Consider the following 144,179-nt stretch of genomic DNA (forward strand, 5'->3'; position numbering starts at 1 on the left):
ACAACATGCCCGGCAGTTGGTAAAACTCTGATGGAAGAAAGCAAGGGCGAGTTGACACAATGGACAGAACTGAGAGATATTTAATTAAAAGTGGAAGAGGAATTAGGCTCAGGTCCTCTAAAGCGTGATTGAATATTTATAGACTTGGGCTGTAGCCAAAGACCTTTGCTCTATGGTCAGGCAAATGGACTCTAGACGACTGAACAATTAAAAAAGCACTGCACAGGGAGCATTCAGTTATAAAACTCTCTGTGGGAATTTAGAGAAAGAATTAAATTGGGGCATGTAGATACCCACCAATAAATACTGTTGCCAGCTAAGAAGGAGATTGGAAAATTAGAGTAAAAGCCTACCAAGCTCATGACTTCATGAATAAGTGGGCATGTGGGTATTCAGGTCATATACTCATGGATGGAGGGATGTCATGTCCTCTGGCACCTGATAAAATGGCTAATGTAATAAGAAACTGGCTAATGTCAATTGGAAAAGAATCAATACTTGTAAATCTGATTACACTGGCCTTCAACCAGTAGCCCCAGGAGTCTACAAACGGATTTTACCTGGGATTGACACAGATTCTACTCTAGGCTTTCTTTTCTTTTGAGCAAATATCTTTCTTTTTTCCAACTTTCTTTAATTGTGGTAAAATACACACAACACAAAATTTACCATCTTAATCATTTTAAGTGTTCAATTTGGTAGTATTAAATATATTCATAATGTTATACAACCGTCACTACCATATATCTCCACTCTTCATCTTGTAAAACTGAAACTATATCCATTGAATAATAACTCCACATTCACCTTTTCCCCCCAGCCTGGCAACCACCATTCTACTTTCTGTCTTCATGATTTTGACTACCCTAAGTAACTCATGTAAGTGGAATCATAAAGTATTTGTCTTTTAGTGACTGGCTTATTTCATTTAGCGTAATGTTTTCACGATCCATCCATGTTGTAGCAAACATCAGAATTTCCTTCCTTTTTAAGGCTGAATAAAATTCTATGGTATGAATATAATACATTTCTCTTATCCGTTTATGTATCAATGGACACTTGGGTTGTTTCTACATTGTAGCTATTGAGAATAATGCTGCTATAAACATGAGATTACGCACATATCTTTGAGACTCTGCTTTCAGTTCTTTTGAGTATATACCCAGAAGTAGAATTACTGGATCTATGTTAATTCTATTTTTAATTTTGGGGACAACCATCATTCTGTTTTCCACAGTAGCTATGCCATTTTACATTGCCACCAATAGTGCACAAGGGTTCCAATTTCTCCACATCCTAGCTGGCACTTGTCATTTTCTGTTTGTTCTTGTTTTTTATATATAGCAGCCATACTAGTTGCTGTGAGGTGATATCTCATAGTGGGTTTCAATTTACATTTCCCTAAAAATTAGTGATGTTGAACATTTTTTTATGTGCTTATTGCCCTTTGTATATCTTTTATAGAGAAAAGTCTCTTCAAGTCTTTTGCCCATTTTGAAAGAGTCATTTGGGTTTTTTTGTTGTTGAGTTTTAGGAGTTCTTTATATATTCTGGATATTAGTCCTTTATCAAATATATGATTTGCAAATCTCTTCTCCTATCCTGTGAATTGTCTATCCTAGATTTTTCTTTTCCTGTATCAGAAATAACCTTGGAGAAAATAATTAAAAGTTTGGAACAACAGATTTTCTACCATTTTGGCCCACCTGGGTATATTTCTTCTGGAAAAAGGAAGCACTTGACTACTACCAATGAGTGAAAATGGAAAAGGAAAAATAATAGTATATGGACTTACCGCGTTTTAAATTTCTAGTTGGAATACTTATTATTCCACACAGGTAATGGGAACACTTTGAAAGATTAGCTTATATTTTAAATGACTTGATCCTCAGCCCTGTTGGTGAATAGGGCATTTGAGCTAAAAAAGGCTGATCATGAGAGGTAATAAATGGAAACAAGGGAAATAGTAACAAATGGAACAAGAATTTATAAGCTATTCACAATCCCAGGAAGGAATGCACTCAGGATGTTTCCACAAGAGTGTCTATTTTACCAAATGCTTTCATGTCTAGCACTGAATAGTGGCTGATGTTGGAAAAAAATCCTGAACTTTTTTTCTCTGGAAATACCTGTGGATGCAAGAGCTCTACCAATGAACTCCATGTGGAAAATTTGGGGAAAAGAATTCACGTGGAACACACCAGTAACTCAAATTACATGTAGTTAACTCCAGCTATCATTCAGTTTATTGTTTTTAGACTATAAGAACATGAGTAATTGATTAAAAACTCTAATGGAATTCCATACCTGTCACAAATGATGTCAGAGGGCTGGCATCTCACCCAGGAAGGACTTTTGGATATTCTAATCACTATGGCACCGGATGTACTTAAAGTCTAGTTCCAGGAGTGCCAGAAGGCTGGGGAAGTGGCGTACATTTATGGGAACACTGTGGTAAGCCCAGGTTATGGTCAGATGTTACAGGACCCATGGCCCTTATTGTTGTTCTCTGACAGCGCAGCACCATGGGTAAAAAAGGATATTGTGATTGCTGTGATGCAACTAATTAGAATTGAAAAGATAAAGGAGCAACATAATACTATCTATGGGGGGAAGGATGGCAGTGTTACACTATGACCCCTTGATGTCAGGCTCTGTGAAAACCTGTCCCATAAATATGACATAGTCATGCCCAGAGACCAATAGAATCTATACTTTATTGAACAAAGATCTCCAGTTACCACCCTAGTTTCTGGGACTGTGTGCACATTATAAAACATGGTTTCTGTTAGGAAGGAATGGGAATGGTATTGTAATTTTACTGATGTAAATACATCAAATATCTGCAAATGGTGTGTCAAATATTCCTTTTCTTTATCTGCCACAGTTTTATAGGTAATAAAAATTTTGTAGGTTAATAGGTAGAATTAAATGAAAACCAAACTTGTAGATGATCACCTCCAGAATGAGAAAATATTTTGAGAAGCAGATTTGAAAACCAAGTGACTATAATTACCTTCATAAAAGATTTCTAGAAAAAATAAATTCATTTTTCCTTAAAAATTAAAAATATCTTCATCAATAAATTTTTTAAAATCTAAAATAACTACAGATGCTGGAGTTAAAATTGGTGGTAAAAAATAAATCAAGGAACTATGAAATGATATAGTCACAGTGAAAATGCTTTATAGAGAGAATTCCTTCTACACACTAAATGGTTCAAACCTGGTGGCCAAGGGAGCTTAGGAGTATTATTATTAAATATAAAATAGTCCATAAAACAAACTAGAAAAGCTCCTGAGAAGTATGTATCAAGGAGATCTTGACCAATGACAGAAGGTAGACCAAGAAGGAAAAGGTGGGCAGCAACAGAACTTCTCCCTTTGTGGTGAACGTCCAGGAGAGAAAGAAGGCTGATCAAATGTTCTTGTAAACATGGTAGTGGCAAACCACCTGGCAGACACATTTGCAGCAAGAGTCCTTAGCTTTGGAATGTTTTTAGGAGGATGGACCTGGTTTATCTGGGATTGATCTTGGTTAAAAAACCTGAAATATATGGACTCCATTGCTCCCTGGAAAATGTAATATGAGCAATGCAACTATTATAAAAGGGAAATGTTTCATGACTGAGTAAGCTTTCTTCTGTGTATGTTGTGGGATGACGTACTTCACTTAGAGACCTCATATGTAAAAGCTGGTCCACCACACATCCTAATGCATTAAGAAAGGAATACTTGGGGCCGTCCCGGTTGCATAGCGGTTAAGTTCACACGCTCCGCTTAGGCACCCTGGGGTCGCGGGTTCAGATCCCAGGCACAGACATACACAAAGAGAAAGAAAGGAATACTGTGGCAATCCTGAACCTCTGCTTCTCCATGTTGTGTGATTACTTGTATTATTGAAAATATTAGTAAGGATTGATGCTTGGTAATTTAAAAAGTGAAAAAATTAAGAGGATTTTAGGAATTTCAGAAAGAAAGAGTAAAGAAAACAATGGTGAAACTGTAAATCAAAAGACAGTAAAATTTTCCCCCAAACTACGACACAACATAAAAGACAAATCCCTCGATTTAGAAATTTACTAACTGTTGAGAAGGACTAACTAAGGGCAAAAAGCCAGCTAGTCAAAATTTAGATTATTAAGGGAAAACAATATCCTAAAATCTGCTAGTGAGAAAAGGCAGATTACCTACCAAAGCAAAAGCCAAGACCTAGACTGATATCAGACATTTCACCAGAAACGTTAGAGGAAAAATAACTTTAACCTTAAAATACTGTGCACAGCTAAATGGGCATTTAGGAATAAGAGAGCAATGTAGACATTTTCAGATGTACCTGAACTGATAAAGTTTACCACAATACATGGTAGTTTGCTGAAAAAAAATTTCTAAATAACATATGACAAATAAGAAGTTCAGAATTGGACACGAGGAAAGGATAAACAAGTAAGTCAGTAAAACACATTGACAAATCTTACTAAGTATTGAATTCAATAATAAATGTTTATGTTTTTAATACTATTCTAGAATTAAAATTTCAGGCAATTACAATATAGGAGTTGAAAGAGTAATGTCGAAAGAAATACTTAATATTCTTATCTAGTTCAGAGGATGAAAGGAGATTTTCAATTCATTCAGATGTAGCAGGAAAAAACTTAGATATGCATGTTAAAAATTTTATACCTAAAGAATATAATATATGTATATTCCTATTTGATAGAGGAAATATGGAATCAACAAAACCTGATCAAAGCAACAGAGTGCAACAGAGAGAGAAAGAACACACTATATGAAATGGCAGAAGTATGTCCACATATATCACTAAAAACAATAAGTATAAATGAGTTAAACAGCCCTACTAATAGAAACACTCAAGTTGTATTTGTAAACTTTTTATTTTGAAATAATTTTTTCATTTACAGAAGAGTTACAAAGAAAATACAGGGTTCTGTATGCACTTCACTCAGTTTTCTCTATTGTCAACATCTTATGTAACCATGGCAGATGTAACAAAACTGCAATATTAACATTAGTACAATGTTATTAACTGAATTACAGACTTCATTCTGTTCCTCCATTTTCATTATGTCCTTTTTCCAGGATCTCATCCAGGATACCACGTTGCATTTGGTTACCATGTCTTCCTAATTTCCTTCAAACAGTGAGTTTCCTTGTTTTTCATGACTTTGTCCCTTTTGAAGGTTACCGAGCAAGTCTTTCGTAGAATGTCCCTCTATTTGACTTTGTTTAATGTTTTATCATGATCAAGCCAGAGTTCAAGTTAGATTTTAAAATAGCCCACATAATATATGCAGTTCAAAAGGGACATGCCTAATGCAAAGCAAAACCAAGAAGATGAAAAGGTCGACAAAGCGAAAGTTATGTGACATGATTAATGTTAGGTAAAGTAAAACATAGAATTAAAGAAGAAAGGCATGAATGTGACTAAAGAGCAAAATTCATACAAAGAAATGCAATAATCCACCAGAAAACATGTTAGTCTTGAACTCATACACATGCAATTACACATATATAATATATATTTATATATTCATATATTTGAAAATATTCATAAATATTTATATACATGAAAATGTCAGTCTTGACTCATACACAAGCAATTACATATATATAGAGAGAGAGAGAGAGTAATACACACCAAACCTCAAAATATAGACAGCTAAATCTAATAGGATTATGGGGAGAAAATGACAATTTTTAAGAATTTTTTTCACAGATTATGTTCACCAATCACATATAATAAAATAAGAAATCAATAACAAAATGAAAGCCAAAATAATAGATATCCCTAACAAAATGATTGTCAAACATTTCATGAATTTGTTTACTAGAAGCCACAGTCCTAAATAATTTCAGGTTGCAGAGTATATAAGAAATAACCTTAACAGCATTTATAACTAAACTTCAACAAAAATACATATAAAAATTTGTGGCATGTAGCAATACTTAAAGGGAATTTATAACTAAATATATTTATTGAAAATAAGAATGGTTGGAAAAACGTGGACTAAGCACTGGAGTCAAGAAGCTTAAAAAAAAACAAAGTAAAACTAAGAAAATGGAAGAAAGAAAATACTAAAGATAAAAGTAGAAGATAATGAAGTAATACACACAACAAATCAGAGTTAATCAATTAAAAAATAAACTAATTCTTTAACTAGAGCAATAAGATTGAAAACATCTAAAAGTACAATTACAAAAAGAGAAAGCATGAGCAAATATCGAGATAAGAAGTGACACAGATTCTAATAGAGATTTTAGATGCCACAAGACATTGAATGAATAATGCTGTCAGAATCTTAAAAATCTAAATGCAATAGATAATTTCCTATAGAAAAATATACATTATTAAAATTCATCTAAGAAGGAGAAGCCTGAGTAGATCAATATTTTTTTTTAAATGAGCTCAGAATCATAAATGTCCCCCAATCGACTCTCAATAGCACAAGGCTGGACCTGTTTTATGGAAGTTCTAGAAAACTCACAGAACCATTAATTCTAGGCTTGTTTAATTTCTTCCAAAGTTTGGAAATAAATAGAAAGATACTCAAGTCATTTTATGGGGCTAGTGTATGTAACCTTGATGCATAAACAGTATATGGATGACAAAAGAAAATGATATTGGCCAATTTCATTTTTAAATAGCAATTTTACATAACTCTTAGAAGACTACATTAAACATAAAAGGAATATGTTAAAAATAATACATCACAGGGACCAGCCCTGTAGCTGAGTGGTTAAAGTTCTGTGCACTCTGCTCTGGCTGCCTGGGTTAGCAGGTTCAGACCATGGGGGCAGACCTGCTCCACTAGTCATCCATGCTGTGCGGGCATCTCACAAACAAAGTAGAGGAATATTGACACAGATGTTATATCAGGGCTAATCTTCCTCACCAAAAAGAAAAAATTAACAATAATAATAATACATCACAGACAAAAACAATTTATCCAAGGAATACAGGTGTTATATCAAGCTAGAAAATCTTTTAATACAGCAACTACATAATAATTTAGGACAAAAACAATATAATCGTTTCAATAGTTGAAAATTGAGAAAATGAATACATTCAACATTTTACCTTGGCAAAATTTCTGAATGTTGAATTCTGACTATATATATCATTTGTTGAATGAAGGATGAGAAATAAGTTTTCTCATACAATCTTGGGTAGGAATGTAAATTGACATAGTGACTCTATGGAAAAATTTTGTGTTATCGATTAATTTTTCTAATTGCAGAGGGCTTCTACTTGTAGTTATCTACACAGAATCCTTCCTCACATAAATACTAGGATATATACACAAAAACCTTTATTTCAGCATTGTCTGAAATAATGAAAACTTTGAAATAACAAATATTTTTAATTAATTAAGATGTGATACATGCATATGATGGAATAATCTGGATATCTGTGTGGATGGCTCTGAAAAAAGCTAATGTGAGTTATGCATATAGTTAGATATCATTTGTGCAAATTTAAAAACACTAATACTTGTCTATTTTCTCTTAAGAATACTGGAAAACTTTTTTGGAAAAATACAAACTGGTAATCGTGGTTGCCTCTAGGTATAACTGCAGAGGATAGAGATAAAGAATTGGAGATGATGGTTAAGTTTATCTTTAAGGTTCTAATTGAAAGAAAAAAGACAAAATATTCATATATTACTTATTGATTAAAAGAATAAAAACAAACAAAATTCAAGTCAGATATACCAGAAAGTTAAAGTGATTTAATTATCAGTGTCGGAATATAAGTGATTATTATATTTCCTTTACCATTTTTTTCCACTCCCACCCATCTCTCTCTTTCTCTCTCATAGATACACACACACACACACACACACACACACACACACACGTTTAAAAGCATAATATAAGAGGACAGTTCAAACTTCTAAAGAAGGAGGTTTTAGGGCTGGTCCTGTGGACTAGTGGTTGGGTTCAGTGTGTTGCACTTTGGTGGCCTGAGTTCGTGGGTTTGGATCCCGAGTGTGGACCTACAGCACTTGTCAGCCATGCAGTGGCAGCAATCCATGTATAAAATGGAGGAAGATTGGCACAGATGTTAGCTCAGGGCTAATCTTCCTCAGGAAAAAAAGAAAGAAAGAAAGAAAGAAAGAAAGAGGTTTTGCACAGTGCAATGGTGTGAGTTTGTGCCCCACAAAATTCATATGTTGAGACTCTAATGCCAATGTGATGGTACTTGAAGGTGAGACCTTTGGGAGATAATTAGGTCATGAGGGTGGAGCCCTGATGAATGGGATTAGTGCCTGAGAGCTAGCTAGCTCTTTCTCCGCCAAGTGAGGACACTGCAAGAAGCCAGCCCCCTGTAAACCAGGAAGAGGGCTCTCACCAAGAACCTGACACCCTGATCTCAGACTACCAACCTCCAGAACTGCGAGAAACAAATGTTTGTTGAAGTCACCTGGTCTATGGTTAACAGTAGCTCAAACTGACTAAGACATATAGGTGGAGAGATAATCTGAGAGCATTACTAGGAAGCAAGAAAATGCTAATTCAATTCCCATACCCAATACATGGTGGGGGAAAATAAACAGGGGCCACTTGAAAGAGATACAGTTTGATACCTATTTCACAGTTTGAGATCTATCTTAAACAGTTCTCTGGAGAGTTCTGATTAAGTACGGGCAAGGCAGGGAAAGAAATGGAATACGGAAAGCTTAATGAAGCAAAGGCTTCATTTATAATAGCATGGGCATTCCAGAAGTCATAGAGGAAACATGGAAAGGAGGGAACTTGTCGAGGGGGTGGTGCATCATGGGAGTGGAAGAAGGAAAAGACAGAAAGAGTTGGGATTTGGGCTGATGGCTCATGAGTAGATACCCAGGGAGGACCATAAGATGGGATATTCTAAATGTGCCAAAACCCCCCGGAGGACAGGAGTGATTTGGCCTCTGTGGAAGGAATTAGATTCAGCCTGAATTATGTATAAATCCTAAAGAACTACACTAAGTGAGTAGAGAGACAACTGAGTATGTTTCCTTCCAGAACAATTTGGCCTGCAGAAAACAGAAGTTCTTTCTGATGTATAAAATGATGAGGCGGTGGAGGCCGTGGTGCATTTTATGAGGTGGGGCAGAAGGAACCTGGGGTATATATAAGAATGAAAGTGTTTTTCAATGAATAAGCATACAAACAAATAAATGGAACAATCGTTGAGACTAAGTTTTTCTCTGTGGGCCATCTGGTTCATATTAATTAGCACACACTTATTTTATTTGATCCTTAAATGGGCATTCTCTCAAAGAGCTCCTAATGTAACCTTAATGTGAAATTGTTTCATAAAGACATAAAATAGGTACCTGCAGGACTTCCAAAAGTGCAAAAATATAGTATATCTTAGATGCAAATAGAACACCAATCAATGTTATTATACTACGTGTATATATATGCATATACATATAGAAATATATATATATTCACCTATACCTACTCAGACGCACACACATATATACTTTATTTACATATATATGGATACACTTACTTTAGTATCTTCCCAGCATTATACTTGTCATGCATGATGTTTAACAACTGTTTCTATGACACATGAATAAATATTACATCTATAATATAAAATATATTGCCTGAAGGAGAGTTAAATACGATTTTATTACTTAGAGGCTGGCCTCATACATTTTTAACATGAGTTTAGAATGTATCACATTATCGTTTATACAGAATTGGGTTAATTGGATAGTTTGATTAACTGAGAATAACCATTATGGTCCATCGTTGGATTACCAATCTTCAAAGAATTAGAATATAATAAAATATATTAACACAACAATTATATTGAACATAATTTAGTATTTCCTCTAGGTTTCATAGAAAACTTCAGAATCATGCAGTTTTCCAGGATAATCATTATGAGCGTTAAATATCTTTTATTAGTACCATGAATGCATGAGTTGTAAGAGATTGAGCTCAATTTGTACAGCATGTTTAACATATCTAGGAAATTATTCTTCTCCTTATTCTTTTTCAAAAAATTCTGAAATATTCTCAATTATTCATTTTTCTTTTTATAGGATAAATGTAAAATATGACCCTTAAATGTGTAAATTCTGAATTTTTGGCATTATTATATTGCATTACCCACAGTGTAATTTTTACATGATGGGCCTCTAAGTAAATATTCCAAAGACTCCTTTACTCACTTGAAGAATATTTCAATATGCAATTTATAGTTTCTGCTAATGCTCCTATCCTTAAATTATTTTGTATTCTAAATTGATCTCATTGATTATGGCTGCTAAGATACCTAAAGGGCAGAAGAAAATGCATCGGTTGTCAAAATGTCAGTGTATTTCTTAGCCAAACACCCATTACTTTAACAAAGAAATTTTAAAAAATGGAAATATCCTTATAAGTAGTTCTGGTGCTAGAAATATTGTAGTAATTGTAGCCGTAAGAAGTAAAATGAAATAATAATAAGCATAATTTATTGCACACTTACTATGTGCTAGGAACTCTGCTGAACATACAATATATTAAATCGTCACAATAATGTTATGAGGTTCTCATTATTACCCATGTTTTATAAATGGGAAAGTTGACCTTCACAGATGTTAAATTCTTTGCCAAGATTTACACTAGTAAGTGGGACGGGCGCTAGCCTGGACTATCTGATTCCAAGTCCTTGCCTGTAACCACCATAGAATCCAGACTTACGCATTGTGATTGGTAATTCTTATATTATTTGTATTCTCTCTTTAAAAATAGGGTAACTGAGAAAAAGATTCTTTGACAAAGTTTACAAGGTTGTAATGGCAAACCCAGGTTCTATTACTTCCAGTCCAAGGGTCTTTCTATTACCCTCTCCTGCATCCCTATATGTTTACATACAATACGGGCTTTTGGCTTAGGTGAGTCTCAGATTTTTTTGATATGATGCATGTCGCACATATATTCCTTAGGAAATTTCACATTTTTATTCGGACATCTAAATTAATTCATCCAGGAATTTGAAAGCTTCTAAGATGCCAGCTGACTGACTGGAAACTCTAGTGATTTTTGAATGAAAGGGCTTTTGAGAATACAAGTGAATGAACCAGAAAAGTGCAGCTGTGTTTAGAAAGAGGCTTTATAATAGTCCAAGGCAGAATTTATTGGGTATTCCCTCTTAATGAGTTCCATATAATATTCTCTCAGTTAATTAACGATCATCTTTGCAGCTGACAAGCCTGCAGATTCAGACTGAGATTTGCTTAAAAAATGCTTAAGTTTGTTAGTAAAGCAAGCAGATATGATGCTGCCATTGTGTGCCAAATTCGTGTCCTAAGGAGGAGATTCCTGAAAGCTATGTGGCGTGAGGTCATAGTCCTCAAAGAGAAGTGGACAGGGTGTTTACTATTGTTACATGCCATTTGCCTCCTGCTACATTTCCAACTCTAATAAACACTTAAAAGAACATCCCACGGGAACATACAATAAACTGAGCTGAGCTTTTCAAAAGCTAAAATCATTTGCCTCTTCATCCTGTTTACCATTTCACAAAATGGGGTTTCTGCTGTGTGTCGTCAATGGCATAGGGCAAGGCCATGCTAATTGACTAATAAATCCCTATTTGATGAGGTAATTGGGAAAAGACCTGTAGTTTGACTGCATTCTTGCTAGAACCATGGAGGGCTCTGCCTCCTTTTGGCTGCCTCACTGTGAATGACATTAATTGAACCGCAATTGCCTCAGGCTGCAAATTGGGATTTACTGAAAATTGTTTCAAGTTATAGGATTAAGATCAGATGCGAGTTTTAGTTAAGAAACAAACATTAGGTAAAGTGCCTTACATCATCAGCTAAGGGAAATTTAGTTTATTGCTCATTATTTCCTCAGCAATGTTAACTAGGAAATAAAATTCAAACAGCACTTTAACATTTTCATTGCAATGTTTCTGCACTTTACAATTCATAATTATCCTTTCAGTTAATGTCTAGCTTCAAAATTCTATGATCTATGTAAAATGGCCTTTATTTAGCTATATTAAAGTATTTATTATTTATTTTTCTTTGACAGCTTTTTCTCTTTTAGATAAATGATTGATTTTTCTGTTCTTATGCTTTTTTATAATACGCATTATATTCTGATTTGTGTTATAGTGATTTGTATATTTAGCAAATCTTTCTTTCTCACACTATTGACTATCATGTAAGAGTGGAACCCATGTTTTGTTAATCTTTACAGTTTTTGGCTAACACAAGACCTTTAATGTATTAAGCACCCAAGAAGCATTTACTGATTTCCAATTTTTTCATTAGTATTCTACTCTCAGAGGGTTTAGAAAGAACTGTTTTGGGTGTCATATGTGAGATCTGAGAAATTTAAAAGTACTTATGGGAGTGAAAATGCACTTATTGTTTGAAATAGAGAAATTCCAACTGGAACAGAATTCATTAATTTTCTCATTGTTCTTGCTGGTTAAAGACAAAATAATATATATGTGTGTATATATATATATGTAGAGAGAATGCAAAGTGTGTTAAAATATAAAATGTCAAATTTATGCATATATGTACTTACACACACCAAGAGTATAACCAACCTTAAATAAGACATCCTTATTATCCATGAATACTAACCACAAGAAAATTTATTAACCTGTAAAATATTTTTACTCCACTGATGTTGCTGAAGCTTTGAGAGAACTTGACCCTAACCTCTTAAAAGGTTAAGACTAACTTCATTAAAAAAAAAGGGGGCAGGGGGACTTAGTGAACGCTAAATTATTGATATATTGTGTAAACATATGCATTTAATTGGAAAATATAATTGGAATAAATCTGCTATTCTAAAGCAAGGTAATAATATTCTAACAAGAAACTCTGATTAAAGCTTCAAAAAAGATTTCAAGCTATTTTTCACCTTAGGCTCGGTACTTTAAATTTTTATATCCAGCTATTTATGTAAACTGAAATTTTCACTAATACAGATGATGTAATATTGTTTTTAGAGCAGCTTAATCGTAACACTGCATATGTAATGGGAAGCATTTTAACTTCATTATTCAGTAGAGATGAAACCATATGACTAAAAAAGTCTTCATGTTGAATAAAACACATTAGTTAAAATGAGTATTTGACATCCAAGACTGGCCCACTTAAAGAAACAGTGAAACGAATTAACCACTTACCGAAAATGAAAGGTACCTGGCTGAATACAATACCCCAATCACTGCTAAATATGATAGAGCAAGGGAAAAATCACTTTGGTCGGAGTTTAAGATGTCAGCAGAGGAGTAATGTGAGAAACGGTTAAACATTTAATAAGAATTTCATAGGTGAGAGAGAAGACTTTTTACGTAGTTCGTTGGGCAACACAAGGCACTAAAGATATTTGAGCAGAATGCCATGATCACAGCTTTATTTTAAAGAAATTAACATTGTGACAATTAAATGAAATATGTGATACTGGATTGGATCCTGAACATCAAAAAAAGAGAGACAATTGGCAAATTTGAATAAAGTCTCTAAATTACACTATTTTATCAATGTTAATTTCTTGATATGGACACCTAGCACTACTGTGGTTATGAAAGGATGTCTCTGTTTAGAAAACATAACTACAGTGTGTAGAGGTAAAGGGACATCAAATCTTCAACTCTATTTTAAAAATTTCATAAAAAATGTCTCATGTGCATGCATGCACGCACACACACACAAAGCAGGGGGAGAAAAATAAAGCAATGTGATAAAATATTAACATGTGGGGAATCTGATGAATGGTACACAGGAATTCTTTGTAATATTTTTGCAAGTTTTTAAAAGTCTGAAACAACGTCAAAAATGTTTTTAAGAAAGAAAAGTAATGTATCAATGACAAAATAAATTAAGAGTTGACTGGGCTGTGACAGCTTGGACACATCATGTTGAAAATCTACATTAGTAACTTTTTGGAGGGAAATTGAGGAGAACCTACCAGAATTTAAAATGTATACATCTTTGAACTCGCCAGCTCTTCTTCTGGCATCCACCTCATGGAAATAAGCACATATATGCACAAAGATATTTACTGCAGGACTATTTTGTACTAGAAAATAAAAAGAATCCAAATTTCTGCTTAAAAAGAAGCTAAATTCAGGCACATCCACGCTATAGGACAACAGGAGGCAGAAGATAGATTTATGAACTTCCACTATGTGCTCACATAGAAAGACCTCCAAGACATATTAAATGAAAAATAAAGAAATTGTAAAACTATACATACGGCAAAATTCCATTTGCATTAAATACCATTATGTTAAATTATCTTTTATACTTAAAAATTGGTTAGAGGTTGTAGATGCCTAGAGTAAGTTCTGGATGGGTATGAGACAGAGATGACTTCCGGGGAAAGAGAGAAGGGTGTGAAGAGAGCAGGCTATCACAGCAATGTTAAGTGCTTACTTTAAATACATTGGTTTGTCTTCTGCTACATCTAATACTTCTAATAATCTAATAGTTCTAGTACAATACAAGATAGTCATGTATTACTTGTGTCATTAAAAAATAAATATCACAAAGTTAGTTCAAAAATAAGCTGAATTACAGTGGACTGAGATTGTAGACTGCTGTAATAGTCTGCTTAAGAATGGGAAAGGGAAGTGGATTTAGGGTGGTGTCGAGAGAACTGGAGAGGAGGCAGTAGGCGGAACTGGAGAGGAGGCAGTAGGCGGAAGAGCGAGAGTCAATAGGACTCGGTACTGGAAAGGGGATGGAGTGTGAGAAAGGAAGGTTTCACTGGTGACTGGAATAGAGATGGCTTTAAGAGAAATAGAAAATAAGAGAACCTACTGATTGTGAGGAAAAGATAATTTTTATTTTGGAGTCACTGAATTTGAGATACTGATATCCAGGTAGATACACTGCAAGTCTCCTAGAAAGACATAATTTAAAGTACACAGATCAGAACTACTCTGGGGTTAAGTGACTAAATCCTTGAGATAACAATTATAAAGCAAGTGTTATGAACACTGATGGTATTTCTTTGTTACGATCACTGTCTAATGCTCCATTGGCAGTTATATATACACATTTAATCCTGGAATAGCTATTTATATATATTTAGGTATGAAAATTGATCATAAGAGGCTACAATATTGTATTACAGAAATAAATTTATTCACATTATTTTCAACAAATTCTTATATAGTGAGACCTGTCTTCCATTTGGTACATTTCCCACTTACAACTCTGTATCTAAATCAAACTCCCTAATATGAAAGAAATTTTCAAGAATAAAGGAAACAGATTATTGGCAAATGTAATTATTATAAATAAAAATTTTTAATGGTTTAAGTCCTATTCAGGACATCTTTTTCCCACCACATTTCCATTAAAATGTGATTGGCCTGGTCCTGGCAGGATATTGAAGTCCATCAATAGGGTTATTTGCGGCATTTAAACTATTCAGATGGCTAAGATTTTGCAACTAGAGGGTGCTGAAGGACTACAGAGGACTAGATTACAACTCATTTTTACAAAATTTGATAATCACTGAGAATCTTTCAAAATTAAAGTCTTCAATAAAATAGCATTGACTTACATATGGCAATTTGCATAAATATTTAAACATATTTTATTATTGTATTGACAATACAAACTCTTAGCTGCAACAAAACTCGCCAAATAATATAAATATACTTATTTGGTCTTATGTTCACGTTCCATTAATTACTGATAGTTCTCATTTCAGCTCTGGCAAAAATAAAAAGGTACATTGGCTGTGATATTGCTAGGTAATGAAAGCCTTATAGACCAGAAAGTGCATATTGTCAGGATGGAACAAGATCAAAGTAAGTAAATCTAAGTAGTCTAGACTTCTAGCAAGAAAGAAAACACAAGTAGAAGTGAGGCCTAGCATATACAAAGATATTTCCTTAGTCTTTAAATGTTCTTTAACAAATCCAAAAAATATTCAGATAAATAAGAAAAAAATAAATGAATTCTGAAAAACATTTTAATTTTACTTAAAAATATGTAAGCATTTTAATAAAGAAGTTAGAATCCTTTAATAATTACGATTTTTTTTTCCAACTCAAGTTACTTCTAGTGACAGGGTATTTTCCTCTTGGTTTCTTAAAAATGATGTGAAATCACATAACCATTACTATATTCCAATTTAAAATTTTTATGAGTCTTTTTAAGGCACAATGATTTTGTATACTCTTTATCAACAAAATGAAGTCCACGAAAATATATTTAAGTTTTAAGCTGGTTTAAGTAGAATTTCTTTTATCAGAAACATTTAATCAATGTATCTATCCTTTATTTTATCAGAAGCCAGAATTCAGTATGAATTTATGTAAATCCAGATTTCCCCATGTTTCACAAATGCTTACTGTGTTTAATCATCTGCCATTTTGACAACACAGGCACACTTTAAAATGAGCTGATTTTACAAATTAGTAATTTTTCAACTTTATTTCTCCACAGAGCCCACATAATTATAACTGATATATTTCTACTTACAAAGCTTAGACAATATGCAATATAATTTTGCTTAATCTGTGATATATCATCTAAAGTTATACAAGAATAAGATGGCTTTCTCTGAAAGTTACAATGAAGGACAATTCAAATACTACATCCATTAGAATGGTCATAACAGGATTCAGCGTGCACATCATTTTATTATCAGAATTATCTGAAGTATTTGTAATTTACACTAACTGAAGAGAATTGTTTGTATTTATATTTTGTAGTATGCTTATCCTTCATTTATTCCTAAAGCAATAAGTTCGCTATACATATATACATCATTATTAGAGCACAGACGTTACAGGATCATGCTGCCATTCAAAATTAAGGTGCCACATTTTTATTACAATCAAATGGCATCCAAATGCAGTATATTGCTAGGAAAATGCAAAGATTTTCACAGATTGGCATTTATGAATGACGTTGGTCATGATGAAATGGGGTTTTATTTCATACAACTGGAAAAGATGTATCATAAATATATAGACCAATATATAACGTTGAAGAACAAGAAGCAGAATGGAAACAAAGCTCTCGCATAAAGATCAATTCGTTTTGCTGCTGTTGGAATGACAGGTTTGGCGGGGGGTGGCTTCTTGTTGTTCTTTGCCTGAGATTTCCCAAGTCCATTGTTGACTTCAATAGGTTTTCCATAGCAGTCGTAATTGGATAATTCAAAATCTCTTGGTAAGCTTCCAACAATGCTGAAGTCATTAGATCTCAGATCAGACTTAGAAGTACAAACCTTTTTGCATCTGGTTTCTCCAACCTGAGAACAGAAATTAAAGACAGAATATCTTCAGAATTTTTCTACTCAGAAAACACATTTCTTCAGGGCTGGCCTGGTGGCGCAGCGGTTAAGTTTGCACATTCCGCTTCTTGGTGGCCCAGGGTTCACCAGTTCGGATTCTGGGTGCAGACATGGCACCGCTTGGCAAAAGCCATGCTGTGGTAGGCATCCCACATATAAAGTAGAGGAAGATGGGCACGGATGTTAGCTCAGGGCCAGTCTTCCTCAGCGAAAAGAGACGGATTGGCAGTAGTTAGCTCAGGGCTAATCTTCCTAAAAAAATACATTTCTTCAAAAGAAGATTTAAAAAATCTGATGGTTTGGGGCCAGCCCTGTGGCATAATGGTTAAGCCTGGCACACTCCACCTTGGCAGACTGGACTCATGCGTTCAGATCCCAGGCATGGATGTACACCACCCATGAAGCCATGCTGTGGCAGTGACCCACATACAAAATAGAGGATGACTGGTAGAGATGTTAGCTCAGGGCTAATACTCCTTGAGCAAAAAAAGATGAAGACTGGCAACAGCTGTTATGGTAGAGTGAACCCTCCTCACCAAAAAAAAAAAAAATCTGATTATTTAATCAGTAGACTATTATCTTTGAGAGTCAATTGATTAGACCATCAGATACTTGAACATTTAGGGCTCTAAAGTTTTGCCTATATAACAAGACTTATGCCGTGGGATAAACTTTTGATAGGTTATTTTATGTTAAGTGATCAAAGCACAAATCAACATTTATCTTAAGTGCTCCCAGGCTTGTGAGAGTTCTCAGTTGAAAGACCAAGAAATAAAAATCGAACATTTAATCATGACACAGACCATATTACTATATATATGGATTACAGAAATCTTCCAGTACTTCTAACTTTTGACCTCCCATAGATCCTATTTCCAAATAGGGTGTTTTATAAGTGGCTGAGACATTTATCACTCCAACAAGACTGACTGTGTCTCTAAACCACTCTCACAAATAAGAACTAAAAGATGGTCACAATTATCATGAACCAAAGAGTTACTAATGAAAGGCTTTGCTAGCTTGTTGGCTAAAGTTGAATTAGCCAACCACGCTCAGAGAATCCGAAGAACTTGTATGTATGTCAGCCAGATCATATACTATAGAGATTATTCAGAGTTGATAATCTCTGAATTATTAAATTAGAACCAATTATTAAATTAAGTTATTAAATTTGAATCAATTTCCAGTAATATACAAAATAATTATTTCACACTGAATTCTCTCTAGCACTCAGAAATGTTCTTAGAAAGAATATAGGCTAACCTCAGTGGCTCAAGATAGCGCTGATAATACAAAAGCCCACAGAACAGTGAACGTTTGATTATCCTGCTTAATCCTCCACTGTTCTTACGGCTGATTTCTGTGATTTACTTTTGAAATCTTCACTATTGCTATTTACCGTTTTTACTGAGAAATGAAACCATATCATTGTATACTGTTAGTATACTATAGTTAGTCTAGTTTTTGCCTTATTAGTGTAATACATGAGTAGTTATGTGGATCTATTATATTTACCAGATTATGGCTGGGTACACATTATGCATAATGTAAGAAGTAAAACAAATTATTCCCCAGCAGGACTTCAGGTACCAGGACACTATCCTTTATCTGAACAATCACTGACACATATTTTCTGGGCAAGAGCCAGATGGCAGTGTTCAGAGGTAGATAGCAAAGATAACCAAGATATGCAGAGTGAAAAAACAAGTTAAAATGTATCTATATATCCTCCTGTCATTACACATTTAGGTTATTTCCATTTTTTAAAAAATATAAACAAGTACTGGTAATGTTATTTTTTTTAAGCTGGTATACAAATGTTGGCTTTATCATTATATACTTTATAACCCAGAGATATTTGTACAATCCTATTGGGTAAGAACTTTTAAAAAGATGTTTATGTAAATATAATTGTACAAAAATACACGAGAAAATGCTGATAAGTAGGAATGCGGATTGAGGAGCTAGAAGTTGACTCTTCTGAATGTTTCATACTTAAAAAAAAAGATGTGACTCACCAATAGATTAACCTATTTAGAGAATGTTACAAAAGAGCCCAAATGGAAACGCAGTTCCACCCTGGTTTCATGGGACATTGTTTTAGCTTACAGAGGCCAACCTAAAGAAAGAAAAATCCCTCTCTCCGTTTTTTTAAATGCGCAGTTACAATTTACCAATTGTCAGAGCTTGACTGAGCTTAAAAGAGTAATTATGTCTTGATGAGGGAACTATTCTTGACGGAGTCACCATAGGTCCAGGGTTTAGTCCATATCAATTTATACACTGTGTCTAGGAAAATGTCTGGCAAAAAATGAGACTAATCAATGGAATGACAGAGAGAACAAAGGTAGCAACTAAAATCTAAATTATTTAAATGCAACTTTGGGAAATCATTCATACATACACATATATACGAATCATTCATGCATATATATATACACATTTATAATTTACTTCCAGACCTTCCATTTAAATTCTCCAAGTTGAAATTCTAAAAGGCTATTTGCAGCAAGCAGTCTGTCATCTAAGCTCCATTACCATGCACACACATGTGCACTCACACACTCTTCCTGTAAGTGTACCAGACAGAAAACCACATTTTAAAGCTCTAGTTTTGCAGTGTTGTTTAAGGAATATATAAGTCTCACTATGTATCAGTGAACTTTTGTAAAGAGTAAATCCCTACCTTGATCGGAACAGAAGTTGAGAACAGACTCTCCACATCAAGTCTTTCATTATCCTCAGACTCTCAGAGCAATCTTCAAGACCTGGGACTCTGGGAATCCCAGTCTCTCCCTCTCCCTTGAGAATTTTCTTCTCCAAAAGTTTTAGATGCACTAACTGGGTTTTAGGATCCACTTATCAAAACAAAGGAGTACTCTAGCTTCTGCCAATACACTTAGGAAGCATGATTCTTATCAGTTGTTTTTACTTTTTCACAAAGAAGGCCATATATATTTACTATAGAAATGCATTTACTATAAATCACATTTTATATCTGACTTTAGGTATGGCTTTAGTATGGCTTAGCCATACTAAGCCACATGTTTAGTACGGCTAACTAAACAAGTTGCCAAATTTATGTGATGTTATAACCTAAGCCACACACACATACTTCAAATGTTCTAATCTGTTTTATTTACCTAACATATTCTTAGATTCTTCCAGCTATTTTAATAATTTTAGAATTTTATCTCATAGTTTATTCAAAATGTAGACATAGAATGTTACATTTATTAAGAGACATTATTTAAATATAGTAACCATGACAGTAAGAGAAAAACAATTTCTTCACTGTTAAAGTAATAACATAGAAAAGCACTCCAAAAAGCTTCAATTTGGTCCTACTAAATTTTTAATCATTTAATTTATTAAAACCTTTCCAGGAACGTATTTGAAGATTCTGATATTTAAAATAAGTAGAGTTGGTTGCGTGTGTGTGTGTGTATGTGTGTGTGTTTATTGGTGAAAACCCCTACTACAGAAGTAATTTTCAATAATGTGACATGATTAAATAAGGAATAAGATTATGTTCCCTACTGAGAAGTCCTCAGGTTCCTTAAATAGCTCATGATTCATTACCTAGTTGCCTGGTCTCCTCTTCCCCCATTCATCAGAGATTTTACACAAACATAACTTTCTTTTTTAATTAATACTCTCCACACATAATTATCATATCAAGTATGTACATAAAAATACAAAATTATATTGTAAAATATAAACACTATCTTAAACAATGATAATATCACAGGAAGAAGGATTAAATAAACTGCTTATAAATAAAAGAGTAACCCTACTTAACACGTTCTTAAAAGTAATCTTGGTTATATTAATCTTCAATTTATAATTTCTCAATTTTTCCTCATATGAATATGTGTCTCATTTACTCTCATCATATAAACTTGCCACTTCTGAAAATTACTGGTAGCAAAAATGAGGTAGTATGATAATGAAACTGTCAAGAATAAAAAATGATGCAGGTAAAAACTTCTGACTGTTTCAAATTGTAGCCTCTAAGATTTTCTTTCTTGTTCAGTTTGAGTCTGTACACATTTAAAAGAAAATCACCTTATGCAATATTTCTTGACTAGAAGACTTAGGCATGATTTCACAGTGATAGCAGTATCTTCTATAGATGATAAACATCTGTTCAGAGAGGAATAATCTCTCTATATTTTACCAAATTTAAATCAATCCTTATTTTAACACATCATTACCATAAGAAACAACTCTCTCATTCAGGCATGAACAGCAGCTTTTATTTTGTAATTTATTCAAATCCGTAGGCATGGATACTATTTTGTCTTTTATTCACAACACCTTTGTTGTAAATAGCACACGGCACATACTAGGTGTTGGGAATAGGATGATATTAACAACAGTGGGCCTTCAACTGTTTCTATTGAATAAAAAAAAGAAATATATGAATAAACCATCAAATTAGTAACCAAGATATTAGAATGATTGAGGAAGTACCAAATTTAGGGGGAAAAAAACCATAGACAATTATATATGTATGATGCCAGATTTATGTATGCAGGCAAAATTATGAAAACCTCATACTAAAAGTTAGATTATATCATCATTGATCTTTCCTACACTTTTTAAAATCATCCCTTAGCAAGCACAATAATATTTTAAAAATCAGCATCAAAAACTTTCTACAATCCGAGTTTCATTGTGCTTCCATTAATTACTGTCGTTATTCTGTCTAAAAATAAATGACATATCATCTGATTGAAATTACTTGGCAAAAGTTTGTGTTTTATAAAGCAAAATACACTAAAACAAATGCACTTTGAAAGCAAACCTATAATTTTTTCACAGGAAAACTGCTAAATTAAAAAGGCAATAATTTAAAAATTTCCTTTATATCTTCTTTCATGTGTCAATGTGTAAGAATCTTATTAATGTATCAAGCTTACACATTTGCTGTAAGTTTGATGTGTAATTTAAGCTAAGTTATTTCTGGACTTATATTCTCATTTTTGAAGGCTATCTCAGAATATAAATATTACATAGGTACAATGTTTATTTTGGAAATTGCATTTTGGTCTATAACAAGAGTAATTTACATTTATATCTGGAGATTAAAGTTTCTGGTCAACTTTTAAACTCTCTGAGCATCAGTCTATGACCTTTGTAGCAAAATGTCACAGCAGTTTCAGAATCCAGACATGTGCTTCTATTAGCAACTAAAACACAGAGAATTAAAACACAGATGTTCTTAAATATGTTGAACTTTTATTCATAGAGTTATTATTTTAACAATTGAAAGCTAAATTTAAAATGACATAATTCAGTCTAATATTCTGGATCTTATTTATCCTTTATATCTATGTACATAAATAATCTTGATATGTTCTACAGCTCTCTGAAAATCTGGTTCTAATGAGTCTCCTTCCATTAATTCCCCACTTCAGGGATTGTATTAAGATTCCAAGATCATTTGCACATTGCTGTTCTCTATTACTAGAGAATTTCTGCAATTATCAATGCTCTATAACATACCAGAAAATGAAGCTGATTGTGGCACTATTGGAAATCAGGCATCTGTTCTATAGAATATCTTTGCTTTCTGTCTCCAGATGTCTCAACCAGAGTCCAAGTTAAAGGGTAGGGGGATTAGTGTCCTAGAAACAGGGGGAGGTGCTAAAAAATAGGGAGATGTAAATGGAGGGGTTGATAGCTAGAGCCAAAGATTCAAGGAGTGAACACTCCCACATAATACAAAGGTCTCAGGTATTCCTCCTTCCACTTCTGGCATGGAGAAATAAGTATAAGTTTCAGAAGGAAAACCAAAGTTTCTCACAAAGACCTAGCATGCTTCGAATACCAGTTCTTTGATGTGCTAAAGCATGCCCTTAAGCAGTCGCTAGCTCTTCTAGGTACTATTTGGCAGTTTTGATGGTAATAGAGAAGAAAGTAAGATACTAGGAAACAGAACCATAATTTCCATGAAAGGGTGTGTTCCTGGTGCAGGGAATGCAGTAAATCTGAAACAGCCCAGTAGGCAGAGTAGTTGCAACATTAATGGAAATCTTAAGAGTAGCTCATTGATCTGTCTATTTAATCACTAGGATGTGGTAGGCAGGGTACAGGTATAATGAGGATGCTGAGCAACTTGAAAAGAATAGAAGGGACTTCTGAATCCAGGAAAACAGAGTAGACATACTCTGGACATTATACAAAACAAACCTAAGAAGACTGAGAGGTGGAGAAAAGGAAGCAGATCAGCTGGGGATCTTTAGACCCAACAAGGAATGAGACATTGGTGAGTTCTTGCATTTCCTTTTTGCTTCATATATCCAAGATTTGGAGCTGAAGAAGCTGGAACTGAAAATGCCAATGGGTGCAGATAAAAACGGCCCCAACAAAGCCTGCTCTCTCCAGCCAAAGGACAAAGAAAGGGGCAACTTAGCAAGACAGAAAACTTTCAGGCAATAATCCATCTATTCCAGCCAAACACCACAGAAAAAATTGTGGCCCTATCCCCACCCATGGCAGCAAAGGCCGATCGGGGAGTGAGCATTCCGCCTTAAAGAGGCTGTAACGAGGTTCCTAACACTACCAGTGAAGTAGAATCAAAGAAGGCCAAGTAGGGAGGCCGGACTTCCATCTCCATAGACCAGTAACAAGGCTCCGTTCACCAACACTGTGTCAGTGGAGACTGTATAAACAGCATGGACTTCCACCCTGACCCAACAGCAACAAGCTGCTTCTCCTCTTCTACACTGGGGGTGATGTCATAGGAGGCCTAGTGGAGAGGCAGAGCTTTCACTATTGCCAGGCAGTAATGAAGGCACCCCATTGCAGTGTCAGTAGAGACCACATGGGAAACCCACAACTCCCAATTCCACCCAGCAGTAATGAGGAGCCCCCGACCTCACTGTGTGCGGAACCTAGACTTCTACTTCCACCTGGCAATAATGAGGCAGGATCCCTCCTTCTCCTGGCAGAACAGAGTCAGAGAAAGCCAGCTAAAACAGAAAGTTTAAACAAGATTTAGAGTCTCTTAACAGAAGATGAAAATATCCAGGTTTCAATAGAGAATCACTCATCACACAAAGAACTGGGGAACATCTCAAACTGAATTTTTCAAAAAATATAATTAATAGATATCAACACCCAGAGGAAAAATGTGTTAGAATTATTTGAGAAAGGTTTTAAAGCATGGATGATAAAAATGCTTCAATCAGCAATTATGAACATATTTGAAACAAATGAAAAATAGATAGCCTGAGCAAAAAAATACAAAATCTGAGTCAAAAAAAAGATAAAAAGAAAAAACAAATGGAAATTTTATAACTGAAAAATACATTAACCAAAATAGAAATTTTAGTGGATGAGCTCAACAGGAAAATAGAGGAGGCAGAGGAAAGAATCAGTGAACAAGAAGATATAACAGAAGAAATTAGTCAATCTGAACAACAGAGAGAAAATAGATAGGAAAAAATGGACAGAGCCTCAGGGATCTGTGGGACTATAACAAAGGATCTAACCTTTGTGCCATCAGAGTCCCAGAAAGTCAGGAGAAAGAAGTCAGGGCTAAAAAGGTACTCAAAGAAATAACAATTGAAAACTTTCTAAGTTTGGCAAGAAACATAAGCCTACATTTTTTTTTTTTTTTTTTTTTGGTGAGGAAGGTGGCCCTAAGCTAACATCTGTTGCCAATCTTCCTCTTTTTGCTTGAGGAAGACTGTCACTGAGCTAACATCTGTGCCAATCTTCCTCCAATTAGTATGTGGGACACCACCAAAGCATGGCTTGATGAGTGTTGCGTAGGTCCGTGCCCAGGATCTGAACCCGCAAACCCTGGGCCACTGAAGCAGAGTGCACAAACCTAACCACTACACCACCAGGTTGGCCCCTAAGCCCACGTTTTTTAACAAGCTAAACAAGTCTGAAACAGGATCAACCAAAGAAATTCACACCAAAAATAGCATAATTAAACTTCTAAACAGTGAAGACAAAATCAAAAAACCTTGAAAGCAACCAGATAAAAATGACACTTTACCTAAAGGGGAAAAGCAGTGCGAATGAAGTGGAGTTCTCATCAGAAGCCATGGAGGCCAGAAGGAAGTAGAACAATATTTTTTAGGTGCAGAAAGAAAAGAACTGTCAACCCAGAATCCTATACCCAGTGAAAATATTCTTCAGGGATGAAGGGAAAATCAAGACATTGTCAGATGAAGGAAAACTAGAAGAATTTGTCACCAGTAGAGCTACTCAAAATAATGGATAAAGGAAATTCTCTAAAAGGAAAGAAAACAATGAAAGACAGAACTTTGGAATACCAGAATAAAATAAAGACCATGGTAAGCAAAAATATGCATAAATACAATAAGCTTTCCTTCTGCCTTTGAGTTTTCAAAATTGTGTTTGATAGTGTAGCAAAAATTATGACACTGTCTAATTGGGTTCTAAGAAATATTTGCTACAATTTAAACAGAGGAAAGTAAAGGGATGGTAGGGAAGGTAATGCATCTACACATTACACTAACTGGTAATGAGACCAGTAGATTGTGCTAAATTACGTATGTATAATGTCATACCTAGAACAACCATTAAACAAGACATACAGAAAAATACACTTAAAAGCAATATAGAAAACTGAAAACATCATCTAGAAAATATCCAAGTAACCCACAGGAAAGCAAATAGATAAAAAAAACAGAACAAACAGAAAATAAAACATAAAATAATAGAGTGAAGCCCTAATATATCAATAATTACATTAAATTTAAATGATCTAAACATACCAATTAACACAGGAGAGTGAGAGAGCAGACTAAAAATCATAAACCAACTGCATGTTGTCTACAAGAAACTCACTTCAAATATAATGACATAGACATGTTGGATGGAAAAGGATGGAAAAAGATGTTGAAGACATGGCTTCTTTAAGGCCATGATAGTTCTGCATTAATCAAAATTTTATACTTATTCTTCATGAAGAGGATTAAGGATACAAAAGATTTATAAGGCCTGAAGAATCCTCCCACAAGGTAACAACTAAGAATTTGCAGAGAGGCTTAGAAAATGAGTTTAATAACTTAGAAGAAAGAAAAAGAAGGAGCTGCAGGCAGCACCACATATTGCTTTTGTATCTAAAAGTACACATGTGGCATACTTGTCTAACGTTCTAGGTAACGGCAGTGGTGATGGTCAACAAATTGATATTGTATGGGGCCAAATAAAGGCAGAACAGGCAAGATTTGTAAGGTTGTAGAATGGTATGGACCTTTTAGTCTCTTGTGGAGTTTACCAAGCAAGCTAAGCTCAATGAAAATGGTCTCCCAGCTTACTGGTCTTCCCAACCAGAGGGCATCAATCTGCGTAAGCGGACAGCTATCCTTAATCCATGAAGCAGCCTGTTGCTCCAGGATTTATCAGTACCTGAATCTAGAGGCATTGCCCACGGTTCTTAGATGCAAGATCAAGGGACAAGGCAAGGTAAAGGGGTTAATCCCTGCCCAATTCTTCTCCAGCTACTCACCGCTGGGCTGGATGGATCTCAAACTATGGATATAGTTTCCCTGTGGGCCAGGCATCCAATAAATAAGTAGCCTGCCTGACGTGTTCTACGTGAAGCTCTCAAACTTGACGGTGAACAGATAGGGGATTTAATCCAGAGCATGGCTCCCCTCAGCCTTCAGCATTGGCAGAAGGTCAACACTTCCCCCATAGTCCTTTGGCCTTTTGCTAAAGGTTATCCGATGAAAAACAGTACGGAGGTATACACTTTTGGCAAGATCTCCACATTGGATTGTGACAATCAAAGCAATCCTTAAACCCAAAATTCCTCTAAAATCCTTAAACATAAAAATTCCTCTAAAAATTTAATAAGGCGTTGATCTTTTTTCTTAATTAGTATTTGACCTTAGTGTTTCCTATTTCTTTTCCAAAAAGTATATTATGCTTCATTCCTTTTAATCTGTGAGAGAAAAATGGGTGAAAACCAGTTCTATCAAACCTTGACACCCACAGAAAAGGACCTCTTTCCTCCCGCAGCAGAGAGCATGGGGGAAATCATTTCACTGGATAATATCATTCTTACCTGCAAAGTGCTGATGTGAACAGGGGTTCCTGTACCATTCACAGTATTCTTTTTAGCCACATTTCCACCTTTCCCATCTGCTTGCTCAGCCTTAGCAATTCTGGCTTTTTCTGCTTCAACTCGTTTGGGGTTATTCAACATCACCTGGACGACAGCATACTCCACCAGGGAAGCGAACCCAAAGAGAAGACAAGCAATGAGCCATACGTCAAGAGCCTTCACGTACGACACTTTGGGAAGTTCAGCAGCAAGGGTTGTGCACTCAGAGGCCAAGCTGAGAACTGAGAAGATACCTACAGAAACAGAAATAGGCGTGAAAGTTGTTTTTTACAAAACCCTGTGAAATGTTCTGTAATCATTCCTCTTTGACTAAATCCATCTCCAGTAACTTCCAATGGGCCATGAACAATTCATCAGGTCCCTTTGAAGCTCAAAGAGTAGAGGAAATAATATGCATGTATTTAATGTAATGATTATCGAACGTGGTTTTGGATGTTTGTAAATACTCAGTATTAAAAAAAATGAATAGAAATTTAAACCAAAGTATGAAAACAAAATTTGCATCTGGTTTAGATATTAAAGATGTCTAAAACTATTCTGTAGTATCTCCGAGGAAGCCACAAAGTTCTCTGATTAGAGAGGGTTATTTCATTTTTCAGCTTTATTTTATACAGTTATAGAGCTGAACTTTACCCCATGAACAACTAAATCAGAACAAGAACAGAACACATAAAGCAATTTTCTGATAAGGTTCCCAATTTTAAAAAAATCTAATAGAAAAGACAACGTAGAGAACATTTCTGATTATTTCAGGGAAAACAAATGATTCCAGCTTTTCAAGGAAAGGCTAAAATTCTGCTATATGTAATATTAACCGTATATGGAAAGCTAACTAGAAATGTATCAGTTTAACTCAAACAATTGTAAAATCCCAAAAGACAACTGAAATAATTTATCTCCCTCTTTCTGTTCCCACTTGCCACACTCTCTTCCTCCATTTTTTTCAGAAGAGAGGATGAGGAAACATGACCCAGTGGCACAAACAACCAGTGATACACTGGGTCAGAAAGAATCTCACATGATGTCAAGAGAGCTTCATTTCAAGTAAAGCAGGAAAACAGGTTTGCCTTGGCTCTATGAGTCCACTTACGGGGCCAAGTGCACCTTATTCTTCTTAGATTTGATGACCTCTAAGAATAATGAATACATTACCCTAATAATTAAAGATGTACTTGGTGCTCTTTCCCCTTGCCCTGAAATGGTAAGCACCATATGAGTATTAATAATCACCTGAAAGATTGAAAAAATTTATTCCATCAATTGCACCATTTCAGAGGCTTCTGAAAGGTGTCAACCTCTTTTTTTTGTATTTTTTTAAGTATTCAAGAGCTAAAACATTCTACTAGAAAGGCTTTTAGCAAAATATAATGACTTCTGCAGATGAAAACAATATTACTTAGATATATAAAGACTTGATAGGCATCTAATTTGCTATCACAGTAATTATTCTCGGTCGTAAAGAAAATTAAGGACGAATTAATAGGACTATATTTTTAAAGTTAATATAGGTCTTCAGGCTTTCTAACTTGGAAGTGGGAAGTAACATAAAATCCAAGATCTTATCAATCATTGCCCTAAACTAGAATTAATTATACTTATGGGCATTAATTTGTCAAGCCATCTTTCCAAGTCAATTTTTCTATTCTTAATCAAATGTTATGTGTCAACCTATCAATCAAAAACGAGCCTTACTTAATTCTTTGAGATAGAATATATTGACACAACTGTGTTTTCATAGCATTTATGCTCATCAATAACATAGAATCCACCAAATTGTAGTAAACTTAGTATATACCTGAAAATTTATCCTGATATACTACAAACTTTATGACAAAATGGAGAACAGTGTCAGATTATAGAAAGCCTTGAAAGTCCTATAATGAATTCACCATATTTACTAGAGAATATTAAGAAACTATAAATTGGGGAGAAAAAAATGACATTATCAAAAGAATGTTTAAATAACATTGGTCTGGTAGCGATATACAAAATAGACTGAAAAGGAAAAACTGTAGTTGCAGAAACAAAGCATAAGGAATTGAAAAGGAGAGGATCAAAGCGGAAGGATTTTGGAGAAAACATTTTAAAAGACTTGGTTACTGACAAAAGGATGGAGGAAAAGATTGAGACAAAGTTCTGAATAGAATAACTGAAAAAATGGAAGGAGGAGACCATGGACAAGATGATGACTTGGGTATGAAAACACTGAGTCAGTTTAGATAAAGACCAAGAAACACACAACAGATGACCATGATACAGCACAGTGCACTTGAGAACTTTTTTAAAAAGAAGGATTAGTCAATAACATTCAGATGGAGGTCAAGTGGAAAAAGGAGACTTTGTGAGACAAAGATGCTCGAGTGTCAGAAAAAGGGGATTAAAGGAACAGAGACGGGATTGCCTTTTTAACAGAAGGATACAACATTAATGGATGTGGGGGGAAAGGAGAGGTATTTATAATTCCAGACATTAAGTTAAAAAAGCATGGTAGTCTATTCTATTAAGATTTTTATCATTTCAAAGATGTAAGAATAGAAATGGAGATAAGTTAAGGAAGAGGAGGCATGAACATCTTCTGGAAATCATGAGCCTAATCTTCAGGAAATCATGTTAAAACAGAAAACATCCATTTGTTTTGTTCATCCTAAAATAAGAAATCTGAGCAAATAACATTAAGTTTAGATTTCAAATCAGAGAAAATGTCTTAAAATTCATATATCTCTTAGAACTAGATGTGAGGTCTACATCTATTAAAAGGTAAAGCTAACAAATAATATAAATTAGAGTATTAATATGTAAAAAGGTTGAACTGAACAAAAACCTGTATAAACAATTCAGGGTGAAAGAAAAAGTTATTTAGCTAATCAAAATGAAGAATTTTATAGTGATAAAATCATCTCAATTATTCAAAAGACCACTCTTTATAGTGAACTCTGATTGACTATGAGATGTCTTGTTAACCAATCTCAGAGGAGAAATCTGCCAAACAATGCATAGCATATACACTAGCAATGTATTGATGACAAGAGGAAGACCAAAAACTAGAAAATAAAAACCAAAAGAAAGAAAAAGAGGGTGAAAAAAGGAAAAGAAATGGAAGGTAGAGATAGTATGGCATTTTCTGTTAACAAATGCCATGAACCCATAGAGAAGGTCAAGGAGTAATTGCAAGTGTGCACATACCAACTACCATCTAAACTCCAACTAATTCTTATCTCATACTGAGATAAACTATTCACCAAATTGTATATATGGAATCATGATGAATAAAATGAAAATTCATTTGGAAGTACCCCTAAGTTATATTAGCATATCATTTCATAATGCTTTAATCAAAGAATACTAAAAAGAAAACTATTGGGGCCCGTCTGGTGGCATTGTAGCTAAGTTCACACACTCCACTTGGCAGCCCAGAGTTTGCAGATTCGGATCCGACGCATGGACCTAGCACTGCTTGTCAAGCCATGTTGTGGCAGTATTCCACATAAAGTGGAGGAAAATTGGCACAGATGTTAGCTCGGTGACAATCTTCCTCAAGCAAAAAGAAGAGGATTCGCAACAGATGTTAGCTCAGGGCCAATATTCCTCGCAAGAAAAAAAAAAAAGAACGAACGAAAATAAAACTATTACTATCATATGGCAATCGAAAAATATCTATTGACATTTTGGGAAAAAATATTGACATTTTTGAAAGAGGTCTTTTTAATCCTTGAACGACTGCTTTAGATGATAAGAAAAGAGCACAATAAGAAAGAAAAGTATGTATATGTGGTCTACTAGCGGTCTGAATTGTGACCTGAGTTATGAATCTTTTTACATTTATGACTGAGAGTTACTTGTTAAAAAAAAATCCCTTTAGCAGAAACTCAAGTATTTTTTATGTACCAGGAAAAGGGAGTGTTATAGAATAATTTACATAGAGTATTACAGAAAGGTACTGCCATAGTTACTGGCATAGTTAATTTCCTACTCAAAGAAATAACTAAAGACAAAAAGTCTTTACCTAAATTTCATGGAGGAAGCTTTGGTGTTTGTTAATAATGGAAAAAGTAAATCAAAAAGAGACTGAGAGAAAAATAAAACTAGAATACACAACTGATTTTTTAAAAAGCCAAAAAGAGTCTAGGCAAATTAATTACTTTATGTTATATATTTTCCTCCTAACTTTTAGAAAATAAAAATTATGGGCCATAAAAAGAAGAGATTGGTAAACTGATTTTTTTGTAATCCTTTGGGAAAATGTTGGGGGGGGGGGAGTAGAAAAAAGAAAGATATGCTGAGTCAAATAGCTATATCAACTGAACATCCTGAAATTTAATCTAAGTCAGTAATATGATTTTTCTTTTTTGATAAAATTATAAATATGTATAAACCTAATAATAGAGTTTCAAAATACCTGGAGCATAATTCCATAAATATAGTTGGAGATTTTAACAACTCTCTCACCAACAGCTGTAATCACTAGACAAAAGACATAAAAGATTTCAACAGCACTATCAACCAATTTGACTCCACTAGTATTTACAAAACACTACTCTCAATAATGACAAATATACCTTGCAAGTGCACATGGTTTGGTTACTTGGAGGCACATGCTGGTCTAGGCCATTAAGAAAAGTCTCAACAAACAAAAGGACTGAAATCATACAGTTTATTCTCAGACAAAATTAGAAAGCAATCATATTCAGGTATTTATAAAATCCTAAGTATTTGGAAATCAAGCAAATCCATGGGCAAAAGAAGAAATTACAAGAGAAATTAGAAAATATTTTTAACTGAAAAAAGATGAAAATACAACATATCAAAATTTGTACATTATAGCTAACGTGGTATTTACAGGGAAATTTGTAACTTTAAATGCTCAGAAAAGAAGATCTAAAATCAATTATCCAAGTTCCCACTCTAAGCACCAAAAAGAGATCAAATTAAATTGAAAGTAAATAAAAAGGAAACAATAAAAAGCTAAAATCAATTAACAAAAAACAACTAGAAAAAAATAAATGAAATCAAAGCTGATATTTTGAAAAATCAAGAAAATTGATAAGCCTTTAGCTAGCATGATCAAGAAAAAGAGAATTTACAATTGAACAATATCAGGAATAAAAGCTGGGCTATCACTACAGCCAGACATTAAAAGGAAAAGTGAACATCATGAACATTTTTTGTGCTAATAATTTTTGCAACTCATATAACACTAGAAATCAATCAGCATAATTCACCAAAATAAAGAAGGGAATTCATTTAAATATTTAAATATATGGAGAAAAAGCATTTTGCAAATTAAATCAAATTTTGTCCTTCATGATAAAAAACTTGGGCCAACCAGAAAGAGAAAGGAACCTCTTCAACCTAAGATGGCTACAAAAAATCTACAGCTACTGTCACACTCAACAGTGAATGGTTCAATTATTTCTACCTAGAATCAGGAGTAAGGCAACTACCAAGAATTCTATTCAACATGGTATTAGAGGTGCTAGCCACTACAATAAGGCAAGAAAATTAAGTGTTGGGGAGTATGTGAAACAACTTGTAGGAATGCAAAATGATACCATCATTTTGATAAACACTATGGTAGTATTTTATAAAAGTAAAATATACTTTTACCTTAAAATCCAGAAATCTCATTCCTAGGTGTTTACTCAAGAGTATAGAAAACATATGTCCAACCAGAGACTTGTACACAATTGTTCATAGCAACATTCTTTATAATAAAACCAGGAAACAACCCTAATGTCCATCAATTGCTGAATGGAAAAAAAATCTGTGGCATATTCATACTATCAAACACTATTCAACAATAAAATAGAACAAAATATGAATACAAGTCACAATATAGATAAATCTCAAAAACAGAAATATGTCCCTATCCTCTAGATTTTGTTTAATTAGTGTGGCTAGAGATAAACATGCCAACATGCTGACTGATCTCACTTGAAATTTATAATCACTAAGCTCAAGAAGTCCATAATCCTACCATGTATAACGTGTTTCCCTTGTCTATTCACTGCTTTCTCTCTCTTCAAACCCACAATACTACTCTATCCCACTTGCAACTCATAATCTTGTGTCCTATTTCAATGAGAAAACAAAATCATTTGCAAGCCCTTACTACCATATCTACTCACCTATCTCTGTCTACACCCATACACTCTGCCTTCTCTCCTGATACTACAGACCAGGGGTCAGTAAACTGACACAGGGCAAATCTGGCCCACCACCTATTTTTATAAATAAAGTTTTATTGGAACACATCCACATTCATTCAGTTATGTATTGTCTAAGACTGCTTTAGCACTATAACAGCTGATTTAGGAGTTGCACCAGAAACCATACGGCCCACAAACCTGAAATTTTTACTATCTGGCCTTTTACAGAAGGAGTTTGCTGATCTTTGGGACAAATCCACTTTGTCCTAGCAAAGGCCAATCTCTCTATTTCTTAGATCTCATCCCTTCTCATGTCTCAAAGATGCTGCTCCTGCACTTCTTACATCTCTCAATTTTTCCATCACTATTGGTTGTTTTCTACCAAAAATAACATGGTATGATTTTTCCCACCTTACAAAACAGAAACAAGAAATGCTTTCAACTGCTGTTCTCAACCAGCTATTTCCCCATTCTCTTTTTCTTTTTACAGCTAACATAACAATCTCTAAGAGTTCTTTATACTGGATGTCTCTAGTTCCTCCCCTCCTGTTCTCTCTTGAAGTCACTTAAATCAGGCTTTCCGCCTCTCCTCACTCTATGGAAACTGTCCTTGTCATGGACACCAGTGATTCCTCAAGGCTGATAAATCCAATGGCAATCTTTAGCCCTAACCTTACTTGATTTGCAAGCAGTTTGGTTGATCACTCCCTTCACCTAGAAATACTTTCTCTACTTGGCTTCTAGGAAACCATATCATACTGGTTGCTCCTCATCTTCTCAGTCCCAAGTCTAACCCTTAGACTTCTCTACCTACACTCCAGTCTCATTGCTGCACAGATCAACTATATTATCACAAATCTTAAATTCTTACCTCCAGGCTTGATCTCTCCAAGAAACCCCAGACTTATATATCCCACTGCCTATCGGATATCTCTACCTATGAGACAGCTCAAACTTAACATGTCCAAAACCAAGCTCCTGGTTTGCTCACTTTCTCAAAGCTACTTTACAGGCAGTTTTTCCCATCTCAGTTAATGGAAATTTCATCTTTCTAGTTTCCCCACCAAAAAAAATTTGAAGTCAGCCTTGATTCTTTCTTAAATCCCATATACAACACAGCTACAGATCTCTTTATCTCTACCATATCCTTCATCTGCTTATGAGCACCTCTGCTACCACCCTCTGGCCCCACCCTGATTGTCTCACATGGATTATTAAAACAGCTCCCTAATTGCTCTCCTTGCTTCCATCCTTGCCCCCTTTCAGTCTGTTCTGAACAAAGTAGGCAAAGGGAACCTGTTAAAATTTAAATCAGATCATGCTTAAAAGCCCTCAGGGACTTCACATTTCACTCTGAATAAAAGCCAAAATAATCAGAACTCCTTAGGAGACCTTACATGGCCCACGCCTCACTATTGTTATCTTTCTGACCTCATCGATAATCTTCCTTTCACTCATTCTGCTCCAGTCACACTGGTCTTCTTTGTTCCCACAATACCCCAAGCATGCTCCTGCCTCAGGACTGCTGCCCTTGATGATCACTATCCCGGCCCACTCTTTCCTATACAACCACGATGATTCACTTTTTCACCCTATCCTGTCTTTATCCAATATCCCTTTCTCACTGAGGCAATTCCTGACAAGCAGGCCTGAATTCTTTATCCCTATACCATCATCTTATATATTATACAGTATACTTATTTGGTGTCTGTTTCTTCCCAGGAGAATATAAGCTTATTAAGGCTAAGAGTTTTTCTTTCTTTATTTATTTTATTAACTTTTACTAGCTATTTACTTTATTAACTATATCCCCAAATTCTTGACTATTACGTAGTACATAGTTGGCACACAATAAATATCTGTTGAATCAAAATGTGTAAAAGTACTTGGTAAAGTGTAAAAAAGCAACAAAAAAGTGAGGCATACAACTAACTCCCAAATGTGTAATATGGGCTTTACTCTCTTTTTTTCAATACTCCAAGTAACCCCTTGAATATCTTTTCATCCCTGTTGACATTTCAACAGAGTACACAGAATATGTTTCAAGAGGTTAGATCGGTTTGTTGTCCAAGTTGTCAACAGCTCGTAAGCACAGAGCTGGAATTCAAACCCAAGTTTGACTCTAGAGACTGACTTTCAACCATTAAACCTTTCTGCTCCATACAACAGGTCTGCCAGATGCTAAGTGACAGCTTAGGAACTTCATAGCAGAAGTCCCACAATGAATGAGGATTTATAGAGAAAAATCCTTTAAGGATATGTCAGGGATTGGGCTGTCTCTGAAGGACCCTTGGAAGCCTGCCATTTCAATTTATATCACTCCATGAGAGTAAGATATTTCTAACAAACAAAAAAATTGGCTATTTGCGGGAAGTATATAATATTTTTGACAAGTCTTAGAACTCAAGTGTATGTTTTCTGGGTGTTTTATTCCTAGTACAATACACCACATTGCTAATTCTCATCTCTTAAAGGAATTAATCTATAAGTTGTCATTGTCTTCATTACAGATACATAACCCTTAGGATGAAATTTCCCACATTTTTGGTTATTAAGATATAGATTTGGTCTTTGTAGTTTTTATTAGATGTAAACCACCAAATTTCTTATTCAGATAAAATTGTCATTTTTATTGCTTCTTTCCTGGTGTCCTACTCTTGAAAATCTGTATTTCATTTAACTTCTCCAATTAGTCAGGAGGGAGATTTGCACAAGGCCTTTGTGATGGAGTTAAAAATGAAATGCTGCAACCAATAGGTCACCAAGAGGTCAGACGTATCCCAGCCTTACCTACATAAGTTCCAGGTGAGATTCAGAAAACACACACACACGCACAAAGTAATGAAAAATATGAAAACCTGCCAAGCAAAACTTGTTGTTACAATGTCCTTATTTTGAAGTTTATTCACTTTACTCATAAGAAGTACTCTTGAATATTTCCCCAAGCAAATACTTTTTAACCCCTATGCAGACACAGCGTTCGAGTTTGGCTAATGATGTTTCTATGTCACATAGCATTAAAAATAACAAATTTTATTAAATGAATAACCAGCCCTTGCTCTCTCTAGCCACTCCTGATGATACAGCAGACAGTAATTGATGTTTAGGAAAATGATGTTGTCTTTTTTTTTTTTCCTGAGGAAGATTCACCCTGAGCTAACATCTGTGGCCATCTTCCTCCTTTTGCTTGAGGAAGATTTGGCCTAGCTAACATCTGTGCCAATCTTCCTCTATTTCATATGTGGGTTTCTGCCACAGCATGGCTGATGAGTGGGTAGGTCCGAGCCCAGGATCCAAATCTGTAAACTCGGGCAGCTGAAGTGGAATGCGTGAACTTAACCACCAGGCCATGGGGCCTAGCTAAGTCATTTTTAAGAAGATAAGTTATATTACATATTCCCTGGTTAAGAGTATGAGATAATATATAATACTATTTAGAAAGATTTCCATCAAAATAGTTATTTGTTTTTAAGTTTGCACTATTGGGGATTTTAGACTTTAGTTATCTGTGAAAATCACTTTAATAATTATTTCATGAGAGTCAAAGTAGGATAGGTTAACTTTAAAATATCCAGAGGACAGGAAAAAAGAAAAACCAGTTTAATTATAGAGTGCATAAACATTGAGAAAATCTAGTTCAAAGTCAAGTTTTGAAGAAAGTCTAAAAACAAACAAAAAAAGTTTGCCATCAATCCCAAAACTCATTGTTTCAAAGAGTTGATTATATTGTTAGTTATATAAAGACATAAGACATTCCTGACATGAGAGAGAAGCATGAAACACTTTACCCAGGGGCACTCTGGCAGCACTTGCGTCCGGGTTGATCCAGAAGGAAAGCCAGGAGAGAACCACAATCAGCAGGGTCGGGGCATAAACACCCATCATGTAAAACCCGACCTGTCTCCTTAGGGTGAAGATGACTTCCACACACGTGTAGTACCCTTTCAGAAACAAACATGAAAAGTCTGAGCTTCTCACCCACATACAACTGCAAAAAGCAATAAGCCACCTATAAATTATGTCACTTCTATTCAAGGCAATTTCACAAAGGAAACTCCATAAAAACAGTTTTCCTGTAAATATATATAATTTATATGATCTAAAAGGATGGCATTACGGGACCTGTTTCATTGACCTTTCACAGCTTCCTTATGACATTGAGAAATAGACACTACGTACTGCTCCACTATGTCAGTATCTTGGCTTTCCAGTCTATTTTTCAGAGAATTTGCAATGAACTTAAACTTTTCATTACCCAGGGGTACCCTAGAGCAAATGATCTAAAGGAGTCATATAGGGAGTAGTAAATCAAAGTAGAACAAGTCTAAAGAGAAACACTCCTGGACTTCACATCGTCAGTAAAATTTTTCAGCCATGTGTACCATTTATTATGTAGAATGGACGGCATTCTACAAAAACTCACATGCATATTTCAATCTTAAACAATTAAGAAACTATTGGAGGTAAACATTAGCAAGGATAAGAAATAAGTGTTTTCAATCTATATAGATAAAAGATTATAAAGTACAAACTTCTGACATTCTCTCAATCCTCTCCCCTCCTCCACTCCGGGCCCTCAAACATCCTCTCATTGAGAGAAAAGACTTCATTTTCACAAGCTGAGACAAAAGCAGAAATTGTTTCACAGCATAATTCTAGAGCTGCCATGACATCAGCTGGTTTCCCAAATTAATCACAAATTATGAGCAGCCTCATAATAGCCTTCGCTGACTTGAGAAAGAAGATAGGTGACACAAATATTCTTCTAGCACTGGAATAAAAGAGACATTTCCAGATGTTTGAGAATTTTTTTAAAACGTTTTGATCCTTTCAGTTAGCAAAGCAAATAAAATAATGCCTGAAGTGCTTAATTTAGATAAAAATGTCATTTACCATTCAGCAAAAGTAAGGTTATGCATACATACCAAAAAGTTAAAATATTTCCAAGTGTGTTCAGCTTACACTGTACATAATTATCTTAAAATGTTGAAACAAATAAATGAATGAAGAGTGAATAAACGAAATAATTACAGGGAAAAGGACAATATTACTCTTTACTATTTTAGACTTTAAAAGTTATTTTTATCTATTTTTCCTAGTTGGGAAGAATATATATACTTCTGATGCTACAATAATCTTCATATTTATTCATTAATGGTTGCAAACCATAGGGTCTTAATAAAAGAATGGCCATTCACATCCTTTTATCAAATAACTTAGATTAGAAACCCATCCTTTTTCCAATGTGGATTATAATCATTGATACCTCTGAGAGATTAGAAAGATATTAGGGCTAACATGTAACAAAAATAAATAGTTGATTTGAACTGAAGTAAATTCTAATTATGTCAAATATTTCCATACTAAATCATAAAACAAGAAATGTAGAGTGTCTTTCTTTTAATTTTAATTTCATTAAATTTTAAATTTAATTTCATTAAAACTAGGCAATTTCAATTGTGCACAGGTTTTAAAAATATAAGAAAGGCAAAACAATGACAAATTTCCCTCCCTTTTCAGTTCCCCACCACTCATCTTAACTTCCTGCCCAGACAAACGAGAACATATGTTTCTAACTAACAATCATGTGCAAAATTTCCAAAATATAATCTTTCATTACCACAATAAACTCAATTGCCACAATTAAGACAGCTCACAATATTTCCTAAAAGTGGTTCTGAAGTACCTCATTTTGTAATAGCATCATTTACTCAATTTAATTTTATATTCACCAAGTGCACACAAAATGGAGGACATACATGTGCTTATTTTGTATTTTTAGGTAGCCTAAGTTGTCACAAATATTATAACGATTTACTATAAAGTTGCTCACTTTAAAATGAATTTTTGCATTCCATCCCGCGATGTTTAAATGACAGCCTCACTAACCCGAGTCCTGTAATCTGAAGCACGTTTCCACCAGTCCCTTAACAAAGGCACCCACAAGCGAGTGGAGCTTCCCAAGACGTGGATGCATTCAGCGTTAAATACATGGTTGGATATTACAGAGATTTGCTCGATAAACTTTTATGAGAAACATTTCTTGGTCTTTTCCTGGTATTGTTATATTTATGAGAGGCAGGTGGGCAGCTAATTGATATAAATGTTCATTGGCAAATTCAATTTACTTTCTATTTCCTGTGAGGTTTTATTTCATTATTATTCCTCAGGTTTCCAATTTAAGAATTTTTGTATACATTTCTCCACCCTTGCAATTTCTACAATTATTTAAAAAATGTAATTTTTAATGAAGTTAAAGCCGAATCATTATTTCTAATTATTTCTGTACAAATTAAAGAAAACATTGGTCATCATTTTATATATGTTGCTCTCTATATCTTTTCCACTATTCTACATTGTTAAGCATTCCATATATTTTGAATGTTCTGTTTTCCTAAATATCTTTCTAAATATTATCTAAATATTAAAATGTTTTACTTATATTCATATGATTCACGTCAATGCTGATAAAGCATGCTTACTGAAACATAGTAAGTGCCAATTATTACTATGTTAGCCATAAGTCTTTTTGTTATTTTCTGTAGCTAATGAGATATCCGTGACTTATTTACAATAACTCAAAAAAAAATCACACAAAAAATCTATGAAACATTTGTTTATCATAAATCTTGAGTAATTCCCCAAATACTGTCTACCACAGCACATCTTCTTATTTCCTTCTTAGAACTGAAATGACTTATATTTACTTCTCTACCATAATAGAATATGAATCTATGAAAGGGCAAAGATCTCTTTTATTCACTGCAGAGTCCCCCAAGTAGAGACTTTTACATGTAGGGCCTAAAGGTGAAAAAATGAACACCTCCAGATTATCAGTGCTATCACACATAAATTAGAAATAAAATTACTGTTTTATTTTCACCTCTAGATGAAGTTAAAAACATTAATAGAGGGTATTTCAAATTTCTCAAAACAATTTAGAGACTATTCATTTTCAAACATTCAGCATATAATCTGGATGTGGGTACCTATTTTCAAAGTATAATAGGACCGACTCCACAGGTGGTGTAACGACGCCAGACTCATCATCCCAACACATCACTTACTAACAGTATGTCTTGAGCAACTGTCTTTGCTTCCTCATTCTAATGGGTAAAATAGAGATAACAAAGTACTGAACTCATAGGATTGTTGTGAGGATTAAATCATAGCATTCTTGCAAAGCACTTAAAACAATGCCTAACATATAGCAAGAACTCAAAAACCATCTACTAAGTATGTTTGTATACAACAATCCTAAAAGGACTTTTCTTGGCTTTCACGGTGGTTTTTTTTTTTCCTACACTATGTGAGTTGGAAAAATCCCTAAAAATTATACTCAGTGTCCTTAATTTGAATGAGGAGTACAAAGAGGAATATTATGCCTAGCGCCATGGCTGACACTGATTTGCCTGGTCACATTCAATAAGTCATTCAGTCACCCTGCATCTCAGTTATTTTTGTGGTAAATAGAGGAGCTGGCTCAGATTTATCATTAAGATCACTTCCATATCTAATAATCTACATATCTATGACTTCTTCATTGAGAACTTTGATGGTCAAATTTTAAGAGCTCTCAGTTTTTCCATTTAAAAAACTTGATAATTCCTTTAGCAGTGTATTTGTTTATTATCTCTCTTGTCCTAATATACTATAAGCTTTATAAGAGAAGGGACTATTTACATATAAATGTTATATAATCTGTTAATTCATTTGAAGGTCAGGAACAACAGATGCTTGAGCTAACTTTATCTCCAAGTTGCCTAGTGTTGCATACATTATAACACTGTAAATATGCAAATATTCATGCTACCTCTCATTTTAATATCAACAGGAATATTTTAAATTCTATTTTGTCCCTGATGATGTCATGATGGCAGCATTTTAGTTCAAACATCTGATCTCTCTAAATTCTACACAATTACATTATACATTTTTATTTTTGTAAAGTCAACATAAATGTTGCAAAAAACTTAAACTTTAATTATATTTATTCCTGAATATCTTTGCTGTAATTTACTTACTGATAAAGAATTACAATGTTGTGGTAATTTACAAGTTGAACTAATCATTAGTATGACTGTAATGATCAAAATTCAATCATCTTTTTCTTTACACTGCTAAAGGAACTAACACTATATTTAATATCTACAACGCTCAATAATCTATAACTACCAGTAGAGACTCAAAGGTTGAATACTAATCATATTATGAAAGTATTGATCAGTAATACTGTATTTTCATTTCTGCAAAGCTTGATGTAACTTAATGAATGAGGTTAATTTCTTGAGCTTTTCATAATTGGCTGTTCCATAACCTAGGCCATGAATATAATACAAGGAATATTTACTAATGTTCAATTATTTCACATGCTTATTGCTTTCTGCACAGCATAAAGATCAATACTTTTTAAAATTAAGAATATGGGTCAACCAACATCCAATAACTGCCCCAAAGACAACAGATGAGTACATATATATAGACTACATTGTTTATATCCATAATGTTTGGCCTTAAACTGAATCTTGCCAGAAGTAGAATTTCTTGGCGATATCTAAGAAAACCACTGCTTGGGAGAGTTCATATTACTAAAAACAAAAAATTGACAACCTCTTTTTATCCAGAAGTACATAAAGAGAAGCAAAACTATCTACTAATAAAAAATTAAAAGAAAAACTTTACTGGATGTACTTTTATGAAAGATTTAAATATATGAATTTAAAGATAAACTACTTATAAACACTGAACTTATTTTTTAACTAGTTTTCTTCTATTCTGTCCTTAGTGTATATTAATATTAAAGTGAATCCTTCAAATAGCACTTAGCTTTGTTTAATTTAAAGAATTTACTTACCAGTGCCTTTGTAGTATTTTGTACAGTTACCATATTCAATATCCTCCTTTTTAATATCAAATTGAGGCAAGGCAATTTTTTCTAACTGAACAGGATCCCCTGACTGCCAGATAAATCGTAAATCATCAGTTGTGTAACCAACTATAAACAAAAGTAAATAAATAAAAATATTAGTTTGAAATATAATTGTTAATCCTTTCTTAATATTTTAATGATCCAAATATTAAACATAGAAATGATAAGATGAGGCCCTTTCTATAAAAATTTTTTGTAAAATGTAAAGAGGTAAAATCTATGGCCACTAATGAAAACATTAGCACAAAAGTTAACACACAATTGGCTTAAAGAAAGAACAAGCTGAAATAATTAGCATACTGCAAATAGTTAAAACCCTAGAGTGTCATGGAATAGTACATTTCTGTATGTCAGAATTCTAAACTGTCATCAATAAAAAAGAACTAAATAAGTGATACTAGTTCTCTGAATGCATGTATTTACAACCATGAATATGCTACCTGAAAATTCTTAAGGAAACTTGAGCACCAAAATACTTATTTTGTTTTTTTTGAAGAAAGAACTACCAACTTCCCTTAAGGAGCTGCATTGCCACAGGAGAGCCTTAAAACAGTCCATCAAGTGGACATCATTACAACATCCTGAGCCACACATTTTGGCCTTAGGTAATGTGGCTACAATTCAAGGATCCTACGGGGTTTTACAGCAGATAGTAGTTTACCATCTGACTCTAAAGTACATGCATTTTCTAAAGCAATATTTGAGTGCATCTAGTAATAGAACTGAATGTAAATACAAGATGGAATTTATTATACAAATACATATTGACATAGGCACGCACATACACAACACATACAAAAACATACATACATACACTGACATCCGTAAAATCTGATTTTACAGTTAGAAAGCAATCAAAATTATTCAAATTTAGGATCCAGGTCAGTAAAGCAAAAAGAAAAAAACCAACAAATAACCACTAGGTAACTTTAAACCATATCATCTAGCAAGTATATGTAACACATTTTACAAGGTTATTATTCTTTACCCTCTGCAGAAATAGGTCATGGTATATAGGTATTCAGGCTAAAGATTTCTTCCCTTAGCGTTAATTTTTCAAATTTTATTTCCTACTTTTAATTTCAAAAGATAAGCATCATAGAAAATTAATTATTTTATAAATAATCATTTCAATTAATACACCTAGCGCATCTTTTATAAACTGAAAACAATGTTAATATAGAAAATCCAATTTTGTAAAAAAATGGTTTTTTTACATTTATTTAAAAATGAATACTTGGTAAGATTTAGAGAATATTTTTCAATATTTTCCAAATTTTCTGCTCTGAAAATGTGGTTTTAACCTCATAAAAATTATTAGAATATCATTTTCTTCTTTACTTTGCCTAATCACTAATTCAGATGAGGATGGCAATTGGAATAAATTAGAAGTGTACAACTACATCCACTTAACTGAAATCAAAGACTAGTACCAAAAGGATCTATCTTAGTACAAATTCATACAGAAAAAGAATAACTATAATTTCCCTACATAAATTATTCTAATAACTATTTATAATCAAAAGCATTAGTTTTACTATTGTTATCTAAGATATTAGTAGAATGTATTGCCTAAAAATTTTAAGCATTTTTATTTCTGTAGTCACTTAGGGTCTCATTTACATACAGCTCTCAAGTTGCATCTTGCAACGTTGTGTATCCATGGGAAACAAGGTCAAGTCCAAAGGGCATGAAAGAGTAATAGATAACCTGAAAGTAGAAACAAAGGTCTTAGAAGTTGTTTAATATATTTCTCTGCGATATACTGATTTTAAAAGGAAAATATAAATCTACAAATATTAAAGATAAAAGAGTACCTCATGCTGACAAGGACATCTCCATCTCGAAAAATAAAGAGGAGGATATTTTCCTGGGTTACATCATGAAAATTAGCACTTTTTTCATTTGCAAAAAATAAATCAGGTTTCCATAGACACTTGTACATTGTGGGATCCACTGTCAGTGCATCTGAGCCCCGAAAATCACTGGGGAGCTTCAGCCTGGGATCGTTCCATTTTTGTCTCAGGAAGATGTTAACTCTATAGTCCTGGAAAAAAATATGTGTGCATGGGTGTGTTTATTGCTATTTTTAAGAATGTTTTCAGCACCAGAATAAAAATGCTTTCACTTATCAGCAGCACAAATACTTTTTGCTCTTCCAACATCACTAGGATCACAACAGCTCTGTCACTAAGAGCTCCATCAGCAATATAAAAAGAAGTGTGTCTCTCGAATCCCTTTCCACACACATTTCCTTAGCACTTGCTGGTTCAAATATCAGAATATAACTTTATCAATAATTGCTTTACATTTACACAAACACCAATTATACCAATTGGTTAGTTGGTGTTATCATAAAAGCATGAGAACTGCTAAATATTACCATTATTTTCCCCAAAAAAGTAGTGTAAAATTTAGTTAAAAATAGATAAGAAGCCAAGCGAAAATATTTTCACTTGTCTTTTGCTAAGTAACAAACTACAAAAATAATTTAGATATAAAACTATATATATCATATAACATTATATATAACATATATAATGTGTATATTCTTGAGAAGGAAAAAGAAAACCTATCCTTGACCACTCATACATGTAAATGATTACAGAGAGAATGAGCTGGTCAAATGAGATTTGAATTATGCAAAACAGATGAGAGTACATGCAAAATTTGTAAATGTTATGTTATATTCAACTATGGTAGAAAAATCTTTTGAAATCCACTAAATAGCTGATTGTTTCACTTTAGTTTTATCCCTAGCTACAACAGTTTTAATTTTAAACCTTTGTAAAAATTGAATTATATCAAGACATATAGATTTTAAGATTATGTGAACCTAGGGGCATGTTTAATACCTTAACACACTTTATATTTGCCACTGAAATGGGGTTCTGACACAAATGGGTTTGTTAGTATATACAGTCAAACTCAGCATTAAGAGATCTTGCTCAGGTCTTTCAATTTTAATTTTATGTATCAAACTCAAAATATGCACAAAAGTATTCAACATAAATTGTATTTGGCTTCAGTTTCCTTATGTTCAATCACTCAAAATTCACAAAATACTATCTATCCATAGTCTTTTGACATGATCAAGATGAATTAGATCATACACTTCAAATCAAAATCCAAATAATTAAACAGGAAAAAGGGATAGATCATCTTTTAGTAAATAATAAGACCTAATACATTTCTAGGAAACCTAAATGCACATGATTTATATATATTTAAATTATAAAATAAAGCATAAGCAAGGAGCAGTGACTCTAGAAAAGCTTGGGGAATTTACTTTCTCCTCTGATCTTCCGACTCAGTGGCGTAACTGGAGAAGGGTAAGCAGGTAGTAACAATATACATTTACTGAAGTACAGACAGGGAAGTCAGATTTAATCTACCTACATCTTGCAGCTACTCTAAACTTGATGTTTATAAAAACCTCAACATACAATATAAATTGATTCTTAAAAATCATATGCAGATGGTTTTGGAGAGCCAAAGTCAAATAAATTAAAGATTATATGAGCTGACACTAAACATAGCTGCATCACTGGGGAAAAAAAAAGATAACATTTTTCTAATCAAAGGAACATGGAATCAAGGAGAGAACAAAGGAGGCCTAAAACCCTAGAAAATGTAGACCTGCATTACACAGTTACATGAACTTTCTGTCAAAATATACACATATCTTAAAATTTGTAATGGGACTTCATTTAGTGATTACTTCACATCCAACTGTGATGGTGACAACTACACAAATGAACTCAACTGTCCAAGACAAAAGCCTATCTACCTCACACAGTGAGGCTTCCAGCAGACACAACGCTGCTTCCAGGCAAAGGTTTTATCCCATCCACGCAAACATGCTTGGCGCTTCACTTAAGAAGGAATACAACCAATTTCTAATAAAATAACAATGATGCTACCTTAGGTAAAGCACATGATTAATATCCACTTGACATTACTTTGAGCACTCAACAGTATTCAATTTCAAATTATTTGCAAAAAAGATTTCCTGTAATGATCTGCCAAAATTACGGGTCTTCTAAAATTATCTACACTAAAAACTACTATATTACCTTCTCTAAATACTGTCTTACCAAGGTAAATCATCAAAAAACTACATCTTTAAATTGTTGTATTTAAAGTACACATTCGCAATACTATGACAAAATACTATGTCCTTAATTTGTTATCAAAGGTCAGTATAAAAAAGTCAGCAGATGAAGTTGCCTAAGTATCTTTTATAAACTTGTTATTAAAGCCATGGCCCACAGCTTTAATATTTTGGTCAATGACCATTCTACAAAAATAAACAAGATGAGTTTCTTCATTCTTTAATTTTTCATTTGTTTACATATTATATATATTACTATAATATCATTATACAGGTATTTATTATTTGCTAGGCATATTTAGTCTAGGTGCTTCATGAAAATACATCTATTCCTCAGAGTTTATACTATAAATGCTCTCCTGATACCCTTATATGCTTCCTATTAGGAAAGTAGGACTTAAGTATCTCATCATGTTTTTCTTTTTGTCTGGCAGCCAGGGAACTGGAAGCTAAATCCTATAACCAACTGAATTAACAATTTCTCTCTCATATCCTGGTATGACTACCATTGTATGACTCTTGCACATTTAGTCCTATTTCAGTAACTTCATTGTATTTTTTGTTATTATTATTATTATTATACACCTCAAGACCCTTCCAGAAATAGGGATGGATGAAAAATAAATAAAATAACGGTTGAGAGATTGTCATATACCTGATAAGAGTTTTTCAGCATTATTTGAATAAGCTCCTGAGCAACTTTTCCAATGTGGCTTTCAGAATCAAGATGCTTTATTTTAGCCTAATATCAGTAATAGAATGTTACATACATGTATAGAGATATAAATATTAAGACCTCATTGGTATTCTTTATCTAGACCAAAACAATTACTTTTTGGAATGTATGCTGGTTTGCTTCTCGGTAATTAATTTCTAAAAACATTCTATCAATATCTTATGATAGTATTCACGATATCTGACAAGAATTAAAACAATGCAAACTTTTAACATTAGCATATTTTTGCATAATTAAAAAAGAAGCCATCTTATAACGTTTGGGGTGGAACTTCAGAAATTAAGCCTGCATGATATTGAATTCCCCTTAAAATCTCCATACATGCACACACTCTTTTGGGACCACTATTCTATGTTCTACCTATTTCCAAATGGTATAGTTAAGTCATCTAAAATTATATAGCGAAATTATTTTGCTTTTTAAATTTTTATAGTAATCTTAATAGTATTTCTTCATGTGAAGGTCATTTTTCATTGATGTCTAACCAATGTTTCCACACAATCCAAGAAGACACTTACATGATTTATCAGTTATTAAGTTCAACGAGTTTTAATCAGCAGAAAGCTGATTAAAGCCCAACATAGTATCAGAGGCTTTGACAAAATAAAATCTATCTGTGGGAAAAATTACAAATGATATAAGAACGTTTTAATTTATAGTCAACATCCTTTTTATTCCATATAACCATCATAAATAATTTTTCCAAAAATTATGTTAATCAAATTAAAAAGCCTGGTAAAATGGACTTGGAAATATAAAGTTCTGATTCAAATCTCAGCTCTGAATCTCAGAAGCTTTGATCCTGAGCAAGTTTCTTAACCTCACTGAGCTCAGTTTCTTAAGATACATATAAAAAAATAGGACTATTAATATCCTAATGTGATAATTAAATAAAATACTCAGTATAAAAAATTAACTTAGTACCTCCTATATAAATAAGTTAGTTTCCTTTCCATTTTCTATCCTTGGAAATCCAGCCACAGATACATCATATACTTTCAGAAAACATTTATTTAAATTCCTCCTAAATCCATAGGTAATTGACAGATTGGCTCATTCATTCAGTTCCGACATTATTTATTGCCCATATATTCCTTTGCATTGTCTGGGTACTAAGGATGCAGCTGTGAATACTCCCAGACTTCATGGAAATAACTGTAGGGGATATTGACAATCAATAAACTATAAAAACATTTGACAAAGGCTGTGGAAAGTGGAACAGTTTGCAACAGGGCATCTAATCTAGACTCTGAGGATTAGTTAAAAGTAACGGAGTGAATTGACATCTATACTGAGACCTGAAGTGTCTCATAGAAGTTAAACAAGTCCAAGTCCAATTATGTCCTGCTGTGTGGCCTAAGGCAAGTTATTTAACCTCTCTGAGCCTCAAATTCCTTGTCAATAAAAAGAGCCCCCAGTTATGCCCAAGAATTAAATGAGATGCTGTACCTAAAGCATGAAATCTGGCACAAAGGGAGGACACAAAAAAGTCAACTAATTTCATTATCTGTATTACTAACATTATTATCATTATCTCTATTCTTACCACTTGGAAAAGGCCAACAGTTACCATTGACAGTATTCCTTTTCTATTGTTGTAAAGGTACTACCTCGAAGTTTTAACTGGTTACTAAACATTAAAACTGACATTAATTTTACTAAGTTTTCAAAAGCTTTTACAAAGCATTTTGTGTGTGCTAGAGGTCAAGCACTGTATCAGTTGCTAGCCTTCTAGAGATCAATAAAATACAGTCCTAGAAAATAAAGGTGAGATTTTTGGACTATTTATTCAGATTTCACCAACTTAAGACACACTGATTAATAATGACAAACTTGTTTTATGGACTAACCAAAATAAAACATCTACCAGTAATTATGTTCCAGACTAAATTTAACATTTACAAAAGAGACTCAGTTAACAATCAGTTTTACTGTGCTCTGTTAAACATTTCTTCATTCATTTGTTCATTCATTCAATAGTTAAGCATTAAGGGCTTCCTATGCTCAAAGGTCTGAGCTACTGCCTGAGAGGGATAAAAACTTGAGGTCCACACCTTCAGGAAGTGCTGATTAAACAAGTAAGGAAATAATTGGTAAGGACTCTAAAGGTGCTGATTCTTGTTGAGAGAAGAAATGATCACTTCAGACACCGGGAATCCAGAAAGGCTGTAGAATGCAAGTCTGAGGAGGCTCTCAGAGAGTTGGCAGAATTTTGCCAGGTGGTGATGTCAGGGAAGGGCAGGATTAACTACAGAGGCAAAAAATCACTACTTCTTAAGTGTTTCATCAACAACATAAAAGAATCACTAAATATCAAAATACAGAAAATGGCAGAAATAATCAGGTTCATCACTGAAAAGAAGCCAGAGCAAGAGATGGAGATTTTGGAGCAATGGGTGAAAAGGTCAAAGTTAAAAGCAAGACCAAGAAATATACAAAAGAACTCTTAAAACACAACAAGAAAACAAACAACCCCACTAAAAAATGGACCAAATATCTTAACAGACACCTCACCAAAGAAGATACACAGATGGCAAATAAGCATACGGAAAAATGCTCCACCTCATGTGTCATCAGGGAATTGCAAATTAAAACAATAATGAGATACCACTTCACACCTGTTAGAATGGTCACACTCCAGAACACTGACACCACCAAATGCAAACGATGCAAATGAGGATATGGAGCAACAGGAACTCTCATCATTGCTGGTGGGAATGCAAAATGGCACAGCCACTTTGAAAGACAGTTTGGCAGTTTCCTACAAAACTAAACATACTTTTGCCATATTGTACTCCTTGGCATTTCCCCAAAAGATTTGAAAACTTACGTCCACAGAAAATCCTGCACATGGATGTTTACAGCAGCTTTATTCATAATTACCAAAATTTAAAGTAACCAAGATGTCCTTCAGTAGGTGAGTGGATAAACTGTGGTATATTCTGACCACAGAGCATTATTCAGCACTAAAAAGAAATGAGCTATCAAGCCAGGAAAAGACACGGAGAAAATGGAAATGCTTATTTCTAAGTGAAAGAAGTCAATCTGAAAAGGCTACATACTGCATGATGCCACCAATATGACCTTCTGGAAAAGGCAAACTATGGAGACAGTAAAAAGACCAATGGTTGCCAGGGGTTAGGAAGGAGTGATGGATGAACAGGCAGAACACAGGATTTTTAAGGCAGTAAAATTCTTCTGTATGAAAGTATAATGGTGGATACATGTCATCATACTTTTGGCAAAACCCATAAAACGTACAACACCAAGAGCAAACCCTAACATAAACTACAGACTTTAGGGGATGATGTGTCAATGTAGGTCCATGGATTGTAAAAACTGCACCTCTTTGGTGTAGATGTTGATAGTGGGGAGGCTGGAGGGCATGGGCAGGGAGTACATGAGAACTCTGTACTTCCTGCTCAGTTTTACTGTGAAATCTAAAAAATAAAGTATACTTGTAAAAAGTGTATACAAAACATAGTAAACACGAAAGGAAATAAATACAAAGCTAAGAAAAATCTTTCCAAAATTTGGAGATAAGACAAAAAGATTATTGTCTGCCCTTTCAATATTATACTAAAACAGTGTCTAACAAGCCTACCTAAGGGTTGCATGATTCTCTAGGAAAATATAACTTTGTACAACTTGCCATTTTCTATTGATTAGGGCCCAGACTCTGCAAAATTAGATAACTTATAGAAAATTGATGAATTACAAACGATTTTTGTCTGGTAGAGATGCAAATGATTTCTGTCAGGTAGAAAAAATATTCCCAAAAATTATGCCTTTATTGTCCTGTGGAACATTAACAAGTCTGTATCTAATTTAGCAATCTAATTATTTCAGCATTCTTTTTAAAAAATATACTGGCACCTGAGCTAACATCTGTTGCCAATCTTCTTTTTTTCTTCTTCTTCTTCTCCTCTCCAAAGCCCCCCAGTACACAGTTGTATATTCTAGTTGTAGGTCCTTCTGGTTCTGCTATGTGGGATGCTGCCTCAGCGTGGCTTAGTGAGCCATGCTAGGTCCACACTCAGGATCCGAACCAGCGAACCCTGGGCCGCCAAAGCAAAGCACACGAACTTAACCACTCGCCCATGAGGCAGCCGAATAATTTCAGCATTCTTTCTTTCGCTTCAGTCTCTTAAATTCTCCATTGAATCAGCTTTTGTATCCTGCTGGATCCCACATTAATGAGTCAAATAAATCACTGACATGTCCTCATTATATGTATGTTTTTAACTTTTTAAAAATTATTTTTTGTTCTCAAAAAGTTAAACATAAAAATACCATATGATCCAGAAATTCCACTTCCAGGTATATACCTGAAAGAATTGAAAGCAGAGACTCCAACAGATAATTTTACACCCATATTCATTGCAGTATTATTCACAATAGCCAAAAGGTAGAAACAACCCGAATGTCCATCAACAGATAACTGGATAACCAAAATGTGATATATACATATGCACACTATGGAATATTATTCAGCCATAAAAAGGAATGAAATTCTGTTACATGTTATGACATGAATGAACCCTGAAAACATAACCCAAAAAAATCAAGACTAATGGAGAGTTTGTCCAAAAGTACTAATTAGAGTAGGAATTCAGGGTAACAAGCAAGCATTTCAAGGGTAGGGTAGAAGACTGGGAGGAAGAAATGTGATTTCACCAAACTAAAGGGGCAAAAGCTTTGAGATGGTCAAGAGCAGCAAGTGCCATAGAGGGTCAAGTACAATCAAACTGAATACTTTCAGCAAATGAGAAAGCCAGTGAAGATTTTAGCAAAAACATTTTTGGTAGAGTGGTATATCCAAAGCAAGATTACAGAGGACTAAGACTCGAACAGAGGACAAAGTTGCCTATCTATAAGACGGAAATAATAATAATACACCAAACAACATAGGGTTTCATAAGGATTAACTGTGATAATATATATATATATAAAGTCCGTGAATGGCACTTGGCCATATTAAGGACTAACAAACATTTTATCTTATTAGGATATATACTTTATGTTATTGTTACTATTTTATAATGTTGGTAATAGTGATTAGTATGTTTTGCTTCAAAATAAAATTCTACATATAGTGTAACTCATTGTTTGCTCTGTACTGTGCTGATTGGCCAATAATTCTTCTCAACAGTAGCGCACTTCTAGGTCACAAATTTTGAAACAAAGCCAAAATGGTTTTTGAGCATCTCCTGAGCTCTTCTTGCTTTCAGCTGCACTAGTGTAAACTCAACACCCCACACGAGCTTCAAGTCTCTACTGTAATCCTTTTTAAATTTTATTTTTAGAACTCCAGAGTTATATTACAATGAGCATCACCAAAACACTGGAAATTGCTTATTTAGTTGTATCATTCTTAGTCATTATGTCTTACCATTTCATTATGAAAGGGCTTCAAAGACGTTTGCCTATTAGTTAGGTAACTATGTACTAGTATAGTTCAAGTTGCAGCAAGCTCATATATCTTTGAAGAATGTTTTAAAATTTTACAAGTTAAATTAATAGTTTGAGTTCAACATTCATTAAAAGATAAAAGCTCATTCATTAGTATGCTTTGGTTAACGTTTTATCAGCATTTCTATATAATTGCTAGTTATTGGCGTTCAAATGCTCTATATTAAGATAAGTATCTTTGAAACCTATTTATTTCCATTTTCAATTACTCAATCACAATAATTATAGCTCTATCATTTATTTTGCAATGAACAAATTCCCATCAGAAACAGACTTCTTTTATCAGTGGGAAATGACTTAATTGTTTTTAAAGAATTTGGTGACAAATACTATTCATTGTTCATTCCAAATAGCACACTATTAGTCATTCTCTGGAAAATGGATGTTCTCCAAAATTTTCAGTACCAATTAATACCCAAATTAAACAATTTCTTCAATGCAATAAAACATTTCACAACAAGACATTAAAACTGGTTAGGTTTCTGTGCTGGTCCCATGGCAGAGTGGTTAAGTTTGTGAGCTCCGCTTTGGCAGCCCAAGGTTCGTCAGTTTGGATCAAGCCATGCTGTGGCGGCATCCCACATAGAAGAACTAGAATAACCTGCAACAAGGATATACAACTATGTACTGGGCCTTTGGGGAGGAAAAAAGAAAAGGAGGAAGATTGGCAACAGATGTTAGCTCAGGGCCAATCTTCCTCAGAAAAAAACAAAACAAAACAAAAACTGGTTAGGTTTCATTAGTGATATTTTAATATTAAAAATTGTTTATGTATGTTTTGTATTGTTGTTAGGATGGCTCTTCCTAATTGTAGTTTTTACCTAACTCTCACATATGCAATCTTTAATCATTTCTTTTCTTTACATTATGATAAAAGAAATTAGCATTCAAGCAAATAAAGATCAGCTCTCATGGCATCTGGCAGCATGATAACCAAAGTTTTGTCAACAGAGCTGTTACAAGTATGGTTTGAAAAGGATTTTAATTTAGTCATTTACTGAGGTTAGAAGTTTCATGTAAGAATTTCAAGTTAACAAAATGCCAGTAAAAATTCTTACGTTATATTTTAACTATATTTCTCAATATGTTGTTTTTCTTAAATTTTTAGTTAAATATTGTTTAATGACACCTTATGAATATTTATATTTTTCTAGACCTACACCAATATTCCAGTTTTATTAGGAGTGCCTGCTAGGTGGTGCCCTGGTGCCACGCTAAACTATAAACCCCATAAGAGCAGCAGTGGCTGACTGGATATACAGAAAGTGCCCGACATATTTCTGTTAAATGCAGGAATGAAGAAATACTTTCTATAGCATTTTGACACGTTAGGATATTTGTCTACCATTATTCACATCAATAATTTAACTTTCCTATATCAATGGATAACAATGAAAAATTACTGGAAGGTGAAAATAAAACTTGGATATTTCTCATCCTTCCTTATTGCCTAACACAATATTCTTACTTATGATGTTTAATCACCAATGCTTCTTTACTCTTAATGTTTAATCACCAATGCTTCTGAATAATCAGCTAGGAGAAAAAAGGTAAAGAGGAAAGTATCCATGATACATTATTCTTCATTTTAGGCAGACACACTAAAAAAGTACCTTTGACAAAGAAAAGAGACATAAATACAGTATATTTTTAACTACTAAAACTATACTTCTCTTTCAAATGTCCTTATGATTAAATTTAATGAGTGAGAATTTTTAGTAGTCACTGAATAAAATTCCACTGGTTATTTTGGCATTTCCATACATGGAAAAAGTTATATACACAATCAGATAGCCCTCCAGCAGCATTTGGGAGAAAAAAGCTTATTAACAAGGGTCTGTCATCAAGTGTATCAGTTTCCTACTGCTGCTGTAACAAAATTATCAAAAACTGAGGAGCTTAAACCACCACAAATTGTCATCTTATAGTTCTAGAGTTCAGAATATTGAAATCAGTTTCACTGGGCTGAAGTCAAGGTGTCCCCAGGGCTGGTTCTGTCCAGAGGCTCTGAGGAGAGAATCCCATTCCCTCCCTTTTTTTCAGCTTCTAGAGGTCACCTGCAGTCCTGGACCCCTGCCTCTTCCTCCCATCAGTCCAAGTTCGTACTCCTTTCACCACATCTACTGCTACTGACTCTATCTTGTCTTCCTCTTATCAGGACCCTTGTGATGATACTGGGCCCACCTGGATAACCACGATAATCTCCCCCCTCTCAAGATCCTTAATTTACTCACATATCCTAAGTCTCTTTTATCACGTAAAATAACAATCACAGGCTCCGAAGATTAGGACATAGACATGTTTTAGGAACGACTATTTAGCCTACCATAAAGTACAAACCCTGACAATGGATAATGTGAGAAAATATAAACGCAAAACCATTTTAAGGTCTGTGTATCTAAGAGGCAAAATAGAAAAAATAATTGGGACAAATATGTCCAATATTCCATAATAAGTGAAACAATGCTGGAAAGCTAATAACAAAAGCAACAAAATATAAAGAATAGTAAACTAAGACAAATTTTAAGGAAAGAAATTTAAGCCTCTATATAGAAGGAAATACGTAAAATAAAATTGTTTTTAAAATAACAAAGATGAGTAATTGTCAAGAACTAGAATTAAGCTCTTTTAGTTGATCCCAAATATGGCTTTTTCTCCTTGACAGGCACAGCCGTGTGGCTCAGAAAGAGCTGAAGTCTACTATTAAAACAAACAAAAAGTCTGCAGCAGAAAGGCATAGAGAGTCTGACAGGATCATGAATTGTAGTGCAATAATAAGTCAATATAATTACAAAGCATGCCCAAACCAAAGGAGGAAAATGGATTGTATAAACAAGCTTTCATTTCCATGAAAGAGCTCTTATGTAGTTCTGATGAGGTAAAGTGCTTGTGTATAGATTATTACAATAAACCATAATACTCAATTTTTCCCCCACGAGTGCAGTAGTTCACATTTTCAATTATGAAAATCCCACTGATTTAAGCCAAAGGTAAGAACTGAATGGAAAAATCAACCAATATTATAAGCACACCCATAGAGCAGATGCCACCTAGCCTCTAACAAACCATTCTTCTCACTGTTTTGAATGTTCATATTTCAGTTGCTATAAGCAGTAGCATATAAACCGATAAAATTAGAAATGACTGTTTTAGAAACTTCGAATTAGGAGGATAACATTTATTTGACAATTTTGGTGATGCTACCGTTAATGTCAGTATATATCACTTACAGTATTAGGAACAATACCTTAGAAAAATGTGAGGTCATGGAATGCAAATGAACACACAGATATGAGAAATAGGAACTAGAAAGCTATAAAATGAGATCATAAAACAAGCTGAGGGAGCATATAACCATGGGGGTGTAGAAGAGCTTAAGGAATATTAATACGACTGTCATTTTTCCTCCACTACACAATTACAGTTTGTGAATAAATGTGAGATTACTTTTATTTTAGTTTAGCTAGCAATAGTTAGCATCTGAATTAAAAAACAAATAAGCAGGAAGGAATGTTTTCCAAATCGATTAGTTAAAATTTCCTGACAGCAATGTTACTGCCCATAACCTTGATTGCTTCTTTGTTTGTTAATCAACTTTACACACTGGAGGAATGGGTTGCCCTCTCCCTTCAGAAGTTGCCCTACATCTGTCTGCCACCTGACTTGCAGCTATTCATGTTACATCCACCCCCAAGCCCTGCGTTCTACATTTTGCTTTCTGGAATAAGCAACCGTCAGTTGAGGCAGAAAGGTGTGAACTGGAGAGGAAAGTGTTGGGCAATATTCAAGCTTCCCAAATTTTAGAACTTCCTTTATTTCAGCAGATCTTTGGAAGGGACATTTCTAGGGCATTATTAATAAACAGAACCACAACTGTACAGTTGGGCTGCTAATAAACTTATAAATGGTTTGTTTTCTTTAGCATTTTTCTTTAGGATTAGATTCTATTGTGGAAATACTACATTAATTTGCAATTGCATGACAACCTAAGAGTCACCATCACAGTGAGTTACTATGCCAGACAAAATACTGTTGCTTTGCTTCTGTAATTTTTTCTCTCTTCTTAGGGTATAAACACATCAAGTACACAAGAGATTCAAGCACCAGCCTGTCTGATATCACAACTCACACACTGTCCACCATATTGTTTCCATGAACACATATCCTGTATTTAGACAAATATAATGCTTTCTGCTTTCCCAGCCTCTTGTTTTGGAGGGCTTTTTTGTTTGTTTTTAAGAAATATTCTCTCTGGCTATTATCAAAAGGACAAGAGATAACAAATGCCAGTGAGAATATGGAGAAAAGGAAAGCATTGTACACCATTAGTGGAAATGCAAACTGGTAGAGCCACTATGGAAAACAGTATGGAGGTTCCTTAAGGAATTAAAAATAGCACTACCATATGATCCAGCAATCCTGCTCTGGGTATATACCCAAAGGAAACAAAATCATTATCCAGAAGAGGTATTCCATGTTGCCTGCAGCATTATTCACAATAGCCAAAGTATGGAAACAATCTAAGTGTCTATCAGTGAATGAATGGGTCAAGAAAATGTGGTATATCTAATGGAAGAGTATTCAGCCTTAAAAAAGAAGGAAATTCTATTTGCAACAACATGGATGAAACTGGAGGGCATTATGCTAAGTAAAATGAGCCAAACAGAGAAAGACAAATACTTCATGGTATCACTTATATGTGGAATCTTAAAAAAACAAAAGTTGAATTCACAGAAACAGAGAGTGGGAAAGTGATTGTTAGGGACATTGGGAGAGCGTAGTAAAAGGTACACACGTTCAGTTATAAGACGAATAAGGTCTGAGGATCTAATGGATAACATGGCGACTATAGTTAATAATACTGTATTGTATGAGTGAAATTTGCAAAGAGAGAACAACTTAAATGTTCTCACCAAAAAAAAGATAAACATGTGAAGTGATGGATGTGTTAATTAACTTGATCGGGAAAATCCTTTCACAATGTAGATATATATCAGATCATTACGTACACTCTAAATATCTTACAAATTCATTTGTCAATTATACCTAAATAAAGCTGAAAAAAATAAAGTAGGCCCATTCCAGGTGATTGGAAGGAAAAAAACCAATATCCTCTCATAATATAACTCCTATCCATACATGCACACCCTTTTAATCACCCTCCTGAGTCATCACTATTATTTCTGACCAGTATTTGTAACAGATAATGAAGAACAAGTTTTTTCTTAGATCCATTTTTTTCCTTAGAAGACATCTTAATGCTATCTTTATATCTACAGCAGTTTGTGCCTTTCCTAACTATTAAGCAATGAGGTATTAGGGCATTTGCTAAGGAAAAGACTGAGCAAATCTATAAAATATGACAGCCTCAGAAGACATGTCTATAAAACTCTTTATAGGGATGTACAAAATAAATATTGCTGAAAGCAAAAATTAATAATTATGATAAAGTAGAATATTTAAGTCTATTTGATGATTATAGTTCTAATTCTGAACTTTTTGGCTGTGTCTGCACAACACAAAGTGGAAGGCAGATTGGTTTCCATCCATGTTATTTCAGCAAAAGAAACAGAAAATATAAATAATGGGCTCCTCTGGATAAAGGTCTTCAAAATTTCCAAAATTAACACTCTACAATAATAACATTATTCAATCTGTTATTTAACCAAATAAATGTTCAACACACGGATCTCTTGTTTAAATTTGTTCTGCCAATTGTTTTAGGCTACTTTGACTCACTTTGTGCCAGGCAAATAGCAGAATTTATTTGTTCATTTATTCAATCAATATTAGCTAATATAAGAAATTATTGGGGGCCAGCCCCACGGCTGAGTGGTTAAAGTTCAGCATGCTCTGCTTCAGCCACCCAGGTTTGCAGGTTCGGATCCCAGGTGCTGACCTACTCCACTCATCAGCCATGCTATGGAGGCATCCCACATACAAAATAGATGAAGACTAGCATAGGTGTTAGCTCAGGGCTAATCTTCCTCAAGCAAAACAAGAGGAAGATTGGTAACAGAGGTTAGATCAGGGCAAATCTTCCTCACGCTCCCCCCCAAAAAAGAAATTATTTATTTATGTATTCACTATTTATCGAGTGTCTTTTGTCTTCTGTATTTTACGAAAAATGAAGACATAGGACACATTATTCCTGATTTTAAGAGGTTTAGAGTCCATTCAAGAATAAGAAAAATACAAACAATAATTGTTTAATTACAGGAAAGAAGCTACCAGATTTAAGTAACAAACAAATGATAGAGATGAAAGATCTAGATTGAAAAGAGGGCACCAAGTGAGTCAGACTAGCCATAAAAGGTGCTGATTAGAAGATAAGAGATCAAGCTCAGGGATCAATAGTAGAGGCAAAGACTCCATGATGAGAATTAGTTGAATCTGGTCCCTGCAATAAGTACTCTGTGCTAGCTTCTGCAATGAGTCTGTGCAGGAGAGCAGCAGCAGATTATGTTAGAATTTATTAAATATTTGATCATAATCCTCAAATAATCTGTAAGAAAGTTCTTCCTTTTCTAACATCCTTCCCCTCAGGTGTTTTCAACTTGATACAATCACGTAACTACTGATGGGACCTAGAGAAGTTTAGGGTCTGATATTTGGAAGGCATTCAGTGTTTATTAAATAGATACATTAAGGATACTTACTGAGCTAAGACACATGTGTAGCCTTTATGCAAATGAGAAAATAACATCCTTGCATTAGTTGTCCTAAAATGCAAGATAGAGTTGGGGCTGTTTCCAACGGGCTGTCACATCTTGATAGCGGTGTTTGAGGATTAGTGTAGCGGGGCCATGAAAGATAAAACAGGGTACAGAGAAGAGCGCAGAGAGCAAACAGAGTCCCTTAAAGTTTCACCTTGAGAAAAATGGCATCCCTTACTCTTGCAAAGTGAAGTGCTGAGAAAGACTAATTAAATTTTTAATTAATGAGTGCTACACTTGTCTCTTGAGTGATATATGGTAGTCTATATTTTACTTCTGAGCTGTCTTCTAATGATCTATCCTGTATGTCTCTGTTCCTTAGGTGAACCGAAAGTCACTGGAAGTGAATTTTGGACTTTATTCCAAAATCATCTTTTAAATAATTCTCTAAAAATATCTACGCATTGTCTAAGAAAATCAATTAATCGGGCTAAATACATGGTTTTATAAAAAAATAAATAACATTCTCACCACAATTAGATACAAAAATAGGTGTCACAACTTAAATGCAATATAAAATTGCTTTTATAACACACTGCTGTTACTAGGAATAAAAGAATAAATATTTTAAATCATTTTTTCTCTAGTCTGAGGTATTCCCTGAAAAATTATACTGTGCTTCAAGCATTCATTAGTAGGCTTTCAATTCAAACGTTGTACAATTACTTAAGAAAAACATAAGTATCTCAAAAAAAAGAAAAAGAAAAAAACTTGGACCTTCCTTCTCCTACCTAAAGTACCATTTCAGTATGTGGTTTTTCAAAAAGGGCACAAATCTAATATTGTGAAACATCAAAAAGCAACTAGACTTTATCGAAAGTCTTTCGAGAAGCTGAGGCACAATTATGTCACACATCACTCAGGAAATCTACCGATCACACTTCACAGCCATCTTAAACTCCAGCTCATCCTGGAGAGCAGCCACTCTCCAAATCTTTCTTTTCCACTTTTTTCAAGACAGGAGGCTGTCTGTACCCCTTCTCACTCTTCCTTCCCCTTTCTCCTTGTTACATATCTTTTCAGGGAGCTCTGCTGCCCTATTTTATGAAAATCAATTTTGCTTTTTACATTTCTCTTCTCCACACATCACAAAATTAGCCCAACCAAGAAAACAAAAATTCTCCTCAGGAAACTGGAAGAAAAAAACCTGTGAACATTTAAATATTTTTGAATGCTCATACATATAAGCATATTAGGGAAAAAAATGTTGCTCTAGAGTAGTCATCATATAAAACCTTTTTCCAGGTGGTATCCAAGTTGTTGTTCAGGGTGAGTATATTAATTCTTCCAAGTCCGTAAGTATTAACGCAGTATTAAAGTTAAATTTGAATTGCAAAATTACATAGGCACTGAAATCACTGATTTAACAAAACCTTGGAATGTGGATATTTTATACTAGGAGAGAGCATGCATTTTTCCTTAGAGTTATTCCTTATTTTTCAGTTTTAATGTTACTTTCACTACCCTCTAGTTAAAATTTTGATAATTAAAAATATTAAGTTAATTGTAATCTTACCATTGTTGTCTCTTGAATGGATCCAAAGCTGTTGATAAAAATGTTGACTACCACATCAACAGGAATGCCTATGAATAAAAATTAAGGATTTATTTAGTAGCTTTAAAAATTTGGTCAGAATCTTCATATTTTTATGGTTTATGCATTTCATTTTTATATTATTTTCCAATCCACAAGATATAAAATTATAAATCTATGCTCTCAGTATACCACGTTCACAACTGCTAGTAACTTATTTTTCTAAGTAGGGATCACAACGCAAATCAAAAATGAGTTGTATTTCATGTTATTTATTCAGAAATATTTATCTCAAATTGTAGAGATTCTGGGAAAATACATTTACCTTTTAAAAAATTTTAAATTGGGCTGATGCATTTACTTTAAGAAAACGTACACTACTCTTTTAAAAACATCATTTAAAAATATGGTCTAATTTTTTGCATTTTTATAATCATTTCAAATTCTTACTTTAATTGGTAAAGCAGTATTCAATACATTTTACTTCCAATTACTTTACTTAGATTTTTAATTCACGAAAATGCGAAGTTAATCAGACATATAACAGAGTCATTATAAAGATTTTTGCCTGACCTGTTGGAAAATAATTTGAAAGTTCATGGAGTGAGAACTAAGGTATAATGTTGCAAATTTCTTTCTTGCTTTTCTTTTTTTTTCTTTACTCATTGTGGGCTGCTGGTTGGGCTAACAAAGGAAAAATGTGAATTTAGCCTTTTAGCCACATAACCACTGACTGATGAAAACCAGGTGGTGAATCAATATACGGTAGACATGTGACAACTCAGACCAGGGCTGTTGTTGAAAGTAACTGAATCGGTTCTGGTAATGAACAAAATCCCTGTTTTTACAACATAGTTGTATAACTTCAGTTGACTAGAAGCAGCTGCAGACTTTTTTTCTTCTTTAAAGGATAAAAAAAAAATCCAGCCTTACAATGTTAAGCTGATCTACCTTAATACTTGTCCTTAACCAGCAACAAGGATTACAGTTTTTTAGAGGAGATTTTTTTCATAAAACTTTTCCTAACTCATCAAGAGGATGAAAAAAAAGAAAGAAAAACAAAAAGTTTGTACAGCTATACAATCTTCTCATGACTTTTATTGTCAAGTGTGGTCTTGGTTCTCAAAAGATGTGTTAAACGGTATCTATCCTTAAATGAGTACATCGACATTCTCCTACAAACTATGACTGTGGTGTCTGTGAATGAAAGCCAGATCTGTATCCAGAGCCTGAATTTTAAATTACTAAGGTTAAGAATACTAAGTACTTAGAACACTCATTACAGAGTTTAGCCTATTAATTCACAACATGCCTTTAAAAAAGAAAAAACTGGAAACCATATAAAACTATTAGAACTAATATTTTGCTTATCTTTGAACATTTTTTGGCCTTACATTGCTCTGATCTAAGCACATTACAGGACAGTAGATGTCAATTTGAAATACTACTATTTTAAACATCACAAATAAATAATTTTATACAGATAAAGTTAATTTTTAAATGCAAAGAATGAAGATATTTGGAGGAGGGAGAAACAAACCTTTGAAATTTGGTCTGATCCTGGGATCATAACTGACCAGTAGCCTATTCAAGATATTGCTAGTGGAGTTGGCGGGTACTCGTGCAAGGTCCTCTGCAGACTGCTGGCTGTAAGAGAAAAAGCAATACAAAACCTTGATAAGCATTTAAAAATAGCAAGCCACAGGAATGGGTGATTTTCATCAGAGAAAAGACTTTGCTTTTTGATACAAATCCACCAGTATACATGGTTTTTCCAAATAGAAGCAAATGAAAAATAGTAGACATTGTCAGAAGCCAAAAGATATTTGTCATAAGAAATAAAAACAAACAAAAAAGTCTTTTAGCACTTAATTTTGCCAAATGCATGAAACATTGTCGTAAATACTCCACGTTACTTTCTTTTAAATAAAATTAAGCAGACATCTTACTTGTCCTGAAGCAAGTTGCAGTCAAAATCTAGACAAGCACAAAGGAAGCACAGACAATGTGATAGCAGCAAAAGGAAAAGCAGCAAAAAATAAGTTGCAAATAATGTATAATATTAGACTTCTGCCCAAGCAAAGGAGTATGTGAATATTATAAGATGATATGGCCAGAGAGATGGTCTAAGAATTCATAAAACAATCATGCCAATGTCTATAAAATGATATTGCCCAAGAAATACACAATAAATGTTCTCCTTATTGAGTGAAATGTTAGCCCAGGAGGGGAATTGGTAAAAGAAGTTTCTCTATTATCAGATCAATCAAACAAGGAAAATACTCTACAAAGCTATAAGACACAGATACCTCTTTCTTCAACAGTGTATATATAAATTCACGTCAACTATCAAAAGGGAAAAACTGCCAGATTTTTCTATTTTTAATTAACTTTGAACAATGAATCTTGACTAAATTGGTAGTTGCTTGAGTGCACATAAAAAAAAAAACACTTCCTTGGAAGCCAATGGAAAATGTTTTGTTGTTTACTGTTTGTTTGGATTTGTTTTGCCACTCATAAAGTGTTATTATATAATCAATTTCCAATACAAAAAAAATCCATGATAATCACAAGGAAGATTAAAACTATCCTTGGAGCATCTAGCACTGTTTATTCTGTATTGATGTGGTAAAAGTATTAATTTCATAAATAATATTAATTTATATGACATTGATTTATTAAAACATATTAAATTAATGATATTAATTAAATTATAAGCATTAAATTAAATGATATTAATTTATATGAAGCAAACTTAGATGTAATGGGCATGGCTTTGCTTTGAAATCCCAGCTTTTACCTGCCAGGCAATTCTATTCTGAGTTAATTATCATACAATCTGCACATAGGATACAACCATTACAGGTGAAATCTGACAGATATTAAGAAGTTTATGAAAACAATAAAAATACTACGAATTGATACAGACAAGCTTTTCAAGTAGATATCATGCAGAGTCCAAAACATTAAAGAAAAAAATGAAAATCAATTAGTAAAACCTCCCAAAGTTGCCGAAGATTATAAAGATTTTTTGAATTGCTTCTCATGGCCTTATCAGCTCTGATGTCACAGCTGCAGGGGCTTGGGGACTGGTAACGAGATTTTCCATTTCACTGCAGGTAAAATCATAACCTCCTTAGAGCCAACTGTCATCCCTTATCAAAAGACAGAAATCTCTAAAGAGAATGAGGGTATGTGGGAAAATTGGATATTAGGATGCAAATTAGTATTCAAGCACATCTACAAGTTTTTGCATTCAAGGGAGGAAAACAGAATTGATTGGTTATAAAATACACTTGTACTGAATCAATTAAGGACTGTTATTACTGTGTTTCTTGACATAAAATCCCTCACAAGTACATTCCCTCTAAGCAATGAAATGACTAGACAACATAAAGACAATTAACACTAATTTCTGTAGTAGAGAACTTTCCAGACTAATTTTTTTCTTCCAGCTGTGAAGGGTGGTGGAATATGTCATCCTATAATACGCCTCTTTGGCATAAAGATTATTTCAAGCTAAAGGCTCTTGAAAAACAGCAAATGCAGAGAGTGGCTTTCTCTGAACTATTCTTATCTGCCTACAGACAGATCCTCCAAAACAAGCTCGATTGTCATAAATCTGCTCCCTGGGAGTTTCATTGACTAGGGAAGATTGACTTATATCACAGGACAGGACACTGGAAGTGAACACCACACCCAGACATTTAGTCACAAACTATTATACCTCCCATCTATTCCTCTAAGGGCCCAATTGTCTTTCCTAAAAATCATTTACTCTCCCTTTAAAGACATACATCCCTCCTACTTTTCACCTGTTAAGATGGTACATAAACTCTTAAATCTCACCACTCTTTTGGGTATTTACTTACAGCTATAAATTCAGTCAATCAAAACTCATATTCTAGCCTTTCTAACTCACCACCAAATTTTGTCCTTCCTCCATTCACTGGTTCCGAATCAGTCCCCCTGCCTGGAATGCTGTAACTTCCACTCCTCATTGTGCTAATCTAAACCCAACCTGTCCTTTCAGATTACCTTTCTAAAATATGGCCTCAATCATCCCAGTTTACCCTAATGAACAGAAACTGATAAATATGCTGTTTGGCAATTATTCTGTAGCTTTTTTTCATATCCATGTGCATATTACCAACTAGACTGAATGCAGACAGTATGAGTCTTGACGAAATCCTGGCTTCTCTATTTTTGTAATTCCCTATCCTGCTTGTATAGTATTAAATACACATTGCTTCAAGCACTTGGCCATGTGCTGGCTTGTCTAAGTTGACTTCAGCTCAGGGTGACTGTGTGTGCTATCAAGGTAGCAGTTCCACATGTCATTTCCAGATGAAGAAGAGCATTTATTCCTGACATGTCCTCTTATAAGAAAGGACTTGTTTTCCACCAGAATTTTCCCAGCGTTGGTCTTTGGTGAACCAATCACTAGCAAGGAGGAAGAAACAATCATGATTGGCCCACATCTGGTACGGAATAGATATTGGGGAATCAACCATCATGTCCATTACATTCTTTCATTTGATTATCAGTCTCAGTTGGTTAAACAGGAGAGATATTAACCACACAGAGAACTGTTTTTCAGTGGAGAGATGGAGAAAAACCAGACTGGTAGAAGAGTGAGCAGTGGGTGAGTAAATGGAACAATAGCGTACATGGTATATGCAGAAACCAAGACAGAGCAGGGTTAAAAGATCTTTCTAAGGCAGGAAAGAATGAAACTTAGTAATCCTGGTCCTGGTTATCATTTCACAATAAGCCTGCCATAATGGAAATGGAGTAGTATCTATCTTCTTATCCATTCATATATTGCTTTAGGATATATATCTTTCTCTCCTATTTTTATATATAAAACATTACACCTTAGGTTGTATTAGTCTTTGAAAATCATTAGTCCTGGAAAATCTGAATTTGCCCTTTCTTCAACTTATCAGAGTCACTCTTTCCTCTAGCCATCTCCAAATGTTAGTGTTTCTCTCCATAGTTTAGAAAGAAAATTCTTATGTGTGAACAACAAAAGTTCAATGTTAGTTGACAAAAATCTCTTGAAATAAAAAGAAGAGTATATCAAGTATGTTATAGCCCCTTTTCTTTTATTCTCATTTGTGTCAATATATATTTTCATGTCCCTGCTGCAAGCAACCTGAGAGAATATTTAATCAACACTTCACTTCCTTTATATTAGAAATCCAAAGACATTTTAAAATTTAACTGAAATCTCTTGTGGTTTATATCCACATGCACGAATTCCAGGATTTTTTTCAACCTCAAAAAAATATAGAAATCCTTTTTTTAGCTTAGTCAATACAAAAATAACATTGAAGTCATCTCTACACATTAAAATATATTTTGAGAGCCTGATAGCTATGCCACTTTCTTTGAAAGAGCTGAAACAATTTGCATGTGCTTATTTTCCTATGTCTGCACTTTACTACATATAACCTTATAATTTGGAAAGTGAACAGTATTATTTACAGAAAATAAGCAGAAATAAGATGAGTTAAATGATTTTAATTAAGTTACACACTTAACGCCTATTTCATTATTAGAGTTTTCATAGTCTGAATCTCAGTCCAATGCTTTATCCATTTGACTATGCCATTTTGTTTTATTTCAAGAAATCTATCAACAATTCTGATATTATTGCAAAACAAGATTTATTTCATGGAAATATGATATTAATTTAAGAAAATAACTTATTCTACTCAGGCAAAGTGATCAAATGACTAGAGAAAATAATGCTTTATATCAAAAGCCTTTTTACAACTAGTCCTCTTTTGTTCCTTTGCCTAAACTTGAACTGATGTCATTACTAATATGTAAAGTTATGCAAGGAATGTATCAGGCTGTATAGCGATATGATGTAATGTTTTCCAACACTAGAGAAAAAATTCAGTAATTTCTTTCCAAAGAGGGATACTCAGTTTTCCATTAACTGTAGAACGTTCTTATTCTTACATGACCCTTTAGTGACCACACTGCACAGTTCCATTTCAAAACTGGTGTATACGAGCATATTGTCTTAATCCTCTCCTTCAAACCAGGAATCGGACTCCAAAAGGATTGTTTCATATTTCTATAGAGTTATAAACACAATGACAATGGTCAAAGGTCTTCTCAGACTTGAATGGCATATGCTCGCCTGAGTAATCTCAGCGTGGGAGCTGCAAAGTCTTCAGCTGGACATCAACTGAAGTAAGAACAAAGCAGCAAGGAAAGAACAAGGGATGTAAAATGCGTAGGATGTATTATTTCTCTTCTTTACTCTAGGGCAGTGATTCTTTACCTCTTCTTTAGGTCACAGACACTGCTGAGAATCTGATAAAGGCTCTGTTCTTCCCTGAAAAAATGCACATAAAGTTTGCAGTGCTGAGGGTTCCTAGGCTTGTGGTCCACAGGTTAAGAAACCTTCCTTCATGGAAACAAATGCTGTCATTCTCATCTAGAGTGACATAAGAAAAGATTAAAAAAAAAATACGTATCTTGTGAGTGACAGAAAGTAAGCTCAAAAAACAATAAATAATGGGGGACCAGCCCAGTGGCGCAGCAGTTAAGTTCACACGTTCCACTTCGGCAGCCCAGGGTTCGATGGTTCAGATCCCAGGTGTGGACCTATGTACCGCTTATCAAGCCATACTGTGGCAGGTGTCCCAAATATAAAGTAGAGGAAGATGGGCACGGATGTTAGCTCAGAGTCAGTCTTCCTCAGCAAAAAGAGGACGATCGGTGGCAGATGTTAGCTCAGGGCTAATCTTCCTCAAAAATAAATAAATAATGGGATTATGTCAAAGGGACACAGGAGCCAACTGAAAGAGCTCCCCATAGCCAAATCTAGAATGATTTGAGCAATAAAATAAAGTAGTATTGGGTTATAATTCAGAGTACAAAATAAAAATCCATGATTCCGTACAAATATAAATAAATGATTGATTGAATAAACAAATAAGTGGTACAGAACAGACAAATCTCCCATGTGGAATTCTAAATAACTGGTGTAGATCTGCTCTCAAATGATGGAGCTTAACTCCCCAATCCTTAGTGTGGAGCTGTGCTTAGTGACTTCCTTCCAAAAAGTATAGTATGGAAAAGGAGAAAAAGGAGAAGTTTTTACCTGCCAAGTACTACCTCAGCCAGGTGACTAAGGTTAATCTCTATAGTGATAAGTCATATTGATTCCATGTACCTTCAATAAGGTGATGAGAATGGCATTTTTAAACCCGTATTATTCCTCCTCAAAACACATAATCTCAAGACTAATCATGAAAAAAAATCAGACAAATCCCTATGGAGTGATATTCCACAAAATACCTAATACTCCTCAAAACTCTTATGATCATGAAAAACAAAGTAAGTCTGAGAACTGTCACAGCCAAGAGGAGCCTAAGGAGACACGACACTAGATGTAATGTACTATCCTGAATGGGATCCTGGAGCAGAAAAAGGACATTAGGTAAAAATGAAGGACATCTGAACAAGGTATAGACTTAAGTTAGTAACAATGTGTCAATCTTGGCTGTTTCATTATAAAATATGTACCATACTAATATAAGATGTTAATAATAAGGAAAGTAGGTACAGGGTATTGGGAACTCTGTAGTGTTTTGGAAATTTTTCTATGAATTTAAAACTGTTCTAAAATTAAAAGGTTGAGGAAAAAAAGAGGACAGGGCCAAAGACTGGACCGATACATCATCAAAGAAAATATATGGATGGCAAATAAGCATCTGAAAGGAGCTCCACATCATAAGTCATCAGGGAAAAGCAAATTAAAACAAAAATAAGATACTACCGCACGTCCATTAGAATGGTCAAAATCCAGGACACCGGCAACATCAAATGCTGGCGAGAATGTGGAACAATAGGAACTCTCATTCATTGCTGGTGAGAACTTGAAATGGTACAGCCACTTTGGAAGACAGCGGTGGTTTCTTACAAAATGAAATATACTCTTACTATATGATCCACTAATAGTGCTCCATGGTCTTTACCCAAAGGAGATGAAAACTTATGTCCACACAAAACCTGCACAGGATGGTTTATAGCAGCTTTACCCATAATTGCCAAAACTTGGAAGCAATCCAGATATCCTTCAGAAGGTGAATGGATAAACTGTGGTATATCCAGACAGTGGAATATTCTTCAGCATTAAAAAGAAATGATCTGTCAAGCAATGAAAAGCTATGGAGAAAACTGATATGCATATTTGTAAGTGAAAGAAGCCAATCTGAAAATGCTACATACTGTATAGTTCCAACTATATGACATTGTGGAAAATGCAAAACTATGGAGACAGTTAAAAAACCAGTGGTTGCCAGGGTTTGAAGGTGGAGTATAGAGGATTTCAGGGCAGTGAAAATACTCTGTATGATACAATAATGATGGATACATGTCATTATACATTTGTCCAAATCCATAGAATGTTCAACATCAAGAGTGAATCCTAGGGGCTGGCCCCGTGGCCAAGTGGTTAAGTCCACGCGCTCCGCTGCGGTGGCCCAGGGTTTCACCAGTTCGGATCCTGGGCGAGGACATGGCACTGCTCGTCAGGCCACGTTGAGGTGGTGTCCCACATGACACATCTAGAAGGATGTGCAACTAAGATTTACAACTATGTACCGGGGGGATTTGGGGAGATAAAACCGAAAAAAAAAAAAAAGAATGAATCCTAAGTAAATTATAGATTTTGGGTGATTACAATGTGTCAATGTAGGTTCATCAATTGTAACAAATGTACCATTCTGGGGGGCATGTTGATAATGGGAGAGGCTATGCCATTGTAGGGGCAGGGGGTACATGGGAAATCTCTGCACTTTCCTCTCAATTTTGCTGTGAATCTAAAACTTCTCCGAAAAAATAAAGTAAAAACAAGAGCAGGAGAGAAGCTAAAAGATTCATGAGAGGCAATCTCACTCTCTTATTCCAAAATCCACAGCCTTAACTGGAGGCAAACTGTGTATACGATCATATAGAACTGACATTTTGATCAGACAGTAAGGCTGGGGATTATGAAAAAACACGGCTACAAGTTTGTACATGTCAACTTACTAAAAGGGCAGTATCCCATTTTCATCTACATAGAAGAATCTTTAGTTAGATAATCAGCCAGATACACACACAAAGACAAACACTTCGTATATTCAGGTAATAAATTAAGTCAGTAGTTAATTTAGGAATCTAGATGATTATGGAATTATTACAGAATATTTTCATTTGTTTTGTATTTGCCTAACTATAGTATAATTTATAACCTCTCTTGACAGCTTCTGTATTTTTTTTCCAGTCTGTTTTTCCAGATCAAAGTGTGAACAGAAGGCTTATAAATACATACAAGATTAGGTGAGTTTAATTAGTTTATATTTATTTGAAAAGAGTGTGTTTATGGGTATATGTGTATGTGTGTGGCAAAGTCTGTCAGATTATAATAGGCCAAGAATCGTAATTAAGAATAGTGTTCCACAAAATTCATTTTATTAATCCCCCCAATTGGGCTTAAGGAACTGGATCCCATGGAAACATCTTCAAATGTTGTCTATCTTTACTATGCAATTACATCATCCATAGCCCAAATAAAAATATTTTTCACAAAGTAGAAACATCTATTTGGAGAGATGCTGGATTTTGGAAATTAGCAATTTCCAAATGTCATCAAAGGCTATGGTCTTTTTTAACTTCATATCACATGTGAGATTACCCATCCTAGGAATACTCAAGTATCTCCTATTTATATGGTATGTTTCTCAAACAGTGTAAGACACTCTACATTCTCATTACTTCTCATTGGTTTACTAATTTGTTACAAACCTCATGACATAAGGAATTAAACTTAAACCTCAATCCAAACCAAACATTTACTGTGCAATTACTTTCCACACTATACAGAAACAGTATTACATCCTGGCCCAACAAATAAGAATCCATAGTTACACCTCTAACTCTGCTACTGACTATAACTGGAACAGTGCTTATCTTTCCTCACTTTTCTACACATAGCATAAATATAAAATGTTTCCTTTCTAGCCTAATAGAAATGGTAATACGATAAACCCCACACTCACACACACATCATAAAGTTGAGTTAAGTGTGGGTATAATTAAGACACACTTGTCTATGAGTCAAGAGACTGGTGTTCTAGCCCCAGAGAGACTGTAAGATTCCCACACGATACTGGGCAAATCACTCACCCTCTCTGAACCTCTGTATACTCACCTGTCAATCAAAGGTTTACATGAGATGGTCTCTAAGATCCCATTGCAGGGATAATCCGGTTCTACCTGTAGTGGATGCTGTGGTGCTGCATCCCTCAGAGGCCCCTTCAGAACTGAGGCTGCTGCCAGGGATGTTGGCTGCCTAAGGTTCTAAGCAGGATCTCTTCTGGAATAATCTTCAGCTGAAGGAGGATGTCTTGCCCTGGAGGCAACCCACATCCAGAGACTTTGATATGGGGATACAGAGGTCTCCAAATCCCTTTCTACTAATTGAGACAACTCTGAAAGGCCATCCCAGCTTCAGAGCTCCCTGTGGCATCAATTAAGGCCTCAGTTGCAACTGCATTGTTCCTGTGTTTGAATCTGCTTTTCTCACCCCTACGAGGTCTTGTTTCAAAAGCAATCCCTTTCTGCAAGTAAATCTTCATCTTGGAGGCTGTCTCTAAGAGAACTCAACTTGCAACATCAACTAAATAACAAGATTCCTTAAAGAGCAAAAGCTTAACCAATCATGCAACTACCAATATGCTAAATTTCTCTTTTACTTTACTCATTCCTGAATTCATTTAAGAAAGTTCTTGAGCATTTACTACGTGCCATGCACAGTGCACTGTGCAGGTTGCGCATTTAAGAAGCAAACACAAACGTTGGTTATTCTGATATAAAAGTAGTATTTAAGGCCGTGGGTTCAGATGAATTTGTCTAGTGATTCTCAGCCTTGGCTGTGCATTGGAATCACCTGAGGAGCTCTGCAAACTACTGATGCCCAGCCCTACTACCCTCCTCCAGGTTTAATCAGTTTGGGATGAGGCCCAGGCATCAGGATTTTAAAAGCTCCTCAGATGTCTTGAATGGTCAGACCAATCACTTGTTAGAAAAGAGAGTTTACAGTGAGAAAAGGACATGGAATCGAAACATGAGGAACTCCAATATTCAGTGAGCAGATGGAGGAAGACAAGCCAACAATTAAGACAAAGAATACACAGCTCAAGGGGAAGGAGGAAATCCAGAAGTGTGTGGTGTCAACAGAACTCAGGGATAGAGTATTTTATGGAAGGGTTGGTTAACAGGATCGAAAGCCACTGAGAGGTTAAGGTGAGGACTGAAAACTCTCCATGGGATTTAGCAAAAGGGAAGGCTATTTTTCAGCTGAGAAAGAGACAGAAGCCAGACTGGATTGGAGAGGCTAGTGAGTGGTAGGCGAGGAAATGGAATGAGGAGTACCTCTACTGAAAAGTGTGACTAGGACTGACTTCAGCAAGATGGAATAGGGAGCTCTGGCCTCTCCTTCCCCTCATGGACACACAGACTCAATGGCAATGCATGGATCAATTCCCTTTGTCAAAAATCCAGAAACTAACGAGAGGCTTCTACACTCGACCAGCCACGATGAAACAGCAGGAAAAGTGGAGAACACTCTCGCCATAATCGCCAGCCCTAGGGGCAGCACAGCACAGACCATCCAGAAGGAACCCTCAGCTCCCAGCCTCTCTCTGAGGAGGGAAAGAGTCAGACTGCACATCTAACAGCTCACTGCTACCCTAAGGACTGGCTTCTACCTCGCCTGTCTTGGAGAAACAAGGGGGCATACATTAGTCCCCTGGGGACTACAGAGAACAAAGCAGCAGCTGGAACAACCAGCATTCACCACAGCCACCTCCCCTGGCCATCAACTCAGGACAGGGTGATTGGGCTATAAACCCCAGCTCCTTCCTATATCTGCACTCCCACGTCACTGCAGGACTATTCACAATAGCCACGGTGTGGAAAAAACCTAAATATCCATTGACAGATGCATGGAGACAAAAAACGTAGTATATGCATACAAGGGAATAGTATTCAGCCATGAAAAAGAAAGGAATTCTGCAATATGCAACAACATGAATGAACCTGGAGGACATTATGCTAAGTGAAATAAGCCAGTGACAGAAGCACAAATATGGCCTGATTCCACTTATATGAGGTATCTAAAATAGGCAAACTCATAGAAGCAAAGGAAAAAATAGTGGTTGGCTGGAGTGAGGGGGCAATGGAAAGTTACTAATCAACAGGTAAAAAATTTTAGTTATGCAAGATGAATATGTTCTAGAGATCTGCTGTAAAACATTGTGCCTACAGATAACATTACTGTATTGTACATTTAAAAATCTGTTAAGAGGGTAGATCTCATGTTAAGTGTTCTTATCACAGTAAATAAAAACAAAAAATTTAAATACAATTTCAACAACAACCACCTCAAAAAGAAATTCCATACTGTATGTATATGAAGTTTTAACTAAGTGATTGGTCAATTTAATATAGAAAAACATCAGTCAAATTACAAATTAGTTTCCTTCTTTTTTTTTTTTTACTGAACCAAATGGCTGATGATTTAAACTATTTGCATAGCTATCACTTGGAAATAAAATTCGATTTCTTGGTTTTCTTCTAAGGAGAATCTGGCACATGAAAAGATAGACATCAACAAGAGTAAACATCATTGGATATAACTCCTAAAAACTTCAACCTCGAAAATTCATCAAATGAATCAATTTTTTTTACTCCTCAAAAAACAAAAGTTTGACCATATGCACTCTAGAAAAGGATAGTGACAACTAGAGATAGATGTGGGTTTTAGAGACATGTTGGCATTTTTCTTTATATTAGGCTGTACTGGAAAACCTGAATATATTATAAAAGACACAGTTGAGTGCAAAAACTTGAAAAAGTTAATCCCAACTTCAGATTTCCCCCCAAAATAGGAGTCAATGAGATCTAAATCAGGGGTTAAAGAATGAGCTGTAGATGGGAGAAGGAGAGCTCCTTCCTTGTAATGAGGGAAAGGAGTAGAGCGAGATGGCAGTATAGGCAGGATTGTATGGCTGGTAGGGAAAAGTCAAGTCAGATAGATTTAGTTTCCTCCTTAAAAGTTTCAAGCTAATAATTCGGAACAACCTTCTTGTGTACTTGACAAAAAGTAAGAGTTCTTACATGAGCACCTAGAAGATAAAAAATGAAATATACTGCGCTGAATTTAAAATAATTCAGAACTTTGAAGATAACCCAAAATTCATCAGTGTGACTGATTTTGAAATATATGTTTTAAAGGTATTATGATACAGTATCCAGTACTGTTAGCAAATGATTTATGACATGATTAATATCATCTATCACATGTAATTTTCTGTATTTTGTTAACACTGTTTTTTTGGGGGAGGGGAATATTCCTTGAATGTAAATTTTCAAAAGTAGAAATTATTTCTCCCTTACAAAACTCATACTTAATAGAAGTACACATTCAGAATATACTACACATGTAGTATTCAACAAATATTTAGTGAGTCATTCACAAAATACTTAGTAAGTGTCTACTACAACCGGACATTTTCCTAAACCCGGTAAAAATATCAGCAAACAAAACATACAAAAACACCTGCTCTCATGAAGCTCAACCCATAATTCACGGAGCAACTGGCCACAGGATAGGAATTAAAAGTCCCCAGGTCCCATTCCTTCAAGAGTACTATTCAGTGCTATGGTTTGTATTAGACATGGTTTCAAATAACCATTATCCCAGGTCTAGCCACACTGATGAAAAGGTTGTTATTCCAACATCGTGGTAAATAGCTTCACTCCTAATTAGTTTGTTTGCTTTGCCTTTTTTCCTATGTGTGATTATTTTTCTTGTTTACTTTTTCACTTAAAATTTGAATACAAATTAGAAACGAAGTTGAGTCCATACTATGTCAGTGAAATCCCAGAATTTTGTATCTATAAGTGTGAAAATGGATAAGCTGATTCTAAAATTTGTATGGAAGTGCAAAGGACCTAGGATGGCCAAGGTAACACTGAAGGACAAAGCTAGAGGACCTGCAGGCATTCCACTACAGTAATAATAAAGTGTGTTACTGGCACAAGGTAAGAAGTAACAGACCAGTGGGACAGAAAAGAGAAGCAAGCAACTGATTTACAATAAAGGTACAACTGCAATTTAGTAGAGTATGGAAGTTCTTTTCAATAAATGTGCTGCATTAATTGGATATGCCTATTTTAAAAATGAGTCTTGACCATACCCCACATCATACACAAAGAATAAACTGAAGTCGATCATGGAATGAAATGTGAAACATAAAACAATAAAGCTTCTAGAAAAAAACAAAATAGACTTCATGACCTTGGAGTACAGAAAGATTTCTTAAAGAAAACACCACAGCATTAACAATAAAAGATTAATAAATCAGATTTCACTAAAAATTACTTCAGTTCATCAAAAGACATCATTGAGAAAGTGAAAATGCATAACAAAGATTGGAGAAGAAATTTGTAGTACATATATCTGACAAAGAATCCTATCTAGAATGTGTAAAGAACTTCTACATATCAATAAGAAACAGAAAACAATTTTTTACCAAAGTGAGCAAACTCTTGGAAAAGTACTTTGCAAAAAAGGATAGCTAAAAGTTCTATGTATGTATAAAAAGGTGCTCAACAACATTAATCATCAGCGTAATGAAAATGAAAATCACAATGCAATATCAGTATACCCACACCAGAGTGCTAAAGTTAAAATGACTGCTGACAATATCAAGTTTGTTTGTTTGTTTTAGGAAGGTTGGCCCTGAGCTAATATCTGTTGCCAATCTTCCTTTATTTCTTTTCTCTCCAAAGCCCCAGTACATGGTTGTATATCCTAGTTGTAAGTCCTTCTAGTTCTTCTATGTGGGACACCGCCACAGCATGGCTTGATGAGTGGTGTGTAGGTCCACGCCCAGGATCCGAACTGGTAAACACTGGGCTGATGAAGTGGAGTGTGAAAACTTAACTCCTATGCCACCTGGCCAGCCTCAATATCAAGTTTTGATGAGGATGTGGAGCAACTGGAACTCTCATACATTGATGATGGGAACGTAATTGGAAAACTGTCCGTATCTTCTAAAGTCAATATTCATACACCCTAAAATACAGAAATTTCATTCTTGAATATATGCCCAAAAGATATAAATCCTTATGTTGACCAAAATACATGTATAAAAATGTTCACAACACTTTTAATAAACCCAAGTAGTGATATCAAACTGGAAACATTATGAATGTTCATTAACAGTAATAATAGTATTACAGTCACATGCCATATAACGACGTTTCAGTCAGCAATGGGCTGTATATACCACAGTAGTCCCATAAGACTAGTACCATATAGACTAGGCGTGCAGTAGGCTATACCATCTAGGTCTGTGTAAGTACACTCTATGATGTTCACACAATGATGAAATCACTTGACATATTTCTCAGAACATATCCCTGTCATTAAAAGATGCATAACTGTAGCCCTCTATCACCACTCTTATTTAACATAGTACTGGAGGTCCTGGCCAGAGCAATTAGGCAAGAAAAAAGAATAAAAGGAATCCAGATAGGGAGGGAAGAAGTGAAACTCTCGCTGTTTGCAGATGACATGATCTTATATATAGAAAACCCCAAAGAATCCATTGGAAAACTTTTAGAAGTAATCAACAACTACAGCAAAGTTGCAGGGTATAAAATCAATTTGCATAAATCAGTAGCATTTCTATACTCTAATAACAAACTAACAGAAAAAGAACTCAAGAACACAATACCATTCACAATCGCTACAAAAAGAATAAAATACCTCGGGGTGAATTTAACTAAGGAAGTGAAAGACCTATACAATGAAAATTACAAGGCTTTTCTGAAAGAAATGGATGATGACATAAAGAGATGGAAAGACATCCCATGTACATGGATTGGAAGAATAAACATAGTTAAGATGTCCATTCTACCTAAAGCAATCTACAGATTCAATGCTATCCCAATCAGAATCCCAAGGACATTCTTTACAGAATTAGAACAAAGAATCCTAAAATTCATATGGGGCAACAAAAGACCCCGAATTGCTAAAGCAATCCTGAGAAAAAAGAACAAAACTGGAGGCATCACAATCCCTGACTTCAAAACATACTACAAAGCTACAGTAATCAAAACAGCATGGTACTGGTAGAAAAACAGTTGCACAGATCAACGGAACAGAATTGAAAGCCCAGAAATAAAACCACACATCTACGGACAGCCTATCTTTGACAAAGGAGCTGATGGCATACAATGGAGAAAAGAAAGTCTTTTCAACAAATGGTGCTGAGAAAACTGCAAAGCCACGTGTAAAAGAATCAAAATTGACCATTCTTTCTCACCATTCACCAAAATAAACTCAAAATGGATCAAAGACCTAAAGGTGAGACCTGAAACCATAAGGCTTCTAGAAGAAAACATAGGCAGTACACTCTTTGACATCAGTATTAAAAGGATCTTTTCGGACACCATGTCTTCCCAGAGAAGGGAAACAATAGAAAGAATAAACAAATGGGATTTCATCAGACTAAAGAGCTTCTTCAAGGCAAATGAAAACAGGATTGAAACAAAAAAACAACCCGCTACCTGGGAAAAAATATTCGCAAGTCATACACCTGACAAAGGCTTAATATCCATAATATATAAAGAACTCACACAACTCAACAACAAAAAAATCAAACAATCCGATCAAAAAATGGGCAGGAAACATGAAAAGACATTTCTCCAAAGAAGATATACGGATGGCCAATAGGCACATGAAAAGATGTTCATCATCGCTGATCATCAGGGAAATGCAAATCAAAACTACACTAAGATATCACCTTACACCCATTAGAATGACAAAAATATCTAAAACTAATAGTAACAAATGTTGGAGAGGTTGTGGCGATAAAAGAACCCTCATACACCACTGGTGGGAATGCAAACTGGTGCAGCCACTATGGAAAACAGTATGGAGATTTCTCAAAAAATTAAAAATAGAACTACCATATGACCCAGCTATCCCACTACTGGGTATCTATCCAAAGAACCTGAAGTCAGCAATTCCAAAAGTCCCATGCATCCCCAATGTTCATTGCAGCATTATTTACAATAGCCAAGATGTGGAAGCAACCTAAGTGCCCATCAACAGATGACTGGATAAAGAAGATGTGGTATATACACACAATGGAATACTACTCAGCCATAAAAAAGGACAAAATCGTCCCATTTGCAACAACATGGATGCACCTTGAGGGAATTATGTTAAGTGAAATAAGCCAGATAGAGAAGGAAATCTCTGTATGACTCCACTCATTAAAAATGTAGACAAAGAGAACAGATTTGTGGCTACCAGGGGAAAGGTGGGGTGGGGGGTGGGCACAAAGGGTGAAGGGGTGCACCTACAATACAACTAACAAACAATAATGTACAACTGAAATTTCACAACATTGTAATATTGTAATATTATTAATAACTCAATAAAAATTAAAAAAAAAAAAAAGACGCACAACCTTAGTTGAACTTTATCTGAGCTCCTAGAACACTGGGATGGTTAAGAAATACCCTGACCCTTTTGTGTTTCGGGAAGCAACTTACTTCAAAGAACCTTTCCCCAAGTGACCCGGGTAAGACTCACAGATAACCTCTTGTTTACCCATGACGAGATCAGACATAGACCCTCTCAACAACCCTTTTCTGTCTTATAAATGAGTAGCTGAACTGTTTGTCCCCACTGACCATCTGAACTAGACGTCTGCTAAATTAACTTGAACAAACGTGAGTTAGGCTTCTCTCTTCCTCACAGGCCCTTCAATTTTCTCTTGCTCCTGAGGTTAAGCCATCATTGGAAAGCATAACTTCCTTAACAGACTCCTCCAAGAACTGGCTTACAGCAAAGAAAAACTGTTCAACTACACCACCTGCTCATTGCACTTCCCGACATTTGGTTGCTTCTAGCCTCATTTATTCCTATAAAAGAATTCCTTCCTGCCTGATCTTTGAGATGCTTATAGGTCTTAAAGTCGGAGCATTCTCCCTATTGCAACAATCTTTTCAAATAAAGCCTCCTTACCTAGGTTTGGATTTGTTTCCACATTTAACAGTAAAGTGGACAAATACATTGCATATTCAAAACAATTAAATGCCACGCAGCAACGAAAAGGAAGGAACTACTGCTACACCAACAACATGGAGGAAATCTCACAGGTACTGTGTTGAACAAAAGAAGCCAGATACAAAAGAGTACATATTGCTAGGATTCCATTTATATGAAGGCCAAGAGCAGGTAAAACCAATCTAAGGTACTAAAAATCCGAACAGTGATTACTATTTGAGAGGAGGTGTTGACTGGGATATGACGTGGAAAATCTCTAAAGTACTAGAAATCTTCTGTATCTTGGTCTGAGAGGTGGATTCATGGGTATACACACATGTAAAAAGTCATTGAACTTTACCTTTAAGATCTGTGTACCTCCCTGAATCTAAGTTATACTTCAACGTTTAAAAAAATGCAGAAAAATCAAGTGCATAAATTTATGTGCCATAGTGCATAATAGCTCATCAAAATCTTGTGTAGAAAAAAGAGGTAGGTACTAATTGTGTAATTTACAAGCAAACATTTGTTAAAGATACACGCATTTGTGCCTCGTGCAGTTAAAATGACGAGACAAGCAATGTTCCAATTCTTAGGCTGGTAATGGGTATGTTGATCTTTATTTTATTATCATTCTTTCAACTGTACATCATTGCTGTATATACTTTTTCTATATGGTTTTTAAATAATTTTTAAATTGTCAGCATATCATTTTGAGCCTTCCTAAACACATATACCAAAGGCAAGATCTCCTTCTTATTGAGCAGAAAAAAGTATATAGCCTGTCCTGGCTTGAGAGGCACCATTGGTGATTAAGCACACTGATTCTGGAGCTGGGCCACCTGAGTTTGAATCCCGGCTTACCCCTGACTAGCAGTGTGGCTTTGCACACTTCATCTCTGTGCCTCAGTTAGCTCATTTGTAAACGGGGCTAACAATCCTGGAAAACCACTCCTTCATAAAAGGCCTGTTTTCCGAATTACCTCAGATAACTTAAGAACTTCGCATACTCCCTAATACGTGTGGGGTACATCACTTCACAGTAACCTATCTTGTATCATAGGCAGAGGGAGGGAAATCTATGTTACAAAAGTAAGACAACTAGTTAGAAAGAAACTGAGTCAAACCAGTTGAAAGTTAGCAATTTGTGGTTTGGTTAAGCAAATATGCAGAACACCCTGATTTCTTACATATATACATACTGTAAACTCATGTATCTTAGTTTGTAAATCAGTACTCTAATTCTGCGTTGCTCTAGAAATGTATGGTACCAAACCAATAAAAGGGAGCATTTTCCTTGCCACTACAAACCAAAACTTTAAAATGAGATACTAAGTAAAGAGAGGCCAGAGGAGAAATTGAGAACTTCATAGTCACTTAGAGTAAATCTCTCCAAGGGACCCTACAGCGCCTTTGGATAGAGGCGCCTTTGCTACTGCCGGGGAACCCAAGGAACTGAGTGGAAACTGCTACGAGGCCACCAGCATGACTGAATCTCTGTCTGCTTTAACTACTCTTTGCAGCTTCTCTTCACAGCATTTATGTGTAAAATTTTTTGTAAAATAGAGACAAGAAAAGTATCTCTTTTGAATGATATATTCATTAAAATATCCACAGGCACACATGTCTGAACAATGATACGTGTCCTGGACAGAAATCCCACGACAAGATAGAGAGGCAACAAGTCTGAAGGTCACTCTCAGAGGTGAGCTGCTTCCTTGCAAGATGAATGTGGTGGCATCGGGACAATGCAAGATAAGCCTTTTTTGTTCCTGTCAACCATTGTTTGGAAACCAGTCACTTTTTATTGACTGAGTTACAGTCTAGAGGACTGAATTATAAAGAAATTCTGGTTTTCCCCCAACACCCAGCCAGACCCGCTCTGTGAGCCAGTACTTCCACTGTGCTTGGATGAAATCTCCAGTGGATCTCTTATTTTCAGTCACTCTCAGATAATAAAAAGCCCCCCACCCCCTAGCCCTTTGAGTCCCACTAAAATTGTCACTTCCGTAGTTAAGATCCCCAGTCCTAGGTAATAATCAAAACTCTGAGCTTCATTCAGAAATGAAAGCCCTTCTCTCTCCAGGCAGGCCTTCCTTACACAGGCAGGCCAGCGGTGGGGCTCGGGGTATGACTCGCTTTTGCTCTGTTTTCCTGCCTTGTTAATTTAATACAATCTCCTTCCTTGTTGTAAAGACATCTCTGTGGGTTTCTCAAAATCCCCTCTGTGAGAACCTCTTATTTCAATCACTGTGAAACGGCCGTGGCTTTTCTCCAGTGGCAACTCCTGACTCCAGCCTCCAGCCCGGGCATTCTGCAGTCCCCACCTCACAGGCTCACACTATCAGGGTTCCATCACCCTCCCAGGCCCTTTTGGGCAAAGTTGTTCTGAACTTCCAGCCTGCGCTTTCTTGCTCACTGTTGCTCTCTAGATGTCTCTCATGGGACCTACATCTGAGTCACAGTAAATACTTGAGCATCCTTTTTCCTGACAAATAGAAAACGTATTTCCATCTGACGGCAGCCCTCTTCTCTCTGTCCCACTTCTTCTCGCCAACAGTCTCAGTTACAGACTCTCCAATGTGCGTCAGAGGCCAGTCCACCATGGGCCCCCCAACACATGGGGGACAGACGTGATTCTGCCTCTTGCTAGGTTTGAGAACAAGGAGAATCATTTTCCTCCTGTGTCTGTGGCGGGGAGTATGGAAAATGCCACAGCACTCCCACATCTTCCTCCAGGGAAGTGCTCCCACTTGTTCTCTTCAGTCAACCCTTTTAGGCCACTGAGGTTAATGTTGAGCTAAAGGTCACAAAGCCAGTTTCAGCCATCTTTTTTGCGTGACTTGCATTAAGAGGTCTGTTTCCTAACTTTGACATATGGGGGTTCTTCACATCTATTTTGTTCTTGGCCTCTGGGTCCTCAGCCATAACGGAGACAGAAAGAATTCTACTTCAACCTCCTGACGTACAAAGCTAACTTTCAACTGCCCTTAGTGGTCATTTCTAACAGAAAATATAAGTAACTATAGGTTACTTATATAAGTAATATAAGTAAATGTTAATATTTACTTAAAAATTAAATATAAGTAATTAAAATGTTCCTTGATATCACATAATCAATCATAATTTCTATTTTGGATTCTGACAGGACATAACGTAAGGACAAAAGACTCAAATACAGAAGGTGATTTTGAATTAATATAGCTAGGCAGACTTTTTAATGTAGAAAATTTTAAAGTAGAAATCTAAAAATTTCCACATGAACAAAGACTTGATTATGAACACTATCAATAAGAGTTTTAATAACTTGATTTTTAAATTAAATCAAAGTTCTTTGTCCTAATTAATAGTTGAATCAGCAACTGGTCATTTCTACACAAAGAGCTCAAAAGAACCTCTATTTTAAAAACTATTTTCACTTCTGATATGAAGAGTTTAGAATAAAATGTAAAAGATAGCAGCAGGTCATGTCTTCTAAATTCTATTCCTCCCCCTGCAAGGTCACTGTAAGAATCATACCTGCTATCCATAAGGAAATCTTACTTAATATTCCTGTTCAGGTGGGGTTTTCCCTAAAATTTCACACACTATTCAAAGGTAAGTTGTGCAATACTGCTTAAAAATAGTCCTCCAAAGCCAAACAGACAAGCACATGGAAAGAAACCAATCTGAAGCTCTGTAAACTAACCCTCTGGAACCCGCAGAGACAGAAGGATGAACCATAACCAGTTACCTCGTGTCATAGGGGTATCAGTGTCAATTAAAACCTGCACAGGTTTTACAGATCCTCTATGCTAATATAATGAAGACTTCAGAGGAATATACTTGATGTTCCATTATCTCTCAAGAGATTTTGACTCTTACACGCCTTGAAGTAAGGTATTTTGCTTTGAATCTGTGTCCTAGTGCATAACAAACGGCAAGATTAGCAGGTGCGATATGCTGACAACAGATGACATCCCTCTTTGTATTTCCCACCTTGATATGACTTTTAAGCAAAACAACTGCTTATCTAATTTTCCTCTATCATTGTGAACCTCATAGAGAAGCTAGAAAAAGAGATGCAAATGCTACTCAAGGTTACATTTTCCACTTGTCTGTGAATTTCTGCCATTGTCGAATCACTCCAGCAATTGTTCCCTCTGTTTTGCATCATAAGCTTTCTCTCTCTGCTAGAATCTTTTCATCAGCTTACCAATACACTTTATTATCTCCCATCTGCAATAACCTTTCTGTTAACCCTACATCAGCTCCAACTATAGCCATTTCTCAAGTTCCCGTTACATCAAAATTCCTCAGAAGAATTTTAATACTTTCAGTTTCCATTTCTTCTCTTTATAATGTCTTTTAAATCCAATCTAGCAAGACTTTTGTAACCCCCATCTATAGAAACAAGTCTTGTCAAGGTCAACAACGTTGTCAAATTCAGCAGCCAATTCTCAACCCTCATCTCTGTTGATCTAACAGCAATACTTGACATTGGTGATCCCGACCATCCTCTTAAAAGATTTTCTTAGCTTTCTTTGAATTCCAAGTAAAAGACATGACCCTTAATTCCAATCTTGCTTCACTAGCTGCTCCTTCTCATTCTCCTTTGCCTGTTCTTCTTCATTTCTTCAGTTTCATCCCTGAATAATCATTTCTCAGATATCTTTACTTTTCTATGTAAGTCACTTTCTAAGGGACCTCATCTAGTTCATTAATTTATAACTCTCAAATTTGTACCTCCTGCCCAGACCATTCCCCAGAATGATTCTGTATTCAATAGCTTATTGTACATTTCTTCTTTAACATCTAATGGATATCCCAAACTGAGCATGACCACAACCAAACTCCTGGTTTCCCTTCATCTCCTATTTACTCTTAATGCAGTCTTTGACAGACAACTCAGTAAACCAAAACTTCATTCTTTCTGTTGCTCAGGCCCAAAACATGGGAATCATTCTTACAATGGCCTAGAAAGCCAGGCATGATTTAGCATTACAAGCTTTCGGAACTTATCTCCTTTTACTCTTCCCATCATCCACTCTCCTCCTCATCTCCATACTGCTGTTTGATCACATAAAACCTGCCTCAGGACTTTGGTATTTGGTGCCCCTTTCCCTGAAACACTGCCCCTCTAGAAATCTCCATGGCTTTCATCTTCACTTCTTTCAGCTCCCTATTCAAAACTTGCCTTATCAGCAAGATATTTCTTGATCAATATGCATAAAATAGCAACTTCCTCCATCGTCAATTCCCCTTAACCTGCTTTATTCTCCCCCATAGCACAGACCACTACCCAACATATTAAAAATTCATGCTTACATGTTTATGTTCTATCTCCTACTGGTATTAAACTTCTTGAGGGCAGGGACTTTATTTTGTTCACTGCTACATCCCCTGCACCTAGGATAGGGTGGGGTACATAGGAGATGCTCAAGAAATAGCAATTAAATGAACTAAATGAGTCATTTTAAAACATGAAATGAGAAGGAGTCAGTAAGTCAGTTAAGGGTCACGAAGAGATCATTTTCTCTTTGGTCTAAGTGGGAAATTTGCCTAAGGGTTGTGAAATCCCAGAATACAATATTATAGATGCACTCAAAATACTAATGATAGTACCTTTCATTTAGAGTTCCCTAAAGGATACTCTCTTCCACTTCATTGATAATTAGGAACTGACTATACCTTCCTAACTTTGACAAGCAAGAAGTTACACAATATTTCCAGAAATAACTTACAGGAGTTAATAGTTGTCACGGTTATTTTAATTACAGCTTCAAACCTCAATTTTATGTTTTTCACATGATGATTATTCTAGCCAAGTCAATCTCTATTAATAAACTTCTAGTTCTCCAACCCACATCATGCTAAATATTATTTTAGCCCCCCAAAATTTGAATCTTCTGAATCAAAAAAGCATATCCAAGCTTACAAAAATGAACTGTTTTTTGGTAATTACAAACAGTGCTTCTAGGAACACTCCTGTACGTGTCTTTTGGTAAACATATGTACGCATTCCTATTGAGTCCATCCCTCGGAATAGAATGGCTGGGTCACAGAGCAGATGAATTTTCAGTCTTAGTGGGTACTGCCAAATGGTTTACCAAGCACTTATGCCAATGTGGACTTCCACCAGCAGTCTATGGGAGTTGCAGCTGTTCCTATTCTCATTAGCACTTGGTATTTTCCTTCTTTCTTCACTTTAGCCATTCTGGTGGATGTGTAATAGTATCCCCTTGTGATTTTAATTTGCATTTTCTTGATAACTAGTGAAGTTGGAACTGCCTTCATGTATGCTTATTGGCCTTTTGGCTATTGTCTTTTGGTCATTTTCAATCAGGTTGTATGACTATTTTTCACAATTATTTCTAAAAGTTCTTTTTATATTCTTGATAAGTCTTTATTAATATGTGTGCATATTTGGAAACAACGAAAATGTCTACAAACAGAGACAGTGTAGAATAGAAAACTAAAGTGTAGCAATTTATATAATGGAATACTATGCAGCAATGACAATGAATAAACTATTGCTACTACTGAACACTGTGGATGAGTCTTACACACATATGAGCAAAATAAGCCAAATAAAAGGTATTTACTGGATTATTCCATTTATATTCAGTTCAAAAATAGGCAAATTTAATCTACTGTATCGTAATCTTTGAGAAGCTAGTTAGTCATTGGAAGAGGACATGAAATGGCTTCTAAGGTTTCGATAATGTTCTATTTCTAGATCTGGGTGCTGGTTACATGGTTACAGGTGAACACTCATTCAGTTGTAGACTTATGATTAGTGCACTTTTCTGGATGCATATTTCATTTCAAAAATGTTTAAAACAACACACCCCAAAACAACTTTTGTGTTTAATTATATATGTATGGTATGTGTACATCCATATAGACAGATACAAACACTTGCATACATACATACATACATACATGAAGAGAGGGGGAGAGAGATTGCACAAAGCAACTCAAAGATGATATTGGAATTATTCATTAGTTAAAACTAAAAGTCTCTATTTAATATTCTATATGACAGAGTAAATGTATGTGTCCAAATGTGTTATGATCTTTAAAAGATAATGCGCTTTTCTATCTGTAAAGAATTAGTCTATTGCTTTTTATCTTTTGAAAGCACTGCCAAAGAGAATCAAGTGTTTTACGCTTCATTTCCTTTGTAAGTATGCCTTGCAGATCTTATTGTATAAGTATATGCAGTATGCAGAGCGAATAAATCATATACTGTCTCCAGACAGTACTAGTTCAGAATGAGTTATTTGCAAAGCTCTGTTGGTAACTAAGATCCAAATTGAATACCATTAATCCAACTAATGATGAGTTTTTATGTGGTAAATGTATGTCTATGAACAGGAAGACTGTAAGACCGTGTGCTCAGAAAGTGACATTCTGTTATTTAGAAAGAACTTCAATGAGTTTTAAATCTCAGTAAAAGCCTACAAGTAAACCTAATATGTTGCTTTAAAATTTAAAAAATATACAAAGGATAAGCAAAATCAAGATAAAGAAAAATGTATTCTTATTGGTGAGCATAACAACTAAAGAAACATAAATATAGCAGCAAGAAAGCTGATAAAAAGATTTGGACTAGGAATCAGAAGACCTAAATTTCACTCACAGCTCCTACTCAGCAGGGTGCCCGTAGGAAAGCCATTTTACTTCGTGTAACCTCATTTTTTTATCTTCCAGATAAACAGTATGAAAGATGAACTGTGCTGTATGACCAAAAAGTGACCCTAAAATGCCCACCTGGATTAGATAACTAGAATACCACTGACTCTATGACCTTAAGAAAGCTACATAAACACTCTCCACAAGACAAATTCTTCATATATAAAGGGTGAATGATGCTGCCTGCTGTACAGATTCACTGGGAGAATGAAATGAGGTCATGTGTCAAGCACACAGCACCTACTCTTGCACAGAGAGGGTGAGCCACTAATGTCGCGTCCATCCCTGCCCTACCATTCTGAGTCTATGAAGAAGCTATGTGTAATAAGCTCACTCCGATGTCTTTCCCATAATTAGGTTTTCTATTTTTAAAAATTAGCTTAAGTAATGATAGAAGAATGAGAACTAGAATAATATAAAATATGGAAAACCCTCTGAGCCCTTTAAAGAAACTCTAATATCACAAACATAGGTAATCCCCTTTGTAGATCGTTTATAGTTTAGGAAATACTTTCACATACAACTTCAAATTATACTATCAGAGAAGCTCTGTAAACTAGGCTGTTCTGAGTAGCAAGATGAAATCCGGAGCCGCCCTGTTCCATCCCGAGCAGGACATGACTCATCCCTTTGTCCAGCATTTCCACACTAGATACGCTACTCACCCCTTAGTCGCTTAGTAGCCATTTTGGTTATCAGACTGCCTGGATATTGCAGTGACTGTGTTCAAGTAACCCTTAGTTTACTTCGTAATGGCCCCAAAGCACAAGAGTGGTGATGCTGGCAATTCAGATATGCCAAAGAGAAGTTGTTGCTGTTAATCTCTCACTGTATCTAATTTATACATTAAACTTTACCATAGGTATGTATGTTTAACAAAAAACCTGGAATATATAGGGTTCAGTACTATGCGCAGTTTTAGGCATCCACAGGAGGTCTTGGAACATAGCCCCTGCAGATAAGGGGGGACTATTGTACTGATAGGAGAAGAATTAAGTGGTACATATTGTTTCATTTGTTATAATAATGTACGGTTTTTCTAATTTAAAGAAATTCAAGGAAAGGAAAGGAAGAAAAAGTGAATTAGAGCTAACAAAGAATAGACCATTGTAGGCTATTAGTTTAAGAAGTATGAAAATGAACACAGGGAAAAAACAAAGTTAATGAAATAGGAATATAAAAATTATATATATTTTTTCAGGTAGGAGACCTGCCAGTATATTTGTAAGCCCTTAGAAAAAAGAGACAAAGAAGAGAATTGAAACCATGGGCAAGCAGAGGTGAGGTGATAAAGATACGTCTCAGAAGAGGGTGGAGGGGATGGGATCTAGGGACTGAACAAAAGGAAGTCCCTTTTCCTGTAAGTCAGGAGCAAAGGAGAAAAGAAAGGAAGATGTTGTAGGTAGCTTTAGAGTGAAGACAGAAAGACAATGGGGGAGTTCCTGCCCAATGACTTCTATTTTTCTTTTCTTTTTGTTTTTTAAGATTGGCACCTGAGCTAACATCTGTTGCCAATCTTCCTTTTTTTTCTTCTTCTCCCCAAAGCCCCCTGGCATATAGTTGTATATTCTAGTTGTGAGTGCCTCTGGTTGTGCTATGTGGGACACCACCTCAGCATAGCCTGATGAGCAGTGCCATGTCCACACCCAGGATCCAAATCAGCCAGCGAAACCCTGGACCACTGAAGCGGAATGCACGAACTTAAGCACTTGGCCAGGGGGCCAGCCCTGTATTTTTCTTTTCCTTAAAGTAAAAGTTAAGATTGTATGCCAAGACTGAAAGGGCAGTATAAAGGACCAAAATAGTTATCAGGGAGAGAGGAAAACAGAGCTGCTAAAGGGCAAGTAAAAGGATTGTGGAACCACCATGAAGACCCAGCCAAGACTAGATCAACACAGAACATAAATCAATAAAGATTCTGAATAATGGAAAACATCTATGTTTGTAGAATTAAACCAAAAATATTATAGATGTTCTAGTCAAATGAATATAAAACTTTGAGGTGATATTAAACAGTGTTGCAAATAAGACCGCTGGATTATCTTGTCAGCCATTTCCATTCGAGAGCTAAACACTGATGCAAAGAACACTACGCATCCACTCATTTATAGGGTGGCCTTTTCTATCAGGTTATTCTCAGAATCAGAGTAATAAACTTCCCTACATATGCATGAATTCCTACTATGGTTCTGTTACATGAGGACTAATAAAGGTCAGATGTTTCAAGTTATCCAATACATTCTATTAGAGATTTAATCAGTGTTTTGCTGTTATTCCGATCAGAGCTCTAGACATATTATTTCATATTTACATCATTTCTCAGAGGAACTATTTGTATGTACATAAATTTGAATAATTTGCTTCATAGATTCTAAGAGTAAATTTCCATAAAATGTCTACAGTAAAGCAACTCATTTGTAAGAGGTTCTCGTTCTCTGGAGTGCAGCAGTGCTGTGCCTCTTTTAGGTAGCAGCCCAAGGAGAACGTAGGAGACTTCTGCAAATATACTCGCTTCTTTACTGTATTACAGAAATTACTCACCTCCAAAAGAACAAAAACAAGACACACTTTTGTAAATCAAATTCCTTAATTTGTGAAATATTGATGGGCTAAGAATACAGACAATTCACCTTCCACATTCTTCTACTTTGGAGTAGTTAAATACCCACGTTTTGATAAGTCAACTCTGAAATTAGACCCCTCTGTCATTAACTTGGTCAAGAAACAGAATTTTGTGTATTCGTTTTCTGTTGGTTAGGCTTGACTGGCTCTAAATCGGAAAACAAAAGAAGAGACAAAAAACAAAAATAGTTAACCCTGAAGAGAAAGGTACCAAAACAATCATAAATAAAACTCCACAGCATCATAAAAGATACAGTTGTCATAAATGAATGCAGGAATGAAATTCGCAGACTACTGAGAGCAACTTTTCACTGTACAAATGAAAAAACTGAGACCCACATAGATTAGTGACTTCTTGAAAATCATAAGGCCAATCAGCAACGTTCTAATTGAGATACAACACAGTTCTGTCTTCTCTATTACAATGCCTTGTCCATCATGACTTAGCAGACAAACAAAGGAACTTTAAACAATCTTTAAACAACACATGTTTAGAGGTGTTACCACTAACCAGGGTCCCAGTGAGTCACTGACCCATCAAAAGATTGATTCGTGGGGTTTTTTTTAATATAATAAGTCACCCATTTGATTCCATTTGATTTAGCAAACACAATGAAGATCTTATGTGAAGAATTTTGAAGTAGGCAGAATACGAAAGTGTGTGCGTGTATATATATATATATATATATAGTGTATATATATAAGTACATGTACATATATATATACTTTTGTATTCTGCCTACTTCAAAAATCTTTACATAAGAGCCTCATTTATGCTTACCAAATGCAAGTGTGCATGCATGTATTATATATATATATATATATATATACACACATGATTTTATATATATATCTATAGTTAGAAAGTTAACCACATACAGAGTTAACTCTCTAAATTGTAAATACTTGAGATGTGATAGATAGATATATACACACATATATTAAATAAGATGTGTATATATATTAGTTAGAGAGTTAACATTACATGTGGTTCAACTAGGAAATAAAAGACACTATACAGAGTATTAGTATTAAATCTAATCAAGTGTCAAAAGATACAGTATGGACAAAAAAGTTTCTAAGAGATCAAGAAGAGGGAGTTTAACATGAGTTCTAATCATAGGCTCATAAAATCTTGGCGACAAAAGGAACTTTTAACCTCTAACTTCCTGGTGAATCTTGATTCGGGTAGTGTCCCTACCCAAGCTATGCTTAATCACTTTGGCAACAAAGAACCTCCCAAAGAAATCTATTTTCTCTTTGGAAAGTTCTATGGTATCCTTTAAAATTGAACTTGTCTTCCTCTATGTTTCTCTCTTTGGTCTTGGTTCTATAACTCGGGGTCACCCAAAAGAAATCTAGTTCATCTTATACGGCAACTCCTCAAATAGCTAGTGATTACTCTTCTGTTTGTCCAAGAAAACAACCCACAGTACAATCAATCAAACAGACTGTCATGTTCCTGCAAATCGTGATCATAATTCTCTGATTGAACCCCATGTCATTCTAATCCTCACAAACAATGGCAAACAGAATTTAACACGATGCTCCAGGTATGACATACCCACCATGAAATTAATACTTTTTTCTTTCGAAACACTGTATTTCTATCAATGTCCAGGACCTCAAAGTATTAATCAGCCATAGTATGCTGTTAATTTATATCAATCTTATTCTCAACTGAAACTTCTGATTATCTAAAAAGCTTCATAAGGCGAGGTAATCCCTGAGATGAGCCCTGAAGGACCAGTAAGACCTGGATAGGTGAAGCGGGAAGCTGTCATTCTACATACAAACATGTCTCAGCATAAAGAATAGCAAGAGAAGGTTGGGAACAAGGACAGATCAGCCTTTCTAAAATGACAGAGGAGTTTCATAGAAAGTTTGGGATGTAAATTAGGCCACTGAAAAAGTAAAGAGTTTGCACTGGATCCATCAAGCAATGAGAATACATTGTGGGTCTTGAATGTAAGAGCAACAAAATGAAAATGGAAACAATATGTAAGATGGATAATAACAAGCAGAGAAAAAATAGGGCAAATAATCACAAAAATATTGATGAACTGTTCAAAATGATGGTAAGTGGAGATGCAATGAAAGTAACACATATAGGAAATCATTTTAAGAGAAAGAAAGACATGATACATTTAAGTTTCATGCCTGAATAACTCGAGTAACAAGGATGCCAATTTCAAAACTTGAGAAAGTATTTGGAAAGAGGAAATCATTAATTCAGTTGATTGCAAAATAACAGCATGCCAGTAAGCTGGAATTGTTCAATAGGTAGTAAGAAAATACATAACTAAACATCAGTGAAATATTCAATCTAAACATGTTATAGTAGTAATAATACAGGCAATTTTCAACTGTATCCGTTGTATAGATCATCCATATCCTTTTCCAATCAGCCTTTCACCTTTTGGCCAATGAGTTTATCTTGAACATTTCCACTAAGAAATAAGAAACTAGAACTAAACTCAACTCAATGCACTCTACTAGTGAACAGTAGGTAAGAAAACCAGAATAGGAAGAAGATGGCTAATATTAAACTTAGGCAACAAATGACGGCATTGATTATTCACAGTATCCCTACCCTTCTTACCACATAGAACTGATGTGTACAAATATTATCATTAAATAGTACAGTATCTCTTTGAAGAAAACAAAAATATTTCTCATGATAGATATCAAATATCTTTACACACACAAGTTTTTTTTAGTTTGTGAACAAATTAATATAAAGAAGTCACACTGTTTCCCATTATGCACACAGAACCAGAGTAAAAAGCTCTTTGTCACGATTTTGAAGCTAGAGTGCCAACAGTTTGGAGGAAAGACAATTAAGAAGATAGGATAAATACACTAATATAAATAACGGCAGCCCTCATCAAGTATCAATTAAAGGCTTGTTATTAAGCTTCCCCATACCTAGGATACAAGTCTGGACCAAAAAATGGAAGAAAGGAGATTTTAAATATAGATTGTAAACATATTAGTAGCCCTTATTTTAAACTACCTGATGCTTGAAATTCAAATAGTCCTCAAGAAATGGTAGAAGGCTCCCTAGCTCAGTGATGGCAAAAATGGCATTTAATACTGCCTGGCCAAATGCAGTATTAAAAATGTTATTATGTCTGTTATGAGCACAAATAGAAATGACAAGTAATGTTTTGTTTTTTCGATAAGACAGTTCTGTTTTGTTTAGTTTTTTTTATTTAATCAAAAATTCTGAAAGTATATTTTAGTATGTCCTGGTTTCATATGTAATACACATATAAAGACAAATCCATAAACCTATGCCTTCTTATAAATTACGGCAGGCATTGATTACATCATTTATATTTGTCATCGCTCAATCATTATTTCTTGAGAAGAACTGTAGCTTTCTTCCTACTGGTTCAGGTCAGAAAAGAGGAAAGATTTTCTGGGTTTGAAAGAGATATTTTAAAAACTTGATTATTCATGACATTTCGAGAAGAAATTCTACCATTGAAGGTTTTTAAATCCCTATTATTAACACAAGACCAAGACATATTTATTTAAGTGATAGAGCTCTCCAAGACAATGCACCAAAAATAAAGATACATCTATTTAAATCTGTATCGAGATAGAACTTTTAAAAGATGATACACTCTATATCATTCTCCTATTGGATAATCAGAAGGCTGTAAACAAATACATTAGAATCAAAGAATCTTAAAAATCTCATATATTGAAGTGACCTGAAATATCACTGTCTGGTCTAACTACCTAACTAGTGTTCAAACTTTCTGTAAAATATGCCTGCCAAATAATTATCCCTTATGCCTGAGTGCCTCCAGTTACACTGAACTCTACCACCCCACTTCCCAGTCAATTATATGGAGGCAGAACTCTACTGGGAAGTTCTTCCTAATTTGGAGCCAAAATATGCCTCCTCATCGCTTCTACTCATTAGTCCTGGTTTTAATATTGGCACCAAGTAGCAGTCTACTCTCTCAACTACATTACAGTTTTTCAATCATTTGAAAACAACTTCCAAAAATCTCAGTTCCTTCAGCAATTCCTAATATGATGTGATTTTAATTCCTCAACTATTCTTATTTCTCTCCCCTGAAAATACTGACTAGCACAATGGAGAAGTCTCTGTAAATCTTGCTTTAAATAATATCATTCTATTAAGTGAAGTAATATACTTAACATGGAAACATGAGTAAAATGGAAACATTAATTTTCTTTCTTAAGTAACTATACATATTTATTTGTATCATGATTATTGTATTATCTAATATTTTTTCAAAATGTGCTCTATCAAACTATGTTTTCCCCAAACCTATACTCGCAAAAATGATTTCTGGACCAAAATGCAACTCATACTTTGATCTTTTTGGTTTCAGTCCTTCACTTTAACCCTTCAACATCATTTTGGATCCTAATTCTGTCTCACATATTCACTACATGTCCCAATATCACATTATCCTGTTTGGACAAGTGTTTCCTCTGTATAGTCTTATTTTAGTCATTGGTAAGAATGGTGAACATGATAAGCCCAAAATTTCACCAGGAAACATCATCCTGGTTGAAGGTGTTCCACTGAGTGCCCAGTTCTTATCTAGTTTTCCCTATATCAAGACCATATTGCTAAATATTGTCCATAGGGATCATATAAGTTATTTTGAAGTACATTAACAAAATCCAGATATAATGACTTATAGGAGCCAAAGATCTTTAGGTTTTTATTCACTCTTTAAACGAATTTTTATTGCATGTGTATTTGGTGTCAGGCACTGTATTAATCCTGGTGATGGAGTCAATAAGACACTGCTCTCAAGGAGCTTACAATCTAGTGGGGATATCAGACAATTACAATTGATGATGCTATACAGTATTATAAACTTCATAACCATTTAGGGAACTATGGAGGCTCCAAGTGTGACTATCTAAATCAGTCAGGATTAGGAAAAGTTTCCCAAAGGAAATAGCAGGGTTTGAGTTGAGTTTGAGGTCATTATGGAACAGCCCGATTAAAACGTTAGATATAGGGGCATGGTGCTCTTCAGAGAGGTCTGGGCCAGACATACAGACTTAGGAGTCAATAATGAATAAATGGTATTTATAGGCATGCATTTGGACAAAATCACTGAGGCAAGAGTTAATTAAAGAAAGAAGGAAAGCATTGACATCTTAGGTAAAGGGAAGAACACTTCCAGAGGTGTGAAAGAGCAAGTGTGAATGAAACTCAATCCATGTGTGGGTTGCGTAGTGGTGGGGGCTGGGATGGAAAGATACTGCCGGAGGTGTCAGAGGTCAGTTCAGCAAGAGCTTTGTGTGCGAAGCCAAGAAATCAGAACCTTATTCAGAAAGCTATGGAGTCCTTTAATGGGTTCTAAGCATTGGAACAACTTGACTAGATTGAAGATTTAGAAAACACACTCTAGGGTCAGTGTGGAATAGGAATTGATGGAGGAAGATGAGAAGCAGGGAGACTAATAAACAGTTCACCAAAAAGGGTGGGGAGGAGAAATTAAAGCAGTGTCTACAGAGGAATGAATAATGAAGCTCATATTCCAGAGGTGGTAAAGACTCTGAAATGAGACGTCTTGGAGACTGCTAAATTTGGGGAGCTAAGGTTGAAAGAGAAGGTTTAAGGTGATCCCCAGATTTTAGTTCGGATGGCAAAGGAGGTAGTGGTATCATTTGCTGAAAAAGAGAACGCTTTATTAGGAGTGGTGGGAGAGGATTTCTGAACTCAGGTTTTATCATTCTAAGTTGGGTTTGAGGTCAAAATGGGATAGCCAGGTAGAAATGCTGGATGTGTGAGTAGAGCGTTCTTCAGAGAGTTCTGGGATAGACACAGACACTTAGGAGTTAATGTGAACAGATGGTAGTTACAGCCATAGATTTGGACAAAATCACTCAGACAGAATGTATAGAAAATCAGAGGAAGGACCAATAGATTAAGGTTAATGTCAAATTCAAGCTGCAAAATAAAAAACTAACTGTGTCCAAGGACTTAATTTAAAATAGTATTTTCTCATTTAAAGTATATTTCTTTTATTTTAATATATATTAAATTTTTAAAAGGAAATTTATCAGGTAGTCTGTCAAAGTGGTACTACTGTTTTCACTTACACACTCAAAAACAACAACAGCCTAAAGTTAGGATGTTACAGAATCTTAAAATAATGTGAGTTAAGAAAAACAGTAAAGAGCCAGGAAAAGTTTATGATATGATTCAAGCTCAACATCAAAATTATACCCTGGAATGTTAAGGACCCCAAGTCCTTTATTTATTCTACATTTTAAAACATTTTTCCTCTTATTGACCATCTTTGGGGGGGGGGAATGTTAAAACATTAAAACGAGAAGTTTTCACTCATGTTTGCTACACTTATACAACACGTTAACGGTATATGTCTACACAACCTCGTTGCTTCATCAACTCTACTCAAAAGAAAAAAGTTTAAATAAATCAAAATATCAGTGGGCAAGATATTAACCATACTGAGGAGTACTATGCTAGTCTGTATCTAACTTCTGAGTTTTGTAATCTCAAATATTCCTCTTAGTCAAGATGTTCAATATTTAATCAATTTACACAAGATGGACTAACTGGATCATCCTCTAAGAGACAAAGAATTTGCTTATTCTCTTGCAGTACATTATTATAGCTGAGATTCTTAATCTGCATGTTCAAAGAAATTTAATACAATGGATACAGTCATAGCCAGAGAAAACTCTAGTCTTCTGAACTTCATAATGCAGTGATAATAAAATCAAAATTCTTAACAAAATGCTCGAACAAAATAATAGACAAATCTAATTCTCCAGGGTACATCTACTTTTTAATAAGTAAGATTTATGGCAGCATCACCGTGGCAACTGTTAATAAAGCTTTAATCTCATAATTATAAAAAGATAATAAAATAATAGAATTAAAATAACAGAATAATAAAATAAAAAGTAAAATAAAAAAATTTAAAACTGTAGTAGGAAATTTCAAAGGTAAAATTTCAATTAATTACTCAACATATTTAAAATACTGTGATATGGGCTTACCAGTTATATGTTGGGCCTTCCACTTAAAGATTTCCACATTCACCAAAAGAGAACCTTATTGTTTCATTCTTAATCTATTAGATTTAACTTTAAAAAACTGTCTTAAATAACCATAGATACCATAAGTATATACAGTCAATTTATATATAAGGCAATTTAATGGTGTAATTCTGAAAAGAGATAGAATGTCCTCTAAAAGGCTCTCCTAAGATACATGTAATTACAGGGCTTGCTGGTGCCCTCTTCAGAACTCTTTGATTCGTGGCATTTGATTGGGGGCAAGGAAAGAGGACAAGAGCCCCAGCAGCTCCCGCATATAGAGAAACCTAACTGATAGAAGCTGGCTTGACTCCACACATAGAATCACCATGACTACAAAACATATACAATGGATTGTGCAAATATGTCAACATTCATCAAATAAAAGGTTAAGGTAAAGAACATCTGAACATGTGAATGTGTCCTTTCCCCTGGGAATGGCAAGGCCTGACAATGTCCAGTTCCCTAAAATGCTAATCTCCTGGTTGTGGCACAAAAACTCTAACAATGAAGAGTAGTGATAGTTGCAGACGGTGGTTATTCCTGAACCTCCCCCATCAGATACTTCATACCCAGCTGGGCAAATGGCCAAGGGGGGACACATGAATATAACTCAGGGCCCTCCTATCACATACCCAGAAATCTCGCCCTGACATCAGACTGTGTAGCACTGGATTAAGCAGGGTTATTAAAGCTGAAAACCAGGAGATATTTCTTAATAGGGAGATTTATTTCATGCTAGACTTTATGTAGATCATGATATTGTCTCCAGACTTTCAGTCTCACATATTCATGCAAATACCCACTCCAAAATACCAATTCTAACATGCTTTCTTTAAAACTATATTCCCCAAACGTACCTTAATATCTCTTACAGAACATCTATAAAACTATAATAATCTACCTTTAAATAATGATGATGCTGGAATAATGTTACCTATGATCAACATGGAATTTAAGAAATCTTAATTAAAAAATGACCTACAAAAGCAAATTAAATTTTATTCCAGATGACTTCATATGTTACATTATTACCTAAAAGTACATTATATTTTGTGAAAGTTATTTATATACTGTTCAGTTGTTCTAACTATTGGACATTATTTGCTGCTTTTCACCAGTAATATTAACATTTCCAATTAAAAAAAGCAGAGTCCAGACCACAAAACTTTCGTTTCATTTTTTTCTTTTTTGGAGGGCAGGGTGACTTGGATTTAGATTTTGTTTTCATAACTTCAAATTTAATGAAATTTTTGAGAACTATCCTAATTTCCTAATGTAAGTCCTTTATGATAAAAAATATTGAAACAGAAAATTGAGCTACCATGTGAATTTTCTTCTTTTGTGCATCAATGTAAACTAAATACACCTTTAAGTCATAGTTTAGCTGTTTTTTTTAAATGAATATTCATTTTTAGGAGTATTTTTTAAAAATCAACTTTTTGAACTGGTATTTGCTCAAAACATGGAATCTCAGTATTAAAGTTGCACACTTAAGGTGACAAAGAAATAGTAACTTTTTTCCTACTTTTATAAAAAATGTATGAAAACTTATATAAGCCCAGGGCACAAACAAAACTTTATAAAACTTTACCTTTAGCACTGGGAATTGGCTATCATTTTCTAAATGTCTCTTCACCCTGTCATTGTCTATCTATGAAACAAATGGACACATATTCCATAGGAAAATTTTTGCTGATATGTTTCAATACACCACGTTACTTTCATAAAAAATGCAATGACATTTCTCCATATAAAAATATAAGACAGGAAGAACATACGATGGACATAGATACTGCTTCTTTTTCCCCTTCCCTTTCTTTGAAGACTTCTCTTTAGAACAGGCTTCTTCAACCCACAAGGAAATTAAAATAAAAAAAGCAATCGCCAATAAAAACTTCATCTTGAAAAGTTAAATTTCAGAAGATTGATCTGCAAGAAAGAACAAGAAAATGTTCACATTTATGAAGCAACGGATAACTCTATGACTCTTTAAACAGTATCACCATCACCACCCAAAGGACAAGTGCTTTTGTACATCAAATTCTCACTGCTCAAACCTATATGGCAATATTTCACTGTTTTGTGATGGTTTAGTAAAAGTTAGTTTAAATAGTGGTTCATAGAAAATAAGACCCCAACGATGTATAAAAGGTAAGCATGCAAAATTTCTGATTCCATAGTTACATAAAATTATAAATTGACATAGAATTGCACAGTATATCAATATATATTTATAAAGATACCTGGAAGAATGTTTATCATAGTGTCAAAACGCTTATCCTGTGCTAATATACTGGCATTAATGTTTTTGTTTTCTCTTTTAATTTCTATATTGTTTGAATTTTGCCTGTATATTTCTTCAAAAACCATAAACGTATTCTGAAGGAAAACACTATTCTACATATTAGAGAACTGACAGATATAAAAGAAAAATTTAGTATCAAAGAGTTTCACACTCTAAATTCATTGTTTTTATTTATACACGCTAAATTGGAAGTCATCTTTTATCCAAAAAAGGTGTATGTTGATGTACGTTAGCTTTTTGGCTTTTCTATTTACCTGATGCTAACACTTATCATCAAAAAGACATCTGACTCCAGGAAGTCTAGGCAACATTATATGAAATAAAATAGTAAGTATGGTCAGACTCCTCCAAATAATCTTCTTAGCCATATTTTAATAACATTCTCCATGCTCAAATGAGAATTATATTCTTACCAGTCTGATGAATTTAAAAAAAAAAACCACAAAAACTTTAAGCTCTACTAACACTGGAATATTTAAATCTCTTCTGCATCCTACATTTCCAAACCATAAATTGCTTCTCCTTCATTGTTTTCTGCAGAGTAACAGACCTGTCATATTCCTCATCATTAACTTAATTCGCATCTCACCCTTATAATTTTGCTTCTCCTATGTCATATTTTTCATCTCTCTTTCTCCCAGGAATTCTTATTTTCTCACATTTCTCCCTTACAGCCCCTAAGATAAGCCAGAAGGGCTTCTTCCTCCGTCCTCTATAGTGAAGACAACAGTGGGGGCTTATCAGGCCAACAGAAACAGAAGGCTCTCCTGTGTCAACTTACAGCACTGGATGCTCCCTTCCCCCATCCTACAGCGGCATCTGCTTCCAGACACCTTTGCCCACAGCATCAGGTACTTCTCCCACCTTCTCATTCTTCCCCAAGAAAACAGGAGGGCCGGCCTAACCGTGTGAAGGGTCGAGAGAGAAATTCAACCCTATGCTCTCTGTCTTCATCTCCAACCTTTCAAAAGGGACAGCGGCAAGACCCAAGGATCTTCACAAACAAAACAACGCAAGGAGACCTCCTCGCCAACCTTGCGTTCCCTCATCCCCCTCCGGCTCTCTGCGTCCCTCCATCCCGAGCGTATCCGCGGATGCCACCGCATCGGTGACACGGCGGCCCGGCGGCCCGCGCAGGGCAGCGCTCGCCTCCTCCCCCGGCACGCCGCAGTGCTCCTCGCGCCTCCACCACCCCAGGTGTGACCTGCTCTTTCCGCAAAGGCTTTTATTCCGGTCCCCAGACCCCCCCCCCCCACCGTCGCCTACCCCTCTGTCCTCTCCTGCTCCCCCCTCCTAAGCGGAGCCCCCAACACTTACCCCGAGGCGCCCCCGCCCGCAGCCGCCGGGCGAGAAGGCAGCGGCTTGGGGCCCAGACGGCGGTGGCAGCTGGGGGTGCAGCGGGCGCAGAGCGGGGGCAGCTGCGTCCCCGCCGCCCGCGCCACCCCGAGCTCGGCTCACGCGCCTGCTCCGGCCGCGGAGCCTGCGCTGTGACGCGCCGCTGCCCGGCGTCCGCAGCCCGGGTCGGGGCCGCTGCGGGGACCGGGACCGCTGCCGGGAGCCGGGGCCGGGGCACGGCGAGACCGGGGAGGGAAGCGGTGTTCCGACCCAGGGTGGAAGGACGTCACAACATCTTCCCCTCCAGGCATTGGCGGGGTTGCTGAGCATCAGAAATGTAGTCCCTCGTAGGGAACTAAAGACGGTAAAGACGGTGGAGGCGGGGACAAGGGTGTTTAGGACAGTGTTGATTCAGAAGTAAAAACCTTTAAAGGAGCTGGAATCCTTTAGGGTCAACTTTTGACCACTAGCAACAAAAAATAGAACAACGAATAACCTTCTGGGACCAAAGCAGAAAATATACAGTTTCTGAGATTTCATTATTTGCCTAGACTCTGGCATGTAACTTAATCTCTGAGTCTTATTTTCCATTTCTAAAAGCCTAACGTTTCTAAGCAAATAAATTGGTCAAAATTACTAAAACCGTATAACCATGCAGGTAATGCCATTTTAACATTTGTTACCTAATTACATGTGTACAGAGCTTGACAGTTTCAAAACCCTTGCCTGCATTATTCCATTTGGCCCTCACAACATTCATTCCTGGGCAAGTTTTGTGGCTTCGTTCCCATTTTGCAGATGAAGAAAGTGAAGCTCAGATGCATTAAGGGATTTACTTAGTATTACATATCTTGAATGGAATTTGCCAGAGACTCAAAGTCTTGACTTTTACACTTCTAAGTCAGATATGATCTCTTGGCTTTCTTGTAGCAAAGTGTTCGTCTTCTCTGTTGTTTAACCAGTAGCCCTTCGTTCAGCTGTGTGGCTCTTGGATAATAGACGTAGCTTTCCTGTTACCGTCTGACTGTGTGCCTAGTTGATTTTTTATTAAGAAAACATTGTCTCAGGTGAGCGTCACTTAGCGTTGTATTGTAGACCTACAGATGTATCCACTAATAAATTTTTCTGCTCATGTCAAATGGGGGTAAGGGAGAATTCCCTACATATAACTATGTTCTCTGAGCTTCACCAGATACTCTGCTGCCTGAGATTAGCATTTGATCTTTACTTTATTTAAAGGTCTGTCCTCTTTGGAGCCCCCAAATTGGATCAGGATGACTTTGGATATTACAGGTATGTGAAGGAGAACTGTGTTCATCGTGTAAATTTTATAAGTTTTAGAGAATAAGTCATATATGGAAGTGAAGGGGAGCAGGATTTGCCACCCCAAAATATGTCTCTTTGGCGTACAGATTATTCTAAGCTGATTATTTTTTAAGAAACAGCAGACATTAGGATTCTGATTGGGATTGCGCTGAATCCGTAGATTGTTCCAGGTAATATGGACATTTTAACTATGTTTATTCTTCTAATCTATGAGCATGGGATATCTTTCCATTTCTTTATATCTTCTTCAATTTCTTTCAATAATGTCTTATAGTTTTTAATGTATGAGTCTTTCACTTCTTTGGTTAAATTTACTTCTAGGTATTTTATTCTTTTTGTTACAATTGTAAATGGGATTGTATTCTTGATTTCTCTTTCTGCTAGTTCATTGTTAATATATAGAAATGCAGCTAATTTTTGTATGTTGATTTTGTACCCTGCAACTTTACTGTATCTGTTGATTATTTGTAATAGTTTTTTTGTGGATTCTTTTAGGGTTTTCTATATATAGAATCATGTAATCCACAAATAGTGACAGTTTTACTTCTTCCTTTCCTATCTTCCCTTTTATTTCTTTTTCTTGCCTAATTGCTCTGGCTAAAACTTCCAGTATTGTGTTGAATAAGAGAAGCAAGAGTAGGCATCCTTGTCTTGTTCCTGTTCTCAGAGGAATAGTTTTAAGTTTTTCACCATTGAGTATGATGTTGGCTGTGGGTTTGTCATATATGGCCTTTATTATGTTGAGGTGCTTTCCTTTTATACCCAATTTATTGAGAGTTTTTTATCATAAGTGGATGTTGGATCATGTCAAATGCTTTCCCATATAAAATTTATTTGGAAGAACAAAAGACCACAAGTAGCCAAAGCAATCCTGAGAAAAAAGAATAAAGGTGGAGGCATCATACTCCCTGATTTCAAAATATACTACAAAGCTATAGTAATCAAAACAGTATGGTACTGGCACAAAAACAGACACACAGATCAATGGAACAGAATTGAAAGCCGAGAAGTAAAATCACACATCTATGGACAGCTAATCTTTTAAAAAGGAGCCAAGAACATAGAAGGGAAAAAGGAAATCTCTTCAATAAATGATGTTGGGAGAACTGGACAGCCACATGCAAAAGAACGAAAGTAGACCATTATCTTACACCATACACAAAAATTAACTCAAAATGGATTAAAGACTTAAATGTAAGACCTGAAACCATAAAACTCCTAGAAGAAAATATAGGCACTACACTCTTTGACATCGGTCTTAGCAGTATCTTTTTGAATACCATGTCTACTCAGGCAAGGGAAACAAAAGGAAAAATAAACAAATGGGACTACATCACATTAAAAACGTTCTGTACAGCAAAGGAAATCATCAACGAAATGAAAAGACAACCAACCAACTGGGAGAAAACATTCCAAAATCATATATCTGACAAAGGGTTAATCTCCAAAATATATAAAGAACTCATACAACTCAACAACAAAAAAGTGAACAACCCGATCAAAAAATGGGCAGAGGATATGAACAGAGATTTTTCCAAAGAAGATATACAGATGGCCAATAGGCACATGAAAAGATGTTCAATCTTACTAATTATTAGGGAAATGCAAATCAAAACTATAATGAAATATCACCTCACACCCATCAGAATGGCTATAATTAACAAGACAAGAAATCACAAGTGTTGGAGAGGATGTGAAGAAAAGGGAACCCTCATACACTGCTGGTGGGAATGCAAACTGCTGCAGCCACTATGGAAAACAGTATGGAGATTTCTGAAAAAATTAAAAATAGAACTACCATATGACCCAGCTATTCCACTATTGGGTATTTATCCAAAGAACATAAAATCAATAATTTAAAAAGATATATGCACTTCTATGTTCATTGCAGCATTATTCACAATAGCCAAGATGAGGAAGCAACCGAAGTGCCCATCAATGGATGAATGGATAAAGAAGATGTGGCGTATATGTATATAATGGAATACTACTCAGCGATAAAAACGACAAAATTGTGCCATTTGCAACAACATGGATTGACCTTGAGAGTATTATACTAAGCGAAATAAGTCAGACAGAGAAAGACAAATACTATATGAAGTCACTCATATGTGGAAGATAAACAAAGAAACACATGGATAAAGAGAACAGATTAGTGGTTACCAGAGGAGAAGGAGATGGGGGGAGAGTGAAAGGGGTAAAGGAGCACTTATGTATGGTGATGGATAAAAACTGGACTGTTGGTGGTGAACATGATGCAGTCTACACAGAAACTGAAATATAATAATGTACACCTGAAATTGACACAATCTTGTAAGCCAATATGACCTCAATAAAATAACTTAAAAATAAAATAAAGAAACAGCAGACACAGGAGAAGATCTGAAAACCAAGTAGAAGTTATTCTTTTGTGAAAGATATTTATAAGGGAAATCTGCATTTGTAATGATGTCTCCCTCTCTGTACCAGGAAGATGAGGATGACTAAATATCTAGAAACTCCTATCAATGGAGAAGGCACCTACTTAAATATGCATAACACCATTGTTCACTGTGCTGTTCCTGGTAACATCCCATAACTCGCCTTCCATCCCCCTCAACCTGTTCTTTTGCTTTCAACCGGAGATGGTATTTAGGGTGATGGTTTGGGCCCTTTCAGGGAGTTGCCCAGTTTTCCTGGGTATCTCTCAGGTATACGAGAGGTATACATGTTATTAAACTTCTGTTTCTTTTTCTCCTGTTAATCTGCCTTTTTGTTCCGGGGGGTCTCAGCCAAGAACCTGGAAGGTTAGAGGGAAAATTATTTTTCCTGCCCTACAGAGGGATAGGAGAATAAGTTTCATGCAACCAAGGGAGTTTAGAAGTTGAAGAAAACCTTAAATTTCGTTTTCCCATAATGGAAGAATTACTGAGTTTGGAATAATAGGAGGTTCACTTTCATGTAATGAAATAGACTTACCTTTCTTTGCAAAATCTTAGGGAAACATTTAGAACTTCTATGCTAAAAATACCTAAAATTGACTTGGTCACCTTCCCTAGTATTGTCTCTATGCCACCTATGGATGTTGTGTTGGAGAATTAGGTTATTCAGAAGAAAAGCATATCGAACTGTTTGGATGGTTTTGGATTTTTGTTTTTGACTTTTTCCCGAAGGTTAGGAAATACAGTTGATGACCTAAAATGACCTCTTCCAGGCCTATGAAGTTGTGAAATTCAGAATTTTGAATATTTTCTCTGAAGATGATTGGCTCGCCTGTATTTATATCACTGTTTCATATTATATTGTCAAAGGGGAAGCTGCCAAATAACGTCATGAAATAATCCATTTTCCCCAATCCTATCAAATGTTGGTCCACTTTCTCTATGTTTTCTCTGTCTCCATTCACTGCCTTCATAATTTCATCCAGTCACATGGCTTTAAATACCATGTTGATAACTCCCAAAGTTATTTCTCCAAACTTGACCTCTCTCCAAACCTCTAGAGTCATATAGCCAGCTATCTTCTCAACATGTCAACTTGCATATTGGTAAACATTTCATAACTCAGCATGTCCAAAATGGAGCTAACGTTCTCCCCCAAACCAGCTCCATACTGAGCCTTCTTCTCAGCTGATGGCAACCTCTTCCTTCTGGTTGCTCAGGCAAAACTTCTTGAGGTTGTTCTTGATTCCTATCTTTTCCTCACTCTTCACATCCAACCTGTCAGGAAACCCTGTTTACTCTCAAGTTATATCCAGAATCCAGCTACTTCTCACTATTTTTACTGTGACCAACCAGGCTGAGCCACCATCATCTCTAAGTTGGATTACTGCAACAGCTTCCTGGCTGCTTTCCCTGCCTCTACCATCACCTTCCCCCAACCCCTAATATTCTTGACACAGCAGCCAGATAGCTTCAAAACATGTCATACGGCAGATTATGTCACTCCTCAGCCCAGAACCCAGCAATGACTCTCACTTCATTCAGACTCTAAACCAAGGTGTTCATAATAGACTACAAGGCCCCAGTTGTTATGCAGCCCCTCCAAATAACCCTGCCTTCTTCTCCCACTCTACACCTTGACCCCTCTGCTCCAACCACACTGACCTTGCTGCTTCTCAAACATACCAGTGCCAGGCAGAGGCCCACCCTAGGTTATTGTTTCCAGCTGTTCCTTCTGCTTAAAATGCTCTTCCCCCAGATAGCCACTTGTCCACCTCCCTAATGTCTTCAAGTTATTTCTCAGATGTCACCCTCTCAAGGAGATTTATCAAATATTTTTTCTTTAATTAATGGGATCCTGTTGTACGCTTCTTTATGCTTTTTTCTTCCTTTGTTTACATCTACCTGAAAACATTTGGTGAGGTCTATCTCTACATACTTAATAGCAATGCTATTTTTTATGCACCTAGCTTCAAGTGGCCTATATTAATTTTATTTTACTTGATCGTGAAACTTAAATGCTGCTCTAAATATCTGGTGTTAGATTAAGAAACCAAACATTAAAAGAAGAGAGATTATTCTCACCAAATCATTTGTTCATATGGCATAAGAACTTACCACTCTTGCCGCTGCCTAAATCGTCTTAAAACATTAGTCTTGAACATATACATTTATTTTTTCCTATTTTCTCTTTATATGAATTCTATTTATCCTTTAATGATAGCCTGAATTGTAATAGTCACTCATGAAATTTTTCATCAAAACTTCAGTCCATTTGCCATTATATAATTTATAAATGAAGAGCCAGAGACATCATATAACTTTTCCAAAGTTTGCTAATAAATGATTCAGAAAGCTATGTACCTAAGTATGTCTGATTCTGGAAACTGAGCCCTTAAAATATTTTTTGTGTGACTGTAAATTGTATATTCAACAATATCTCATGGCACCCAAAATAACATTGGCATACAACCAGAACGCCGCAGTAATTATGGTGTAATTTTGAGAAGATAAAAGAAGAAATATGAGTAAGATCTTCCTATTTATGAATCTGAGCATTGTACTCTGTTTCATCTCATTGAGGAACAGAACAATCAAAGGCCCACCGTGACATCTACCAACCCACCATCACTCCTAACTCCACGGAGAGGAACTATTTGCGTTTGGAGGCATATGAACTTAAAATAGATATCAAGATCGTAATGTTTTCTCAAAGTATTTACTGCAAAAGCATCTACATGATATGATACAGCTTTTTGGTATATTAGATATGTGTCCTAGTCCTTAGCAAAAACAGAAAAAATTTCTCACCTCTGTGCAAATAACATGATACTATTATTGTACTTCAAGAATGTGCCTTAGGAAAAAAAACAAGTAAACCTATTGATTATTTGGTTTTATCAAGGCTAGTCCAATAACAATTATATCAAAATCACTGATTTTAGCCCAAAGTCCTCGTGTCCAGGTAGATATTGCAATGCAACTGTCATCCACAGATCAGGTTGTATGAGTTGTTTATTCTTTTATTTTGTAGTTAGCATGTGATAGGTCAGCTCACTCAGGATTGCTCAAAGCCTAATATTCCTCTGAAGCCATAATAGCAGTTATTGTGGCAGAAGCGGATGACTGGTAACTTAGGCCCACAAATCTTCCAGTCAAATGAAATCTCTTCCAAAAGCGTTTGCAGTTTTTACCAAGTCTGAACAAAGTTATAGTTGCCTCTTTTGACAAACTTTGAATCTGCCCATTGGCATTGCTGCAGATCTGGAAGGAGGTCATGCTATCCTCCAAAAGCCAGGATTTCAAGTCATAAATGATCATGACAACATGTTCTCTTCCTCTGGTATCCAAAGCAGATACGTCATGTCAATTTAAAAAGCACTCCAAAAGTCTGTCTTTTAGAAACTTACAAACACTGTCAATGTTGATTTCTTTTTCCTATTTCTTTCTTTTAAGACCTAGGTAAACAACTAATATTGGAAAAGTATTATCTATGGATGATATTAAGAATTTATTCCTCTAGGTTTTCTAATATCAAGCTAGATCAACTGTAAGCTCCAAACATGCAGACTATGGAAGCTAAATCTATGTCTTTGTGGGAAATGTTTCATATTTACCACATCTATAAACTCCATTTATAATTTATATATGTGGCATGAGAGATGATGAATAAGAATAGGCATTCTGTTTTAGCAAGGTTTTTTTAGAATACACAAGTGAATGGATAACAGTCCTACACACATTAAAAGTAAATTGTATGAAGAAAATCATGGTACCTATCAAATTATTATGGTTTTAAAATAAAACTTTAAAATCAGGCTCACCAAGCAAATTAAGCCCATCGTGTCATCATTAAGTCGCTACTTAAGTTTACTGTGGATTTTAAAGATTATGTCTCTCTAACCTAACATTAAAAACTTACTTTACCAATAGAAGCCATATGTAGTACTTGGGCAGGAGACTGACAGATAAAGATCCAATTCTGAAACCGGCTTGACTGAGGAAGAGAAGCCAAGAGGAAAGTCAATAAAGCATTGGGTTGGGGTAGAAAAAATGGGACCAGAATAAAATATTTGGAGAAAATTCTCTAGGTTAGCATTTCCTAAAGCATATTTTATGCAATATTATCCTTTGGTATGCTTTATAGAAAAAAAGAAAAAGTCAATGATTAAACAAATTTGGAAATTTTTGCCTATAGTATCTTCTAACATTTATAAAGTATTTTAGCATATTTTTTTATGTCATAATTGAATATTTCAACATTATTTAACACAGTATTTCCAAAATATATTTGACCAGTATATTTTTTATGCTGCATCTATAAATATTCCACAGACCTAGGATTCCAAGAGATCTAATTCACAAAATCTTCTCTATGTAAAAACAGTATAAGAAAAGGCTCCTGATAGATTAAAAAGATAGAGAGAACCATGCTCTTTTTGTTTTATATAAGAACAGAATATTAGCTAAAATAAGAGACAAATGGCACAGAGTCTGACTAGAAGGATCTTACAGCAATCACGGCATAAGGTGAAGGACTAGATTAAATGGAGGTCATGGAAGTAAACAGAAATGATAAAATTGTGTAGATATTCTGGAGAGGTGGTTAACAACTTTCCATCAGAAATAGTTCACACAGATAGTACTAGAAAGAATAAAACGTGATGACTTTCTTTCGTAAGCTTGAAGTTCTAATGGACAGATAGCAAACAATAGGTATGAAAAACTACAAGCAACATGAGAGGGGGCAATGTTTAGCATTAAATCTTGAGAGTATTAGTGGTAAACTGAGTGGTTAATCAACAAGAATTAGAAGAAAAGCTTTGGTCAGGTGGTATGTCTTGTGCCTTAAATAATTCACCAAGAAAAAGGATAGAGGGACCGGCCCCTGGCGCAGCGGTTAAATTCGCACATTCTGCTTCTCGGTGGCCCGGGGTTCGCTGGTTCTGTCACTTTGGATCCCGGGTACAGACATGGCACCACTTGTCAAGCCATGCTGTAGTAGGCGTCCCACATAGAAAGTAGAGGAAGATGGGCACGGATGTTAGCTCAGGGCCAGGCTTCCTCAGCAAAAAGAGGAGGACTGGCAGTAATTAGCTCATGGCTAATCTTCCTCAAAAAACAAAAGAAGAAAAAGGATAGAGGGCAGCATATCTAGCAAAGAGAAGAATGAGGACTTGGTGAGAGATAGAGGGGAAGAAAAATTCCACAACGATGGTAAGACTTGAGTCTTAAACAAGGAAAATTAGGAGCTGGCCCAGTGGCGTAGTGGTTGTGTATACACGCTCTGCTTTGGTAGCCTGGGGTTAGCTGGTTTGGATCCTGGGTGCAGACTGAGCACCGCTCATCAGGCAATGTTGTGGCAGCTCCCCATATAGAAGAACTAGAAGGACTTACAACTAGGATATACAACTATGTTCTGGGGCTTTGGGGAGGAACAAAAAAAAGAAAACAAAATTAGTGTTTTCAATAACAATGAGCAAGAAGGGATGATGATCTGTATGGGCCACAACTATGAATGTCATAACCAACTATTAATCCTAAGATGAGTCAAACAGAGTACTATCCCCTCTTTTAAGTACATCACTCCCTAGCAGGGTAACACTAGAGTATTATCATTACAACAAAAGACTCACGAACAAGGTATTCATGGCTTCCTTAGGAGTGAGTTATTATCTGGCTTGAGGCAGTGAGGGAAGGATTGCGTTTTCTCATTGAGATGATGCCTGAGTCGGGTTTTGTAAAATCAATATGCCAGATTGACCAAAGGGGAAAAGGAATTTCTAACAAGTGGAAAAACCTGTGTGAAGACATAAATATAGAATACATGGCATGCTCACATTTCTGTAGTTTTATCTTGCTGCAACATAAAGTGTTAGTGATATGAGAAAGAAAGTGACAGAAAGCGAAGCTGGAGGAGTTGACTTGGACCAAATCATGAAGGGTCTCATTTACAATGAGGTTTACTTTATAAACTATAATAAAGCAGTGAAGGGTCTTAAGGAAAGGGAATTATATGATCAGATTTGTTTTACAGAATCATCACTTGAACTGCCTTCTGGAGACAATGATGGGAGAGACAAAATAAGGAACAAGAAGAACATTGAGGAAGTTGTAAATGTCTACACAAAATACTATGGGCCTGAACATGGGTTGAGTGTTGGGAAATAGAGATAGGCCAGAGGATATAAGAGCTGTCAGTGAAGAAAATCTCCCAGGATAGGTGAGGAATGCATAATGGAATGTGAAAGGAGGAGGATGACAGAACCAAGGATGTGGATGGCCAAAAACATAGGAACAATGGGGTAGTTATTTTTGGCTTGTTTCATTTTGTTTTGTTTCAGTTCAGTGACTGAAGGGGATATAAATTGTGGCAGTTTCAAGGAATAGCTTTCTTACTGATTGGCTGAACTACACTGCCTCATTGTCCTTCTGCTGCATTCCCTTAACAAAATTCCAATCCTGGGTGAAGGCAGTTATCTACTTTCTTCAAAACTGCATCAACAGATTAATTACTTAACAGAATAGCTTAAGTGACATTTATAGTAGATAAGCCCTCTCTATGCTCAGCAATCTTACTACGTCTGCTCTTGTTTTCCATGATTATTTCATACATTCTCTGCTCTCCTGAAACCTCTGAACATCCCTCTTCCTGCTTACCCTCGACAGATGAGAAAATGGAAAGCATAAGAATGGAAATTTCCTCAAGGTTCATTCCACAAATGTACTTATGAGAACTTTTCTTTTCTCCCTCCATTCAGTTAAAATAAAACATTTTTTCCTTTTATGTTTCTTCTCCTGAGCCTTATCATCTCTCATGTATTTTGGAACTATAATACATCAATTCTCCTCTCCTTTTCCTTTACTTTCATCTTCACGTTTTCTAACTCCATCATTAAATATCCCAAGGCTTTCCAACACTTAAAAATAAAAACCTTCTTCTGAAAAGCTAAGTAATCTGCAATAAACTTTAATATCAAAGAAAAAGTAGTGGGTAAAAAACATTTTGACTCTGCAGCTCTTCTGCATTTCTGCTTCCTCCTTTTGCCAGTACTTTCTTTCTCTGTCCTCGCATGATCAACTTTATTGTTTATCAGAGGAACATTAGGATGCCTATGGACTGGAAAGTACTTGACCCAAGTTCAACGCCATATTGGTTTGCTAGGGCTGCCATAACAAAATACCGTGGACTGGGTGCTTAAACAATAGAAATTTATTTTCTCACAGTTCTTGAGACTGGAAGTCCAAGAGGAGGATGTCAGCAGGGTTGGTTTCCTCTGAGGCTTCTCTTCTTGGCTTGCAGATGACTGCTCTCTTGCTGCCCCTTCACTCGGTCGTCCCTGTGTGTACACATCCCTGGCGTCCGTTCTTCTTCTTATAAGAACACCGAAGTCATATTGGATTAGGGCTCCTCCCTAACAACCTTATCTTCTTTAAAATCCTATCTCCAAATATGATTACATCATGAGGTACTGGGGGTTGAGATTTCAACATATGCCTTTTAGTAGGACATAATTCAGCCCGTGACAAGTACTATAAGCAGATATAAAAGAGAATCATAGTGAGGACTCTTAACAACTTTATTCACTACTTAGACATTAGTTTACTAATTTTTTCACTTCTTTTGAAGGTAGAGGGAACATTTCAGACCTATTGTAGTACCTGGACTTTGGACATAGCATCTGAAATGGATAGGAGAGAGGGATGTGAAAGACGACTTTGAAAAAGCAGCTGAAATAAAGAAGAGAATGTACGTGAGAGAGATTTCAGCAGAAGGATTCATGCCACTTATAAGCTGGTTGAACGTGGTGGGTAGTGAAAAACACTCAGAAACAATTCACAGTTTTTGAACCTGGATAAGTAGGTTGCTAGTGGGATATTTATAGAAATATGGAACAGAAGAAGTGCAATTGTGGGAAGAAAGATGAAGTATTCTATTTTGGGTGCATTGACATTGAGGTACCAAATAGTGATATCTAGCAAAAATGAAATGAAAAACCTATACTTAGGAGAAAGTCAGGGATGGAAATGTAATATAAGGCACAATACCAACTGCTACACCAAGGAAAATACATAAAAAGAAGTCCAGCTGTATCTTTGGGGATGCTTACACTTAGAGGAAGAAAGATGGAAGAATTGTTAAAACGGATACGGAAATAAAGTTCATGGAAGAGAAGAAAGGAGAAAAAGAATAATTAAAGCTTCAGTCTGTCATCTTCATTAAATAAGATGGGGTTCACAGGAAATGGAGTGAGGATGAGATAAAGGCTAAAAGCAAGCATAAATGAGTTACCTGATACCAGAAGCTTTATGTACAGTATCTCTAACATTGGAGGTAGGTATCATATCTTATTTTTTTTCTATGCATTAGAGCCAGGATTGAAACATAGGGCTTTTCATTTTCGTATCCTGCTTTATGTAAACGATTTTTAGTAAATTACCTATATAGAACTTTAAAGGAAATATATGGAAACTCAAAATGCAATACTAAAAGAAAAATAGAATTGGTGAAGATAGATAGATGATAGACAGGTAGATAGATAGATAGATAGATAGCCTCTAAAAACATTAATATAAAGCAAAGTCTGACATTTTTCAACATCATATGTAGGTCAAGTGACAATAGGAGGAGACTTCCATATGCATTTATGGATTTAGCATTAGTCCAAACTGGTAGTCCCAGGTGAAAACTTTTTATCTCAAGACAAAATAGTTAATCGCACTTTTGATAAAGATTTATCTCTTATTCTTTTGTCCAATTTCTTTTATTTATTAATTTCAAAAATTCAACTCAGTTTCCAATACTTTCTGTGTAAATGAATGAAACCTAGGATCTGGTTATTGAAAGCGCAGGAAGGTGGAAAGTCTAGAGGTCTAGAGCAATAACATTAGACAGTATTTTCTTTTTTAAGTAAGAAAATTACTCATTAAGACTGAAGTAACACCACACAGCTCATTTTTATTTTATTTTTCTTTGAATACAAGCGTATTTTGGATATCTCCTATGGGTCAAACATTGTGGACGCAACTGAAATATAAAAACTAGTAAGAAATGGTACCTACACTAAAGTGATCCAAAGTAGGAGAAACAGACAGAAGTTTACAGAAAAGTGTGGTTAAGAGTTGTCACAGTACAGAGCACTCTGGGAGCACATAACCCAGAATGGGGGAATCAGGAAGGTTTCCCAAAGAAGACGACTGGGCTGAATCTTGTAAAATAATTAGGAATTAAAATAATTAGGAGTTAGCTAGATGAAAGTACTTCTGGTGTATAAATTTTTTCTAAACAGACAGACCATGATGTTTATGGGCATTTGAATTGAGTGTGAGCCAAATAGGTGTTCAGAACTACAGTATGGCTGGAACATCACAGGAAAATGGAAGAAGATAAAGCCAGAGAGGTAAGTAAAATCAGGTAATGAAGAACATTGAATGCCATGCTAAACAGTTTATTTTTACCTTATTCTGAAGACTATGAGAGTCATTGAAGAATTTTAAGTAAGAAATAAAGCATGACCAGATTTACATTTAAGAAGTAAGATTTGCAAAAGAACATGTTAATTTTGAATTGTTTCCAAATATTAAAAAATTTCGTTAAAATAGATTAAGCAAACAATGTAATGAATTTGCACTGAAAGTAACTCTCTTTCAAAGTAACATATTATGATTGCAAAATAACACATGATTATTTCAATTTGGTGCTACATCAATTCCTTTTTGGTATTTTTATGAAATAGCTTTAAAACTGATTTAAAGGGTTATTTACACAATTTTTTAAAAATTTAAATCTCTCCATTAATGAAATCTGTACAAAACTTGAGTGTTGATCAATCTATATCCTCAGTCAATAACTGGCTGTATCCCAATGGTTTTTGATAAATAATTTTGTACCTAAAAAATAAAAATAAAAGTGGTTATGGCAAGAACGGCTGCTCTAACACAAAGCAGTGTTATTCAAGGAGCTTCCACCTCTACAGCTGTGACGGTAATCTGGCATCACTGAGCCACTACAAGCTTGATGCCAGAAGAGAAGGCAGGCGAATGAAAGGAGGGAGTTCACATATTTGCATGTGGTAGACGGGCTTGTACTAGGAATATTTGAAGAGGAAGAAGAGTCATTTATATCTCAGGCTTGGGGTTTGGAGCATTCCTAGGGAATCTTTCCCACAAGATTTATGAATTCAAGATTTCTACCCAATTTTTGAAGGAATCAATAACAAAATAAGATCAGAATTCCTAGCTATTTAATATAAATCTCTGTGCACAGATTTTGGAAAACTTCCAGATGAATCAAATACAGTATTTGAATTTCATAAGAATAAAATATTTATTAACAATTTTTCTAATATAATGGTATATATTTAGGAAAACAAATATACAAAGTAAATATGATACTTGATATTTGAGTCTTTGCCTCTTAGAAAATTAGTTTTTTGTTTGGGCTTGTGTTTTAGTTTGTCAAAAGAAATATAGAAATTTCCAGAAATAATTCTTCATTTATTTCCATTCCATTTTGGTTAGTATAATTTCTAAGGAAACTATTTGCAATTGATTAAGTTAAGTGTTTCCATTTGCAAACCAAGACAAAAGATGTCTCATTCAGATGCCAAATCAGGTGCAGTGTTACTGATGGAACAGCTAAAAGCAATAGAGGTTTTATCAGGCTAGTGAAAGAACATACTTAAAATTTACATTAGTTGGCGTTTAGTGCAGTTTCACTGGTTTCATTAGGAACACTTAACTGCTGCTTTTAACAAATTTGTAGCTCTGGAAGAAGCTGATCTGGAAAAAGATGAGAAAAGCCAAGAAGCAGGAAGTATGCCAAACTTTAAGAAGGTCAAAAGAAACTGGAACATTAACACGTGAATAAAGCTCAGTAAATTTAATTTATTTCCATTGTGTTTGAAGCAACGTATTTTATTATCTCCACATGGACAAGTAGACAAAAATACATTTTAAGAAACAGGTCTCAGTGCCAGCCCCACGGCCGAGTGGTTAAAGTTCCACAGACTTTGCTTCAGCAGCCCGGATTTGTGGGATCGGATCCCTGATGAAGTCCTGCTCCACTCATCTGCCATGCTGTGGGGATGACCCACATACAAAGTAGAGGAAGACTGGCAGAGATGTTAGCTCAGGGCTAGTCTTGCTCAAGCAAAAAGAGAGGAGGATTGGCATCAAATGTTAGCTCAGGGCAAATCTTCCTCACACACACACAAAAAAGAGGTCCCTTCATTTTCACAATTTATCAGGACAATGTTATTTTGTGAATAAAGAAGGCATTATTGATTCGAGGGCTTTAGCTTGGCCAGATAAAAAATAATAATTGAAAGTTTTTCTAACATAGACATAGATATGTTTTTTTAACTTAGTTAATTCAAATGTGAGGATCTCTTTTACTTATAAAGGACAAAATATAAAAATTCTTTAGTCTTCTTCAGGCATACATTGCTATATTTAAACAGACTTCAATACAAAAGAGTTACTTTGTCTAATTTTTGTTATCCAAGAAGACAGAAAAAAGTTATTAATAACTAACAGGAGATTCTGTAAAGATGGCTATCTATGTTACTAATGAATCCTCTGTTTAAAAAATTACCTCTTTGGGGGGCCAGCCCCTTGGCATAGTGGTTAAGTTCAGTGTGCTCTGCTTTGGCAGCCCAGGTTCACAGGTTTGGATTCCAGGCAGGGATCCACACCATTTGTCAGCCATGCTGTGGCAGCGACCCCCATGTAAAGTAGAGGAAGACTGGCACAGATGTTAGCTCAGGGCTAATTTTCCCCAAGAAAAAATGTGAAAGATTGGCAACAGATCTTAGCTGAGGGCAAATCTTCCTCTGGAAAAAAAAGATTACCTCTTTGGTAATTAGTGATGTGTGTATTTTGAAAACTGGGGTTGGGGGCTTGGGGCCAAGTGATATAGCTTAGGGAGAAGCAGGGGATTGAGCAATTTTGTAAAAAGTTCTCTTTACAAGGAGGCTGTGCTAGGAACAGTTTCTCTCATGCAAGACCGGACAGTCTGAAGGGAAAACCTGCATGAGGAAATTGAGGTGGTGCCATCCCATGCCATGGCTTTCATGGAGGAACTGTCCCTATCTGCTTTGTGATCATAGCACAGGGAAAAGCATAATGCATTTATCTGTCATGTCTCCCTAAAGAAAGGAACGTGATGGGGAATGGGAAGTGAAGAGAATACATCTTGCTGCTCACTCCATAAGAGCTTACCGACCTGGAGGCTTCCAAATAGAGCCACTCTCTCTGTGGGTCACAGCTTGCCAGTCCGTTGGCTCCTAATCAACTGGTGACACAATTCATTTTTAACCTCTCACTGCCTGGGTAAGGCATTCCCTGGATATGAGTAAGGAAATAAAAATGAATTAAGATGACGCAAGAAGACATTTCAAACAAATTAGCTGAGAACAAAAAAGAGGTTTTAAAATTTTTTAAATTACATGATTTTTTTTTCTGCAAGATCAGCCGTGAGCTAACATCCAGCATCAATCTTACTCTTTTTGCTGAGGAAGATTGGCCCTCAGCTAACATCTGTGCCCATCTTCCTCTATTTTACATGTGGGAGGCCTTCTATAGCATGGCTTGATAAGCTATGCATAGGTCTGCACCCAGGATCCAAACTGGTGAACCCCAGTCCGTCGAAGTGGAGCTTGTGAACTTAACTGCTATGCCACGGGCCGGCCCCAGTGATGATCCGATTTTTGTGTATAAAAATATGAATAAAAGAAACTGAAAAATAGATTGTTAAAACCAAATCAGCAATTTGGAAAATCAGGTGTCAGAATCCTCACAACACAAAGCATTGACAGTATGGCAGTAATGGGGTGAATTACCCAGTTAAAAGATAAATAATGAGTTGGATTAAGAAACAAAACCCAGCCATGTGCTTGTTACAAGGAACAAAACAAAAAATTATGTAGAAAAGCTAACAAGAATGAAATGACTAAGGATGTTTTAAACGAATGATAATTTTAAAAATCAGCTAAGGTGAGTGTAATACTAAAAGCATTCATTGATGCCAAGAAAAAGTGTATTTATAATAATAAATACTAGATTAGGGACTTCCAGTTTCAGACGTAAAGGGCTTAGAAGTTGTCACCCCTATTCTTACAACAAGAGAAAGCCAGACAAATGAAAAATCAACGATTTTCCTTAGACCTGTCAGAGAGCTAAGTCGGAAGTGCAAACCCCCACCCCCAAATCTGGAGAGACAGGTGAATCCAGTCTCACAGTGGAGATCTGCTTACCTGGAGCACAAGCCGCTGGAACCATAAACTGGTAGGAACTTTTAAATGGTAATTTTGACAAGTTACTGGAGGCTGAGTGTGGACCAACCTGAGAGTGAGATACTCCTGGGGGCTGAAGTCCTAGGAGCTCCATGCTTCATGGACTTTACCTCCAGGAACCCCCTACCGGTTGTCCCGGTGAAGCCTGGAGAAAGATCCCCTAGCGGCTTTGGCAGGGGGCAGGGAAGCGTAATCCTTGTGATATATGCCCAGAGCCTTCTCTATGAAAAGACCTACTATCCGGAGGGGAAAGTCTTCACCAGAGCCTCGTCCTAGAGCTGCGGGGGAAGGATATTCCTCTCCCTCCAGCCCCCTCCAGCCTTCCCCTCAACCCCGCAAGAAGAAACACTTGTGAAAGTCACAGGCCAGAGACACAGTCCCCAGTAAAAGACTGAGATTTAATTGGAAGATTATAGAATGGCCTCCCTCATCCATACCTTACCACCACACCCAAAGGGCCACTGTATGATAACAGTGGATTACAGCTGAGAGAAACACACTCTGTCTGAGAAGTACTTACAAAAGCCCAAAGTCAAAAAAAGGAGACGAAAACCAGAACACAAGAAGGATTTTGAAGACTTTTGTGCCTAAAGCTACAGCCATCAGTAAGTAAAGTCCAATTCCTAACCAGATTAACATAAAACTTCACACCAAAGGCCCATTTACCTCAGTTCCTATTAACCAATAAAACATCTCCAGCTTTCATCAAACTACAAGGCACACTAAAAAGCAAGAACAAAATGGTCTAAAGAGACAAAGTAAGCATCAGAACCAGGCTCAGATATGACACAAGTGTCTGAATTATCATACTGGGAACTTAAAAGAACTTTGATTAATATGGTAAGGGCTCTAATGGGAAAAGTATCAACATGTGAGAGTAGATGGGTAATGTAAGCAGGTAGATGAAAATTCTAAGAAAGATTCAAAAGGAAATGCTAGGAATTGAAAAGACAGCAACAGAAATGAAGAATGTCTTTGATGACTTCATTAGGAGACTGGACACAACAAAGGAAGAAATAGCTGACCAAAAGAACTCAGAACCATCACAAACTTCATGTTTCACTTTCTATAGCCAAGACATGGATAGCAAAAATTTCTATTAATGAAAAGAGAAGTACACAATCCTATAATCGTGCTGGGAGGTTTTTAACATCTTTCTTTAAAAAATTGTCAGATCAAGTGCACAAAAAAGTGAAGATATAGAATTTGTTTTTTGCATCTTCTATTTCTTTTACTAGCAGGACATATGATCCTCTTTGCACCTGAGCAGATCTGTGGTGACTGAAATATACAACTGAAACAACCCTTAATTTTGTCTCCCTTCTGTTTCTCCTCCTTTCTCCTTTCTCATCTGTGTCTGGTTTGGGACCACATGATGCTGAGGATGTAATTTGAATGACACAGTTAGCACAATTGATCTAATATAGAAAGAATTTTACAACCAATAAAAGAAAAAAATTACAAGAAAACTTTTTTTAATTCACATATAATCTTATCTAAAACCCAAATTTTTTGCTCCTGCAGCAGTAGGCAATGGCTATTTATAAGGCCCCAATGAATAACTGAACTAATTCCATGAAAAAGAATCTATACAGGCTTCATTTTCAAGTTACAATGAAATAAACCAGAAATTCGCTATAAATGACTAGAAACATATACACACATAAAGCCCTCCATTTCCAAAATTAAAAACACATTTCTAATTAAAACTTGAGTTAAAGAGGAAATCAAAACTAAAAATATAAACTTTAGAAATTAATCATGAATCTCTATATTTCAAAAGTAATAGATTTAGACCAAAGCAATGCTGAGAAGAAAATTTGTAACTATAAGTGCATTTATTAAAACACAAGAATATTTTAAATAAATGAATTAAACATTCAATCCAAGAAGGTACATAAAAAAGAACAAGTTTATTTCCTTTTAAATATAGAAGGAAACAAAATCAAAAACTAAATTGATTAAAATAAATGACAAATTATACCAATTAAGTAAAACAACTCTGGCAAAGTCTTATTTTGTATCAAAACAAAAGGTATTAGAAACATATTACATAGTATTATTAATGAGAAAAGAGATATAAAAGAAAAAAGGAAAGGAATAAATTTAGATGCAATAGATGACATTCAAGGAGATATGTAAATGACCAAAACTGAATCAAGAAGACATAGAAAACACAAAAAGACCAAAACCCATAGAATAGATTGAAAAGCATACTGGATTTTCTTTGCAAAGCTTGGCAAACTTTTTCCTTTAAAGGGCCAGATAATGACTATTTGAGACTTTGCCAGCAATACTGTCTCTCTTGCAAACACTTCACTTGGCCATTGCAGCGTGAAGCCAAAGCAGTCATAGACAATTCCTGGGTGTGGCTGTGTTTGAAAAAAGCAAGTGATAAGATGGAATTGGCCCCAGGTCTTTTGTCTAATGTCAACCCAGATCATTGTCACTCTTTTCTAGGATTTCCTCAATACTCCAGAGGAGAAGCCTAGAATTCCATTTTCCAGAATCCACTTATCAGTATGATTCTTGATTCAATTCTACCAATGAGAAAAACTCATGTGAGATGTAAAGAGTGGAAGCCTAGGAGAAAGCCATCGTTGTTCAGAGTAAATTGCCAGCAGTCCATCAGGGCTTGTAACCGGATAGGTTAAATTTGCCAAATTCTGGGATTTAGTTAGCAGGCTCGTTTCACTCTCTCATCAAGCTACATCCTCTATTTTAGATATTTCCATTTTGGCCTCCATTTTCTATTCCTTTATTTTCTTTCTTTCTTTGTTTAGAATTCAGAGAAAGAAGAATGGATTTTGGGGGGAGACCCTTAAGCTACCAACAAGTATTTTTTCCAAACCTTCAGTAACGGATAATATGGTAAATAGATAAGTGGTAAATTCAACATACAAGAATATTTTAAAAGACAGAAAGTTTCCAGTGCGTATAAAATGAGAAAATGTAATTTAGAAAAAGATTCAATTTATAAGAGCAATAAGAAAAATAGAAAGCTTAGGAACAAAACCTAAAATAAAAAGCTAGATATACATCAAGAAAACTTTAAAACTCTAATGAAGAATGTAAAGAAAGACCAAAATAAATGAGGAATCAGACCATCCTCCTAAATGGGAATTATTCAATACTATAAAGCTTTTGAAACTTTCCAAATTAATCTATAAAGTCAATGAAATCTTCAAGAAAACCTAAATAAGATGTCTTTATGGAACTCAAGTTTATTCTTAAAGACACATTGAAGAGAACAACATAAAAATAATGCCTAAAATAGTAATTTTGGAAGCATTATAGCAGGATTTCTCAACCTCAGCACAAGTGACATTTTGGACCAGATCATTCTTTACTGTAGAAGGCTGTCCTGTGCATGGTAAGATGGTCAGCAGCATTCCTTACTTCTACCTTCTAGACTCCAGTAGGACACCATGGCCCAGTTGTGACAGCCAAAAATGTCTTCAGACATTGCAAATTCTCTGGGGTGTGAGTGGGAGGAATCACTCCAGGTTGAAGCCACTGAATTATAGATAAAAAAGATCGATGAAACAGGAAAGAGGGTCCAGAAATAGTTTCACAGATTCAAATTAGCATGGAAAAGATGGACAAATCAATAAATGAGCTTGAAATAATCAACTATGTATTTGGCGGGGGCAGGAAAGGTTAGACCGTTTTTCACACCAGCATCAAAATAAACTCGATGTGGATTAGGACTCCACTGTTAAGTTAGCCCGCAAACAGAAACAGAAAGAGTGCTGTAAAGGGGACGCTGCCCCCAAGATAGGGAAACTCCTCAGCTGTCGAGTTCAGAAGCAGTCACTGAGAATAATAGACAAGGAGTAACTTTCCAGAAGGGCCGGCCGGGAGCCAAAAAGTGCAATGGACAAGAAAGTCTGTCCCAGGGAGCAGAATTGGTGATAAATCAAGACAATCCTTCTGCATCCAGGAAAGAGAGATCTGGCAATTGCAGCCCGCTAAGACTTCAGCATCGCCAGAAACTGGCATTTGCTGTGTGTTTCCTAAGTTTCCTTTTTCCCAAATGGGAGTGTGTATTGTGACATTCTCCTACTGTGTATTGTGGATATGTGCATGAGATAGGGAGAGGGGCGATCAGATCATTTGTTTTTCAAGTTGCTGGGTAACTAGATTCCAAGGAGCCACATCTGGTCTTCATGGAGAGACAGCACATTATCTAGACATCCCTGGACTTTGGACTTAATGGAATTTTGCTGCCTTCCTTGGGGAGCAAATGTGGTAAATTTGTACTGGAGCAGTTTAGCAAACCACAAAATTCTGAGAATTCCCTTCCCTGCAAAGTTTCAGGTTAGCTTGTGCCACAAGAGACATTCTGTATGAAATTTGGAAGGCAACGTGCAGCAACAGTCATATTCTTTCCATGCTCAGAAGGTCCGTTCAGGGCCATCTGGCGAGGTTGCTGATCGCACAAGTTGCTGACCTGCTGACTCACCTTGTTAGTGCAAGGAAGCAGCTGGCCAGCGGCTCCTCCAACTCCTGCCTGAACTCCAACTTCAGCTTCTTTGATTCCTGGGCCAGGTGTGTGTGCAGCTCTGTGACATAGGGCTCCGCTTCTCCTACGGGTCACCCACAATATCAAAGTTGGTGACTTAGAGGTGGTGACAGAGGGATGCAGGGTGCAGCTTGTCCTCGTAGGTTCCACGTTAGCCTTACTCACCCCCACTTTATGTACTTTATGTCCATCTTTATCTCCCTACTATTTGCCCTGCTGACTTCAGGCCCAATGTCACATGCCAAAGTAGTAGCTGTATATAAGCTGTTTAACATATAAGTTTAATTGCCTATAATAAATCCATATTTATAACATTCCTTGTAATTCTCTTCCTCTGATTGGACCCTCACCAGTACAGGTTAGTGTGTCCTATGTAGAGAGGAAGAGTAGGGAATCTTTGGAGACCAGAAGGGCAGCTGCTCATATGGATCTCCCATTTGGCCATAAATGTGAGCTGAGAGAGAGGCACTTGTGCGACGGTTGTGGATGACGTGGGAGCTGAGTTAGATCCTCACATAACTGCTCGTGCTTGATCCCCAAGATCTACCACTTCCATCTTCCAATGACTTGTTGCTAGGCTTGTCTGACTTCATTCCATGGTGGATCTAGCAAAACTCTGCTTAGGATGAGCAGTTCTGGCCACATGATCACTTGCTATGATCAGGTGCTTCATTTCTACCAGCACACAGTAACACATCAGAGGCTGCATTACAAAAGGTATGTAATTATCCACTGAAGATGACATGGTCTTGCTACAGAACCCTAAGGGTCTATGTTGTAATTCTCTCATTGAGACTTTCCTTAAACTCCCCGTGGCATCTTTCACCACTGATAAATTAAATACCATAGGGTCTGTCAGGTTTAATACACTAGAGTTTGCCTACAGACCAGACTCTAGAGCCTCCTTCTGCTCTGTGCCCTGCTCAAAGGTGATTGACTCTTGTGTTACTCTTTGGAACACTTGGGTCTTACCAAGGCTTCCAATCCACTAGCCTTTTCTAGCTCATCCAGTCCAATTAGCACAATGGCATCAATATGGTGAACCGGTGTGATGTTCTCTGGGATGTCTAGAAGGTACAGACTGCCTTGGACTATATCATGGCACAGTACAAGAGACTTAACACAGCCCTGGTAGGAAACTCTGAATGTCTATAAATATCTATTCCAAGTAAATTTGAACTGTTTATGATTCTCTTTTCTGAGAAGAATGGAAAAGAATACGTTCCTTAAATCAATGGCCATATACCATATACCTGCTATTCTATTCTAGCAAAGATAATCACATCTGGCCCAGCAGCTACAACTTGGTTGACTTTGCAGTAGTCCACTGTCATCCTCCAGTCAGGCATCAGATGACCCAGCTCTGATCCAGATCTGCTAATATGTGATATATTAGCATCTGCTTTTTTGAACATTCCTGGCAATATCTGTTGCAATTTGGCGTCTCTACGAAGCAGACTCTGAGGTAAAGATTAGCTTCCCAGACATTTGTTAAGGAGTGCTCTTGGGAATCTACAACCATAAAAGAGATAGAAAGAAAACAGAATTGGACAGAGAGAGAAGCTAAGCTGTAATGCCATCCCAACAAAAGCCTCTGTGGATTCCTTGGAGAGGTCTGGCACTGGGATGGCCTTTCAGAGTTGTCCTGAGTTAGGGGGACGGGGCTGGGCCTTAATGCCCCTGTGCTGATCAGCCACTGAATGCAGGTTAACCCCGGAAGTAGCTCTAACCTTGGGTGAGCCAGTTTTCTTCAGCAAGGCAATCCCCATAAAAAGCTGATAGTTGAGAACCACCTTCCAGCCGCATTCCCAGCATCTGAGAGCACAAGTCCTTCGTTTGTGAAGGGAATTATGAGTGGCACATAACAGCATCCATGACAATCAGAGGACTGTATGTAGGGGCCATTTCTGGGCTTTCTATTCTGTTCCATTATTCAACTTCTCTATCTTTGTACAAATAACAAATTGCTAGGGTTTTTTTTAAAGATTTTATTTTTTCCTGTTTCTCCCCAAAGCCCCCCGGTACATAGCTGTATATTCTTCATTGTGGGTCCTTCTAGTTGTGGCATGTGGGACGCCGCCTCAGCATGGTTTGATGAGCAGTGCCATATCCGCACCCAGGACTCGAACCAACGAAACACTGGGCCGTCTGCAGCGGAGCACGCAAACTTAACCACTCGGCCACGGGGCTAGCCCCAACAAATTGTTTTAATTACTACAACTTTATGATAGGTCTTGATACTTGGTAGGGTCTGCCTAGCATTGTTTTTTTTCTTCAGTATTGCTGGTGTTGGTCCCTACCATATATGTTTTAGAATAGCTTAACAATTTTGATTAGAAAAAAAAAACTACATGGTCTTTGGTTGTAATTGTATTGAATCCATACATACTTTAGGGAAAATTGATATTTTTACAATATTTGACTTCCAATACTGTACCTTCCAATGAACATAAATTATCCTTCCATTTATTTAGTCTGCTTTAATCTTAACAAGAATTTTAGTTTCTGACATGGAGGCTTTGAACATCTTTTGATCAATTTATTCCTCGACATTTGAGGTTTGTTGATGCTATTGTAATGGTGTGATTTTTTCTGTTTTGTTTTTTGTTGTTGTTTTGTTGCTGGAATGCAAGCAATTTTTATAGATTGGACACATCCAATAACCTTGTTAAATTCATTTATTAATTCTAATTGTTTTTAAGCTTTTTGTATTTTCTAGGAACACAATTATTATGTGTATGACTAATGATCGTTTTATTTCTTCTTTTCCAATTATTATGTCCTTGTTTCCTTGGCCTATTTACTGGCTAAATTTTCAGTATTATGTGGAATGAAATATTGCTAGTGAATATCTTTGTCTTGTTCCTAATTTCAGGAGAAATCTTTTTAATATTTCACCATTGTGGAAGATGGTTCTCTAGCCTTTTTTCAGATATTCTTATAGATTACTTAGATTAGATTAGATCTATCTTAAAGATTAAGATATGTCCCTTCTATTCCTAGTATTCTTGGAGTTTTTATCATGAGTAAGCGTTGAATTTTGTCAATCTATTTTTTTAAATCTACCAAAATAATCATATGATTTTTTCCTCCCTCCCCCCATTTTTTTTAGTGTGATAAATTACACTGATTGATTATTTTAATGTTAAGCTCACTTTATATATGGAAAACCCACCTGGTATTAGTGTGTGTGTGTGTATATATATATATATATATATAAATACACATGGATATATATGAATTCTAATTTGGAATATTTTATTAAGGATTTTTGCATCTGCATTTGAATAAAGAGTTGAATGCTATTTTTATAAAAAGAACTAGAAACTATTCCCTTTTTTTTCATTTCCTGGAAGAAGTTACATCTAACTGGTGTTATTTTTTATTCACATTTCTTCTTTAAATGTTTGGAAAGTAAAACTTTCTAGGCCTGAGAATTTTATTGTAAGAAGGGTTTTTTAAATAGCGTATTCAACTTTCACTTTTAGACTATTAAAGAATGATATTTAATTCCTAATTATTGAGTATATGTTATCTAGCAAGTTACATAATGAATGTATGTTATGTACCATTGTGATGGAGGTTGACATACAACAGTGATCCTGCGAGCCTAAAGTGAACCTATGTTGAAGATACACAGGTGAGCTGCGTGGACCCGCTCTTACGGAATGTATATTCTAGAGGGGGGACAGATTTTGTCAATAATATAGCAATAAATATAAAATTTCAATTTTGATGACTTCTAAGTAGAGATTCATGGTGCCATGACAGTTGATAATGGGAAGATTTGATCTCACCTAGGCATATTAGGAATGACTTTTAGGAGGAAATAATATTTGTCGATAATTAAATGTTTTCAACATATCTTTATTTAGACCTTCTAATTATTCCTTTCATCTTTAAAAAATATTCTCTTAATATAGGTGCTCCTCTACATAGCTACTTCTCCAAGGTGGGCTGTAAATGCAGTTATACCTCTATCACAGTCTGAAATATCCACATTAGAAGGAAAGCCCAATTCTGCTTCGTAGGGTTCCACCTCTTACTTCTTCAGCGGTAAAGCTGGGTTTCTCCTTATTCTCTTACTGCCATTGCTTCTCCCTGCCACATGGTGTCTCTGTTGACAACTGGTCTTCCACAATTAGTTAGGTGTTGGTGTCCATGAATCTCCAAAGAATTCTACTCTCTGAGAATGATATGGAACAAGGATCTCCACCGCCTGGATTTGCATAATCCAGCTACTTGTGCTCATCTTTCTTAGCCATATTCAGCCATCACTCAGACTCTGAGAGTATTGTTTCAAAATTTTTTCAGAAACTGTCTTTGCAGTTCTGAACATGCCCAGAGCCTTCCCTTTATAACTCTCAGAACTCAAAAGGCCCCATAAACTCTTCCTTTCCAGTTCACCCATCCACCATCACAAGGATTGTTAGAATTAATGTCCTGGGCCTAACACCATCCAAGACACAACAGATGCCTAGGTGGCCCCTTTTCTAGACCAAGGAAGCTACTCTATTCAGAAAGAGAGAGGGATCTATTTTCAGATCTCATGAGAGATTTATCCTCCTAAGGATTACTGAGGAAACTTTCTAGCACTTCTCCCACTAGATGGAAGAAATGGGAAAACACGCAAACACAAGTTTAATTTGGAAGGAATATATACAATAAAGTGTTCTTTAATTAAACACCTTTCTTGTGTTCTAGCTCACACTGGTGTGGAGAAAAAGTGATGAGTTACAATCTTGTGTAAACACTTCACGCATCCAATTATAACAATCAGACTGCCCCATGGGCGTTTCTTCTCTTTGATAAACAGCACAATTTTTTAAACTTTTCCTCAGGTTACTATTTTCTATCCTTTTGTTCATGTTCCTCATTCTTCTCTGATCTTTTCAGTTTGTCCACATCCTTAAAAAAGTATAGTGACCAAAAGTAGCCACAATATCTTAATGAAGAGCTGGTGAATGGATAATATAACAGAAAGATTACTTCCAAATGCCCTATGAATTATTCCTTTTAATAAATTCCAGAGTCATAATGGCTTGGGTTCAGAAAGACTAGGTTTTTCTTTTATATTTTTGTCTAGTCACTCTTTTCCATTTTTTTATTTCTACTGAATTTATCCTCCTTTAGAAACCAATATTTTTGCTAATGTCACTTTGATTCTTATTTTAACATTTCAAAAAAAGTTGCAAGATTTCCAAATGCTAAGTTATTCCACATCTCAACCCCTTTATATATACTCGATTGATTATTCAGTAGTTTCTAATTATTGGCTTTTAAAATAACTACTTTGCATTCCTCCAAATATCATAACATTTGTGAAGAAAAGCACAATTTAGATAATAACTAATAATGTCCTTCTGATTCTGGGCAAATTTGATTGCATTTTCTCCAACTTTAGCAACGATGCAGCAATTTTGTACAAAACAAAGAACCATTTCTGTTACACTTCCTTCAACAAAGTGTTATTACTAAAGAGAACTTTTTAGTTTTGCATGCCAAGGCAGCTAAAGTATTTGAAAGCAAACAGGTAAATCAAATAATTTGTTCATATTCTTTATAGCACCATTATTTTATGTAAGGTCACGTGTAAATTCCATAGCATATCATCACACTGTTCAGAAAACAAAATTTATTGTATTGTTCTTCTATAATTCATTGAACCAAATACTCTCCAATCCATGAATGTTGAAATGACGCTGGAAGTCATCAAATAAAGCCCCACAATGAGGAATATGAGGTTCAGGCAACTTAAGAGAGTTGTCTAAAATTAATTAGTTAGTGATTGAAACCAGATTAAAAACCAGTTTTGCTGATGCAAAACCTAAGGTTCTTTCTTCTACATAAAATCATCTTCTGAATTTGCTGTTTCAAGAACTTTTAATGAAATGTAGAATTAAATATGAGTAATATATAGAAATTTTAAGTCTATGAACTCAATTTGAACTTAAGTACCAAGGATTTGTAGGTTTATAACAGAAAAAATATTTTATTAGTATTAGTTTATTAGAAATATATTTGTAATTAATAAAAAAGGAGGAACTAGAGGGAGATTAGGAGATGGGAGAAAGAGAGGAGGGTCTTCTTATTGCTGTTTGTTTGCTGTGCCTGTCACCATCACCCCTGCAGTGGCAGTGGATTCAACATTCAGCCTTTTCCGCTTCACTGTTCCTGCTCAGAGATATCAGCGGAAGTCAGGCAGTGCCCTGGACTCAGAGGTCTGCCCCTGGTTCTGGTTACTCTAACCTCTTCACTTTACTCCCCAGCTCTAGGGTGGCAGCTCCTTCTTGCTTATAGTCCGCGAAGTCTGCTTTAGGGTTCCCTTTGCTGTAAACCCTCAAACACCTGGCTAGCAAATTTCCTGTATTAGATCCAGCCTATTTAAAAGCCTCTGACCCCTAACAGATAAGGTTACCCATATCAAGAGGAAGACTTGACATTTGTTTCTCTTTATTAGTCTGAATTTTGTTCTATTAAATTCAGAATTCTCTACTATTCGAGGGAGTGAGAAAGAGAGAGAGAAAGTTGGAAGACAATGTCTGAATGTCTATCTTCCTTGGAATAAACCTCACTGAAAAATAACTAAACATGAGAAATAATATATCTTAAGCCAGAATTAAGTTCTAAAGGCAGTTTGCTAAACAGAAATCAGGCCTCATCAATTATCCTTGAAAATCTCTTGATAGTTCATTAGTATATCATGTGTAGTTTCATGTAGGGTACTGTATTTAAAAGATTTATACAAAATGTGTATAACACTCACAGCATATTTTTAATAGTACCCATGAAAAATACAATTTAAATAATTTTTGTTTTGTTTTCGAACATTTTAGGCTGAAATTTCATAGTTTAAATTTAAAAATAGTACAACTAAGTCAAGTATTTGTAGAATTATGAGAGGACGTACAAATTAGAATGTTACTATGTTCCCTGGAATATAGCTTTGGAATCCAAGAAGCATAATGTTAGCTGGCCAAGTTTTAGTTGTATGTAAACATGACACTGTAAAACTGCTTATATAGACATATAAGTACTTGTGCTAATTAGAAATGATTTAATGTACTTCCTGCAGCACATGGATTTTGCAAGAATTCCTAGGAGGATTTAACAATTAAATTGAACAAAATAAAGGCTTCTAATTTTCTACTGAATTTTCTATTACTCTGGAAATACTTCTAAAAACTCTTCTATTTCCAAAGCTGTTGTTACTAACTTTTTGCAGAAGGAAGTTCTCATCATATTGACGCATCATATCATAAAGATACATAAGAAGAGTTGGATTTCTTAAATACAAGGTTTTACAGACAAGAATCTTTCGATAGCATCTCAAGCTTGATATTTAGTCTTTTTTTATGTAGTTAATTTTTATCCAAGTAAATTTTTGTGATGCCTGTAAATGTAATTTTATTAATAATCTTTATAAACTATTTTATCTTCTCTTAAAACTTATATCACTATCAATTCTGCTTTGCATGTTTATTTGATTATGTTATTCTCTATGCATTTATTTATGCATATTATACTCTAAGATTTTAGCAAAACTATTTTCTCAAACTAACAGTATAAACAATTATGGCAAATGGTTAACTTGTTTAATTACACAAAACAACTTGGAAAATTATAAACATATCATAACAGCATAAATTTATAATTTTCAATTACTAAAATATATTCTCCTCCTTGATTTATTTTTCTTATTAAAATGTTTTACTGTGATAATTTCACTGGTGAGACAGCAGTGACTATTCCATTATGTTCCAGAAGTATGTAAATTATAATCTAACTACTGTCCTGGGCCATGAGCTGTGTGACAGTGAGTGAAATGGTTATTTGAGAGAATTACCAGCAGATAATTCAGACAAAAAATTATTTTCTCACAAATATCGAAAATAGAAAAAAAGTGGAATGGTTATTTGAACTATCTTTATTGCTCTATGGAAAGTCTTTGTTGCTTTGTGTACTTCCCTTAGTCCAGCCTTTGAATTGAAACTCCATCTGCTTAATTAATAAGTCTAGTTCTTAAAGTTCACTAAGCTTCAGACTTTAAATATAGGATTCCTGATTGAATCAGAAAGCCCTAGTTCAACTAATTGTCTCCCAATCTTCCAGTCCTAGGCAAAATGAGACATAGATAAAATTTGAGCCTGTTCCGTCACTTTCCCTCTCTGTTAACCTGCTTTCCATCCAGGGCATCCCAGAGCACCACGCAGCTCACACTCTCCTCTCAGACCCCTGGCCAAGCCTGTCATCCAGAGGTAGTGCTCTAGGCTCTGGTATTATCCTTTTGCCCCATTTATTCCCAGTCACATTCCTTAAAACTCAGGCAACCTGTCATAGCTGGAGGTAAGTAATCTGAAAAAAGAATTCATACACTAGAATATAAGTGAAAACTACCCCAGGACTTTGCAACATAAAAACTGATGTTTGGAGATGACATGATTTGGGATAAAGTAATAAATTCTTACCAGTGAAATTTTAATTAGTGCAGCATGCCAGTTGGAAACCAACTGGGGTGAGGGGAGGACGTTGAGTTCTTATCATATATACATATGCTTTTTAATATCCTGCCTTTCAGCTTTGAAAAGAAGTATTAAATATAGCAAGAGGCAAAAGAGCTCTGTGAGAGTGAGTGACAGGAAAGAGCTCCATGAGAGCCTATGAGCTTAGAAGTTTGAAATTTTTTATTTCACTTTGAACAATTTCTTCAATAACTCAGGTGTACAAATTGTAATCTTTGAACTGAGGAAGCTTAGCCAGAAGAAAAATAAATTTAATCTCACTTCAAAGAAAAACATGGACCATAGTCTTCATCATAAAATAATGTGATTATTATTTTTTTTTTGGCCACCTAAGTATATTGTATTTTTAACCAGTTAAAGATGGAATTTTGGCATGATTTTATAAAACTTGAGCCAGATTAGCTTATTTTATTTGGATCCCTGGTTTATCTCAAGAGTTGGAATTCAGGGCCAGCCCATTTGTGAAACTTTCTAATTGTCTTCAGAGCCTGAACTAAGCCCTATACATCTTTATGAGAACTGCTTATCTTAGAATCTTGGCTTTTTGTAGAGAAATGAATATTTGTCTTCAAGAACACATATGTAGAATATAATTATATTCAAATGATCTGCCCAAGAAGACTCACAGTAATAATTCTGATATTTGGCATGTTGATAATTTTCATTGTCATAAAACAATTTCCTATTAACGTACAAAGCGGAGGGATAACCTACAGAATATGTAAAGCAAGATTTTCCCAGTTTCAAAGGAGGCCACAGTGAGAGGCTCTGCAATTTTGAGAACGGAATTGTTTTTTAGGATTTTTTGGTAACATTAAATGCCTTTGGGGTGGTATAGGTAATAGTGGATACAGATTAACTATTATCTTTATTTTTAAAATTGGGTTAACCCATTACGTTTGTCAGTTCCAAGTGTGGTACCTAGTTCCACTCCCGGGGAGCTGCCTTTGTTAGGTGTTGGCCTCCTCGTGTTGATCAAAGTATTTTCATGATTCAAAAAAGTGGCACATCCTGATGAGTAGCACTTTACCTCTGATTTTCTTTGGCTGCACTCCTTTTTTTCTGAAAGTCCCAATAAAATAAGCATGGTTTCAGAGTTTAAAAGATGTGTGTTCAAACAGTTATAGCCAATGACTCACCTGTTTAATTAAATAAGACAACTTGGAAAATGATAAATATATCATAATTATCCTTATCACAAAAATAAGTTTATAATTTACTTAATTGTTGCTCTGGCATGGAATGAAAAGAAAAGCTCAGAAAGATTACTGGCCTCTACATCTCAAAAATTAGGCATACTTTAATGTGATATATCTGCAAGGAAGTTAATATTTAAAAACAGGTTCAAAAATGACCTTGTTGTGGCACTGATGTGTCCTCATATGAAACCCCAGGTATCTTTTGAGAAGTGCCAATTATGATTCATGGTAAACTGTACCTGAATTTGAATCAATTAATTTATTTGACAGTTCCCCAGATGACTCACCAAATGATATAATTGCACTCGCTGTTAGAAAGTTTCATAAATGCAATTTTTGGAGGGCCTACTTTCTCTAAGCGGGACTTGATTTCTTTAATAAAATTTGCAGAGAGTTTCTCACTTTGCCTTTGAAGAAACAAAAAGATAAGGGGGACAGGAAGGACATTCAATTAGTGTGGATTTATGAAAAATATCACAAGATACATTAGCAATAAAATTAAAAGTCAGTTGTAATTGTTTTTTTTAATCTGAGGAAGATTAGTCCTGAGCTAACATTTGTTGCCAAGCCTCCTTTTTTTTTTTCGCTTAAGGAAAATTGTCCCTGAGCCAACATCTGTGCCAATCTTCCTCCACTTTATGCGTGGGTTGCTGCCACAGGGTGGCTGACAAGTGGTGTAGGTCCATGCCCAGGATCTGAACCCGTGAACCCAGGCTGTGTGGAAGCAGAGTGCACAAACTTAACCACCACGCCACGGGGCCAGCCCCCAGTTGTAATTTTTTGACACTTAAATGTACCTGAGAAACATTAAAATTAGCACTAAACTGTCAAGACGCATGCCTCCTCGCTTGAAACTTGGACTGGGTGCAATTGTGTCAGGAAGCCCACATGCTCTGCCTGTGTGAGCTCATGTGACCAAAACCTACACTTGAAGTATCAGTGAACTAGAACTTGAGTTAGTACAGTGCTACGGCAAGGAGTAAATGTTCTCATGTGTCGTGAATAGGGGATGTTGATATCTCCATTCCCATACTGTAATTGGCTACCGTGTTGAATGATTATATTTTCCTAACTGTGGCCTAAAGGAATATTTTCTGGGGTGGTCGAGGATGTGATTTATTCCACACAGATCACTGTCATCACGTTCTATGTACATCTGATAAAAAAGGTGACCTACAGTTAGTGATGTGATAGTAAATGTTTAACAGTCAGCTCTCTAAGGGGGAAAATCCTTGATTTATAGCATTTGCCAATTTCCGTAAAATATTCCCACTGTATGTCCGACATGGCATCCTTGACTATGGAATTGGAAAGAGAAGTATGATATCACCAGATTCTTTAGGATTTCTACCATACAGATACAATAGACATAAATCACCACAGAAGAATAGATAACAGTGCAATGTAGTAAAATAACTAGAAAACAATGAGTTTTAATTATTTATTGCTTTTGAATTTAATATAATTTATTTAATTGTAAGTTTATATAAATTAATTTTTGCTAAAGGCTCTGTTTAACTGGCTCACAGAATATCTAACAATATTTAACAGTTGGCTGTGGTGAGCAGGTGAGCAGTGGGCTCCAGCACTCCACCGCTGATGACAACAAGAGGCAATGAGTTGAGGACAGGTTTACACTGTGATATCTGTAGGATCTATGTGTCTCTAGCACTTTGTCTTTCTCATGGAAAGGCCATATATGAGATTCATAGATTAGTGGCCTTACTATCAATAAACTTGTTAGGTTGGCTTCATAAACATGACCCAGTTCCCTTAATATTTTATTTATTCCAGTAGAAGAAAAGCATGTGCTATGTTCTACTTGTTTATCATATACCTTAGCTTAGTTATGTTCTATATTTTTTTCTTTTGTCCTCAAATTTTTTTTATAGAAAATTGGCTCCAATTGTTCTCTGTATCATCAAATCAATTACTTGTAATAGTTGTATCCAAAGTAGAAGATTCAGTTTGCATAGCACACATAAAGAAGGCATAAAATCATAAAACATGAGCTTTCATATCACATTTTATAATTTATAAAGTGTATAACTCACCATATCTATACCATAGATATTTCACTCAGATAAATTTTAATTTAGACACAAATTTTATCCAGTCTTAGTATCTTTGTCTCCTAGTGTGGAATTCATTTCAGTACATATTTATCCAACATTTACCATGTGTAAGGAAATTTGTCATATTAAATTAAAAAGGAAGAACACTAATTATTTTGTCATTTCAGGCAGATAGGAAAACAAGGAACATATTTCAATTTGGTCTATTTTTTAAGAGCCGTGAGAGCTAGAAATTTTAGGCCAGGAAGTTCTTGCTTATATATTGAAAGGATATAAAAAAAGAAAATATAGTTCTGTCTTTCTGCTCCCCTCACACAGCCACCACTATTATTAGCTAATAATGAGGGTTTTTATTTGCACTTTCTGATTGCCAGGAGCAATGGTGGTGATCCAAAGGAAAAAGTCTGGGAAAGATTATCTTGATTCACATAATAAAGAGATTACTAAGGAGTAAAGAGAATAAAACAGTGTAGAGTGGCAAGAGAAAGGTTTAGAAGATTGGAAGGAATGTTGGAGCCAGTCATCGCTCTTGGATGACTGGAATCTTGGATCCTCCAGAAAGGTAAAGAAGATTTGAATAAACTTAGGAAATTGCCCTAGGTCTTAGGTATTTTTTGGTAAAACTCCTTATTACTCTGCTTTGTTTTTCTTCTTTTTTTTTACAATTAGATATAGTTTTCTTTGCGTCTGTTACCTCCCACTCATGCTTTGGTGGAAACACGAGGAAAGGCAGATAGTTACGGTATGAGTATGTTACTTCTATCCTCCCTATTCTCTATCAAGCATATCCATCAAACTCCAGAATTGACTCTCTATTTGGATATTTGCAATCTGTGAAAATTTTGATTTGAATAATTATCATGAAAAAGGATAAGAACTTTATTACATTGAGTTATAAAATAAAATACCTTAAGATGGTTCTATTCTTATGCAACTTACATTCTTAATATTTTTTAAATCTTCAAATAGCCCCATCTTCTGACCTCCCTCCTTTTAGTCTCCACATAGCAATGGATTCAAAGTCAGCTGGGAAAATAGTGGCTGAGCCGCTGACTCAATCACACTGCACATTAAAGCACACCTCAGCAGTGTTCCTTTGTCCTCTCTTTACAACTTTTCTGTTCTGATCATCTATCCCAAATTTCCTGCTTACCTGCGAGACATTTCTGCAACATATTTTGCAGGCTTTTCCATTCACTTGTTGAGCTCACAAAATCCCTGCTTAATATATGACATTGGTGAAAGCTATGAAGAAAACAGCTATTGTTCAGACTGGAAATGTCTGTGGCCAAGAATAGCAATGATTTCTCTGGTGCCATTTCTATCATCAGTATTCTTATTCCTGCCGATTCAACATCAGCATTTGGGGATTTTATTGAACAAAGGAAAACTGAATTAATGAGCCAACAAAAATGATCAACATTAAAGACTGGATGTAGCTGGGGAAAAAAAGCAAAAGAATGAAGGTGTTCAATGATGTTAGTGCATGGCATGACTATTCTCAAGGATGTCACCTATCAACCTTTTGAATAAACAAAACATGGCTTAAGAGTTGGTACTACAATCGCCTCTTTTGAGGATAGATTTGGACGTGATCCCAGTGAATCTATCACCAAGACAGGATGGAGGATTTTCCCTAACCTCTAAACTTTAAACCCTAAGCCATTCCATTGAATCTTCAGAGCCTTCTAATACCTAGTTAACTAATTCATTTATACCAGTTGTTGTGATTCTGCAAGCAAAATACGCAATAGTTCTAACCAGCACTAGCCAAAAGAGAAATGTTGAAAATGTATATTATAAGTATACATTGGTCTACCTGCTTGGACTACATTACTAATTATGCTCTGTTGTGAGGTAAGGAGCTGAAGACACAGGTATTTCTCAAGATTCTAGCAATAAGATAAAGATTCAATGCCGGGAAACTGGGATCCCCAGCCAGGATAAACAGGCCTGTTAGAAAGTTCTGACTGACATAGATATGCATGGTCTACCAAAAACAGGCATAATACAGCACACTTTTGAGTGTTTAGTCCAGACTACAATTGAGTTGAGATACTTCAAAATGTGGTTCTGGGTGACTATTCATATCCTTTTGAAATTTTATAGCTGGGTTAGTTGTCATAGTCAAATTAAACAGAGCGCTGAGACACTTTGGGGTTATGGCCTAAATTGATCTGATAAATACTTGCCCCAATTCTGTGCCTCACTGTGGAAGCTTGACATAATGGTGCTGCAGGAAAAAGAAGCTTAAGGAATCTAAATAGCATGGAATTAAATGGTGTACACAACTAGAATTTTAGGAGCATTGTATTCTAATGCTAATCTTAGGCCTCTTCCTATTTGGAAGTCCTTGAAGCAATTTACATTCGCTGTGATTTTCTTCTCTGTTGGATGAGGAGAATGCTGTCATCTTAAGCTTAGCATATGAAACAATGCATTAAAAAAGGTAACAGTTACAACCTGAAATTATGAAAGTGTTAAATATGATGCAAAGCATTTGAAGGTATTATTAATTCTTCTATTTTCATTTTAAGAGTTATGGGTGTTTTTAGAAGAAACTTATAATTTACCCTTAAAATTTCACTAGTGTGCCTTAGAATCATCCAGAGAGTGAATATTAAAAATGAAAATCCCTGGGGGCCAGCCCTGTGGTGCAGTGGTAAAATTTGGTGCACTCTGCTATGGTGGCCCAGGTTCAGTTCCCGGGCAAGGACCTACACCACTTGACAGTGGCCATGCTGTGGCAGCAACCCAAAAACAAAATAGAGGAAGATTAGCATAGATGTTAGCTCGAGGTGAATCTTCCTTAGCAGAGAAAAAGAAAGAAAGAAAGAACGAAAATTGCAGGGCTTCACCATCTGAAGATTTGGACTTAGTAGGTCTGAGATGTACACCTTGGGTGGTGCTGTTGTAAATGGTGCACAGACTGCTCTGCAAACATTGCACGTCGACCTACCCTGTTGCAGAACGTTTATAACTCATTTTCATCACAGCTGCTGTTCTCCCTAAAGTCAGGAACTACTCTGTAATGAGTGTATGTGTTCAAGGAATCACACTGGGTATTAAATTAATCTGGTTTACTATTTTATAAGTATATGAAACATTATGGGAAAAAATTTTGCATATTGGCTCCACTGTTGAAAGAATTCTTTTTATCCCCCTTATCAAGTTCCAATGCCTAGCACGTGAAAAAAAAAAAATGAGGTAAGTTTGATGAATGGTGAAATATTTCTCATTTATAATATTTTTCTACTCAAGACATTTTTTCATATGTCTTTTGGAAAATGCTAGAAAAAATATATAAAGATTATGTACTTTAATAAATAAACATCTGATAATAAGGTATTTTCCCCTCATTGTCAGATGTGTGTGTGTGTGTGTTGGAGAGACTAAGAGAGAGAGGAAAGATGAGAGAGAGAAAATGAAAGAGTATTCTTTGTTGCAACAACCAAATACACAGAGAATCACGCCTGAAGGACATGCAGATAGGGATGGTTCTCACATTCTACCATGAGACCACATCCCAAAACAAAGGAAGGCCATCAGCAAATGCTGGGTGCCACGAAGTGTGTTACTACACAACAAATCTCTACACATCAGTAACAGTAGTTAGTCCACCACTTAAATTCCTCTGGTGAGTAAGTTTTTTCAGAATGATACTGATATTATAGTACAATATTACAAGATTCAGAGCCTAACGACCATGTGATGGATATGGAAGAGGAGGTGTTAACAAGGTAATGGAAAGGGAGAAGAACATGGTAATCATTAAAAATTTCTGGCCTTCATATGTAGTAAACCTTTTGGCTAGGTGGAATTGTTCCATTCCGTTTATTATTCAACTTCAGCTAACTGTATCAAAACTCCAGATTTTTTCTGGAAATAAAAAAGATAGAAACTGATAATTAGACAATATCTTCATCAGTGGCCAATTCCTAGATCTAGCTCTTAAGAGCTAATTGCACAATAATAATTTTATAAGACTTCTAAGAAGATATACGTGAAGAATATACAACATTTTATCTATTTAATATTTTGGATATTACGTAATTGTCTAAATTAGTTGGTGTTAAATTTATGCTGCTTTCCTTTTAGAATTTTAGAAGCCAAGGGACACTATGGTAGTCTTTCCTAAATCATTGCATTTACCACTCTACAAAGTTTACATCAGATATACACAAGAATGTCATCTGCAATAAACACTTAAAAAAATACAAATGCGTTAGACACCAGAAGACTAGCTGTAGGCTTTCTGGAAAATACCAGAAAATTACTCATGTATACTGTACTTCCCTCCCACCATTGATATTCTTCCCCTTGCATATATGCCCATACACCAAGGGCACATAAAATGTCTCCTACAATCTTACATAATCCCCCTTCCTTGTGCCTTCTTTTCATTGCCTTTTCTAGGTATAGTGATAAAAATCAGTCTTATTATTTTCGTTATATGTTTATTAGTTGAGAAATGTGATTTACTCTTTATAAAATTAAAGACATTTGAGGACAGTTATCAGCTTTACAATCAGATCCTTTAAGACACATTTAAATATGACATATTTACAGCTTTAGAAATAGACTGGTGTTTTATAAAGTTAGATGTGATTTTATAATTTGATAGCTTCCAAAGGAAAATATTTTAATTCACTAATTATTTAACCTACTGTCAGAAAAGTCTTACTTTATACTAGAAATTCTCTCTCTCTTTGTTGAGACAGAGATTTCAATTAAGATTGTACTTGAATTTTGAAAGTCTGTTGTCACTGAGTAGTTCAAAAGGAATGTTGAGCTCCTTTGAATTCCAACAAATTAAAACATCTTAAATATTTTATAAGTAAACAGTTAATTTTCTTGTAAATTGAGAAGATTTTGATCTATAGAATTTAAATGGAATTATAAAAGTAAATAAACAAGAAGGAAATAACTCTATAATAACAAATAACGATCAGTAAAATAATAGAGAAATACTTAATTTTTCACACGGGTCCAAGGAAAAAACTGGTAAAACAAGTGCATATGATGCCGAGGAATTTTATTATAAAATTCATGAATAATAATGGAACGGTTGCTGAAGTATGTGTTGAAAAGTCACACTTTAAGCTTCTAGTCTTATACATAGCATTTTTTAACTTTTTCCAATATTTTAAATTTAAAACAAATTTTTTCTGTTTTGCTATATATGCTCATTTCTAACAGATTTTTCTCTTGTGGATAGAATTCTAAAGACTACTTTGGATTTTAATGTCTTCAGGCTCTTGCATGAAACTAGACTTAGACCATAACATCAAACTAAAATATGTAATTAGTACAGAGGGAAGGAATTTCTAAAACGACTCAAGACTTTAGCTTAGAAGGACTTAAGTTCTTTCTGCTCTTTCTATGGCTGCTTCTGTCAAGGCGACAGGGCAGGAGGGGCAGAAACAAGTTCAGTTCTCCTTTAGTCCTGTTACAAATTACATGACTCAAGTTTCATTTGGTTTGCATAAATATGTAGACATAATATTGGCAATTCTATTTCACATCCCCTGAGTTTTAAACTGATGCAAACGCAGAAGAATAAGCCAATATATACTCACAAACCAAGTAAACTTGGGAGAAAAATTTCCTAAACTCTCAATAACACTAATCGTAATGCTTTTCTCAAGACTTCTTAAGAGATCTTTTCTTCTTCTTAATTCTGGCTGTGGTAGAAAAAAAAAATTAGTAGTAGAGCATCTTTCCTTTAGGGCATTTTCCAAGTGTTGAAATGGCTGATTCTTCCTACCCTTTGTCAGAAACACTATTGACTCAAGTCAATATATATTTTGACCAAAAAAGTGTATTTATATGAATATATTTATATGAAAACCAAAAGATAATCCTTGGAGCTTCCAACTATTTTCTTCACTGTGTCTTAATTAAAAATCTACTCACATGAAAAAAAGTTACTTATGTATTTACATTTTACATGCTAACTTGGTAAGTTTTTAAGTTTGGCTTTTTATACAGGATATATATATATATATATATGTCTTCTCTATTTATTCAAAACAGATTTATTGAGCATCTAAATCTAGGCACTGCAGAAAACCTTGGGAAAAAGATCAAAGAAGTGTATATGTCATTTGTGAATTTATTCAGCAGTTACTACTGAGCATATACAACGGGTTAAATCTCAGAAATAGGCATTAGTACAGATATCCAATTATGAGAAGGCATGGCTGCTGCTTGCAAGAATTTTAATATGTGAGTGAATTTTAATGTGGGTCGTAATTAATGTGCGTGAGCAGAAATGTGTGTTGTAGAGGAGCAGGGTAAGTGAGATTAAAGACGACTGCAAATAAAATTTTTTTCACTCTTCTCTTTGAGAAGTGAACTCTAATTTTATCTGGGCTACCCTTAGTGACATTTGATTAATAGAACGCATCAGAAGTAACATTTGGGACTTCCAAGTCTAGACTATAAAATGACTTTGGCTTCATCCCTGGCTCTCTTGAAATGCTCACTCTTGGGAGTTTATTCCCTCTGAGAACCAAGTGACTTGCAGTGAGTGGCTGAAGCCACGTGGAGAGGCCATGGATTGGTGCTCTGGTCAAAAGCCCCAAATCAGTAAAAGTCAGCATCAACTACATTGTGTTGATGAGCTCTACTAGACAGCTAGACTGGTAGATCTTAACAGATGACCAGAACCCCAGCAGACATCTGTCTGCAACTTCACTAGAGACCCTAAGTCAGAACCGGGGTCTGCTATACTTTCAGTTTTTTGTGTGTATGTTTTTTGGGGTTTTTTGGGGGGAAGATTAGCCCTGAGCTAATATCTGCTGCCAATCCTCTTTTTGCTGAGGAAGACTGGCCCTGACTTGACACCCGTGCCCATCTTCCTCTACCTTCATATGTGGGATGCCTGCCACAGCATGGCTTGATGAGTAGTGTGTAGGTCCGTGCCCAGAATCCGAACCAGAGAACCCTGGGCCACTGAAGCAGATCATGTGAACTTAACTGCTGAGCCACCAGGCTGGCCCATATACTTTCAGTTTTTTGAGCAAGTATTTATAAATATAATTTTATTCACTTGATATTAGCTCAAGATTAGGAAGTAAGTACCTGGTGGTCATTTACACCCACTGTATTAGTTTAGATTATCGTGTGGAATAGCTAAACTGGGAAATCTCAGTGGCTTAACAAATCAGGTATTTATTTCTTGATCATAGTGCATATCCAAAGTAAGTTGGCAGGTGGCTCTACTCTACCAATTTATAAAGGGATCCAGGTTGATAGAGGCACCACTATCTCATAGCTACACCTCCTGGAAAGCAAGTTCTCCCTATTTGCTGAGGCAGGGGAAGAGAAGACTGGAAAATCACATAAAAAAGCCCATTTTATAGTCTCACCTAGAAGTGACACACATCACTTTCATTCACATTTAATTGGCCAGAACTAGCCACAAGGCTCTCCCCAACCGTGGGGGACCATGCAAATATAGATGAGCAAATGGAATATGTGTGGTATTACTGACTTGTCCACACTCCCAGATTTGAATTGAAGCCAGGGCTTTCATGAAACATCCAGCTTTCATTTTTAATGTTAAGTGTAGACATGGATAATGTAAAAGTTTGCAAAATTAAAGAAATAAGGCACACATGACCAAGAATAGCAATCATAATGTTAAAAACAAGAACAATAAAAATAAGAAGTAGTATTTATTCAGGGTTTAGAATGTGCCAGGCATGTTATAGGAACTTAAAACGTATTATTTCACTTAATCCCCACAACTACCTTTTAAAGTAGTTATCATTATCCCCATTTTATTTTTGTTTTGTTTTGTTTTTAATATAAAACCACACATCCTCCTTTCCTTTCTATAGAAAGCCCTTCCCCACAGTTGACAGGAATGTTATATAATTGTTGACAAAGTCCATTCATGGGCTACTTTCGAAGCTAAGTCACCATGATCCTTAGTCCAGCCCCAAAATGCTTCTGATAGTGAAGGAGATGTCTTTACATGTGCAGTCACACTCTGAATTGCTGGGAGATCATCCACATTTTATAGATGAGAAAACTGAAGTGCCGAGAGGTTGAGTAATTCACCTAAGGTGACACAACTAGCTGGTGGTGGAGACAAGATTTGAATCCAGGTAGTCTGGCTCCAGATTATGCTAAAATGGAAAAAAATCAGGGGGTAGCACCTGGAGCAAGCTAGACTGTTGTTTTCCAAGAAGCCTCACAGAATTGCACCATTATCCTATTGAGATGCTAAGGACCAGAATCTGATTCTCAGCCTTCCAAGCTCAGAAATATCTGTCATCCCACCAGCCATAGACTTTCAGGACTGTCTTGAGATTGATGTATAATCAGAATGCCACAGGGGCCAGACCCATGGCCAAGTGGTTAAGTTCATGCACGCCTCTTCAGCGCCCCGCGATTTCGTTGGTTCGGATCCTGGGCACAGACATGGCACCGCTTATCAAGCCGTGCTGAGGCAGCATCCCACATGCCACAACTAGTAGGATCCACAAGTAAAATATGCAACTATGTGCTGGGGGGATTTGAGGAGAAAAAGCAGAAAAGGAAAAAAAAAAAAGATAGGCAACAGTTGTTAGCTTAGGTGCCAATCTTTAGGAAAAGAAAAAAAGAATGCCACAGTGTTAATTTATAATGAGGAATTTTTATGGCTCTCATATCCTCCAAGAAGTTCATTCTCTTTGTTTAGGAAAGCTGTGAGGGAAATATAACTATAACAAAAGTACTTGCTTATTAATTTATAATTAATGGTACAGTTGCTAAGTAGCCTGAGCACCAGTGTTCTCAGACCAGAGCAACCTTCCCCTGAAGGAAGCTGACATGGAACCTGAATTTGGTGCCAAGGAACCGGAACTAGGAGAAGTTAGTTGTGTGAATCCGTTGTTTATCAACATTAAAGAGAGTAGAACAATCTCATCTCCACCATAAGAGTTACATCCATCAGGTATAGTCTACATTCAGATAGACCACAACTCCACATTCAGTCCAGACCAGAGGCTTCCAAGTTTTCTTGGTTCATGGTCTCAGTGCATCAAAAGTTTTCTTCAGTGTCTATAGGACAAAGGAAATATCTCACAGTTCCTTTTATTAAGTAGCTGCAGTGAAATAATTTAATAAGTATTTATTTCCTAATAACTTAATAACCATTTGAAAAAATATTCCACATAAATTTTAAAAATTAATATTTATATTTCATTCTTAAATAACCACCATTCCTATTATGTGTGCTTCTGTTGGACACTGCACGACTTCTCAAACCTTGAAGTCAGATTGGACGACATCATCCTCACTTTTTGTTCCATGTTGATTTTCATGTGGTTTTTAGTTTTAATCATACAATCTCATGCTGAAAACATGAAATGCTTTTCAAGGACATGACATTATTGAAAGGAATGTGGTGCAGCCTAATATTTGAACTGTGAGCTAACTAGTAGGCTGTGCAACATCCAACAAATGGATGTTGAGTTTTTCTGTGCTTCCCTTGAGCATTTGTAACACAGCACAGCACTCCAGTGTGGCTCAGGGGGGCCCTAGACAATGTTTAGACAGGTACAGTCCACACTTGCTTCTGAGAATTTGTCTATGCTACCTGTAGGACTAATCTTCCTTTGGCTTCACCCCTCCTTTCCATGGTTATGTTAGCATATTCTACATAGTACTTTTGGCCTGGGGTTACATCTTTTAGCCTCTTGCACTGACTAGCCATCTCTTTGGATTTACTTTACTGTTTAACTTTCAGATGGAAACTTCATTTACCTTGACTCCAAGTACCTAGGGGGAAATCTCAACGCAGCTTCTGTGGACAAACAACAGAAACTACTCAAAATTGCTCAAGAAGTTGGTATGAAACCTGAAACCATCAGTTGGGAAGATCATTGATCTGAAAAGCTTTTGGGCCTGTCATTCTGCTATTTTTAGTATGAGCCCAAGCCCAGAAGAAAGGTGTATGCCAGACTGAGTATTCCTGATCTTTACCTCCACCACTTGGTCTTGTTTCATAAACTCAACAATCACAAACCTGAATAACCTCCCAGGCCAGGTTGAGGTTCCCATGGAAACCTCATGGGAGGTTTCAGAGCGTCTGTCCTCTGCTCCCCAACATACAATGTTTCTTTCCTCCTTCATCAATTTAACAAAGTGTGTTTCATTTTTCCTATACAAAAGAGGTGGAAAACATATTTAAATAAATAAGTAATAGTTTAAAAATCTATTTTTTCTACCACTGAATTCATTAATCATCTATTGAGTCATCATTGCTTCAGAGAATCCAGCTTAGAGGTAGAGTTCATCAGAATGTCAAAGAAGAATAATGTTTAAAAGGAAACCAGAAAGATTGTTTCTAATCAATTGATATTCTATAGATTTCAAGAAAGAGTTTAAATTTGCTTTTTGTTTTTTTTTCCCCCTTTCCAATGTGGTATGTTATCATAGCTCAAAAATAAAAGGAAAGTATACAAAATCAGAGAAAAACACTGGTTCAATTCCTTCTTTCCATAAAAATGATTCCACTGATCACAAAAATCCTCCATCCTAAAAATGAAAGCTTATCGTCATCATCAAGCACCTCTTTTTTCCAGTTTTCC

The 144,179-nt window shown here is 35.6% G+C and overlaps 2 protein-coding genes and 1 long non-coding RNA gene across 7 annotated transcripts; 2 read left to right on the forward strand and 1 right to left on the reverse strand.

Moving 5' to 3' along the window:
* Nucleotides 1–14,809: 14,809 nt before the first annotated feature.
* GLRB (glycine receptor beta) lies at nt 14,810–100,378 on the reverse strand. Of its 5 annotated transcripts, XM_070608818.1 has the most exons (11): nt 100,214–100,354; nt 98,370–98,520; nt 62,611–62,717; nt 61,053–61,120; nt 59,480–59,589; nt 44,316–44,545; nt 44,126–44,208; nt 42,424–42,564; nt 37,358–37,510; nt 27,364–27,656; nt 14,810–17,261 (listed from the first exon to the last, which is right to left on the reverse strand). In XM_070608818.1, the coding sequence occupies exons 5-11, from the start codon at nt 59,492–59,494 to the stop codon at nt 16,965–16,967; spliced, it is 1,212 nt and encodes a 403-aa protein (XP_070464919.1). In that variant the 5' UTR covers nt 59,495–59,589; nt 61,053–61,120; nt 62,611–62,717; nt 98,370–98,520; nt 100,214–100,354; the 3' UTR covers nt 14,810–16,964. The 5 variants fall into 5 exon arrangements, with proteins under 5 accessions (XP_070464919.1, XP_070464915.1, XP_070464916.1 ...); XM_070608814.1 differs by lacking the exon at nt 59,480–59,589 and having other exon boundaries at nt 100,214–100,378; XM_070608815.1 differs by lacking the exons at nt 59,480–59,589; nt 100,214–100,354 and adding an exon at nt 99,802–100,135.
* LOC139081868 (uncharacterized) lies at nt 98,732–110,930 on the forward strand. The gene is made up of 5 exons (XM_070609410.1): nt 98,732–98,742; nt 99,868–100,093; nt 100,200–100,595; nt 101,471–101,524; nt 110,015–110,930. The coding sequence occupies exons 1-4, from the start codon at nt 98,732–98,734 to the stop codon at nt 101,507–101,509; spliced, it is 672 nt and encodes a 223-aa protein (XP_070465511.1). The 3' UTR covers nt 101,510–101,524; nt 110,015–110,930.
* A 2,335-nt stretch (nt 110,931–113,265) lies between these two features.
* LOC139081781 (uncharacterized) lies at nt 113,266–114,865 on the forward strand. Its single transcript, XR_011537094.1, has 2 exons — nt 113,266–113,378; nt 114,743–114,865. It is a non-coding gene; the product is annotated as an uncharacterized lncRNA (long non-coding RNA).
* Nucleotides 114,866–144,179: the final 29,314 nt, after the last annotated feature.

The sequence above is a fragment of the Equus przewalskii genome, chromosome 2 (genome assembly GCF_037783145.1).
Source record: "Equus przewalskii isolate Varuska chromosome 2, EquPr2, whole genome shotgun sequence".
Lineage (NCBI taxonomy): Eukaryota > Metazoa > Chordata > Mammalia > Perissodactyla > Equidae > Equus > Equus przewalskii.

What these genes read in the sequence shown, in the direction of transcription:
- GLRB (XM_070608814.1), bottom strand. Translation starts at nt 98,491, where the DNA reads ATGAAGTTTTTATTGGCGATTGCTTTTTTTATTTTAATTTCCTTGTGG. An exon ending in AAGCAGTATCTATGTCCATC is followed by an intron (nt 62,718 to 98,369) that starts GTATGTTCTTCC and finishes TTTCTCTTACAG; the next exon opens with CCAGCAGTCTGCAGAGGACC. An exon ending in CCATTCAAGAGACAACAATG is followed by an intron (nt 44,546 to 61,052) that starts GTAAGATTACAA and finishes ATTTTTTTCCAG; the next exon opens with GACTATAGAGTTAACATCTT.
- LOC139081868 (XM_070609410.1), top strand. An exon ending in TCGCGCCTCCACCACCCCAG is followed by an intron (nt 100,094 to 100,199) that starts GTGTGACCTGCT and finishes TCCTAAGCGGAG; the next exon opens with CCCCCAACACTTACCCCGAG. An exon ending in CTCGTAGGGAACTAAAGACG is followed by an intron (nt 100,596 to 101,470) that starts GTAAAGACGGTG and finishes CTTTATTTAAAG; the next exon opens with GTCTGTCCTCTTTGGAGCCC.